At 34.1% G+C, this 144,179-nt stretch overlaps 7 protein-coding genes and 1 long non-coding RNA gene across 10 annotated transcripts in view; 3 read left to right on the forward strand and 5 right to left on the reverse strand.

Annotated features, from left to right (window-relative positions):
• Positions 1-5,744: 5,744 nt before the first annotated feature.
• Positions 5,745-15,610, forward strand: LOC132602956 (1-acyl-sn-glycerol-3-phosphate acyltransferase BAT2, chloroplastic). Its single transcript, XM_060315784.1, has 8 exons — positions 5,745-5,905; positions 6,948-6,991; positions 11,306-11,381; positions 12,728-12,925; positions 13,005-13,411; positions 13,573-13,674; positions 14,160-14,467; positions 15,217-15,610. Exons 1-7 carry the CDS (start codon positions 5,857-5,859, stop codon positions 14,373-14,375), a joined length of 1,092 nt encoding a protein of 363 aa, XP_060171767.1. The 5' UTR covers positions 5,745-5,856; the 3' UTR covers positions 14,376-14,467; positions 15,217-15,610.
• A 3,779-nt stretch (positions 15,611-19,389) lies between these two features.
• Positions 19,390-30,389, forward strand: LOC132602957 (probable cyclic nucleotide-gated ion channel 5). Its single transcript, XM_060315785.1, has 8 exons — positions 19,390-19,543; positions 21,761-21,847; positions 23,021-23,606; positions 24,254-24,466; positions 25,335-25,642; positions 27,259-27,370; positions 28,274-28,510; positions 29,493-30,389. Exons 2-8 carry the CDS (start codon positions 21,789-21,791, stop codon positions 30,186-30,188), a joined length of 2,211 nt encoding a protein of 736 aa, XP_060171768.1. The 5' UTR covers positions 19,390-19,543; positions 21,761-21,788; the 3' UTR covers positions 30,189-30,389.
• A 2,364-nt stretch (positions 30,390-32,753) lies between these two features.
• On the reverse strand, positions 32,754-39,192 carry LOC132602958 (transmembrane 9 superfamily member 9-like). The gene is made up of 7 exons (XM_060315787.1): positions 38,896-39,192; positions 35,678-35,842; positions 35,414-35,523; positions 35,210-35,315; positions 34,997-35,109; positions 34,761-34,911; positions 32,754-34,191 (listed from the first exon to the last, which is right to left on the reverse strand). Exons 1-7 carry the CDS (start codon positions 39,019-39,021, stop codon positions 33,034-33,036), a joined length of 1,929 nt encoding a protein of 642 aa, XP_060171770.1. The 5' UTR covers positions 39,022-39,192; the 3' UTR covers positions 32,754-33,033.
• Positions 39,193-52,984: 13,792 nt separating this feature from the next.
• On the reverse strand, positions 52,985-58,131 carry LOC132602959 (pyruvate dehydrogenase E1 component subunit beta-3, chloroplastic-like). Its single transcript, XM_060315788.1, has 5 exons — positions 57,857-58,131; positions 56,946-57,049; positions 56,781-56,824; positions 53,923-54,627; positions 52,985-53,502 (listed from the first exon to the last, which is right to left on the reverse strand). Exons 1-5 carry the CDS (start codon positions 57,951-57,953, stop codon positions 53,235-53,237), a joined length of 1,218 nt encoding a protein of 405 aa, XP_060171771.1. The 5' UTR covers positions 57,954-58,131; the 3' UTR covers positions 52,985-53,234.
• A 1,851-nt stretch (positions 58,132-59,982) lies between these two features.
• On the reverse strand, positions 59,983-72,588 carry LOC132602960 (uncharacterized). The gene is made up of 7 exons (XM_060315789.1): positions 72,218-72,588; positions 71,974-72,015; positions 62,909-62,991; positions 62,683-62,785; positions 62,021-62,234; positions 60,573-60,667; positions 59,983-60,490 (listed from the first exon to the last, which is right to left on the reverse strand). The coding sequence occupies exons 1-7, from the start codon at positions 72,357-72,359 to the stop codon at positions 60,237-60,239; spliced, it is 933 nt and encodes a 310-aa protein (XP_060171772.1). The 5' UTR covers positions 72,360-72,588; the 3' UTR covers positions 59,983-60,236.
• LOC132602961 (uncharacterized) lies at positions 63,288-64,114 on the forward strand. The gene is made up of 2 exons (XR_009567903.1): positions 63,288-63,667; positions 63,826-64,114. It is a non-coding gene; the product is annotated as an uncharacterized LOC132602961 (long non-coding RNA).
• A 3,158-nt stretch (positions 72,589-75,746) lies between the features above and the next one.
• On the reverse strand, positions 75,747-102,136 carry LOC132602784 (uncharacterized). Its single transcript, XM_060315552.1, has 5 exons — positions 101,722-102,136; positions 101,392-101,582; positions 100,114-101,223; positions 76,285-76,368; positions 75,747-76,172 (listed from the first exon to the last, which is right to left on the reverse strand). Exons 1-5 carry the CDS (start codon positions 102,134-102,136, stop codon positions 75,747-75,749), a joined length of 2,226 nt encoding a protein of 741 aa, XP_060171535.1.
• Positions 102,137-143,121: 40,985 nt separating this feature from the next.
• LOC132602962 (uncharacterized) overlaps positions 143,122-144,179 on the reverse strand; it is a 7,447-nt gene continuing 6,389 nt past the window's right edge. For all 3 annotated transcript variants that reach the window (XM_060315791.1, XM_060315790.1, XM_060315792.1), the window contains 2 exons: positions 143,578-143,908; positions 143,122-143,447 (listed from right to left, as the gene is read on the reverse strand). In XM_060315791.1, coding sequence (XP_060171774.1) covers positions 143,426-143,447; positions 143,578-143,908 — 353 coding nt within the window. In that variant the 3' untranslated portion in view covers positions 143,122-143,425. The remainder of the gene's footprint in view (positions 143,448-143,577; positions 143,909-144,179) is intronic.

Here is a 144,179-nt window from a genome sequence, read left to right on the forward strand (position 1 = left end):
TGACCTTAAAAGTAAGTGGTTTTGAACTCTTGACCTCGCTTGGCCATGAATAAAATTTTGGCATTTGACCATGAAGGTTTGCTCATAGGGTATGAAGGAGTCAAAAGTTCAAGACCAGCCATATTTAAGGTCATTGTGTGTAATTTCCTGCCAAAGAACAACAATGATTTTAACAAATATAAACTTTAGTTTCAGAAGTTCTACGTGTATAAATTACGAACTTCAGGACGCTATCATGAAGTTTCACTTATAGCGGTCCGAATTTAAGAATTTTTTTCTGAAGTTTATGTGGCTATTTTCGATTACTTTGCTGAATTTTAAGTTGTAGCTATTTTCAACTACTTCACAAATACCATCTATATTCTACTCCCTCCATCCATTTTTATGTATTCTTTATTGACTTGGTACACACCTTAAAGAACCATAAATAGAATGTCAATTTTACTATCACCCCGAATTATTATTAAGTATTCTAATGATTGAAATCAACCAAACATACTTTAAAAGTTGTGCAACCACTAACAATTCATTGAAGTTTCCAACACAATACTCCCTCCGTCCCATATTACTTGTCCACTTTCTCCTTTGCACGCCCTTTATGAACTTATGAATAAAAGTATATTTTTACTACATTACTCTTATCTCTCTCTAAATAATTGCACTCTAATCAATATTGGTTACTTAAAAATATAATTAATGTGAAGGGACGAAGGGAGTAGTTAATATTAAGGTTAAAACATGTACGAAATGGTAATTTATCTCTTGGTTTCCAAATTGGATAAATAAAAATGGACATCTATTTTTAGTCCAGAGAACAAGTAAAAATGAACGGAGCACGGAAGGAGGAATTAGCAGGTGTAGATGTGGAACCTTCTTTAAAAAATTGCTTCTACAACATGGGAAAGGGGAAGAAGATGAGGAGACCAAAGAGCCAGGTGAATAATGGGAATCGAACCTGTACCTTTTGCATGAAAAACTCCCACTAGTACTATAATACAAGCCTTTTTGGTAAGAATTTTTTAAATGAAACTGAATATATATAATGTTGAACCAATTTCTTAGTCTAATCAAGTTGACTTGTTTTTGTTTTTGGGGTTTCTGGTTAATAGAGAGCCTGACTACATAAAAGGTTATTTATGAAAAAGATAAATCAATGGATTGTCCAGCAACAAAGAGGCCATGATTTAATAGGCAGTGTGTTACGAGTTTAAATTTAGTCTCCCTTTAGTTACAACATCATTTTTGGAGGTGGATGAGCTAAGATCTACAACTGGAAGAGTGAAGTGCACAAATATCCGATTTTGGTGTCACTATTTAAAGTATGTCCTAAGTTTATAATTTTTTGCACATTTATCTGTTTCGAAACAACTTCATACATGTGTATGTGAAGTTACTCTTGATAAAAGTCTAAATTCAGACAAAATGTTTGAAGGTTTATATGATCGAAGTTCAAGCAATTTTGCCTGAAGTTCAGACATATTTGCCTGCATTCGAACACTCTTTTTTTTCTTTTTTGTAACCTGAATTTGAACTCATATGACTAAGATTTAATTATTTTTGTCTAAATTTCAGGCAAGACTTCATTCATTTTTGTCTGAAGTCCATGCACATATGGTCAACGTTCAATCATTTTGTTTGAATTTCAGCAATAAGAAATTTTAGACTTTGTTCGGAGTCCATGCACATATGGTCAACGTTCAATCATTTTGTTTGAATTTCGCAATAAGAAATTTTAGACTTTGTTCGGAGTTAGGCTTTGTCAAGTCTGAAGTTATTCTGAAATATAGGCCTGCAAATTTTTATAAAAAATTGGACACAAATTTAAAAACTGTGTCCAAATGGATTATCGTGTGAAAATTTTAATGCAAGACTAGAGTTTAACACTCGCTCTTACAATATATATGTGAACTTCAACTTTCACAACTACTATAGTCTATAACGATGTGACTAATAACTATACAATATTTTTTGGTTAATAACTGTAATAATTAGCATTTTTTATTTCGCCCTCTCATTTCCTTTCTATTTTTGGGGGTCTTAATTTCCAAGTTGAACAACCACTAGAGCACTATGAAAACGGTTAGGCCAAAAGTCTTCAACCAATTAAATCCTATTTTAATGCTCTCACAAAGGATAATCCTCACAAGTCCATTTGACATTTGTCAACCACTTCTTCATTCAATATCCGAAATCCACTTTCAAACTTTAGCCTCTCACCATTACACTATATATACTCCAAAACACATCCAAAAGTCATTACAAAAAAAAAAAAAATTACTTTTCAACAATAAAAAAAGAAAACGGGACTTAAATAAAAATGGTTGGACAAGGAAACATGAATTCCGCCAGAGTAAGGGCGGCACCACAACCAGGGCAGCCACACACCACCATCAAGGCGTCCGGTATGGTGGCACCGCCAATGGGACAACAGGTTTCCAGGGCCGCTACAGCCGCGGCCACTGGAAACCAGACGTCGCCCAAGTTGCCTTCACCGGGCAACATGAACACGGAAGTGCTCAACCAGACACGTAGGATGTCGTTTTGCCCGGCCAAAGCCGCCATTGGCGGCTTCGCTGTGGCAATGACGCTTGCGTACTTCACATTGTATAGCAAGAAAAAGCCTGAGGCGAGTGCTATGGATGTCGCTAGAGTCGCCACAGGAACTTCTAATCCAGAGCACACTCGTCCTCGTAACTAATTATATATACTGATAATGTAATGCATTTTTACATTATCAGTGTAAATTAAGTTTGTTGTGACGTATTCCGTTGGTCTTACGTTTATGTTAAGTTTCTTTTGGGTAGTTTCATCAGTTACGTGCATGGTAACTGTTTAAGATTTTCGGTTTGCTTTCTTTTTCTTTAGTTTTTGTTTCACAAGGAAATGATTCCTTGGTGTATCGTGCATGTCACGATTTATAATAGTGTATGTAGTATATACTGAGAAATAAATGTTGTTTGATATTAGATCATTGTACCCTCACCCAAAAAAAAGAGATTAGGCAGCACAATAATACTTGTTTTGTTAGTTAATTGTGAATCTCTTCCAATGTTATAGAAATGTTATTTTTAGCGTAAAATCAAAGATTCAGCATAAGAGAAAAGAAGGGAGAATTACTAGTAGGGTATCAAATCGAATATTCAGCTAGCAAATTTGATTTATTTACATTGCTTCATATCTGAATTTGTTAGTTTCTTCATTATTTGTAACAATTTTTTACTTAATAGGTTGGAATCTTTTTATTCGGTAGAAATTTGTTTCTGGACTATTTGACATAAATAAAAGGGGACAGGAGATCAAGAAAACAAGATCTTTCTTTTATCGCTTCCGCGCAAATGAAAATAAAAAAATGATAAATATATTAAAGAAAGAATATGTGACAATTGAAACTACATCTCCATGATGCAAGCTTGTATTTCCACAATTGTTTTTTTTTTTTTTAGGCTACGATTGATTTAAGTGTTCAGTTTGTTTCATTTCTCTAAAGTTTAACTCACATCTTAAACACAAGTATACTATGTTCTTTCATATTCTCACGTACGTTTTCAAGAGAGCGCTAATTAACATTTTGCATATATTTGGATTGCATCCAATTGCTATGAAAGAAACATACAAATAATAACTAAAACTAAAATGTCTATAGGGAAAGAAAAATTGAAGGATAAGCTTATTTATCCTGAGACAAAATAGTAAGATGCCAAAATGCCACTACGATTTGCACAATCAGTGATGCGACAACATGAGTCAGTGCGACTAAAACGTTCACCAAGATTATGTATTTGGCTTTGTTTAAATGCTAAAACAAATGGATGAGAAAGTACTTTAGTTAAATAATTTAGGGGAAAGTCCACATTATTATTTGAATGATCGGTAAATAATAATCGGAAAGTTACGTATATAGTGTAGGATACTGAGGTTTGGACATAAAAATTGTGATATCTTTTAAAAATTGAAAAAGTATATCTATTAGAAATTCAAGATATATTTAGACATGTTTTCAAGTTTAAAAAAAAAAAAAAAGTTAATTTGTAATTGGAAAAGTTTTTTCACTTGAAAACAAGTCAAAACAATTTTTTCAAACTTGAAACTTATATTTAATTTTTCTTTTTTTAAAAGCAGTCCAATATATAACCAACACTGTTTCGAAGTTTTTTGTGAAAACAAGGAACTAATTCCATGGACACACACGACTATAATGGTGTGAAACATATTAGAAAAATCATGTAGCTTGATCCAAAATAGATAGTATCATTGGAGTAGCTTAGCCCAATAAACTGGTACCAAACTCAATGATTTGACGATGAGCATGAAAATGACAGATTGATGACCCGTGGCATAATTTACTACATTTCATTTCAAAGGTTTGGAGAAGAATACACACAAGAAGAATCTAGCTCTAGTCTTCCGTGATTGTTCGTTAATTTTAACTACCGCTATTAATATGAGATAAAAAATACTTAATTCTGATAAATTTCAAGAATTAAATATGTACAAAAATATATTTAGAGGAAAAAGGCATATTAACTCTCAAACTTAAGGGACCGTCTTATATCATTTCTCGTGCTTTTGAGTTATTTTATGCGAAGATGAGTAAAATATGAGTGATTTTATTCATATAAAACAAATAAAAATTTTACTAAGTCATTTTTATGTCTTGATTTTTAAATGATCATCATATAAGAGATTAACTCTTGGTCTACTGAGGCTAAGGTGCTCGTTATAAAAAAAATTCTTAATTGAACTTTAAATTATATCATCTGGTTACCAAATACGGGAGAAATTGTTTTTTAGTCTTTACAAACTTTTTTTCATGGCTCTTTTACGAGAGATATTCATTCGTAGCACATAAGAGATATGAAGAAAGCACATAAGATATCTGAAAAGATCATTTTCTTCAATTTAAATTGTAAGAGGACTAAAGATCCCATTTTCATGTTAATACATGTATGACCCAAGTATAACTTAAGGTTGTGTTTGGATGGAGGAAAATATTTTCTTGAAAAGTAAGTGAGTTTCTCATTTATTTTTTAATATTTGGTAAGTAAGCAAAAAAACATTATCCCGAAAATATTTTTATGTAATCTAGCCAAATATTATGAGGGTGGAACTGGTGGAGAGTGGGAGTTTGGAGGTGGTGGGGAGTGTGATGGTCAAGGGGTGGAGCTTGGGGGCCGTTGGGTGAGTGGAAATGAAACAATGAAATTGAAATGTCACTTATAAAACTTGTTTCATTTTCCTCATTTTTAATAAACTTATTATTTTTCTAGAAAAAATATTTTTTCGAAAATATTTTGATTGATCAAACATGTGAAAATTGAATACCAAACACACCCTATATTTAATTTAGTAGGCGTTTGGCCATGAAAACTAAATATTTTTCACTTTATTTGAAATTTTGGAATTCGAGTTGAAGATAGAGTTGTTTTTGCAAAAAATATTTGGTTGTTTGAATATATTGAAAGTGAAAAAAAGTGAAAAACAAATTTTGATTATTTTTCAAATTCCAAGTTGTATTTGAAATTTTTATGAGCAAACGCCATAAAGTGAAAAAAGTTAAAAAAATATTCCGAAAAAAAAAGTGAATAATTCTCGTGGACAAACGGGCCCTTTAGATTTTCTTTTCTCTAAAAAAAAAAAAAGAAAAAAAAAAGAGAAATGAATATTCGTTCCTAATTACATTTATGCTTAATCCAAATTGCAAAATCATCAACTCCAAGGCTTTCACTTTTCCCGAGGTGCTATTTAATTTAATCTCTATTATATAAATAACAACCACCGCTCATTTTCCGATTTTCCAATTCTCAATCTCAGTAATAATAATAATAATAATAGCTCTCAAATGCTCTTCGTATAACTATGGAACTCTCTTTTTTCTACCAATCAAAATTCAACAATTTTCATTCCTGTAAATCCTCTCTCTTTCTCAATATATTTTTGTGTTATTGCGTTGTAAAAATGCTCGTTATAAAAAAAAATTCGAATTGAATTTTAATTTATAATCCTAAAAAAAAAATGCTTAAATGCATTTATTTGAAGCTATTACGTTGTATTATTAGGTGAAAGCTTCTTCGATCCACTCTGCAATTCAATATCTCTATATTTTTATTTTATTTTATGTTTTTGATTTATTTAGCTGTTTTTTTTCGTGTTCATTATAGTTCGTTTAATGCTTAAATTCATCTATTTGAAGCTATTGTGTTGTAAAAATTCAACAATTTTCATTTCCTTCATTCTCTCTCAATTTTTTTTTTCAATTTATTTATTTGCTTTTTCATAGTCATTACAGTTCGTTTAATGTGTAAATTAAGCTATTACGTTGTATTATTATGTGATTATCTGTTTTTTCGTGTTCATTATAGTTAATTTAATGCGTAAATGTGTTTTTTTATTTGAGCTATTGCGTTGTATTTTTATGTGAAGCTTCTTTTGATCTGCACTGTGATTTTGATTTTCTTTTTTTTTTTTTTAAATTTATTTGTACTTTTTTTCATTTTCATTACAGTTCATGTGATGCTTCAATGATTTTTCTATTTTTCATATTAATTATAGTTTGTTTAATGCATAAATGCATTATTTTTTTTTGAAGCTATTGCGTTGTATTATTATGTGAATATTGTTCTGATCCACACTGTAATTCACTCTCTCTATTTTTTTTTCGATTTGTTTATCTGCTTTTTCGTATTCATTATAGTTTGTTTAATGCATAAATGCATTTTTTTGAAGCTATTGTGTTGTAAAATTATGTGAAGTTTCTTCTTATCCACACTGAAATCACTCTCTCTCTAAATATATATATATATATATTTTCTAATTTTCAGTTTATTTATCTGTTTTTTCGTATTCATTACTGTTCGTTTAATGTGTAAATGCATTTTTTTGAAGCTATTACGTTGTATTATTATGTGAAAGCTTGTTCTGATCTACACTGTGATTCGACTATTTTTTAGGGAAGAAGCAAGGAAAGTTGCCGCTGTTGCCATCTCTGCATCCAGTAATTTCTAATTCTTCGAATTTGTTTATTATTTTTTGATAGACATAGTAGATTTTTTTTCATCAGTGTACTGTGTTTTAAACTTTTAATTGTGTGAATTTAGTTGATAGTTGTAATATAAGAGCAAAGAATTGCTTTAGGGTTGCAAACACTAGCATTGTTGCCAATAACAGTTTTATTTTGTTGTTTGAAATGTTGAACTGTGTAGCTGCTGGTGATTTGGATTCGTCATTGCTCTACATTGAATCGCTAAGGTAAACCAAATACAGGAATAAATAGATCTAAAGGATTTTGTGTGTGAAGAAAACCGATGAAACTAGTAGTTCACTTGAGGGAAATCTACTATTTCAAAATAAGTTCAATCAATTACTCCCTCCGTCCCATAATTAGTGTCGTCTTAGCCAAAAATACGCGTATTAAGAAATCAATAATGCAATGTGAAGTTTACCTAATTACCCGTATATAATAAAAATAAATTATTTTTTCCTCTTGATTAGAGCATGCACAAGTAGTAAACCTTTTGACATTGGGAATCCAACAATAACAAGTTACTATGTGGCTTTTCCAATCATCATTTAGATGTTACTTTAACTTGTTAGTTTTTGGTCTAAGGGTAGAATTGGAAAAAACTAGTCAATTTATGTCTTGGTTTCCTAAGGTGACACTTATTATGGGACGGAGGTAGTAATAAGTATGTTCTAACAATGTTATGCATGCAAGGGGAGAATTTATAGAAGAAGTGTGCCTTAGTCCCAAACAAGCTGGATTGGCTATATGATCCTCACTGACATGTTCCCTATTTAAATTCATCTCATGCTAAAAATATACAAAATAAAGATAAAAATGAAATGTACTAGAATTTCTCTATATTTTCTACTGGCATAAGCATCTCTGATAGGGCTGAAGGATCTTAGAAAGCATAGGACCTAAATTGAACGTATTAACATGAGTAGAATATATTCCCAACTAATTGGTATGCTTATATGAATATTGTCTTCCATTGTGCCCTATTTTTCGCTACATCTGCATTGATCCAAGAAACTTAAGTCTTTTGAGACAACTTCCTTCAGTGATTTTAGGTTTACCTTGTCCCTTTTAAAACTTTCACTCATGGACTGGTGCATCTGGAGATCAATGCAGAACATAACCAAATCATCTCAAGCGACCTTATTTCATCCTCAATTTGTGTTACTTGCACCTTCGTGGTCATTTTAAATCTTGTCTGATCTTGTATAATTGCGCATCCATCTTAGCATATGCATCTCCAGGACACTTATTTTGTGGATGTGTTGAACTTTAGTAGCTCATTATTCACTTCCATATAACATTGTTGGTCTTATAACGGTTTGAATGGGATAATTTACAAGTACAAATATTGAAAAGCTATCATGCTTGTAGGAAGAATCAAACCTAATGCCTCAAGGACCTTCAGGCTTAGTATTGCCACTTGGGCAAGGCTGCATTGGATGAATGTTGAGGGTTATGGACATACATGATATTGATGGGAATCGTTTTGATGGAAGGATGGTGTTTACAGTGAAAAAGAAGTAAAGAGCATAGTCTAGGAAGTGTCATGATGATAGCTAGTACTACATTGATGAAAAAAGTCAGAATGTCGAGCAGTCAATTGAACCTACGAATGAGTAGTTGAATAGTGGTTGACGAAGTATACGTGGAACTCAGTTGGTAGGACATCAAATAGATTCTCTTTACTTATTATTAGCCGAAGCCTTAAATTTTACTCTAGCTTGAAAATGGAAATAAAGCAGGTTGCTAATTCTTGTTCTTAGTGAGAAATTTGGTCCCCTCCTTTTGTACCTCCACTTAAGCATACTATGGGCCTTCAAGTCTTCTTGAACTGATATCTTACGGCTCCTTAAGTTCTTGAAGGAGATTGGAAAGTTCCCAAATCCTTGATAGCTATCTTGGATGCTATCAGAACTGTTGGAAGGTAGAATTTCATTCTCCTTATTGAACGATTTGTCTCTCCGATAGTCAACAGTCTTAGGAAGAATTTACCTGATGTTTTTGTAGAATCTAAGCTGAGTGATGCTACTATGATTTTGTTCTGCATGGCTGAATCCTTTGCTGATCAGCAATCAGTATGTTGAGCATAACGTAAGACCCTTCCTTGTGAGAAGCTATTTTCCCTCATTTATTAGTTGTGATACTATAAAATTCGTTATCCAAAAAAGAAAAAAATGGAAAGAATTGTGAGTTAACATGCTATAAGGTTGGAATATCGCTTTTGTAGACAACATGCACGTGTGACAAGATGTGATAAAGACATTAATTATGACCATTCCACTTTCCAATTGATTGGATGCATTGTGTAGTTATACAATTTTAATATGAGCTTTTAATAATTGATGAATTTTTAGAAGTTGCATTCAAATTTTGTGTTTCTAGAACTCGTTAATTAATGGCTGAATTGTCTATGTAGAAGCATGAGAGGTGTTTTCTGGGTGTAAAGATGGGGAGAAATAAGGAGAGGGGTGTAAAAGGGAGGGGGAGGGGAGATAAAGAGAGAGGGCATAGATGAAATGAAGAAACCTATCTACACCATTCAAGCACATAGCTCCAAATAAATGGTGCTCCCTTTGTCCTAATTTGCAAGATTGCTAGAGCAGAGATGTGCTTTTGTTATATTTATATTAAAGTGATTCGTATAGTTGTGATGCAAAGGAAATTGAGGACAGCACATCTATTTCTGGATGGTCTTAGACAATCACTATTTCTGAACATTTTTAGGGTGCAGTAGGGATACAAATGCTGTCAAGGAGTTTTTTGGGTGCTGGATGGGCTGAAACCACAGAAAATGACTGAGGAAGATTTGGAAACAATCCATCTTGTGGTTGTGGGATGACATGGGAGAAAAGGAACTAGAGGTGCTTCGAGGGCAAGGCTACAACTGCGCATGTTCTTTTAATATAAGGTTAAAATTGTTTGTTCTCTAATGTAATTTACTCATGTATATGAAAAAAAATGTATGACAGAGTTCACTAGATCAATACAATCGTGAAAAGGTTTGTAAATGGATGAACTCCTTTTTTGTAATGTACTAATGTCCAGCAATAACTTGGTATTTGGCTTCTACTGTTGATAAGAGTGTTGCTTATTCATTTACAGAAGGGGTGGGGGAGCGTCGCTGAAGACAAAATTAGCTTCTTGAAGAACTTATTTATTTGTAAAAGTGTCTCATTCTAGGTCGCTTACATTTTGGGTAATATCATGCTTGAAATGTAGCTAATTGTGAGCAAGCGGATGATGCTTGGCAACACAAAAGGAATGTAGAAAAGCTAATGTCTAATAGAGGAAAAATATGTTCAAATGCACGTAACCAATAGCCGTGAAGTTGTGGTTTCAGGAGAAGATCATTTCTCTGTGTTCATATCCAAGTTTAACACACACATTGTTGCTGTCCGTGGCTATAATATTACTTTGTTTATGGTGAATCCAATCATTTTTCGTAAATGGTATTCCATTTCTGTGAAACAAGAGGGAGTGCACTTGACATCAGCTACTCTGTTTAATTACTGCATGATTCATGCTGAATCCAGTTAATAAACTCAGAGAAAAAGAAAGGAATTCTATGTAGGCATTATGGAATGCCAGCTGTGATCTTATACTTGTAAAATCCAGAAGCTGCAGAATCGCCAACATTTCATCTTATGCTTTGTAAAATACTTAAATACGTAAACTGCAGCATTGCTACTACGGCTGCCAAGGGACTTGAGCAACGACATGCTAGCTTTCATGCCCAAGCTTGGCATTATTGATGGATAAGAGAAACATGTATTGTTTTGTTTCTCTTAAAGCCTTCACCAACACAAATGCTCCCTTTAACTAGCTTTATCTTCTATAAAACCGTTGTATTCTCTCATTGTTGTTTATGGAGACCTGTCTGAATCTTAACGTTGAAGAGAAGCCTTTTGTGATGGCACATTAATGTCGCTTCTACCCGCAACCATTGTCAGCCCTTTTTACCATGTTCGACAACATCTTGACAAAGTTGTTTGGTGTGATGATAAAGCTGTCTAAGACATAGCTGCCATTTCGTCAGAAAGCTGAGTAGATCCCTCTGTACATGACTCTGTAAAGGGGAAAAAAAAATCAATAGACCAAAATTACTATGATTGCACTAGTTGACAATTTGTTTTCATTCAAAAGCTAGGTAAATCTTTTTTTTGCCTAACTTCAGTCTCCTGTTCTATTTGTATGTGCCAGTACAAGAGAGGTGTAGAACTTTATTAATGAACAAGAGAATATCATTCTACTGCTCTAATTGACTTTGTTATCGACAATTCATTCCAGCAATTGACTGCTAGCTGTGGAAACTACTCCTGTTGCTCTTCTTTAAGGAAATCAATCTGGAGGAATACAAAATTATGTAAGTTTTTTGTCAAATATTGTTTTCCTGTAGAATGAATCGCATGAGTAACTTTTCATCATGAACAAATAAAACTGTGTAAAACTATCTTGGCCATTTGATCTAGTTGGTGTCCTAATTATTCTAAGCGACTCCGAGACAAAGCGTCTAGTCCCTTTTCTGAAGATTTAAAACTGATTTTATGGGTTCGTCCCATCCCCAAGGAATGCTAGAAATACTGTGTCCGAAATTGGGTCCTAATCAGATTGTTTACTCCTACTTTTGGTATTTACGTCATAGGAGGAGATAACTTCTGTAGCTCATGGAGAGTGGTTCCAGTTAAGCTTATGACTTGCTAATTAAAAAAGACATTCAGAAATAATTTGAAATCTCTTAGTCATCTTAAGGAAACGAGATCAGCCGAGTCATAAGGATGAACTACCAGATTCATTAATAATCTGCATTTTGATGTCAATTTGCTGATTTAAACTTGCATCCACATGCTTGAACTGCCCTGCCAGTGATATGCAGGAAATTCTAAATACTAATGAAGAAAAGAGTTCATAGTGAATAAGGTAGGTAATAGCTTGGTCTTTAAGTGGAGGAAAGTTAGGGGGGCGGGCCCATGACCCACCGAGCTTTGAACCTGGTGCCACTGGCCCTCGAGGATATCTTGGTTATCCACAAAAATTAAAAAAAGGAGAAGAGCTTTTTTTAAAAGCTAGGAAAGAGAGAGCTATTGTTTTTTTTTCCTTTCAGTTTTTGCAAAACTTACTTGTTTAGTTGTTTGATGGAGTTTTTGGAAAAATAGGTAACTTATTTTGAAAGTTTCCAAACTCAGAATAGCAAGTCCCGAGTTTTTGCAAGATTCAAAAAATTGAGTGTGTAGATTTCCAAACAAGGTTGCCTGTTTTAGCAAAAAATCCACCAGATAAACAGTTTTCGCAAAAATTGGAAAAAGAATCCCAACTTAGTTTTTGCAAAATAGAAACAAATACCACCTTAAAATTGTCTTGTTTGGTTTGAGAATAAAAGGAAGGTGTTATTAATCAGAAAAAAGAGTAAAGTTGGTTCTAGTCCTGGGCTAACACAATCAGTTGGATATCAACTTTCTTTCGCTTGACCGCTTCTATTTTCAGACCATTGGAAGAAACTGACTCTGATTTTCTTGACTTAATTGGTTTTCAAAATAAGTCTTTGATTTTCATAGATGAATTATTCAATTAGGCTTTCCCCACATACTCTTTGTTCTATTTTGTGTAATTGATGTTGAATAGTTATCCCGGTTCTTGTTTGCTGTTCTGTATCAGTCAAGCTGGAGGTTGAACAGCCAGTGATCTCCTAATTAATTTGTTTGTTTCGTGCAGACGCAGTCCCAGGCAGTACAACTTTGGGCACAAGTAGACAAGCATGTGTCTCCCTTCACTCTTTCTCCCAAGAAAAGAAGTATAATACCGGTTATGGAAATAATAGCTTTTATAGACAATATAGATCATTGAGACACATTATTGCTAGGTCCGAACTTGCTAATACTAGCTCAGCTGGTGCTGCTTATCCACTGTCAGGTGCATTTCAAAATTGTTTTACCCATCTCTTTTATTCACTTGGACTCGCTCTTACAGAGATACATCTTTTCTTTTACAGATCTAGAATTGAGGTCAAAAGTAAGAGCGATTGGCTTTTACACTGTCACTGCTTTGTCTTGCATCTTTTTGTTCGTGCTTATGCTTGTGCAACATCCTTTTGTACTGTTGTTTGATCGATACCGTAGAAGGGCTCACCATCTTGTTGCCAAGACATGGGCAACCTTGACCATTACTCCATTTTATAGCGTCGAGTTTGAGGGCTTGGAGAATCTTCCTTCTCCAGATACTCCTGCAGTGTATGTGTCCAACCATCAGAGCTTTCTGGACATATATACATTACTTATTCTTGGGAGAAGTTTCAAGTTCATCAGCAAAACTGCAATTTTCCTATTTCCTATAGTTGGATGGGCCATGTATCTGATGGGTCTGATTCCATTAAGGCGCATGGACAGCAGAAGTCAATTGGTACTTTATCTTTGATGTGATTAATGACATATATCCTCATAACAATACTGAGTCTTTTAAGTTAATCAGTTGTATGTGAACAATGTTAACCTTTTTTTGAAGGGTTTGAATCCTATTGCAAGGTTGAAATTCTACTTTCTTATTAGCTTTTGTGAATTCAGGAATGTCTCAAGCGTTGCATAGATCTAGTCAAGAAGGGGGCATCTGTCTTTTTCTTCCCCGAGGGTACTCGGAGTAAAGATGGAAAGTTAGGCCCTTTCAAGGTAAGTTCTATGTCCAAACAACTTATGTTCCCCATCTCTTCCATCTCCTCCCCCATCCCACTCTCACCCCCACCCACCTAAAAATGAGGAAAACAGCATAAGCTTTTGGAAAGTTTCCAATTCACTAGGTAGCTTGTTGTTAGAATAGAAATATGATCTTCAGATATGTCTTTAGCCCCCTCCTCCTTTTCCATCTGGTGTGTTTGTATCGGAGATATCAGCTTGTAGACTGCAAGAAGTAATAGTGGGCAAAGAAATCTTTTGAATACAACCAAGTGTAGACCTGTAATTAATGTCAAAAGTAATTTGGAAGGCCTTGATGCCTTAGCTGTTAAGCATAAGGCCATTATCAACTCGTGGTACCATATTCTGCTAATCCTTTTTTCGGGTCATTGATTACGAGAATTTATTGCAAATAAACCCATTAAAAGGTGTACTAGCCTTCTGTTTAGCTCTTATTTAATTTTTTCTTGCTGGTGGTGCAGAAAGGTGCCTTTAGCGTTGCTGCCAAAACCGGAGTGCCTGTGGTTCCAATTACTATTACCGGCACAGGCAGAATAATGCCAGCAGGGCTGGAGGGTAGAGTATATCCAGGATTAGTTAAAGTTGTTGTCCACCGGCCTTTAAAAGGTAATGATTCAGATGTGCTGTGTAGCGAAGCCAGGAATGTGATAAAGGATGTGCTCGTTCATCAAGGCTGAGGGATCTACTCGACTTGCATTTTCGTCTTATCTTTTTCACCTAAGCATCGAAAGTTTTAAGGATTCACTATTCAGGGAATATGTGCAGACAGGTATGCTTTCTTAGCAAATTGTCCTCGTATATTTGAGCTTGATTTCCTTTAATATTTTGCAATATGAAAATGGTTCATTTGATCTAATACCTTTCCTGACAGCATCAGTTTTTACATATACTTTACTAACTCGTTTTCTGGAAGAAAAAAAATGAGGTTATAAGTTAAAACCCAATTGTTGCAAATGATCGCTATCCCTCTGCTTCAAGCTACATTTACAGAAACATGTTTCCTATGGTGTAATCATTATACTTATCATCCACATTAAGAACACATTCGGACAAAATTTGAACTGAAAATGTAGTTGCTTCACCCCTTGAATGTCTAACGTAACTCCTGTACTGGGTATTTGGGAAGTAAAGAGGGGGGAAAGATGAGAAATGGATGAAGGTATTCTTTTATTTTTTGGGTTGTGGGGGTTTGGGTAGGTTCGTTCATTACATGACAGTGCATCTCATTCGATCACTTAGCCATGTTGGCCATGCGACCGTGCCTTCTGCAGTTGTTCATGTGATGCCAATATATTATATATTTTCTACTACATTGTTTTGGTTCTTTGTGTTGGTGGTTCTGATTTTGCCTGAGAGAAAACGAATTGCCAACTATGCCCTTCTCAAATATGGATTGTACATCCTTTAACTGTGCCCTTATTTCTGATTGTTCAAACTATCTAATGTCGCTTAATATGAATCGACTCTTTTATTACCTTGGTCATTTCACCTGAAATGCTGCTATACCCTCTTTTGCAGGGTTTTTACAGTGTGAGCAGTTTCATCCAGGCTAAAAAGGACATGAACCTGGTTCTGCATTTTCAAATGCTTGAATGATATATTGTATCAATCAACAGGGAGATCTAGTCGGGGTTGAAAAGTGAATATTGGCCGTGTCCTCTTTTGTTGGGATTGGCAGTAGCCTCGTTTGCTTGCCCTGCTCTTCTCAATTGCCATTACATCAATAGGGTGCCTTTTGTGCCAATACTCGTTCGTACAAGGCTACGAAGATTTCCCAGATATAAGTTTACATTCTGGCACTGACTGTGAATAATTTTTACACCATCTGATTAAGTCAGCCTATGATAATCGTTAACACTATATGAAGCTGGTAACCTGGAAATAGAGTAATAACGTGTTATAACTGGTTAAATTGCTCTAGTAGTGTAAAAATTGTTTACACTGCCGGTGAGCTAGTTTCTATTTTTTGTCCCGGGTAGAGTGGATCGGAGAGGGTTAAAACTCTGTTGAGACATTGAAAAATCGTCAAGTATGCGTCTATGAAATAAATGTGCTATTCACCTGAGCTAACTTTTTTAAAGGTCAAACTTTTGGAAGATGACCAAAATATGCTAAGAGATAAATATTTTGAGGATTGAAAAGTCTGTCTAGACATTGAAAAATCGTCAAGTATGCGTCTATGAAATAAATGTGCTATTCACCCGGGCTAACTTTTTAAAGGTCCAACTTTTGGAACATGCTACAATATGCTAAGAGATAAATATTTTGAGGATTGAGTACTTCTTGGTACGACTCTATTTCAACTTAGAGCACAAGGTTCGAATCTTTACATCTAATTATTTTATTATACTAATCAGATCCTCAAGCTGCAACATGACTATTTTAATAACTATGCCTCGTAATATGGAGACTGTCCTATCTATTTATTCTACATGTTTCCCTCTAACATAGCTGACCCAAATCTGGCCAACAAAAATGAAGCTTCATCTCACTCCACCTTCGTAAGAGATTAATTAATTGCCTCCACTTCTATTTGTTTATTACATTAATTAAGTGTTGCTTGAAAAATATGCCATCGAAAATATTTTCTTCACATGTCTCCTATAACTCGTTCTGATAATAGTAATGGATTAGTTGAAACTTGAGCTTAATCGTAATTCTTGCAAAGATAAAAGGGCAGTTATTCCACAAATGCCTTAATTTTACAATAAACGTGATACAAAATTTAATGTATTGTATTTCTAAAACAAAAGCATAGAAGGTTGAAGTTTACTAATACAAGAGAGTAGAAGTTAAAATTGAAAAGATCAATAAAAGATGGATGTTACTAGGGGCATTTAATTAAAAGAGACTTTTGAGTTACTTATTTAAGAATTTAGGACTCCAGTTCTAAAAATTAGGTAAAAGGGACTCTATTCCCCTAAGTTTTTTTAATTTACACAAAAACCCCTAAGTTTTTTTAATTTACACAAAAAATCCTAAATTTTTTTAATTTACACAAAAACCCAAAAATAAAAGCACTTTTTACCACCAAAAAAAAAAAAACCTGTACGTTTTTCTCTTAAAAAATACGCAAGCAACTATTGGTTGCTTAAACAACTCCTTGTTGCTTATACAATAACCTTGTATCTCATTAAAACTAGGTAAACAACTAGTAGTTGTTTAAATAAATAAAGGTTGCTTATAATAAACAACACGAAGTTGTTTAAGCAACTCATTATTGCTTATACATGAACTTAATTGGAAATTGATTGATTGATCACAAATGAAAATTAACTAATATAAAAACCTTGTTTCTTGTAAAAATTAGTCATTTGATGAAATCCAACTTATTAATTTTATCATCAATTAATTGACTATACTAATAGTTTAAACAAAAATTTACTGATCCAGTGATAATGGAATCAATGTTGTTTGATTATATGAATATTAGAACATCAACTTATTGACTTGATAACAATTAAATATCAAACGAGTCGTTCAATGAGTTATTAAACCCAACTTATTAATAATATCATAATTGATCGCAAAATTGATTGACTCTACTAATAGTTTAACAAAAATTTACTGATCTAGTGATAATGGAATGCATGTTGTTTGATTATATGAATATTTGAACATCAATGTATTCACTTGATAACAACTAAATGTCAAACGAGTCGTCCAATGAGTGGTTAAACCCAACTTATTAATAATATCACAATTGATCGCAAAATTGATTGACTCTACTAATAGTTTAACAATAACTTACTAATCTAGTGATAATGAAATCAATGTTGTTTGATTATATGAATATTTGAACATCAACGTATTTACTTGATAACAATTGAACATCCAATGACTCGTTCGATAAGTTCTAATGTAAACAACCAACAGTTTCATAAACAACTTCGTGTTGTTTAACATAAATAACTACTATTTGCTTAAGCAACAATCGATTGTTTGCTAAGTTTTCACAAGAATTGGGGTTTTGTTGTAAGCAACTAGGAGTTGTCGAAACAACTTTTTGTTGTTTATTGTAAGCAACGTTTTGGGTTTTGTTAAAAGTTTTTGATCTTTTAATTGAGTCAATCAATTTTGCGATCAATTATGATATTATTAATAAGTTGGGTTTAATAACTCATTGAACGACTCGTTTGATATTTAATTGTTATCAAGTCAATAAGTTGATGTTCTAATATTCATATAATCAAACAACATTGATTCCATTATCACTGGATCAGTAAATTTTTGTTTAAACTATTAGTATAGTCAATTAATTGATGATAAAATTAATAAGTTGGATTTCATCAAATGACTAGTTTTTACAAGAAACAAGGTTTTTATATTAGTTAATTTTCATTTGTGATCAATCAATTAATTTCCAATTGAGTTCATGTATAAGCAATAATGAGTTGCTTAAACAACTTCGTGTTGTTTATTATAAACAACCTTTATTTATTTAAACAACTACTAGTTGTTTACCTAGTTTTAATGAGATACAAGGTTATTGTATAAGCAACAAGGAGTTGTTTAAGCAACCAATAGTTGCTTGCGAATTTTTTAAGAGAAAAACGTACAGGTTTTTTTTTTTTTTTTTTTTTTTTGTGGTAAAAAGTGCTTTTATTTTTGGGTTTTTGTGTAAATTAAAAAAATTTAGAGGTTTTTGTGTAAATTAAAAAAACTTAGGGGCTTTTGTGTAAATTAAAAAAACTTAGGGGGATAGAGTCCCTTTTAATTTTTTACCCTAAGTTTACAAATATTTTAATTCAACCCCATCTCTTCATGGAATCTTCATAATTAACCCCTAATTAAATGTTTATAACAAAAGAAAAAAAAAAAGAAATAGAAATCTCCTATTCTTCATTCAAAGAGCCCTTTTAGCTCATTTTCCCATGTTACTAGAGGATAAAATTAACATTATATATTAATGATAAGTCTTAACTGAATAAGACTTTAATATTATCCATCTACTAAAGTCATTATCGTCCTTTTCAATTAGGATTGTCTATTTTAAAGCATTTCTCATCTCAAACGTCTCTTTAGGGTCAATTCCTAATCAAAGACAGCTGAAGCGTTATAACATCAGGTTCATCCAAATACAGTACTTTAAATGCATAATATAATTTGCGTAAAAGTTTACTAGAATTGTAATGAACAACAGTTATAAATTTATAAGTTTAAAAATAAAACGAGTTCAACACTAGAACTTTAAAAGTTATATCCATAAAACTTAAAATCCTAAATCCGTTACGATTGAAATCGAGTATGAAATTACAAAATTTATCTAATCTTTGATATATTGCTTGTACAAATGAACTTCAAACATACATAATTGAAATTTGACTTTAACAAGCCAAATTTCATTCATTTATATTTGAAATTCAATATATTTTTATCTGGAGTCTGACTAACATTTAAAAGGTTATAAAATATAGGCACATCATTATACAACTCATTCATTCACGTGTTATGACACCTCAATATTCCATCATGGTAAAACTTTGAAGTTTGAACCCCTTGTCAAAATAAGAGGTCATTTTTTTTTTTTTTTAATCTATCAAAAAAAGAGTTACAAATAAAATAAAGGAAAATTGGAAATATATTAGGGGTTGTGGGGGGGGGGGGGGGGTATGACAAGCTGTCATTTTACCAACTTTTCCTTCAGTCTGTAAATTACTGTGTTTTCTGTTACTTATGAGCTTTTGGTACTTTCTTTCTTTATTTAGTTTAGATATATAGTGTCTATTTTGACTTCATCTTTGTTCATTCTTTAACCCCACCACCCCACAAAAACACCCCACTATTTTCCTTTTCTTCTTCCATATCTATTTCCATGAATTAAAATTCCTCAAGAACTTCAATTGTAAGTCCCTTTTCTCTGATCTACTATACTCATATATATTTTAATTATCCACTGTGATTTATGTTTCTCTTTACTTTACTACTTTGTTCATTATTATGAATCTTTTTAGTTTCTTGGACTAATTTATCTGTTTACATACAAAATTTACATCTGAAAGTGGTCAATAAAGATTAAAAATTGAATCTTGATGGATTATATCAAAAGGGTTTGACTAAAAATTCAATCTTGATGTGTTACATCCAAAGGGAATTGTTATTATTTAGTGTAGAGATAAAAAGGGTTTTGCTTATTGGAGCTTAGTTGTAGAATTATGGACTATTTTATTTTATTTTATTTTTGAGACTATTATGGACTAAATTATCAATTCATTTTCAAAATTTGCATCTGAAAGTGGTCATAAAAGTAAAAAAAAAAAATTAAAAATTGAATCTTGATGGATTAAATCAAAAGGGTTTGACTAAAAATTCGATCTTGATGCGTTACATCCAAAGGGGATTTAGAATTTGCCCAAATTTGGGTCATTTGTAAAAAAAAATAAAAAACAATTGTGGGGCGGGGGGTTCGAGTTAATCGATTTTAGTTATCGCGTATTTGAGCTAGCATATGGAGATTTTTGCTATTCATATTTCCAAAAATGTAAACTCAGTCAACATGAGTATGCTCAAGTTATTCTGTAATTTTGTTCCTTATGCTATAATCTGTTCCTTTTTTGACTAATTTATCTGTTTACTTATAAAATTTGCATCTGAAAGTGGTTCGTAAAGATTAAAAATTGAATCTAGATGGATTATATCAAAAGGGTTTGACTAAAAATTCAATCTTGATGTGTTACATCCAAAGGGAATTGTTGTCATTTAGTGTAGAGATAAAAAGAGTTTTTGTTTATTGGAGCTTAGTTATAGAAATATGGACTTCATCTGGAATTAGTTTACATGATGAGTATACTGAAATTATTATGACATTTTATTAATTTGTTAAAATGAAATTGAGATTTAGAATTTGTTCAAATTTGGATCAATTTTATCGAAATTAATTAAAGAGAGGGGATGATTAGGCTTACTGATGTAGTACCAAATTGTAGGAAATTGAAGTTCGAGTTAAGGGATATTATTTATAGCGTATTTGAGCTAGTATCTGGATATTTGCATCTTGAAGTTGCTATTGATTATTCCAAAAATGCAAACTTCTTATTTTTTGGTTTGAAGTTTGTACACTTTGGTATGTTGGTTTAATTGCTTACTGCTACGTTGGTTTAATTGCCAAGAGTGAAGAGTCTAACTTTTAGCAGCTTTACTGTACTCTGAAGTAGTAACTTAGTGGATCAAGGTAATACATCATTTGAGCTTCAGTAGGTTAAGCTCTGACAATTGAAATCTTTACGTATTCTGAGATGAAATGGCTTGGTAAGAAAGCTAAACCAAAGAAACATGACCTCTTGGCTTGATTGCTGTTATGACTATTTAGAACTCGGGTTATCAGAATTGGAGCCAAGACCATTTCCTTGACTACAGAAACTTTAGACTATATGGCAGCTCACTACTCAAGTAGATTGTCATGTTGGAGAGGAATTTGTTCAAATTACCTTCTTCATTACTCTAGACTTGCCCTTATTTGGGTTTTCTTATTTTTTTGGCAAAAGAAAATAAAAATGGTGCTTGCATTAACTTGTTATGTTCTTTTTTCAAAATTTCCTCGTGAGAAACAAATTTCACGCATTTTCATCTCCTTGTTGGTTTTGTTGAAATTGAATAAAAATGTAAGATGCAAGGCATCCTGCCAGCAGTTGTTCTAATGTCTTGAACTTTTTGTGGCTAAAAGTAACGGACGCTCACAGGGTTTTGAGTACTTATCCAACGATTCTAATTATGTACTCCCAATTTATATGAAGGTGTTTGACTGGGCACGAAGTTTAAGAATGAAAAGAAGACTTTTGAAACTTGTGGTAAAAAATAAGCCTTAGATATTTGGGTGGCTATAAATCATCTCATTAAGGGTAAAATAAGGAGTTTAAAGTTAAATTATTACTAATAATAGAAATGTGTCATTCTTTTTGGGACATGACTAAAAAGGAAAGAGTGTCACATAAATTGGGACAGGGGGAATAGTAATTAAACAAACACCTAGAGACATTGCTCTCACATATTTTCAAACTTCTACTCCCGTCTCTAGCTTATTCTCTACTCTATGATTAACTTGAAATTTTATGTTCCGCTGCAGTGACTGTATATGTGTTTGACTTGACAAAATGTTCGACTGTGGTTCCAAGTCCCAATATCTTGGGGGGCAGCGGGAGAAGTTTGTAAGGTACTAAAATTTATTCCCCTTTAAGGTTACTAGTTTGTTTTCTTTTCACTTGATTTTCCTTCATCTTCTGAGGCCAAGTATCTTTTCTTTCACTTGTATCTTTTACCTACCTTCAGATGTTAAGTTAGGCATAATACTAATGAAATGAGTTTTTTTTTTTTTTTTTTAAAAATTATGTTTAATACTTTAAATTTAGCTGTCTGTTTCATCTTTTTTGTTTGATAAGGAGATTAATTCCTTGTTATATGCAATATCTCACATTAATGTGGTATGAGTGCTTAAAAGATCAAGGGTGATTGGATGAATCGTTTATGCCGATGCATGTGTGCTAGCTGTTGAAAAAGTGGCGGGACCTATATGGTTTGGTTTTTTTTATGGATAACATAATACCTTTATTGGCTACATAATTTTATCGAGGCTTTAACTATTAATTTGACATTTGTAGGATTCTCAGGCCTAGTAGTTAAAGATAAGGGATAGTTACATTTTTGGACCGCTCAAAAATATAATAGCCAGCAAATGTATAGGTTATATAATAGCCAACAAATGTATAGGTTATGTATATCAAGAATATATATACTTATTTTATACATATTGTTTACATAAGCATATGTAATATTTTGTGTATTTTGGCTAGCGCCCGTAAATAATTTCGGCCGACGGGCCAAAAATGAAAAAAGCCCTAAAGACAATGAAGCAGATATGATATTTTTGCAGTATAGCAATTTAAGTTATTATTTGCTACTTTCTGTACTTTGATTACTCTATTTTATCTGTGCCGCTTTCGTGATTTGCATTTCCATATCGCTTTGAATTCCTTGATTATCCTGTTTTACTGTGTCGCTTGCATTATTTCATTGCAATATCGTTTTAAATCTTTTAACCTTATCTGACCCCCCTTTTTATGCTTCTATTGAGCCGAGAGTCTCTCGGAAACAGCCATCCTACCTTGGTAGGAGTAAGGTCTGCGTACATTATACCCTCCCCAGACCCCAAGATGTGGGATTTCACTGGGTTGTTGTTGTTGTTGTTGTTGCAGTATAGCAATTTAAGTCTGCTGAATGAGGAGATTTAACATTAACAATGCAAGTTTTGTCGCTGTTGATTGTTCTTCCATGATTATCTTAGCTTCTTTTCGGCATCTAATATTTGCTTCTTCACATTTTGATTTAGGTTGGATGACTTGGATTCGAGACTATCCTCTCCTTCCGCATCACTAACAACAAATACATGTGGCTTCAACATTGAGGGTTTAAAACGTTCAAGCCATGCGACTAGCAGTCCATCAAGGTCTTTTAAGAGAGGAGTGAAAAAAGGTTCTGAAGGACTTAAATCAATTGGTCGATCACTCGGCTTTGGTGTCTCTCGGGCTGTATTTCCTGAAGATCTGAAAGTTTCAGAGAAGAAGATTTTCGACCCTCAAGATAAATTCCTTCTCTTATGGAACAAGCTGTTTGTTGTATCATGCATTCTAGCGGTGTCTGTGGATCCGCTGTTTTTCTACCTTCCGGTTTTTGATAATAAGTCGAATTGCCTTCAGATTGATAGGAAGCTATCTGCCATAGCCACTACCCTACGTTCAGTGATCGATGCTTTCTATCTTATTCACATGGTTCTTCAGTTTCGCACGGCTTATATTGCACCGTCATCTCGAGTTTTTGGACGGGGTGAACTTGTAATAGATCCTGCACAGATTGCTAAAAGATACTTGCGGTTCTATTTTATCATCGATTTTCTTGCCGTGCTACCCTTGCCTCAGGTTAACAGAAATGTTATATATTTTTCTTTGACATTTTCCGATTCGGAAATTTTATTTGCTTTAGTAATCTACCATGCCTCTGATGGTCACAGATCGGAAAAAGATACTCCGTCCATCCCAATTTATGTGAAGGTGTTTGACTAGGCACAGAGTTTGAGAACGAAGGAACGATTTTTGAAACTTGTGGTCTAAAATAAGTTATAGATTTGTGTGGCTATATAGTCTCATTAAAGGTAAAAGTAAAAGGGAAAGTTTAAACTTAAATTGTTACTCCCTCCGTCCCAATTTATGTGGCGCTATTTGACTAGGCACGGAATTTTAAGAAAGAATGTAAGACTTTTGAAATTTGTGGTCCAAAACAAGCCTTACTTTCTTTTTGAGATGATTTACAACCCAATTTATGTGGCACCATTTGACTAGGCACGGAGTTTAAGAAAGAAAGACTAGAAGTGTTAACTTTTGGCAAACTTAAAGGATTAAAACTGCTAAGTGCATACTTGAGGGACTATTTTGAACTTACCCTCAAACATAAGCGACCCATTTTATCATTTTCTCTTTTTTTTCCTTTTGAATCAGAGCATAGAACTGCTTATCATTCGGCAAATTTATGTATTCTAACTCACTTTTCTTTTTATGCATCTATGCAGATTGTGGTGTGGAGATTCTTGCAGAGCTCAACAGGTTCTGATGTCCTAACTACAAAGCAAGCTTTGCTTTACATAATCTTGCTTCAGTACATTCCCAGATTTGTCAGAGTTATACCTTTAACTTCGGAACTGAAAAGAACTACTGGTGTTTTTGCTGAAACCGCATGGGCTGGTGCTGCTGCCTATTTGCTATTGTACATGCTTGCTAGTCATGTAAGCTACTCATCAGATTGTTGAAATGTTGGATATCATGTTGCAAGCAATCTTTTTTTTGTCTCTATGATATTTTTGTGTGTTTTATTTGTTTGTCGTTTTTGTGTCATTTTTTTCTTTCTTTTTTTCTCTTGTCTATGCAGGGGAAGTGGGGTTAGCTAAGTATAGATTGGGGGAGGGAGGGTCAAAAGGCCTAGAGTGCTTTCATTTTCTTATCGTAAAATATTGGAAAAAAGACAGCATCCTCTGTGTTTCCAGTTCAATTGCTGGGCGTTTTCTAATTAGACCGATGGTTCACTTGTAACATATATTGTCTGCATTTTAAGTTGTTTCCGGAGTTGGAATTTGGGATGGTTCACTTATGAAAATACATTTGCACAGTGGGGAGAACCATGAGGTCCCAGGTTCAAATCCCAGTGGAGACAAAAAACACTAGGTGAATCTTCCCATCTGTCTAAGCCTTGGTGGACAGAGCTACCTAAAACCTGTTGCTGATGGGAGGTAGCAGGTATACCATGGAATTAATCGAGGTGCGCGCAAGCTGGCCGGACCCCAGGGTTATAGAAAACATAAACTGCACAGTGTGCGTTGGTCTGATTACTGTAAGTTAAAGTTTAGAATGTGTTAAGAGTCATGTCCTAATGGCTTCTTTAGATCTATGAGCCTAATGAATGCACATTTGTCAATTGCATGGATCATGTGAAATATCGTTCATAGATCTGTTAATCTTTGTTGACTCTCACATCTTATTTTATTATTCCGGAAAGATGACAAAGGCTAGAATTTTAGGTCCAAATGTATGATCATGATCTTCTTTCTGCTTCAATAAGCATGTCTTTTATTTCCTTTTTGTATGTATTTTTTGCAGATAGTTGGGTCTTTTTGGTACTTGCTATCTGTGGAACGATACGATACATGCTGGCAGCGAGCTTGTAAAAACAATTCAACATGCAAAACTAATTTCTTGTACTGTGGCAATCAGTACATGACGGGTTATAATACTTGGAGCAACATAAGCGACAAAGTTTTAAACGATGCTTGCCCTGCAAATAGTGGTGACGACTCACCATTTGATTTCGGGATTTTCGATCAGGCTTTGTCGTCTGGCATCATTTACTCCATGAAATTTGTGTCTAAATATTGTTATTGTTTGTGGTGGGGGCTGCAGAACTTGAGGTGAGTTTATTTTTAACGCTCAGCTATACTGTGTTTGTCTTGATTGCTATGTTGTTTCTGTATTTCATCTTCTTGGTTAATATTTCTATCTATGGTTGGAAGTATAAATTCACTAGTGAGAATGACTGGTATATGAAGTTATTTTCCCTGACCAATTTTCCTTTTTTTTTTTTTTTGGACCTACTGGCTTTAGAGGTTGTGGAGGTGTTTGACTGGACACAGAGTTTAAGAAATAAATGAAGTCTTTTGAAACTTGTGGTCTAAAATAAGCCACAGATATTTATGTGGCTATTTATCATCTCATTAAGGGTAAAATGGGAAGTTTAAAAGTTAAATTGTTAGTACTAAATATAGAAAGGTGTCATTCTTTTTGGGACTGACTAAGAAGGAAAGTGTGTCACATAACTTGGGACTATGGAAGAAAGACTTTGGTTTGGGCAGACAACTGGCTCGGGCATGGAAGTTTGAAAGATCTTTTTCCTGATTTGCTCAGTATCTCTACCTCTCCAAATGATCATTTATCTACAGCTAAGGGATTGCAAGGATGGAACATTACATCGAGGAGGGATCTGAATGATTGGGAAATTGAAAGAGTAGTGGAGTTTTTTAAGACCTTGGAAGTCTTCCAGGGGTTATCAGAAGCAGAGGATAAGCTGCTGTGGAATCCAAGCAAAGATGGGGCCTTCACAGTCAAAGCTGCCTACTTAACAATCAGCAACTATGCTCATCAGATAGTCGACTGGCCGTGGAAGTTTATCTGGAAGACTAATGCTCCTACAAAGGTTCTATATTTCACCTGGCTGGTGGCTAGGCAGGCAGTTTTGACTCGAGAAAGGTTGAGAAGAAGGGGGTTCGAGGTATGCTCCAGATGTTTGTTTTGTGAATCTTACACAGAAACAAATAGCCATCTGTTTCTTCATTGTTCTTTCACTATTCAACTGTGGCAGCTCTTTCTCAATATTGTGGGGATCAAATGGTGTGTGCATGCAAACACTGTTGATCTGCTTAAGAGCTGGAACAGTTTGGGAGTTTCAGTTAGACAGAAGAAATGGTGGAGATTGGTTCCTGCTTGTATTTGGTGGACAATTTGGAAAGAGAGAAACTCTAGGGTTTTTGATGATAGGGATCATGTGCAGGATATTAAGATGAAGTGTCTACTTTTGTTTCACTTTTGGTGTAAAGAATGCTACTTAGAGGAGGAGGTTTCCTTAATAGATTTTATAGGGCAATTGTAACTGTTGTTTAGGATTTTTGTTGGCTGCGGGGACTTCTCCTCTGTAAATATGGCTTCAGCACTGCCCTAGTGCTATTAATACCAATGTTACCACTGTCAAAAAAAAAAAAAAAAAAAAAAAAGGGAGCCGTAGATTCAAAAATTGGATTTTATAACAGAAAATTTATCAAGTGAGAAACTGATGATCCTTTTTAAGCACTCTGAAATGCATTATTTATGCTTGATAGCCCTACTACTGACACTGCATAATCTACTGCACAAATACTTGTAGAATGTAGTACGCCATACCTGTTAAATGCTGTATAAATTGCTTGAAAATTGACTTCCGCTAAACTTGCATTTAATGGTAATCTCATTTTTTTGTTCTTTTCTGCCCATGCAGTACCCTTGGACAAGGACTTGAAACTAGCACATATCCCGGGGAGTCTATATTCTCTATAGGATTGGCTATACTTGGGCTCATTCTCTTTGCGTTATTGATTGGTAACATGCAGGTAATGATGGACTGTGAGAAATGTAGGTTCCTGACTGCCAGTTTCATTTGCTTGTATAAGCTATGCATAAGTTCTTCATCAAAAAATGTTTATGCAATGGTCATTGTCAATGTGAGGGTGCTACCATAAGAAATGTGTAACTAATACTCATCCATCCCAATTTATGTGAAATTGTTTTACTGGGCATTGAGTTTATGAGAAAAGACTTTTGAAACTTGTGGTCTAAAATAATCCATAGGAATTTCTGTGGCTATAAATCATTTCAAATAGTGTAAAATGGGAATTTTGAAGTTAAATTGTTAGTAAATATGGAAAGATGTTATTCTTTTTAGGATTGACTTAAAAGGAAAGAGTGTCACATAAATTGGGACGGATGGATTAGTTATTAAAAGGATGAAGCGCATTGGAGCTTGGCGTTAAGAGTTAGCTCGAAAGTGCTGTTTATGCATTTGCAGGTTTGTATTTAGTTACTCATTGCATTTCTTTCTGAAGATATGGATTTAGTTACTCATTGCATTTCTTTCTGAAGATATGGAATAGCACAACTTTTAACTTCTTGGAAAATTGTTCATGCAAAGTGGTCAATATTAAGTGTTATTATGAAGCTTGAATAATGCTCATTCATAATATTGACTTTGATAATTGACGAAAAATGGATTTATTGGACCAACAGTAAAATTTAATGGAAGTTTCGATTTTAAAGATGCCTCTCTTACCATGAAGTCCATAATTAAGTGCCTTATTGACATGAAGCTTTTGAGTTCTAAGGTAGATGTCATTGTTATTATTTGCAAGGTATCTATATTATGGCATTCACATTCTTTTCGGAGTTTTTTTGTAATGGCATAATCATTTATATCTCTGACAAATTTGCGCTCAGAATTTGGTGCTTTGCTGTCACAGACGTATCTACAATCTCTTACTATTCGACTCGAAGAGATGAGAGTTAAAAGGCGTGACTCAGAACAGTGGATGCATCATCGGTTGCTCCCACAAGATCTCCGAGAACGGGTTAGGCGCTATGATCAGTATAAGTGGCAGGAAACTCGTGGAGTGGATGAAGAGAATATAGTCCAGAGCTTGCCCAAGGATCTTAGGAGGGATATCAAGCGTCATCTTTGTTTGGCTTTAGTGAAGAGGGTAACCAACACACCTATATATCTCGTGTTTCTGTTACATTTACGCACATTTTAGCCACTTGTCTTTGACCGGAGATTGGAGTATGTTTTTTGATGATGGTGATGGCATGTTATGCTAAAGAGATCATCAAAAACAACTACGCCTCAGTCCCGAACAAGTTGGGGTCGGCTACATGAATCCTTGCTTCTTCATTTAAGCTAATTTCATATCAATATGTATTATGAGGATTCATCATGACAAGTTTTACGTTGGCTGACAACCCTCCTCCTTTATCTGAGCTTGGGACCGGCAATGTAAGCAAGCTCACACAGGCAGAGTTTTATGCTCAAGGAGATCCCTATAGAAAAAACTGATAAGCGGCACAAGCCCTTTTGGGTGGAAAAATGCCTTAGCTCTTCTTCTTTAATGAGGCTGATTATGAAGCTACTGTTCTCTCATATCTGCTGTTTCAATTGTTTCATGTTTTGTTTCTACTCCTACACACTAATGAGATAATGAAACTAGTGAAAATGTTCACTCCACAAGTGCACAAGTAGTTTTTTTGTTTTTTCATCCCAGCTTTTTACTCCTGTATTTTTCAAACCTGTTCTGAAAACGCTTTTCTTGAGCCGAGGGTCTATCGGAAACCACCTCTCTACCCTGGAAATGTAGGGGTAAGGTCTGCGTACACCCCACCCTCCCCAGACCCCACTTGTGGGATCACATTGGTATGTTTTTGTTGTTTGGTTTCCGACGCGGTGTTCAGTAACCGCATTGGAGCACTGACTAATCCGAATGGGCGCCGCGTAAGGCCTATTTAAGGGGAAGCAAGGACTTTTCCTACCCAGGGCTTGAACCCGAGACTTGGGTCAAAGGTGGAGGGATCCTATCCAACCAACCACAACCCTTGGTGGTCACAACAGGCTTCTTGTTACCAACTCTTGTTGGAGATGGATTCTATTTGGTTGCATTTTACTAATAATTTATTTGTCATTGATTTCAGGTTCCTTTATTTGAGAACATGGATGAAAGGTTACTTGATGCTATTTGTGAGCGTCTGAAACCCTGTTTATATATCGAGAATACTTACATTGTTCGAGAAGGAGATCCAGTGGATGAGATGCTCTTCATCATACGAGGTCGCCTTGAGAGCGTGACAACCGATGGTGGGAGAAGTGGTTTCTTCAATCGCGGTTTGTTGAAAGAAGGCGATTTTTGTGGAGAGGAACTTTTAACGTGGGCACTAGACCCGAAATCCGGCTCTAACCTCCCCTCTTCTACTCGTACGGTGAAAGCTCTGACGGAAGTCGAGGCTTTTGCTCTAACAGCAGACGAGTTGAAATTCGTCGCCAGTCAGTTCAGACGACTTCACAGTAGGCAGGTTCAGCACACCTTCCGGTTCTACTCGCAGCAATGGAGGACTTGGGCTGCTTGCTTTATCCAAGCAGCATGGAGGCGGTACACCAAGAGGAAACTAATGGAACTCCAACGGAAGGAAGAAGAAGAAGCCGAGGCATTGGCTGCAGCTAGTGGCAATTCTAGTGGCGCTACTTATAGTATCCGTGCAACGTTCTTGGCATCGAAGTTTGCAGCAAATGCTCTCCGAGGCGTTCATAGGAATCGAAATCTCAAGAGTGCTAGGGAGTTGGTGAAGCTGCAAAAGCCTCCAGAGCCTGATTTCAGTGCCGATGCAGATTGATTTTTGTTTGCATATCTGCTCATTTTGGTTTTGGTTCTAACTTATTTACTTCTGAGTTTGCAAAGAGGCTTCCATGTATAATTTTATGATTAGAGTGTTACTTGCAAGAATATTCTGTAATTAAATATGTTTAGTATGGCCTTATTCAAATCTTTATGGAATTATAGCTATTTATGAAAATTTATATGATGTTGATATGAACTATTGACCCTCCAAATCCTAGCAGAGAAAAAGAAAAGTTAGGTGATTTTTTTACATATGCTAAAAAAGTCTTTGGTAGAGAGCTCAGGTGCCTGATAAAAGATTACCGGAATCCTTAAATTATAAATGCTAATAGTGTTAAGATATCTCGTTACACTATAGTGAATTTTAATTTGTGACAGCAGGTTAGTTATTATTTTTAATTACTGTAACTAATACTCTCTCCGTCTCAATTTAGTCTTACTTCTCTTTTTTGGTCTGTCCAAAAAAAAAGTCTCTTTCTATATTAGTAAGTTGAAACGATAATTTAGTACATTACACACATCTTTAATTCAAGCATCATACTTTGTGATTTCAAATGATATTTTAGTACATTACACGCATCTTTAATTTACGACTACAAGACTCAAAAGTCTCCTTTATATCTTAAACTTTGTGTCTAGTCAAACTAACACACTTGAATTTAGACGGAGGGAGTACTTATTAATAAATTTACCTGTAAATACTTAACAAATGACTTAAAATTGTGTAATATTTTTTTATACCATTATCTGAACTCTCTTTACTCAATTGCCTTATTTGACCACACCATACTCATTACCCTTTGTCTAAATCAAGACAATCTCTCTCTACACGACAGTCTATGATTCTCTTTTGATTAGATGGCGCCAACTTTTCAAATCTACTTATGTTTTGGTAAGACTATTTTGATATCTTGTGCTGATAAAAAGTGATAGGCACATAATAAGTTTAAAAAAAAAAAAAAAATGTGCACGAACGGACCTGAATACTGCTGTCCTTTCTCAGTTACCTTATTTTTGACCAATTCATACTCATTGTCCTTTGTTTAAATAGAGGCATTATCTCTCATGTGGTGGTCACCATGTGGGCGTTTCACGTTTGGACAAAAAAAAATGTAAAACAATTAAAAAAAGAAAGAAAAAAAAAAAGAGAGATTTGGAAAAACGTTAAAAATAGTATTTGAAAATTGGGGTTGCGTTTGCATATGAATACAACTTGAAAAAATATTGCATTTGTGTTAGTGAAAAATGTGAAAACGGTTATTTAGAGCTTTTTTGAATTCCAAAAAATTATAACAAGTTTATGTCCAAACATAATTTCAAGAGGCAAACGGGCAATATATTTCTTCTTGGTTAGATGATGCTTATTTTTCTCATTTATTTAAGTTTTGATATTTGTGCTGATAAAAAGTGTCAGGCACACAATAGAAAAAAAAAAAAAGAGAGAGATGCAACGCAAACAACCTAACCATTGTGCTACTCAATTCCCCTATTTGACCACTCCCATATTCATTGTCATTTGTTTATATCAAGGTGACATCTCCCACTCATCACAATAATCTTTCCTTGATTAGAAGGTGCTTATTTTTTCTTATCTGCTTAAGTTTTGATAAACAAAGTATTGGTCAACGTGCCGATAAAGGTAATAGATACCCAATAGAATAATCGAGGGCACAAAAATGAACCTAAACACTTAGCCAGAAATCTCCCAAGTGAAATAGGAATATCTTCAATGAGAGCGAAGGGTAGGTCTTTTCCAGGAGGGTTTGCCTCCATAAGATTCTGAGGCCATAGGAAACATGATTCAAGAGATCTGGGACCACCCAAATTTAGATTCTCAAATCGAATTTGGAGCATTCCAAAAACTTGCGTCCCGCATCCTCCCATTCCTCGATAAAAGGAAATGCTACTCAGGGATCAAAAAAGAAAGTTGGTGTTTTGTTAAAAGAAATTAGGTGATTCTTCGTCTAATTGAAACATCTTCTCTACGATTTCACCCTTGAGTCAAAAGATCGATCGCGCTTTTTCGACTAGCCTAGAGTCGAGAGCTTCCTCTCTTCCTCCTAGGAGATCCAACTACAAGAAAACAAACAGCACATACAACATTGCTTTGGTATCTTTCTTTTGCAGCATATTCGTAGGTCACAATACCTTTCTCCTAGATTAGATGGTTCTCCAACTCAGTTCCAGAAAACTGATTATATTACACCCTTAATCAAATGTCTAGCAGAAATTGTTACACGACATGGTAACAGAAATCCATAAATCAACAAGATGATTTAGTTCCAACTTCTTTGCACAATTAACAATGCATTGAGATAGATAGAAATATGATAAGATCAAAGTTTCACATAGCGTGTACCTCAATAGTAAAGTTTAAAACTCATTTTGTACAGCGCTGATTATAGCTTTTAAGATATTTTAATCGTAGGTTTATCCTCCAACCAAACGAAAAAAAAAACAGTTCCGACTGAAACTTCGGTGGTCGGAGCTCAGATGATGACGAGTGAAGACTCGTGAATATCACAAACATCTTGAACAAAACTTACATTTATAAAGTAAATAAGAGGATTAACCGACTAAATAACAAATAAACCATCCTTTACGATCTTTTGGTACAAGAATCATATTGTCAACTAAAACATGCCGTAATTGAGGATCGAATTGCCTAAAATCCTCTTAAATGTCTCCATACAGAAAAGACAAAAAAGAACAAATAGATTCGAGGAAAACATGTGTTGGGTAGGTTACAGGAAGCAACTTTATACTATCAAAACCTGGAAGCAACAAACAATTTGGTGTCCACATATATGTTCTCTCTGAGGAAACTGCAATACGACACTTTAGTCGATCTTCACTGATGAGTAGATGAGCCTCGTGAACCAGAAGCACGCGTAGAACCCAATTGTTCCGGTCAAGACAAAGAAAGCATATGATGCAATCAACATGTAGCCGAAGTACAGCATACCAGATACGGGCTTTGTGATCTCAAGCTTTGTGAAGAAATAGAATGCTGCATAAAGGAATAGGTAGAGAGCCGATGACCCTGAAGTGAGGTATGATCTCCACCACCAAAGGTAGTCCTCACTGCATAGCTGGAAATAGCAGAGCACAATGGTAATCTCGGCACAGGTGACGATAAGGATGACGAACACAATAAAGAGGAAACCAAATATGTAATAGAACTGCTGCAACCAGATTGAGGTGAGGATGAAGAATAGCTCGATGAATACAGCTCCAAATGGGAGTATGCCACCGATAAGGATAGAGAAAACTGGATTCATGTACCAGGCTTGCTCCGGCACCTGACGAGGGATCTTATTTGTTTTCACAGGATCCTCAATAGCTGGCTTCTTAAAACCAACATAACTGCCAACAAAAACAAGTGGTACTGCGATGCCAAACCACAAGAAAACTAATGCAAACATGGTTCCAAATGGCACTGCCCCAGATGATTTCTCTCCCCAAATTAGAGCATTCAACACAAAGAAAAGAATGAAAACAACTCCAGGGAACATGAGTGCTGTCTTGAGAGTAATTTTCTTCCACTCAGATCCTTTGAACATCTTGTAAAGGCGGGCTGAAGCATAACCAGCAAATACACCCATGAATGCCCAGAGAAGCAACATTGCTGTCATTAATCCTCCGCGATTTGAAGGGGATAAGAATCCAAGGACAGCGAACGTCATTGTGACTACTGTCATTCCAAAGAACTGAACACCAGTTCCAACATAAACACACAACAGATCGGAGTTAATTGGAGGCCTAAAGACATCCCCATGGACCAATTTCCATCCTGTTTCTTCTTGAGCCTCTTCCTGGGTCTCTAACTGATTGTACTTGGAGATGTCACGGTATAGGGTCCTCAACATAATCATTGCTACCATGCCCGAGAGGAAAAGAACAATCATCAAAGAGTTAACAATTGAAAACCAGTGGATCTGATCATCAGCCATTAAAAGATATGTATCCCATCTTGATGCCCACTTGATATCACTTTCCTGAGAGTTGGAGAACAGATACGAGAATTACAAATTCATCACAACAGCTCACTTACGCATGCATTTTTATATTGTAAAGAACAATTTTGTAATTGCTCATGATTAATTATTCTCCCTCCGTCCCATAATAAGTGTCACCTGAGCTAAAAAAAATTGTCCCATAATAAGTGTCACCTTAGGAAACCAAAACATAAATTGGCTAGTTTTTTCCAACTCTACCCTTAGACAAAAAATGACAAGTTAAAGTAACATCTAAATGATGATTGGAAAAGCCACATAGTAACTTGGTATTGTTGGATTCCCAATGTCAAAAGGATTACTACTTGTGCATGCTCTAATCAAGAGGAAAAAATAATTGTTTTCTTATATAGGGGTAATTTAGTAAACTTGACATTTCATTATTGGTTTCTTAATATGCGTGTTTTTAGCTAAGGTGACACTTATTATGGGACGGAGGGAGTAACTTGTTAAAAAGCGAGATATTGTCTTGAGAAAGCTTCATCTGTAGTAGAATTCAAACATCGCCACTAAAAAAGACAACATTATTTCCACGATTAGATGTGTTTTACCTCAAATTCAACATCATATGTGAAGATGATTTCCTTCTTATCTTCAACCTCTTGGGGAGAATCAGAACTTGTAACAGTACGCTTGGCATGGGGATCACAAGTGGTCAATCGGTTTTTGCCATTCCATTCCCCATCGTATTCGTGTTTCACACTGGACGAAAACACAATTTCCAATTCAACATTCATGACAAAGAAACAATAATTGAAGTCGAAAAATATGAACTACACATTATTACCTGAATGGCCTCACTTCAAATCCTACCACTCTCGCAGCATCAGTTTGTGGATCCTTGTGAAACTTGACGGTGAAAATCAGATGATTATGGATAAAATGCTTCTCCTCCTTGCTCTAAAGAGTAGAAAAATGCAGAGGAAATAAGTCTACAATGCATCCAGAGTATTATAAACCAAAACCACCAAAGAGAACATTGAAATAGTCTGGTACATACTCCAGCATATTGTCCCTTTAGACCAACATGAAAACCATGCTGATAGACTGTAGTGTCCAGATCAGGCCTTTTTATGGGCATAACAAGAGGAAGATTATCCAAAATCCTGTTAAACGTCACATCTCAATGTTAGACACAATACTACAGAACCGGAAAAGAAGAAACAAAATTTAATAAGCAGACAGTCCACGGTAGGTTTCTCACATGTTGACCCGATACTCATCTTCAATCTTCTCCTTCAACTCTTTTGCAGTTTTTGCATTAAGAACAGTACGGCACACAACATTGCACATCTGTGGTTCTCTCATACGGAACTGCATAACACATTGTCCAGTCAAAACAAACTCCCCCTCATTCAAAGCATAAGACAACTGCACACTACCACCCAGCACACACCTCCACCCCCTCCCCAAAAAAGGGAATATAGAAATTGCAGGCAAAGAAACATATCTGAGTAAAGTAACTAACCTCATAAGGGGAATTCTCAATACGGTCACCACGAAGAACTTCACCAAGATTCTCTGCACTGTCAACAATTTGTTTTGGAGTGCAGTAAGGAAGGGAATAATAGGAATAAGGAAGCTGTGTTTTTGTAGAGGTCAACTTGTTGACTTTCACCATCAGAGGGTCACCCTGCCCAAAGGTAGAAAAAAAAAAGGGGGGTGAAAATCATCTTAAAAGAAGTCAATTTAAACAAAAAGAACATTTTTGGCCAGACTGACAGTATAAATTTTAGCATGCTGAGGAGCTTTTCAAATATGGATACTGGATATAATCATAGTCTAACTTTATGAAACTTGTGCATATATTCTTTGGACAATCACAAGAAATATTTCATAAAATTATAGCTTTTACTGCATTCTGTCTTTCTCTGACATTGCTCCTAACAATTCTAGTTACAATAGAAATTTTCTTTTTCATAACATCAATCTACCAAAGGTATATTTGCACTTATGCTAGTGAAGATCTCTCTTTGATAATTTGTACACCACTTGACATATTCCGACAACAAAGCATACTCATTAAACATCTGAACTGACAACTAAAGAGACTCAACAAGGATAACATAACAACTTATACATCTCAAGTCCAAGCTAGATGAGGTCAGCTATATGAATCCTTAGTTCCCATTTAGCTCAATTTGGTCCCATTTCATTCAAATATTCAAATAACACTGATGATTATGAAAGTTGTGTTATCTTTTATACAGTTAAAATATTCAAGAATTTCCTAATCCTCTGTGGACACAGCAAGCATTTGAGATCTTGTATCAATCGAAGGGTATAAATAAAACAAATAAACACAATGATGAAGCAAGTACGCTAATCATCCGAATGCAAGGCAAAGACAAAATACGTGAAACACCAAAGACATCGTAATTAAAAAAATTGGTCCAACTTGCAGGCATAGAAAATCACACAGTCCATAAACTCTTGAGCTCAACAAATGTAGGATGCTGGGATCAACCATTTTTGTATATTACATTCTAAAATAGGATGTCGATAAAATTCAGTTACAACCACGTGTTCCTCTTGTACAAGGGGAAGTTATATTCAAACTACTACAAACCTGTCGAATCTAACAAAGAAACAGTAGAAATTTGATGTTTTGCTTAGATCTAACAGAAAGAAAACGTTAAATACAATCCGTCAATCTTACTAAATTTAATAGATTTTTCGTCGAAGTTGCAAATGTACACCAGATCTAACACATAAGCGGCAAATTAACCAAATCAAACATTAGAGATCAAATAGCATACGTATTAGCAGTAGCGATTTATCCAAAAAAAAAAATCTTTATTTATAACCTACTTCAATTAGAAGCATCCGATTACGAAGAACCGCTATAGCATTGGCTCATATCGAATAGCACAAAAAGCTCATTATCTCTCTGTCGTTCTATCGCTAACCTCCAACATCAGCAGGTAATTACAACAAATCGCACAGAAAACACACATAATTACAACAAATCGCACACAAACACACATAAATACGAGATCAACAAGGAAGCTCATTTTTCTCCATAGTTTCTATCTCTAACCTCCAATATCACCACATAATCACGTAATTACAACAAATCGCACACAAAACAAACGCACACACACATAAATAGCACCAAGTCGAGATCAACAAGGAAGCTCATTTTTTCTTCATCGTTCTATCTTTAACCTCCAATATCTCTACAAAATCACGTAATTACAACAAATTTTACACAAAACACACACACACACAGAGACAGAGTTCATAGAGCTGGAAAAAAAAAATTCACCTTATTATCAATATTACTAAATTTAATAGATTCGTCTGCAAAATTGCTAGTGTACACCAGATCTAACACATGAATCAACAATATCGATTTATTCATAACCTACTGCAATTGGAAGCATCCGATTACTTACTATATAATAGCACACAAAAATAGCATCGAGAGCAACAAGGAAGCTCATTTTTCCATCGTTTCTATTCTAACCACCAATACAACAACAACAACAACAACAACCCAGTGAGATCCCACAGCGTGGAGTCTGGGGAAGGTAGAGTGTACGCAGACCTTACTCCTACCAAGGTAGGACGGCTGTTTCCGAAAGACCCTCGGCTCAATAGAAAGCATAAAAAGAGTTCAGATAAGGCCAAGAAATTCAAAGCGATATCGCCACATAATCATGTAAACAAATTGCACTAAAACACACACACAAAAGAAATTCACAGAGCTGAAAAATTTATCTTAATCTAACAAAAACAAAGCGCTCAACAAGATCGGTCAATATTACTAAATTTAATAGATTTGTCGTAAAAGTTGCTAATGTACACCAGATCTAACACATGTATCAACAATATCGACTTATTCATAACCTACTGCAATTAGAAGCATCCGAATTAGCATCGAGATCAACAACAAAGTTTATTAGCATCGAGATCAATAAGGAAGCTCATTTTTTCTTCATCATTTCTATCTCTAACCTCCAATACCGCCACTTCATCACGTAATTACAGCAAATCTCACTCAAAACCCACATAAATCACAAAAAATAGCATCGAGATCAACAACGAAGCTCATTTTTTCTCCATCTTTGCTATTTCTAACCTCTAATATAGCCAAATAATCACATAATTACAACAAATCTCACTCAAAACACACACAAACACACATAAGCCACAAAAATTAGCATCGAGATCAACAACGAAGCTCATTTTCCAGATCAACAAGGAAGCTCATTTCTTCTCCACTAATCTATCTCTAACCTCCAATATCACTACATAATCACGTAATTACAACAAATCGCACACAAACACACATAAATAGCACTAATAAAACAAAAATTAGCATCTAGATCAACAACGAAGCTCCTTTTTTCTCCACTAATCTATCTCTAACCTCCAATATCGCCACATAATCACGTAATTACAACAAATCTCACTCAAAACACACACAAATCACAAAAATTAGCATCGCAACGAATCTCATTTTCTCTCTCTCTCTCTCTAACCTTCATTATCGCCACATAATCATGTAATTACAACAAACACACATAAATCACAAAAAAATAGCATCGAGATCAATAACGAAGCTCATTTTTTCTCTCTCTAACCTCCAATATCACTACATAATCACGTAATAACAACAAATCTCACACACACAAAAAAAAACACACACACACACACACACAGTGAGCTGAAGAAATTCACCTTGAGGAAATCCTGAGGAGCAACACCTGGTAAATAGAAACATTGAGCTTCAAATGAAAACAAACAAAGCAACACGAAAACCGAGATCCATCCATGAATCAACAACTGAGGCCTTACGACCTCCATCTCCCTCTCTCTCTCTCAACGAGATCTAGATCCACAATACACACAGAGAGTACAAATCTCTAAACGTAGAGTACAAACTCCGCTTCGTTTTCTCTCTTTCTAGAATCTTCTCTCTATTATATATGTATGTCTCTAAGTTCGAAGCTGTGTGGAAATATATTGTAGACAAACGAAGCTATGGTGAAAGGACTGGGGGAAATGTGATTAGATAATTTAATATATGAGATTAATGTTGACCGTTGGATTGGACGCGTTTGTTGTGTGATGGACGGTTTTGATTGGATCTGAATGGCTGTTGTCAAACTTACTGATGATTACAAGTAAGCTGCATTTATTATCCTTAACTTGGTTACTTAAGCATCCTAGCTATTTTCCTAAAATATGCACTTATATGTATTTTTATTTAAATTGTATTTATGAAACATAATTATTCCCTCCGCTTATTTTTACTTGTTCAATATGAACTTAAGAAATATAATAAATGAAGTGCATATTTTATCATGGTACTCATATTAATTGGTGTTTAATTGTATTGGATTTAAAAAATAATATAAAATGAGTAATTAATACTAAAGGCAAAATAGAAAAATAAATTAAATTTTTCTTTATATGTGAAAATGAACAAGTAAAAGAGATAATTTTTTTTAGAATGGTAAATAAGTAAAAGTGAACGAAGCGAGTATATAATATGTGCATGTATATGTAAAGCTTTGGGGAAATGTATTAGACATGAAGCTAAGGGTGAAGACTGGGGGAAATGTGATTAGAAAAATGGATTAAGAGATTAGTGTTGGTGGAATGTTGACCGTTGGATTGGACGTGTTTGTCGTATCATGGACGGTTTTGATTGGATCTGAATGGCTGCTGACGTCATCTATGGGTGAAAAAAGTGTGGGAATTTAATGAAGTTAAGTTAGATTTATGAGTGTAAGTTGCATTTATTATTCTTAACTTGGTTACTTAGGCATTCTACGTATTTTCCTAAAATATGCACTTATTATATCTTTTCCTTTTTTGGAAATACTATGCGACGTGACAAATGTTTAGACTGTATTTACAGTATGCCTTGATACAGCTCTTTCTCTCGTTTTTCCACGTAAACTGTAATTACGTTTTGTAATTACGCTCTAAACTATAACGCAAACACTGTGAATCCAAGAGTATAGAGCATAAGCTCTGCTTTGCTTTCTCTCTCTAGAATCCTCTCTCTATATGTAAATACTAGTTCCATAAGATCCGTGCTACGTTCGGGTCCAAACTCAACATGTAAAAGTAGATATTTTAATTATAGAAATATTATGTATGTTATAATAATTAAATTTCAAATAAGTATTTCAATATCTTTCATTCCTTTAATAGTTTAAACTTTCTTACTTCAAATCAGATGCAGAGTCAGAATTTGAAGTTTATAAGTTCTGAAACATAATTTTGAAGTTATTTAGTTCTAAATGAATAACTTATACATATTTAATGAACTTTTAAGACAAATACAGAATTCGAACCAAAGTGCTACCGAATCCGACCAAATCCGTAGCCGACTCTCTAACTCTCCCCTGCTTCAAACTTATTTTGTGTTTAAAACGTTAATTTAAGTTAACCAAACATGAGATTTGAATGATAAACCGATCTTGATTGATAATAAAACTATCTGAAATCACTTTAGTAAAAATCCTTTTAAACACATATGAGCTGATTAAAGTATAAATATAAAATGAAATAAATGCTTACATACAAGTAAAAGAATTCAGAAATTCTCAAATTTGATAATACAAATATAAAGTAAAAAAAATGCCTACATATAAAAATCTATAATAAGCAAAAAATGAAAAAGGAGAAAATGAGAAAGCAATAAGAAGCAAGGATCTAGTGAAAAATGACTATTTTTTAGGTTAATAGATAAATCAACATAAGAAAGTAACATGGAAAATAAAATGATGGGGTTGTTTCTTCCTTAACCAGGGGGTCTCGGGTTCGAGCCTAGGGTATGAAAAAATCATCGGTAGGGAGCGCTTCCCCCGACTAGGCCCGAAGCGACGCGAATCTGGATTAATCGGACCCCAATGCGAATATCATGCACCAGATAGGAAATAAAAAGTAACAAAGAAAATAAGGTATGAGGTTCGACAACTTTTGAAAAGTAAATCATAAGAATAAAAAGTCAATTTGATCTTAAAAAACAAAGTTAGGACTTAAAAGTAATTAATTAAAAAGTTTAAAATTTTATTGGAAACTTTTGTGTGGACTACAAAAGTCCCTTGGTTGTCTCTTGTTTCTATTGTTATATTATCTATTAAATATAAGTGTCCAAGAGGGACTAACACATCAATGAATGCTTGTACCAAAAGCTATATAAATTGTACACTTTAACCAACTACTTTTTTATCCCACGTGGACATATTTCATAGTACTAAATATTTACTCTCTTCTCATATATACACGTATGCACTTCAATTTTAATTCTCTAACACATTAATTTTCCTCGTGCACTTTTACTTGTTCACTTTTGACTTTTCAAGTTCTTTAACAATCCCTCCGTCCCATATTACTTGGCCACATTACTAAACTACATTTTTATCCCATGTGGACATATGTCATAGTACTGAATATTTATTCTCTTCTCATGTATACATATATGCACTTCAATTTTAATTCTCCGACACATGTTTATTTCCTCCGTGCACTTTTACTCATTCACTTTTGACTTTTCAAGTTCTTTAACAATCCCTCCGTCCTATATTACTTGGCCACATTACTAAACTACATTTTTATCCCATGTGGACATATGTCATAGTACTGAATATTTATTCTTTTCTCATGTATACACATATGCACTTTAATTTTAATTTCTCGACACATATTTATTTCCTCCGTGCACTTTTACTTGTTCATTTTTTACTTTTCACGTTCTTTAACAATCCCTTCGTCCCATATTACTTGACCACATTACTAAACTACATTTTTATCTCATGTGGACATATGTCATAGTACTGAATATTTATTCTCTTCTCATGTATACACATATACACTTTAATTTTAATTTTTCGACACATATTTATTTCCTCCGTGCACTTTTACTTGTTCATTTTTTACTTTTCACGTTCCTTAAGAATTAATAAATGAAGTACTCCCTCCGTCCCATATTACTTGGCCACATTACTAAAAATATATGTCCAAATTACTTGTTCATTTACAAAACCAAGATAAAATTAAATAAATTTTTCTCATCTTACCCTCTTCGTCCCATATTACTTGGCCACATTACTAAAAATATATGTCCAAATTACTTGTTCATTTATAAAACCAAGATAAAATTAATTAAATACTTCCATCTTATCCTTAGTAATAAGTTCATTTATAAAACCAAGATAAAATTAATTAAATCTTTCCATCTTATCCTCAATATTAAATGTTCTTGAAAATAGTCAATTTTGATTAGAATGTACTTATTGGAGAGAGATAGGGGTAAGATAGTAAAATACATCTTTTATTTATGTATCGGAGAATTAAAATTGAAGTGCATACGTGTAAACATCAGAAGAGAATAAATATTCAGTACTATGACATATATTGACATGGGATAAAAAAGTAGTTGGTTAAAGTGTACAATTTATATAGCTTTTGGTACAAGCATTCATTATTATGTTAGTCCCTCTTGGACACTTATATATAATAGAAATATATGTCCAAATTATTTGCTCATTTACAAAACCAAGATAAAATTAATTAAATCTTTCCCAACTTATCCTCTCCGTCCCATATTACTTGGTCACATTACTAAAAATATATAGCCAAATTACTTGTTCATTTGCAAAACCAAGATAAAATTAATTAAATCTTTCCCACCTTATCCTCTCTGTCCCATATTACTTGGTCACATTACTAAAAATATATAGCCAAATTACTTGTTCATTTACAAAACCAAGATAAAATTAATTAAATCTTTTTCATCTTACCCTTAGTAATAAATGTTCTGGAAAATAATCAATTTTGATTAGAATGTATTTACTGGAGAGAGATAGGGGTAAGATAGTAAAATATATTTTTTATTTATGATTTCTTAAGGGGCGTGCAAAGGGGAAAGTGACAAGTAATATGGGACAGAGGGAGTATATATTTTACCATAATATTCATATTTATTGGTGTAAGTCTCAATAGCCTTGAAAAATGATTTGAAAATGAGTAATTAATGTGGAAGGAAATTAATAATAAGAACAAAAATTTCTTTCTCTAGATATGTTAAGATGGACAAGTAAAAGTGAACGGAGGGAGTGACTTCTATCCCCGTTTTCCTTCTTTGTCAATACTTTAAACGTGAAGAGAGGACGAACAATGACAATGCAAATTTGTACCAAAAGTTATATCATTGTACACTTTAACCAACTACTTTTTTATCCCACTTGGACATATGTCATAGTACTGAGTATTTATTCTCTTCTCATGTATACACATATGCACTTCAATTTTAATTCTCCTACACATGTTTATTCCCTCATTGCACTTTTACTTGTCCGCTTTTGACTTTTCACGTTATTTAAGAATTAATAAATGAAGTATATCTTTTATCATAATATCCATATTTATTGGCGTATAGTCTCAACAGCCTTAGAAAATGATTTGAAAATGAGTAATTAATGTGAAGGGTAAAATAAGAAGAAGAAAAATTTCTTTCTCTTGATATGTCAATGTGGACAAGTAAAAATGAAGGGAGGGAGTGACATTTATTCCCGTTTTTCTTCTTTGCCAATACTTTACTTATTTTACTTTCCTTTGCATTATCTGATTATTGTTTCTTTGTATTTATAAAATGTATTAATTTATATTTTCATTTCGAAATTAAAATTTGGTGATTTATGATATAACATATATCTTTCTAATTTTGATTTCTTTGTAACAACTCTTTTTATCTATAATTGTTAATATAAAAAATTATAATGTATTTTTTAATTAATTTAATAAAAATATTATATTAGTTTTGCATTTAAAAAATACAATATATACAACAATGATTCTTATGTTTGGATTTGAACAATTAGTTAATTGAAATGGATATCTACCTGTCGGAATACAAATAAGATATTAAAGAATTTAAAAGAAAAAATCTAGAATCAAAATATTAATTTTCCCTCATATTCTTACTAATTTTTTTTTTCACATCGATGAACAACTTTCATTGTCACGATAATGACAAAAAAGTCCGACTCTTTCCATCTCAAAGACTTAATTCCATCATATGTTTTTAATTTTTAAACTTCATTTTCTAATTATAACTAAAGTGATGGTACATAAAATACATTTTGTATATGTTGCTATATATAATAACAATTAACACGAATCTATTAGAGCAAGTTCGAGTATGTAATTATTACTTCCTATGTCCCAATTTATGTGATACACTTTTCTTTTTTGTCCATTTCAAAAAGAATGATACATTTTCTCATTTGACAACAATTTAACTTTAAACTTTACCTGTTATGCTTAACGAGATGATTTATAACCACACAAATATTTTTGGCTTGTTTTAGACCATAAGATTCAAAAGTCTTCTTTTATTTTTTAAACTTAGTGCCCAGTCAAACTATATCACATAAATTGAAACAGAGGGAGTATTAAGTAGAGGCATCTCTGTACTATTTTTCGGGTGTAACTTGGTGATTACAAATTATATAGAGGTCATGATAGACTTCATGAATTAATTGCACATTTAACAGTCTTGTTGACTTGTAAATATCTTGAAAGCACCTCATGGTTGCTTGACTTTTTGATACAAATATGTTTAAACGATAAAAAAAATATAGGGAAAAGGTGCAACTATACCGCTTAACTTTGTGATTTAGAGCAGATATATCCCTTGTTAAGAAAGTGGTGTATATATATCCCTACCGTTACAAAATGGTGCAAATATACTGTTACGCCTTGGAAATTTCGTGTCGTCTGCATTATGAGTGAACTAACACTAGCTAAAGTGGACATGAAGCCATTATAAGGTTAAGAAGGGTATTTGATAATTTTAAGTGTGTACCTTAAGGTTTCAGAGTTAAATGAATCGGTGAAAGCAAGTTCATTGAAGGAATTGGAGTTTGAGTTATGTTTTGGGAAGATTTCGTGTCATTTGAGTTATACATTCCTTAGCATTGCCTTGAGGGGGAGATATAGGGCCCCTTGGATAGTTTATGAAGTTTTATACAAGTGCCAAGAAGGTTCCAAAAGGATTGGAGGTCAAATGAATCGAAAAGAACGCATTTTCGCGAAACAGGAGAAAATAGGGCAAAATGCGGCCACATACTCAGTATGTTGGGCCGCATATTGACCGCAAACTCCCTATTTTGGGTGAGCTTTCTGCCCAATCTCCACCCCATTGAGAGGAGGGGAGATGCGGCCGCATATCCCACATGCAGAGCCGTATCTCCACCGCAAGTTGATGCGGGGGCGACTTTGCCACATATTTAAATCCCAAAAGACACCATTTTTCATCTCAACCTCCCACACTTATTTCCCCACACTTCTATGGGGTTCTTAAGAGTTCTTGAAGGTTCCATAGAATTCCAAACCTTTCTATAACATCAAGAGAGAAGATCAACATCAAAACTTCAAGATAATCCATGGAAGATGATTGTTCTTGTCTCTTTGTGAGGTGGTGATGAACTTGATCTTGGAGAGAGTTGAGTAAGGTGAAGTTCTTTCATTATAAGGTATGTTCTTCCTATTATTTACATGATTAGTTTGATTTAAAGGTTTAGCACGTTTTGAAGAGGAAAGAATCATAGAAAAGAAGTCATAAAGGGTTGAAGTGAAGAAGATGACTATGAGATGAACTTGAAAAGGGGATTTTGGATAAATTTGATATTCAATTGAATATAACTTCTTGATTATGATATTGTGGATATTGTTATTGTTTTTTGGGAGTTGTTTTGTAATATGGTGGAAGTTGATGAAATAGGGGAAGTGTTGTCCAAATTTCGTTAGCTCGTTAATTATACTAATTTGAGCTTAACAGTGTTTCTAAGACCTAACTTTAATATGAATCCTCTTGAACGTAGATTTTATGGACTTTGGAGGAGAACGTTAAGTAAATAAGGAGACGTAAAGGTATGTAAGACTAGCCCTTTATTTCTAAAGGCATGATTCCCTAGTTGCGAACCTATACATGATATCCACAATACTCCTATTCCTAAAAATACTAGAAGCTCATAATTTTCATGATTCTCATGATATTGCTGACAATGTTCTTTGTGATGACAATGATAACGATTATGATGATGATTTCAATTCTAGAGACGCCAAATCTTAAAGTTCTTAATGTTCCTATGATACTATTGAGCTTATCACATGATTATCGATTGTATCCATTGTTGTTGATCTCATCTTATAATAGTTCTTCTTCCAAGGTGAGATATAGCGATAATAATGATTCCATAATAGAAATGAGGGGTTTACCGACCTTACATCACTCCGATAGAGCAGTAATGTCACTCCGATAGAGCAGTAATGTATCATTTGGGCTCTCGTTCATGCTTATTATATATATATGTATTTTCACACACCGCGCCGTGCTATAGCCGGTCGGGCAGACACGCAGATGTACATACCACTTCGGTGGACAGCTTACGATATCATCCCGAACGTGGGATAATGATGATAACACCACGCCTATATGAGTGGGCAGTATACTATATACATTATAACATCGCGCCTACATAGCCGGGCAATATACATGATAACACTGCGCCTATATGGCCGGGCAGTATACATGATAACACCGCGCCTACATGGCCGGGCAGTATACTATATGTATGAGATGGTTTATTTTTCTAAAGCTAAGCATACATGACATTTGCCTTAAAAGGCATTCAGATAGACAAGTTATTTCCCTTATCTCATGATACTTTCCTTATCTCTTAGTATAATGTTATTCATGCCTTACATACTCAGTACATTATTCGTACTGACGTCCTTTTGTTTGTGGACGCTGCGTTCTTGCCCCGTAGGTAGGCAGGGAGACGAATCAGATTCTTAGGTGCTTCATCAGCTATCTCTCAGGAGCGCTCCATTGTCTCGGTGCTGCAGTCTAGTGATACTATTCTTTTGTGTACATATGGGCATGGCGGGGTTCTGTCCCGTCCTTGTGATGTTATGCACTCCTTGTAGAGGCTCGTAGACAGATGTGTATAGTTAGATGTCCTATAACCTTATCGGTTTATTTTCTGTACATCATTTTTGGCAGCTTTGTCGGCTTGTACATATATATGGGCCCAGTTGATGATGTTCATATAGAAAATTATTACTATTGCGGATTCATGCCCTTATAGATCATGATATTTATAAGTTATCTTTCATGGTCTACCTAGATATGATTATAAGAAGCATTAAGAGGTGCTCGGTAGAGTAGTTCCGGGTACCCCTCATGACCCTCTGGTTGGGTCGTGACATATACCTTTTTTGTTGACGGAATTTTTTGTAAGAATCATTTAGCTTATTTTTTAATTAAAAAAAAGATCGCGTGGCTTTAAGAAAAGTCAACCCATTTTTTTAATACACATATTTTTCTAAAGTCACGTGGTAATTTTTTTTCCTGGTGTCGGTTCTGGTTCTTTTAAAGAAAATGGGCAAACTTATTTTTTTAAAGCCACGGCGATATTTTTTTAAGTGAACCAGACCCGATACACCAGTAAAAAAAATTACCATGTGGCTTTAGAAAAATGTGTCTACTAAAAAATTGGGTAAATTTTTTAATAAAGCCACATGGTATTTTTTTTAATTAAAAAATAAGCTAAATAATTTTTTTTTTAAATTTCGTCAGTAAAAAGGGTATATTTGACACCATTTGTGTAACAACAGAGGTATATTTTCACCATTTTGCAATAGTAGGGATATACATATACCACTTTGTTAATGAGGGATATATCTGCTCTAAATCGCAAACTTGAAGGGTATATTGCACCTTTGCCCATAAATATATATAGCTCGAGTGAACAAAATTCTAAAATAAGATTATTTAATATATTCCAAAAACAATAATTCGAGTACAACGTAGAAGCTTAAACCCAAATAATATGAGAGCGGGTACATAATTGTCATGAGCCTCTATGAATAGAAAAGTTCATCAACCGACTGAAAAGAGAAGATACATTAATAATTTGAAGACCTTGAGCCACCGTGAAATTAAAAGGCAGGCGACTAAGAAAAATCGATAAATTATGTATTTAAAATATTGATTTTTTCGATCGGTTTTGCGTCTTCTTTTAGTCGTGTCTCATGAACCCTACTGGTATTCGGATCCAAATATGCTTATAAAAAGATCATTGGTTTCAAAAGTTTTACTTTCTTAAATTTCATGTAAAATCAAACTGCGTTACATAAATTAAACGGTGTGAGTATTACTTTTATTAATATGTTATAAAATAAGTTGTTAAAAAAAGATATCCCAAACCTAAATGTTCTATATTCTGCCAAGGCTTACAATTCTAGTGAAATCTTAAACATACGAGAGTTAATTCAATTATATTCTCACTGACGCCTTCCCCCTTCCTCGGTCTGCCAATGCAATACACAAAGAAATTTTCTTTAACAAAAGAAAATATCATATTTCTCCTCATTGTTCAGATTCCATTTTCCTTCTAAGTATGTAGAGTCCTTTGCGAGGTTTGGATCAATATTTGGGCTGAAAGTCCATTTGCCATTGAAGTTGGGGGGCAAAGTGCAAGGAATTTCGATTTTGACGACAACATTTAATTTGTACTCGCTTTCTAAATTTCTTTTTGCACATGTATCCATTTCAAAGAACTTATACGGTGCCTGAAGTTAATCTTGACAAAATCTAACTTCAAACTATGTGGATGAAGTTCAGTTATTTTTTCCTCACTTCAACCATTTTTGCTTGAATTTCAATCATATATGGCTGAAGTGAAGTTAGATCATTTTTGTCTTACTTCAGCCACATATGGCTGAAGCTTAGCCATTTTTGCATGTGGTTAAAGTTTAGTCATTTTTATCTGACTTCAGCCATTCTGTCCGAAGTTCATGGACATATGACTTAAGTTCAAGTAAAAAGTCTAAAGTTGGGAAAGTTATTAAACTTCAATAATATATATAGCTGAAGTTCAAGTAAAAACGATTGAAGTTCAACCATGTTTGTCTAAACTTGACGCAGATGTATGAATTTCACTCATATGTAACTTCAGTGTCGAAGTTTGATTTTGTCAAACCAAACTTTAAAACCACATGTCTCAAATGGATATACAAGCAAAAATTTTAAAAACTTGAGTACAAGTAAATGACAATGTCAAAACTCAAAACGGACTGCCTCGTGAAAATTTTACTGATATTGGTGCCCACCTCATTATATCTCCTGCCCATTGGCTGGCAACCCAAAGAAAGGTCTCTGGAGTTTTAAACTTTAATTTCACTAAGGTGTACATTGACATCTGATGCTTTTATCAAGACACAAATTACTCATGAAAAGGTGACACGGCTACCATAATTTTGGAATACCACTCTTGCAAATGAAATTAAGTTGATATGCGACGAAGCAATTGACACATCCCCTCCCTTGAGTTTTAGGAAACCATCTATTGTTTTAGTCGATCTGAAATTGTTTTTAAAAGCTACTTTCTCCATGATATTGAGAAGTGATTGCTTCGGAGACAATTTGAAAGAAATGGGATGTGAAATACAAGAACAACATATATAGTGTAATTCCACAAATGGGGTCTAGAGAGGATAGGATGTATGGAGACCTTATCCCTACCTGTGTGGGGTAGGGAGGTTGTTTCCGATAAACTCTCGGCTTAAAAGAAAAGTTTTCAAAACAAGATTGAAAGAAAATATGACAACAAAATAGCAAGATACACAACAAATGAAGCAAGAAATAGTAATATACATTAGAGAATAGAAACTACTCGATTAGTAAATACTATTACTGCTAAGGAGGAAACAGGACGTCAAATATTTTCTGAAAAATATGTCATACCAAACAGAACATGGGCAGACTGTGTGCTATTAGCTATCTTTAAGGAGTAAAACATCTTCAACCTTTTTAATTTATGGTAAACATCTTCAACCTTTTAAATTTATGGCCCCTTTGTGTTAATTATCCAAACAAAGAAGGTAGTCATTTGTTGTTGATTATACTACATGAGCATCATTTTGCATGCATGGCAATTTCGTGTCTTCCCTACCCTCTTTTATTTGCCGATTTTTTTGTTGCCTCGTTTTATGTGTAAAGCTGCCACATTATTAAAGATAACCATCATCTTTAGGTTCTATAATGAGATAGAATTGGCATTCATCCGACCAGCAAACCACATGAGATAGGAGAACCTCGTGAAATCCAAAGGTTAAATTATCATTAAGAAAACAAATAAGATTTAACTAATTTAATTTAACAAGTTAAGAATCAAAAGTTGGACAAACATAAGCTCACATAAGGAATATTTAGCGGACTCGTCCAAATCACATGGGTACAGATGAATATTGTCGAATGCATTCAATATCAAGATCAAAATATGTCCTAGACAATAGGACAGGCATACATTTCCTTGAAACAAAATGCTGGGTAACTACAAAGTTCATCTTTGGTTCCCATCTGTGTTGTAGAGAAATACTAAGGAGATCGATCATGTCCTAGATCGCCCCCCCCCCCCCCCACCCCAAACAACCCACGCCACCCTACCCCCACCTAGTATGTAACTGATACACAGAAACTTGCTGGCAATTAATTTTTGATATCGAAGAAATGCCTTGTGGGCTTCTGGCCCAACTCCAGTTGGCGTCACAAATTCGAATGTCCGATTATAGAGTCTCCCCTTTACCAACACCAACATACCCAGTGTAATCCCACAGGTGGGGTGTAAGGAGGGTAGGGTATATGCAGACCTTACCCCTACCTCGTGGAGTAGAGATGTGGTTTCTAAAAGACCCTCGGCCCAAGAGCCTCTCCTTTACCCTCGTCCCAAATTGGTTGCAATCTTTCTTTGCATGCAGCTGAATTCGAACATGTGACGTGCATCTATCTCATAATAGATCACATGTTGAGTTCTTATCACTAAACCAAAGGCTTGGGGGTTAGAAACTTGCTAGAAATTGACATATAAATGTAGAAATCGACATTTAAATCGAGATATATGCTATATCTGATGCTAAACCAAGTCCATCTAACATAACAAAGGAAGATACAATCAAACTAGTTACCCGCATTGGCACATTCCCATGACATTCCTCGTCAAAAAGAACGGAAAAAAATCTGATTTGACGAGTCAACATGAGTAGATTCGAAAACAATAACTTGGACACACCTCATATGACTAGGTGGTGAAGGGGCCAAAGTCACGTACGAGGGAGAAAAATTGCAGGAAAACAAGAAAGCATGGGATAATGTTAAATGTTCATATTATTTACTTCCGGATACCATTCCTGACTCTATCAAGACAAAAAGGACATTTAATCACTAGTCAAAGGCACGTTTCTTTTGTCTCTGGATGAAAATGGAAAAGTAATAGACAGCCCAACACTGAAAGAATTTACAAAAAATAAACCTAAGATTCTTATGGGACATAAGGTTCCTGGGTTTGTTTGGGGTGGGGGTTGGGGGTTAGTGACACGTTTATGTCCCAGTTAATGTGTTGAAACAAATAGGATATGTGATCAAATTCAATAAAAATTGTTAGGATATATACACAAAAATGATGAGCTATCAGACATGAGCATCTTGCTCACCAACCCTAAGATCAATTCCTATTAAACACTTCCACATGAGAATAGTACCAATGCACATGGAAATGGCTCGGAGTCAAGTTAACAATGAATATTTGAGAACATAGTTTTCTCATTTCTTTTTACATTTCATTAGGGTGGACCTATGTTGGTTTGACTTATTCACAGGTATGTATCTGGTATGGTTCCGGGGCATATATTTGGTATACCTGCGTGGAAGTATCTGGCATAGATCTGTCACCTTTTTCAGTAAATTTTGAAGAATCTGCATGAAGTACCTATACATTTCTCACACATGTTTGTATGTCAAGATAAATGGAGATCCACGAAATATAAGGGTGGACCAAGACGGATTTTCAGATAAGACCCTGGCATGTTCATCCATAAATATCTCACACATGAACAAGATCTATGTTTGCTACACATATTTCAGCACAGTTCAGATAGCATAAGACTCAATGATATAACCAGAAAGAAGTGGTGTACTGTAATGCAAGTTGAGTAAATCTAGCTCAAGAAATCCTACAGCAAGAGTAAAGTCATATCTTGAATTCGAAGTCCCACCCTTCATTGAAACAATACTATAATCTTAACATGGTGTTGTACACCCTAAGTTTATATTCTATCCTCAATTATAAACTGAGATGTTATAATCACTAAACGCATCAACCCCTTCTAATATATACTTGTAGACCATTAGAAAAAGACTGAATAATAATGTGTCATCGATCTAGTGACAATTTACAGAAGCACATAAAGCCCAAGCCTATTAAATCATGGTCTGAACTCTTATAAGACTAAATTGAATGTTATCTCGTCATGCCCATAAGAAAAACACATTACAAAGGAGCAGCAGCCCTTAGTTGCAGAGTAACTTCTTTTTCTGCTAAACAAGAAGCAGATAGTAAGCCTCGGCCTGGATACAACTACACTGTAGTTCATAAAACATACAACGTGAAGGGAAAATACTTCAAAAGATAGGATGGGACGGGATGGTACGGGTCCAGAGTAATATTATGTAAGAATTTTACATACGGTTCCCAGATCTGACAAAGCATACTATACACTGGAGGTTAGAATATTCAAAGGATTTCTGTATGCTCTCTTTTTTTTTTTTTTTGTTTGGTAGGCTTCACATCATGGATAGTATTGCTTCATTATGTGCTCAGAAGGGCAAGAGTTCCAAACATCAGCATTCACAGTTCTCTCGTTTGAAGACTTAAATTTAACAGTTTCAGCAATGTCCATTCTGATATTTGAATGTATAAGACAACTCCAGCTTTAATTATCAAATAGAGCTATACTTTAGTCTTTAATGAAACAAAACAATGATAATGTTTCCATGAAGTCTTGTTACCTGAACTAGAACTTGCAAGTTCCAAAAACTAAAACCTTTAGCAAAATCAGACATTAAAAACAATCAGAAGTTGAATTTTAAAGACTTAACTATGACATAAGTGACAGAACATAATGGCATAATTACCAACGGGCTTCTACCACTTTGATCACTGGCAAAGCTGTTCAACTGCAGTAACAATCTGGGGAGGTTGAACAACAGTCCAGTTCTCCAACGTCCCAGCATACGGAGTTGGCACATCCTGTGATGACAGACACACGATCGGGGCATCTAGATAGTCATTAAAGTTCTCGGTTATAGCAGCTGTCAAGCTGGCACCAATACCTCCTGTCCGCATACATTCCTCGACAATGAGCACACGATGAGTCTTCTTCACTGAATTCCCGATGGTGTAAAGGTCAAACGGTTTCAGAGACCTGATATTAGAGGTGGCAAAATTAGCTCATGAAAACATGATTCGCCCAACCCACCCAAGTTTGGGCTGGTCATTGACCCGCCCAATTATTAGCTCAGGCCATCAAAAATTGGGCTGATATGTAGCCCAAATTGAACCATGCGAAATCTTGTCAAAAATTTTCAAAAAGACATTTTTTTATTTGATATGTTATATATAGCCATAATAACGAAAAAAATAGTTTTATTAGGTACTAAAAATCATAAAGAACAAACAAAGAAAATAAAACTTAGTAAGAATTGGGCGGGTTGGGTTATGACCCCCTTTTTAGCCCATTTCAGCCTAAGTAACTTTTGAGCGGGTCAATAACCTGCCCATTTATTAACTCAGCCCATTCCGACCCGCCTAAATTCAGCCCAACCCACTCATTTGACACCCGTACCTGATGTCAATGACCTCGGGATCATAACCCTTGTCCACAAGTGTCTTCACCGCCTGCATCACATGATACCTCATCCTGGAATAAGTTAGAATGGTAACATGCTCCCCAGGTCTTACCATCTCTGCTTCTTCAAGATTCAACACATATTCTTCATCTGGAATTCTCTCCTTGAGGTTGTAGAGCAAAACATGCTCAAACAGAATCACAGGGTTATCGCTTCTGATAGCTGCCTTCATCAAGCCCTTGGCATTGTAAGGGGTTGAACAGGCAACCATCTGGATTCCAGGAATTGACTGGAAATATGACTCAAGGCGTTGAGAGTGTTCTGCTCCGAGCTGTCGACCAACTCCACCAGGACCTCGGATGACGATTGGAATCTTAAACTGGCCACCAGATGTGTAATGGAGCATACCACAGTTGTTAGATATCTGGTTGAAGGCCAGAAGAAGAAATCCCATGTTCATTCCTTCAACAATTGGACGTAAGCCAGTCATTGCAGCTCCAATGCCCATACCAGTGAAAGAGTTCTCAGCAATGGGAGTGTCAAGAACCCTGAGATCACCAAATTTTGGGGCAAGACCTTTAGTCACCTTGTATGAACCTCCATAATGACCGACATCTTCACCCATTACACAAACAGCTGGATCTCTGTCCATCTCTTCTTCAAGGCCTTCACGGAGAGCCTCAAAGAGCAATAGCTCATGCCTAAAGAACAATCAGGTGAGATAGAGTTCACACAATGATCGACATTAAGAAAATATGCAAAATACTGCATATCCAACCAGCCAACAAAGATCTATTCGATGATGTAAGTTAAATTATTAAGCGAGCACCATTACAGAAAATTTCCTTTAAAACCTCAGACATAGTCTATCCACAATAATTAGGAAGACCCCATTAAGAAAGCACAGATGACCCAAATACATCCAACGAAAATGTTGGTCATGAGCACCATAAAAACTAAACGAGCTCTTTTGTCCTTAAACAAGCAGATAAGTAAACAGAAACACCTGGAATCCCACAGCAGGGATCTTATGCACTAGAAAGAGAAGGAATGAATAAGGGACCCCTTTACTAGCTTCTGGTGGTCCAATAATTCATGTAATTGGAAACTTAGAACCAGAAAAATCAGAAAGCAAAAATCAAAGACTCAAAGAGTTTGACCTAGGAAAGGAAGTCAAATTTCCTATAAAAGATGTAACCTTCCTTTTGAACAACTCCTATGGAGACAGATTTACAAGAATACAAGGAAGTTTATGGCAAAGCAAGAGTAGTAAAGACAAGATGACAATCTCCAGAGGGACCTCTGATGTTAAAATATAAGATTGCTTAACCAGTTATCGTGAAAACTTAGATCACGAATTTCTTAGAGGAGCTAGTGCAAGCAAAAGAATTGACAAAATAAGTGCATCCACTGGGTAACGTCTCTTCTGTTATACACCTGGAATTCAAACTTCAGTTATAACATAAGCCTTTGGTTCAGCCTGTTGTTTTCTGCTGAATTTTAATTCTCTCCATAACTATCACATAATTTTGTTTCTATATTAAGCGCCATGATTCAAAAGTGAAGTTCTTTGTTTTGATAACCAATTCAAAGGTAAAATTCTGATTTCTTAAGTGCCATTATTGTTCCTCCTAGCAGCATCCTTATTCTAGAGTGTTTCCAAGACCCATTCAGCCATTCCTATTTTTCCACTTAGTACATTTTCCCCACACACATATTCAAAGAAAACACTCTACTCTTAAAAGTACCAAAGCAACACCCAGGCCCCATGCCTATCCAGTGCTGCTCTAGTTCCCAACTCAGACGGTACTCTTCATCGCATACACATACAGTGGCACCAAATTTTTCAAGGCTAGCAGACAACTTGCAGCACTAACCCTAACCATCTCTAGCAGTTTCTAGAACTGTCTTGATCCCCTTCTTCAGGTCAAATAATTCGCACTTCTTCACAGAACTGGAAAAAGATTTCAATTTCAGCTCAGCATCATCGATAGAAGAAACAGAGGACTCCATCATAGCATATATATCAATTCTACCTTATACCAAGAATGCAAACCTCAATGCACCTTTCCTCATGATTAGGAGTGGAAAACGGGCGGGCGGGCGGGTCGGATATGGGTTGGTTGAAAACGGGTTAAACAAAAACAAAAAAATATCCGACCCACCCATATTTAGCACAGATAATGAAAAATGGGCTAATATGGATATGGATTCATACTTTCCGGGGTTTCTGGAATAGTCAGGTGAGAGCACAAGCTAAAAGCCAAAATAAGCTTAGACTCCCGGAAAGCAAGAACTCAAGAAAAATAATAAACAGACAAATGGGAATTGATAATATGGATATCCATGTGGATATCCATTTTTTAGCAGATAAAATCCATATTTGATCCATTTTTAAATTGTCAGTTATCCAACCCATACTTAATGGGTCGGCTTGTATGGTTACTTGTTTTCTTTTTAACCATTTTGCCAGCCCTACTGTAATGATACTTCAAAGTATTTTGATGGTGTCCTCCCCACCCTCCAACACACCTCATCTTCACACCCCCTCCCCCCCCCCCACCCCCAACCTCCGTAGCCCCCATCTCCACCACTCCAATAGTATTTGTCTAGATTATATATAAATGTTTTTATAATATTCTTTGCTTACGTACCAAACACAAGAAAATAAGTCACAAACCCCCTTATTTTCCTGGAAAACATTTTCGTTCATACCAAAAACACCCTAGATTCCTAGAAGACAAACATTAGGAGAGACGAGTGAAGTGGAAACTACAAGGAATCGATTTGAACTGTAAAGATACGCATGCATTGTATGCATGTACAGTATAAATCAGAGGAGAAGTAAATATACCCTGGTTTGGATGAAGTTGAAGCTGCAGCAATATCTTGTTTTGCCTGTAAGAGAATTACATGCAACACCAAATCTCAAACTCCAAAAACAATAAAATTTACTAATTTCTTCTTGTAAATGACTACATAAACACAAAATCATAATGAGAGAGTAAAGAACACTAACAGCAACAGCATTAGTAATTAATTTTTCAGCTCTTCCCCCACGTCCATTCGAACCATAGCTTAAACGTCCATCAGATCTAACCACAAAAATTCTTCCTTTCCTCTCTGCATCAAAACCAAACCATAAGTCCCACAAAAATGATTGAGTGAACAAGGACTAAATGGATTAGATAATACTTCAACCAATACTAACAAACAAAGATTAGATAAACCTACATTAGGACATTAATTTAAGCAATACTAACAATACCCAATTTCAAATACTAGCTAAAGATTCATAACATGCAGCAAACAAACAAAACCAATTAGATCAACAATACTAACAAAACCCAAATTACAAATACTAGCTAAAGATTCATAAAATCAACCAAACAATTAGACCCAAAAAGAACAGACATTTAAATTTAAGCAATACTAACAAAAACCCAATTTCAAATACTAGCTAAAGATTCATAAAATGTAGCAAACAAACAAAACCAATTAGATCAAAAAAAAAAAAAAAACCCAAATTACAAATACTAGCTAAAGATTCATAAAATCAACCAAACAATTAGACCCAAAAAAGACATTAAATTCTTCTGGATCGAGCTCGTCGCACGGGGCTTGCCTAGTGCGGGTTACCTCTCCTGTGTGTTTTGCGAGCTATTGCACAGGAGCTGGGTTTACCCCGTGCGCACCCAAAGGATAGGATAGCGGCTGCGGGTTCCCATGTCATAAAAAAAAAAAAGACATTTAAATTTAAGCAATACTAACAAAAACCCAATTTCAAATACCAGCTAAAGATTCATAAAATGCAGACATAAATTTAAGCAAACAAACACAATTAATTAGACCCAAAAAAAAGAAGAGACATAAAATTTAAGCAGTACTAACAAAACCCAAATTGTAATTCCAGGTAAAGATTGAACAAACCTGATAAAGATGTGGAAGAATTAGCAAAAAGTGATTTCTTGGTATCAAAAGAATTAGCTGAGGTAAGTGCACCAATTCCTTGTATAATACCAGCCATTTACAAAACAAAATAGGATTCTTGATTCAAGAGAGAAAAATGCAGTATTAGAATAAACATTCAAATGACACTTATATATAACTATATATATATATTAACACAAAAAAGAGAAAGTTTGATTATTTGGGCGGAGAGAACAAAGTGGATTAGGCGATTTAATTGAAAAGAGTAGAGTTTAATTTCTCGTTCATATCGACTGATTCTCTACTTGCTTCCTCATTGTAATATTATGTTTCTATCCAACAGGGAGTGGACACGTGTTGATATGAAGAAGAAGAAGATAAATTACTGACATATTTGAGCTGTCTTTGGTGGCTTAGGAACTAGTTGGAGACTTGGTGGCCCAACCCTAACGACCAGCTAATTGTCATAAAGAATTCTGTTTTTCTAACTATACTATATGGCCTATGCCCGTGTTAATTATGATTTATGTGTGACCCAATTAATGTAAAGCCGACAAGTGAGGGATGACTCAGTGGTTAAGCACCTCCACCCACGACCGGTAGGTCTTGGGTTCGAGTCACATTGAAGGGGAAGTGTGGAAACACTATAAATCCTCCTAAAATGGGAGGGAAAAAAAAAAATAATGTAAAGCCCATAACTAATATTCAATGAAGAATAAAACTCATCCGTTAGATCTGTTACTTGATGGATGTATCAGATTAAGTCTCAATCTCTATAAATTGGTCCTCCATCCACCTATCAATAACGGTTGTGGTAACATGAAGTTAGGGCAAAGAGGTAGAAATTGATTTTCAATTAATGCTTCCACTTCGTGATAATGTCTTCCGCTTCAGGCACGCTTTCTATTAAAACTTCTATGTCAGATTATTATATTCAAGATCCTGATATGTATATTGAATTTATGTGATAACATACACGTCTGTCCTTAAAGTTATGTTTACAAATTCATGTACCCTTATCATCTTACATCAAAATATTTTACCACTACAAAAAAATTGGTAATTTGTGGAGGTTATGCTAAATGAATAAAATAAAAAAAATAAAAAAATACGAGCAATCAAATGTAACCATAAGAAGTAAAAGTTGAGAATGAGAAGAAAGGAAATGAAAAATAAATAATATAAAAAGAAAAATACATTTTAAAAAAATAAAAATAATTTAAAAGTAAAAATAAAAAAGAAATCAAAATAATAGAAATAAAAATAAATTAAAAATCAAAAGAAATTAAAATAATAGAAATAAAATATAAATTAAAAATAAAAAGAAATTAAAATAAACAAAAAAGTAGCCCTGCAATTACTGAGTGTAATTACACCAAATTCTCAATCCCCCTTGAGAATTGGAGAGTGTAATTACACCCTCTCAATCAGTGGCGGAGCCAGAATTTTCATCCAGGGGGTTCAAAAATTCTAAAAGGTAAATACATGAAGAAGTAAGGGGGTTCAACATCTACTATATATACATAACAAAATAATTTTCACTTTAAAAATACACTGTAATTTTTCGCCAAGGGGGTTCGGATGAACCCCCTGGAGCCAATGTGGCTCCGCCCCTGCTCTCAATTACACCCAATTCCCACCTAACTGTGTAATTACTTGATCAAACAAACAGGCCTAACTGTGTAATTACACCCAATTCCAATTACCTGGGTGGCTTTCCAAACAGGCCCTAAAGGAATTTATTTTGGAATTAATTATGTAACAATTGCTAAACTTATCATATAGTTTGATATAGTTTGGAGTGTATGTATATTTTGTTCACTGATATAGTTTGGAGTGAAGAGGTCCCAAAAGCTTTTATCCCGTGCTAATTATGAGCTCGTCATAGTTTTTCATTTCACCATGCCCGTGGAGATTTAAGCCTTAGGCATCCAAAGTTTTCACCCACTTCATTAACCAAGGTCACACCCTCGAGTGACCAATGTATACTTTTTAAATAATACTGGTGTCTGTGCCAACTTGCGCACCTCGTTTCTTTGCCTGAATAACTACCACCTCACACCAGCATTAGATACCAGGTGAATTTGACTAAGTTACCTCTATAAAGAATTCAAACAAGAACATGGTTCACTATTCCAACCAACAAAATCACCCATTTTACATCTATTAAACTTTAAAGAAAGATTACAAATAAATCTTTCAATTTATCTCAGTGAATTGAACAACAGCAGGAGCTTTAAACAACTTTGATACAGTAAAGGAATGAAAAGACACTGGTGAACACCCTCGTAGGCATATACCATCAACTAAAGAAAAAAATTAATCAATAAATAACAATTGCACAAAAGTGAAATGGAGAAAACTTAAAAGAAGGAATAGTTTAGCTTCCGTTCTCGGGGGATGCTTCGATGAGCCTCACCGACCGAGGAAGCATGAACTCAGCGAACACGGGATAATGAGAAGAAGGATAAAAGCCGTCAATGTTGTCGCTCACCACCTCACACGAGACGGGTATCAAAGGTCTGCCTCTGAAAAGGATCCAGTCCACATGAAGATCCTGAGTTTGGCGATCCCAGCACAGGCAAAGTGCTCGGAATATTAACTTGAGGAACTCGAGTGGACCCTGCTTTGTACCTGATAGAATAAAACCGAGAGTTTCATAGGTTTGTCGTGAATCGGACGTTAATACAGCGATGGAATTGGAGGATAACAAAACCTTTGAATCCATGATACGTGCGTATAAGGGATACATTTTTCCTAACACGAGCGTTTGGCCAAGCATCTCTCATATCACCGACAACTCCATGCTCTCTGAGAAGTAGAACGTGTCAGTTACTTATCTTCGAGAAGAATCAACATATTTTTATCAATGCTAAACTTTGATATCCTAGGGTAACAAAACATATTCCAAGGAAGCACTGGCTATTCGGGTCTCAATGAGTTTCTGCCACTCAAGCCTTTATCAAAATACATGACTTTCCCAGAGTGAGACTGTGTAGGGAACAGTGCAAATATAGAACTTTATAGGAGGGTAGGTCCAGCACTTTGTCGATTAGAAGGGCGAATGGACCCGGTGGACCACTTATTCAACATTCTAATTTTGCACCTAATTTTCTGGAAGTACTGATTTAAGAAGTAAAATTAAAACATGCGAGCTATTGCATAGGAGCTGGATTTACCCTGTGCGCACCCAAAGAGTAGCGGCTGCGGGTTCCCATGTCATAAAAAAAAAAAAAAAAAGGGAAATTAAAACTTTTTGTCTTAGTTAGGCCATTACAAACACAGTTGGTTTAATCCTAGCATTTTAACTCATTTATTGAACCAAACAAATAGAACTGTAGAAGTATAGAACCACGATATCATTTAACACTTCTGCAGTAACCACGACCAGCTATGCAATCTCAACATCTGAAGACTGCTAACCAAATACTAGGCAACGGTAAAAATCTAAAGCATACGTTTCTATAGCTCGTGCCTAGCTTATTTATTTCATTATTCTGATAAAGTAATAATCCATGGTCATAAAAACGTGTGCTCCGGATCTATTACTAAAAGAAAAAGAAATCCCACAAAAAAACAAAAAACAAAAAAAAAAAATCCATTGCTCAAATGAGAGGGAAAAGCAACATTTATCTATAACGTCTCCCAGGATACACCAACTGCATAGTATGATAAGCTTAAAACTACATAGATTCCAGAACAATAACTGAATATTAACAAGTCGGGGACTAGTGTGTCCACTGGGGTTAATGTTCTATACTACATATACAGTAGTTAGTAATTTCCTAAAATCTTTCCTAAATTTAATTATGTTCTGGAGCAACCAATTTCACACTGCGTTTGGTAATCAATATTTGAATTAATTTATTCCAAACGTGAAATTGGAAGAGACAACGCTCAGTATCTGCTTATTAGATTTGATAGATTAAACTGGCCTTGCACCAAAAAAAAAAAAAAAGGCCTACGAGTTCGCCAGTTAATTCTTGTCAAATTACAACTTTTGGCAATATTTCCCTTGTTTGAATAATTAGAAATTAGACCAAATTACGTGGTCTAATAGGAAAACCAGTCTGTTTAATAGTCATAGCAAGCTCAAGTTCATGAATAACCGCATATAGTAATCAAGGTACTATAGTGGAAATTAAATGGCAACAGCATTATTACCTAGATCTCCCAAGAAGAAAACGGCCTGTAGTGGATTCCTTTGGGGTGTTAAATCCTCCACAATACACGACAGGTAAGCTAGGGGGCAAGGACGCAATATGCTGCCAAGTAAGCAAAGCACCTCGCCTTCGAGCACGGGGACTAAACTCATCCATAGTTGTATTAACAATCTGAAATGAAAAACCTGGTGGCTCAACTTCTTTCAGCTGGAATGTGTACACTATCTGTCAAGGGAACAAAGCATTCAATAACCTGTGCGGTTAAAGTATTTGGGATAATAGCATTTTTGGTCTCTAAATTAGGTATATTCTGATTTTGGTCCTTGTGATATCTGACGGAGCACATTTAAACTTCAACTAATCAGAATGTGTATTTTTAGTCCTTTTATGTAAGAAGTATGTTGTATTTGAACTACTTTTAGAACAATACTACCGTTAAATATGGAGTAATAGTACAAGCTTAACATAATAAGTTTGTGAATATTCACAAGCAAAGGGATCAAAAGTGCACATTTCTATTTATTGAAGGTTAAATGTGCTTCGTCAAATATTATAAGGATCAATATTAGAATTTATCAATAACTGAGGGACCAAAAGCGCTATTAACCCAAGAAACAAAGATGAAGGTGAAAAGACAACTAAATTGAATAGATCAAAAGGATATTGCCCATGTTGCGGTACACGGTACTGTAGAACCCCAAGACATGCTTCCAGGTACCGAAGGTGATTCAGATAACCAAAACGTTCCACCTTCTAAAAGCTCGACCTTCAATCAAAACCGGATGAACTAAGGTAACTTGTATAAAATAATTTTGTTTGATTCTCTCTAAGACAAATGCTGAAGTTACATCACAAAAGGAAGACTAATTGTTTAGGGGGGAACAGAAACCTTTTCCTTGTCATAAAAAATGGTACAGTGCTGATCAGAAGTGTCATCAGCTCCTTGCCTTGAAATTCCAAACTGTTCATAACCTATATGGTAAGAAAATAAAATCATACTATAAGAACCATTGGCTCCTTCTACAGCATGAATACTAGCACTCCAAGGAAAAAGGAAAATCACAAATGAAGCTCTATAATACTTATTACTAGTAAAATAAAGATAAGAAATAAATACACCATTGTAATTCCTAAGGTACATGAACAATTCCCGTAGATTGAATATGCACAATGTATTGTATAATGCATCAGCTTATTTTCCATGACTAAGGTAAGCTAGGTAAGATTACACATGATATTCAGTAATCATAAAAGAATGAAGAAAGTACTTGGAAGTCTTTTTCGATGACCACGAAATCTGTTACAACTTCAAAACTCGGGGATAAATGGGCCCACCTCTCTACTTATCTCCACTTAAATACTTACAATAGCCAAGTTTCAAACTCACGATGCTCATCTATCACAAATCCCCTGCTATACTACATTTCCCGTTAAACAAAACCCTTGGGGGCAGAAGGTACTTGAAAGTCTTAAATTTACTCTAGCCGCCATGGCTCATATCTATCATACACGAAGAACATTTTAGGAGGCCATGACGATGGTGATTGAAGAACATCCTTCATCTATCCCACATAAACAATATGAACACAAACATCAATCCTTCATCTACAACAACAACTAACATACCCAGTATAATCCCACAAGTGGGGTCTGGGGAGGGTAAGATGTACACAGGCCTTACCTCTACCTTTGTGGGGCAGAGAGGCTGTTTCCAAAATACCATCGGCTCGAAAGGAAAGCAAGTTAAAGAAAAGGAAAATAAAGGAAAAGAAATTCGACGTATAAAGGAAAATGACAACAAATGAGGAAGATACAAAGCAACCGTGCAAGAGATAGTGATACACATCGAAGAATAGACAACTACGCGATTCCTAAATAATACTACTACTAAGAAATACGTATAGAGAGGCTAGCCCTACCTCTCCCACCTACAGTGTTACACCACTCGACTACCTACTACCCTTCTACCCTAACCTTCGACCTCCACACTTTCCTATCTAGGGTCATGTCCTCAGTAAGCTGAAATTGTGCTATGTCCTATCCAATCACTTCCCCCCAGTTCTTCTTCGGCCTATCTCTACCTCTCCTAACTCCTGCAACAGCCAACCTCTCACACCTCCTTACTAGCTCATCCTCACTCCTCTTCTTCACATGCCCAAACCATTTTAATCTCGCTTCCCTCACTTTGTCTGCAACAGAGGTCACTCCTACCTTGTACCAAATAACTTCGTTCCTAATCATATCTCACCTCTCACACCTCCTTACTGGCTCATCCTCACTCCTCCTCTTCACATGCCCAAACCATTTTAATCTCGCTTCCCTCACTTTGTCCGCAACAGAGGTCACTCCTACCTTGTACCAAATAACTTCGTTCCTAATCATATCTCACCCGGTATGCTCACACATTCATTTGAGCATCCTCATCTCAGCTACATTCATCTTCTGGATGTGGGCGTTCTTGACTGGCCAACACTCTACTCCATACAACAAAATGGGTCTAACCACCATTCTGTAGAACTTACCTTTAAGCCTTGGCGACACATTCTTATCGCACAAAACCCCGAAAGCGAGCCTCAGTTTCACCCACCCCGCTCCAATACGATGTACGACATCCTTCATCCATGCCACATAAACAGCATGAACACAAACATCACTTGGGAACAAATTTTGTAGCTTTAACTCTTCTTTTGGACTATTTACATTCGAAGACAACAAAAAGTGAGGGGGTCTAGTGAAACAGAACCGATGATGTCGAGCCAAGAGCACCTTCATACCTACATAAAATGGTGGATGTACAAATCCACAATGGATCATGTCCTTCAAGTCGAAGCGTAATGATCATACGTTTGTAATACACTGTATGTCCCATAATAGGTTTGATTCTTCTACTCTTTCCCGGAAGTCGATGACTATTCATAGCTATTACCTTGACACCAGAGAAGAGTTCGACCCAATGCTTTATTTCTGTCCTAGTTGATCCTGATTTGACTTCTACCTTTTATTGTTTTTTTCTTCTCAATTTGCACAATAACATGTATGGACCACCTTGTTTCAAACCCTTTGCTCTCCCTATATTCCTCCTCCTTCTTTTAAGTCAACAGACATGGCAGTGCTAACAACTCGAGAGATAGGATATGTACGATCCTAATGCCTATAATTCATTATACATACTACACCATCCTTTATTTGCCTCCTATTCTTTCCTGTCCAGAATTTGCAAATGTGGTGCTACCTAAAACCAACATCATAACTGTTAGCAGAAACGTAAAAGAAAGAACACAAGATTTAACGTGGTTTGGATCAAAATGATCCTACATCTACCAGAGAACAGTTGCCTTTATATTATTAACAAAGGAAGGGGAGATTTCCCAATTACACCTAAGAGAATTGCTCTCTCAACTCTCAGCTCTCTACTCACTACAAAGGATTGTATTATTTTGGGATGATGAACAAAGATGAATTGTCTCTTCTTTTATAGGCAAACAATGACTTGGGCTCCAAGCGTGCTACATGGGCATTTCAATTCTCCTCCACATCTTAACATCCTTTGGGTCCAAGTATCCTTTGGCTCCAAGTAATAAAAAATCATTCAAATAAAATTGGCACACGAGTTTTTCGATCACATGACAAAAACCAACTCTTTCAATCTCTACCTTGGTTTGCGTTCCGAGCATACGTATGAACAACTACGGCCAAAACTTCTAAGCTTACTGGGCAACCCCATTGTAGAAAACAAGAACAAGCCCATGTTGAGCATACCACCTCCATTAACAATTGTTCTCCGGAGTTGCATTAGTTGATGCGTACTCCCGCTAAGTCCTTGCAGTGTGCAAACTTAGCGAGCAAGACTATCTTGGTCAACATGTCTGCAGCGTTATCGTCTGTGATAACCTTCACGACTTTGATAATTCCCTTTTCAACAACATTTCGAATAAAATGGAATCTGACATCAATGTGTTTAGTGCGCTCATGAAATCTCAGATTTTTAATCAGTTGAATAGCACTCTGACTATCACATCTAAGAGTTGATTCCTACTGAACCAAACTCAATTTTGCCACCAAACCTTTCAACCAGATAGCTTCTTTCACTGCCTCCGCTGCTGCCATGTATTCTGCTTCTGTCGTAGACAAAGCGACAATCGACTACAGAGTCGATTTCCAACTAACTGCACTGCCAACAAGAGTAAAGATGTATCCAGTTTTGGACCTCCTTCTGTCAAGATCCCCTGCATAGTCAGAATCCACATAACCGAGAATTGAAATACCTCCACCACATTTTCAAAAGGTCAGACCAACATCAGAATCTCTCTTGAGATATCTCAATATCCACTTAACAGTTTCCCAATGCCTCTTTCCTGGGTTGGACATGTATCTGCTTAGCACACTTACAGATTGAGCAATCTATGGACGTGTACACACCATAGCATACATAATGCTACCAACGGCGCTGGCATAAGGAACCTTTGACATATGCTCCGCCTCATCTTTGGACTGAGGCATTTGTAACTCTGAAAGTTTAAAACAAGGAGCTAACAGTGTACTTACAGGCTTGCACGTATGCATATTGAATCTCTCGAGAACCCTTTCAATGTACCTCTTCTAAGAAAGATATACAACACCGTCTTCTCTTGAAATCTCCATACCAAGGATTTTCTTTGCAGCTTCCAAATCCTTCATGTCAAATTCCTTACTCAACAATTTCTTCAAAGCATTTATCTCTGTAATGTTGTTAGCAGCAATAAGTCATATCATCAACATACAACAGTAAATAAATCATTGAGTTAGTAGACATCTTCTTGTGATACACATAGCTATCAAACACACTTCTTGAGAATTCATGTGTAGTCATGAATGTATCAAACCTCTTGTACCACTGTCTAGGCGATTGCTTCAAACCATACAAAGATTTCTTCAGTTGGCATACATGATCTTCTTTTCCCTCAACTAGGAAACCTTCAGGCTGATCCATATAGATTGTCTCTTCTAGATCACCATGTAAGAAAGCAGTTTTGACATCAAGTTGTTAAAGCTCCAAGCCAAATTGCGCAACCAATGCTAGTAGCACGCGAATTGAGTTATGCTTCACGACTGGAGAGAAAATCTCATTGTAGTCAATTCTCTCCTTCTGACTGAAACCCTTTGCAACCAATCTCGCCTTGAACCTAGCATCTTCCACTTCAAGAAGTAGACCCGTTTGCATCCAACTGTCCTCTTCCCCTTTTGCCTTTTCACTAAGACATTGTCCAATTCTTGTGAAGAGACTCCATCTCTTCAATCATGCTAACCGCCATTGTGCAGCATCCTTGCAAGAAGTTGCTTCAACATACGAGGAGGGCTCCAGATCCTTAATCTCTTCTTCTGCAACTATGAACGTATATGCAATCAGGCTTGCTTGATCTACCGGGCATTTCAATCTTTGTATTTGCCTCTTCTCCCTTCCTTTCGCAATTGTGTATGGTTCATTGACAACAAGTTCTTCAAGATCTACAGCTTTTGACTTATCTTTAACCTAAGTCTCTTGATCCTTTTCCTTGGTAAGCTCCATCTGTTTGTTGTTCTCGTTTCCTGAAAACTCCATGGAAACTTTACAGGGATCAAGTATAGAGGATTCATCAAAAGTGACATCTCTACTGACTATAAATTTGAGTAAAGACAAACACTAAAGTTTATACCCTTTTACTCCATCCACATACCCTACAAATATGGCCTTCTTAGCCCTTGGTTCAAGCTTTCCTTAGATAATAAGTTGGACACCCAAATACTCGTAAGTATGAATACTTAGAGGATTCACCTGACCATACCTCATTCGGAGTCTTAAAGTCAATTGCTGATGCTGGAGATCGATTGACAATATGAGCAGCAGTGTAAACTGCTTTAGCCCAAAATACTTTGGAAGTTTTGGCTTGTAGGATCATACAACGAGCCTTTTAAAAAAGGGTTTTGTTCATCCTCTCAGCAATTGCATTCTGCTGTGGGATGTGCTTGACAGTCCTATGTCTTGAGATTCCATGAACCTTGCAGAAATCATTAAACTCTTCACTGCAAAACTCCAAGCCATTGTCTGTGCGAAGATATTTGATTTTTCCTCCATTTGATTCTCAACCAAAACCTTCCACTCTTTAAATGCTTCAAAAGCATCACTTTTGCCTTCAAAAAACGCATCCAAACCTTTCGTGAGAAATCATCAACAAAAGTGAGAAGATACCTCTTTCCGCCCTTCGATAGAAGTTTAGAGGGGCCCCATAAATCTGAATGGATGTAGTCTAGCACCCCTCCTATCTTGTGTTTCTTCTGCTTTCCTAGAACGCAGTGCTCACAAAATTCAAGCGTGTTCATCTTCTCACCTTTCAAAAGGTTACGGTTGCTCAACATCTTCAGTCCACGTGTGCTCATGTGACCCAATCTCATGTGTCATAATCTTGCCTTGTCATCATTAGATAACTGCACTGTAGATGCATTTGCAAAGCCAACAATGGTGCTTCCTGCCAATGTGTAAAGGCCATCCTCCAGCTTGCCTTTCAGCATGACTAAAAAACATTTAGCCACCTTCATAGTTCCTCCTTCGCTCATAGACTTGTAGCCTTGTTCATCCAGAGTACCCAGGAAGATCAAATTCTTCTTCAGATCAGGAACATGACAGACTTGTGTAATAGTCCTCATGGCTGCATCATGGCAGCGAACCCAACTGGGCCAATACCAACTATTGCAGAAGTTGCATTATTGTCCATTACTACGGTTCCTCCACTTTTCTCATAGCTACTAAACTAGTCTCTTCGAAACGTCATATGCAGAGTACAAGCAGAATCATGTACCTGTTCAACTGTGGATGCACTCACCTTTTCTTTGGACTTCGACATTGGGCAATCTCGTTCAAAGTGCCCCTTCCTGCCGCAGCCCCAACAATCTCTGCCGCAACCCCCACAATCTGCATTCTTCTTGTTCACACGAGACTTTGATCTATACTTTGATTTGCTCCTTCCCTGTTGGCTAGTCCGGCCTCTCACAAAGAGCTCACTTGCCTGATCATCTCTGTCTCCTTCGAAATGCCTCCGCTCATCACTAGAGTTAAGTGTTTGCCGCACTTGCTCAAGGTTGATAGGCTCCTTGCTGTACATCATTGAATTCTTGATATCATGATATCCTGAAGTCAATGAAAATAGCAAAGCACATCCAAGCGTCTCCTCGTCCTTTTTAATTCCTGCAATCTGTAAGTCCATGACAAGTTTATTCAACGCGTCTAAATGATCTTGTAACGAAGCACCTGACCCTATCGTAAATGTGTGAAGACTCCATTGTAATAACATCCTTGTTGTCACCGATCGGTCCTGGTAAAGCCCTTGTAGCTTGTCCCATAACTGTTTAGCAGTCTCTTCGGTACTTGTACTCACTTCACAAAGCACGTAAGGTGCAAGGGACAATTGAATTACACTCAATGCATCCCTTTCAATCTTCTCCTTGTCGGAAGCCGATGTACTATCGGGATACTTTCCATCAATAGCATGGACTGAACCTTCCCTCAGCAGTAACGCCATCATCTGGATCTTCCGGGTATTGAAATTGTTGCACCCACTGAATCTATCGATTTCAAACTTCATGGAACTCATCTTTGCTTGTTCTTCCTCCTAGGATCTTCAAAAATTCATAACGCTCTGATACCAATTGTTAGCTGAAACGTAAAAGAAAGAACATAAGATTTAAAGTGATTCGAATCAAAATGATTTTATGTCCACCAGAGAACAGTTGGCTTTGTATTATTAACAAAGGAAGGGGAGATTGCCCAATTACACCTAAGAGAATTGCTCTCCCGACTCTCTACTCACTACAAAGGATTGTGTTATTTTGGGATGATGAACAAAGAAGAATTGGCTCTTCTTTTATAGGCAAACAATGACTTGGGCTCCAAGTGTGCTACATGGGCATTTCAATTCTCCTCCACATCTTAGCATCCTTTGGCTCCAAGTAATTGAGCATTCTTTGGCTCCAAGTAATAGAAAATCATTCAACTAAATTTGGCACATGAGTTTTCCTATCACATGACAAAAACCAACTCTTTCAATAACTAAGGTGACAGCCTTTAATTTTTCAAGTGTCAAAACTGGAAAAATTTTGGATAAAATATCAACTGTCTCAGTTTGTTTTCAGACAATTAACTCCCCTTTCACACACCTCGACTTCAACTAAGAGGCTGAACTCATTTCTTTGGAATTGGAAAAAATGCCATACTGCCGCCTCAACATCTTCCAAGTGATACATACATTCAAAGGCTTCATCCAGATTCCAGAAATAAATATTCCTATCCTTCATTAACCCCATAACTATCTCAGCTTTTTTAGGTTTCAATTTTTTTTTTTTTTTTTTTTTGGAGAAGACTTCCGTTTCCTGTCCACCTATATACAACCAGAAGCAGTCTTTCGCTGGAAGGAATTATACATAGAATTCCCCTCCTAGCAAATTACTTTTCTGCTTTCTGGTCACGTGATAAATTGGTTCAAATCATCTCACAGTAGCATAGACTTGTAGTGAATGTTCTTGTTTGTGTACATCCAGAAATATAACTTGTTATTTTTCTTGTTATAAAGTAACTCCTTAGATTTTACATTTTATTTTGTTAGTTTAGATTTGTTGTCATACTTTAAATTGTGAAAGGAGTTTGGGAAAACAAAAAGGCAAAGCTCAAAGTGTTGGTATAGCAACGAGAAAATACAACAAGTAGGATCTAAAGGAGGTATAAGGCGTCATACTCAGAGAAGAAAGGGACACTTCGCTATAAATATTTATTCATCTTAAATGGATATATGATAATATTAGTTCCATTTAATGTCACACCAGATGTGCGAAACAAAGCTAGGATATAACGATAAAGGAAAAGGACAGTGATTATGCTATCTTCATAAGAAGTCAGCAATATAATCTCAGCTCATTCACAAAGGTGCAAAGATCAAAGGAGCGAAAAGATACTTATCCTTGCTCCATGACCGTATTGCTAGAACAAACAGAGGCATGAGTCTATTCAACGGCACGTCTTCCCCCAGAAACATCCATCTAGCCCTCTCCAACCGAACATTCCATAATAAACATTAAGAGTAGTCCTAAGTTGAGGTGATATACTGCTGAGACCTACGTTTAGTGGGAGTGCAATGATTGTATGAGAAACTAGTTTACCAAGTTGTAGATGAGAATTTACCACTCTGCAGTTCATCCTATATACTTTTTTCTAAACAACATCTTCGAAAAATGAGACAACAATAAGAAGAAGATGAGAGTCAAATAATATCCTTCCTGAAACAGTATGAATAGCTTCAAAAACCGGCTTTGTTCTTTTTATCCAATCCCACAGTCCCTCTCCATGTCTTCTGCTCAGCAGATCTTACATGGTAGCTCCATCATCCACATCCCCTACACGGGTATGTAGACTACGCCACCTAATTGAATACTACATCCTCATTCAATGTCTGTTCTGTGTAGTGAAAAAACAAGAATAGTATGATATTTATGAGTTGCCAACCGTGCTAGCTTACCGACCTACTTACTTTTGAAGGCTAAACTTCTAATTATCCGATACAAGCTCCTTCCTGATTAAGAAATGCTCAATCTCTTAACATAACAACTAAAATCTGGTCCATGCGCAGATGTACTTTCTTTACATGCATCAACTGGAAGAAAAGACGTCTCATCAAACTGGCATTTCTCCCCCTTATTTTCCGAATATTGCAAACTAGGAACAGCCAGAAAAGTTGATAACAAACATCTTCAATTTGACCTATCTATACTAAATGCAACATTACCCCCAGTCCCATAGCCAATTGACTCTAAGGAGCACAAACCATGTAGACACTTGGAAACAATTCTTCAGAAAAGCAAAATAACCTATTCTTCCCCTAATAAATGCAAAGATAATAAAGCTAGCTATACTTCACAACTCTAAAATTTTAAAAGATCAATCTGAAAAGTTACCTTGCAAGCACTGCTGAATATAGTCCAACTGTGACTTCACACCTAAAAAATGCAAACACAAGCAACATATTACTAATAAAGACAATCCATTTTCAAAACACAAGCAAAAGGGGAAAGAATTGAAGAAAGATACAAAACAATAAAGTAAATCACAAATCAAATCAACCCCAAATCTTCCATTTCAACAAAAATCACAAAAACCAATCAAGATCCACCTAAAAACAGAAAAAAAAAATATTCAAACCTTGCTGTGTACATAGAATCATAGGAGAATAACTAGTGATAACACTTATGCACAAATCTTTCCTTTTTTCCCATGAGTTTGGACTGTCCTCTAACTGATCTTCAAGAAGATTAAATGTCATTACACTCAAAGAAACACTCATTTTCCTTTAAAAATTGAATCTTTTTTTGTATAAACAAACACCCTTTATCTACATGGTCATGAATCAATCATCAAAATACAAATTCAAGAACATAACAATAAAGTTAAAGATTGCTCCTTTTTCTCTCTCTCTCTCTCTCTCTCTCTCTATTTCTCAAAGTTGTAAACTTTGAAGTGTGCAAGAAATGAAGTGTTAGCAAAATGCTATCAGCGCAAAAAAAAAAAAAAAAAAAAAGGAAGCAGCATCATTCAAAGAGGTGTCTGAACTGAGAAGAAAACAGTGGCCATTTTCAACTTTCACACGTGTGACATCACAGGTGTGAAATGAGTCAACTAAAGTTGGATTAATGGTTTTGTTTTTTCTTTCTATTTTTCATTTTTCTATTTATGGTAACAATTGTTAATTTTTCAAATTAGAAGTACTCGTCCGTCTCAAATTATTTGTCGATATTTTTGCTTTACACACCCTTTAAGAAATACTAATTAGGAGGGTTTGTGATTACCTTTATCCTTATTTATATTTAAATTATAATCTCTCTCCATTAAATATTTACTTTATTTGTGTGTTATCTCTATTAATGATAAAATTCTATTAAGGGTAAAATGAAGAAAAAATAATTAATCGTGCCTTAAACTTCTAAAATAACAAATAATTTGAGACAACTATTTTTTGTAACCACAATAAATAACTTGAGACGGATGGAGTACTTTTTTTATTTTATCTCATTCTGTGTCCGGTATCCGATTGGAGCCCGGTTAATTCGAATTCGCGCCGCTTCATTCAGGGGAAGCGCTCGCTACCAAGAATTTTTTCATACACAGGGTTCGAATCCGAGACCTCTACTTAAGTGAGGAAGTTTCATCGGCTGCACCACATCCTTTGGTGGTCTATTACTCCGTATTTTTTTGTTTGTATGCCGCATTGCCACTATAAGTAAAAAACTGAAGGAACTTTTTCTTTGTTTATAATTTTTTAGTTACTATGTATTTCTTTTCTAATTATAGGAAGTTTTAATCCATTAATTTGGTGTAACAAAATTGAGAAAAATAATTTTTTGATTTGTGATTTACAAGCGAACCACACATAACGTCTTTTTTTTTTACTGATTATTATTTAAGGGTCCAATAGATCCCATTTAAGCATAAATCAGGTGTTCAATAAGTTAAAAACTTAATTTAGATAGTCAGATGAAAAACTCAAACAAATTTAATAGGTTGTCATTGTATCCTGCCATTATCATTTATTTGACCCAATTTTGATGTCAAATAAAAAAATTGATTTGATTATCAAATTTGGGAAGTTAAGACGTGTAAAACAGGTGAATCTCAATAGGGAAGAGAAAAAATATGTCGAAACATATAGAAAGAAGTATTATTTACGACAAGTTGAATGGTCAAGTTATTAATAAAAAACTACAACAAGGAAAAAACAATAAAAACTTCGAATAGGAAAGGAGAAAAATGTTGAAACATATCACATCAATGTGAAAAATAGAGGGATAAAGGATAGGAGCAACAATTTTATTTTTATAAGTGTTAATTTGACTACTCATCAAATTTAAATTGAATTAGATTAATTTGATATTTTAAATTACATTTTAGATATTAGAAAATTATACAAAAAATACTTCTTGCTCCAGTTATTGTCAATATATTCTTAAGAAGAATAATGTGTATTTATAAGTACAAAAGGTTGAGATTCTTTTCCAATCGTCTTTGCTAAAATGAAATTTCTAAAGCAGTCAACATAGCTAGTTATCGACTAAATGACATTTAAGTGAATCAACGAAGATCAATAATTCAAAATTTAAGCCTCGGTGGATTAGATGCTTGTCAATATAATCAGACAAAAACAAAAAAAAAAAACAAATAATTGGATGCATTTAAAAATTAGTTCATCATTGTTTTGGGAGATCCCAAGAAAAATTGATTTGGTTACAGAATAGTTATTGTTTTCATCATTCATCTCTTTCCTATAAATATGATCATATTGTCCTATTTTTTGTTTTTATCGCACATATGAAAATGGACAAATCTCGCATTTTCTATTTTACGTTTCTCCTAGTATTTTTCAGCTTCTTTCTTCTTTCCTCAAGCACTAAGTAAATTTGTATTTTTCTATTTTTCCAATTATTGCTAGTATATTGTTATGTTATTTTTTTTGTTCGACTTATCGTACTTGATAATTATCGCCTCTTTAATTAACTATTGGAATTATATTAAACATAGGATCTATTTATAAATATGGTATTAGAACAAAATTCATTACTCATGTTGAGCCACTCACGTTATATATATTATTTGATACTCTAAATGTCCAATTCTAAGTATAGGACAGAAAGAAGGAGAGAGTGTTAAAGTTTTATATTGGTTAAGATCTATTTATCTGGTCTTGGACGTTCTTCATATCTTGAAGTTTTTCAGAATCTTTTTTTATAATCACATGATAGAGAAGGAAAAAGGAAAAGTAGATGTTACTGATAGGAATTTTTCAGTACATGGAAGGTTAAACTTATACCCAAATGAGATAAGTCTGTTTGGATGGGCTTAAAAAAAGCAGCTTATAAGCTGGAAACAGCTTATAATAAAAAATAAAAAAAAATGGGGTAGCCCAACTTTTTTTTTTTGGCTTATAAGTTGTTTTTAGCTTACAAGCTGTTTTAGATAAGTAGAACTTACACAAATAACTACCTTTTAACAGCTTCTAACAAGTTATAGCTATAAGTTGAAGATTTACAATTCGTAGCTGCTTTTGGTTGTATTTCAGTTGTATCTCGCGTTTTTGAAATACATCGAAATACAGCGTGGCTGTTGAATTAAAAAAGGCTATATTTATGGCAATAAAAATCTTTTTCAAATTATATGGTAATTTGGATTAATGGTTCCATGATTCACGCAAACCTCATGAGGTTCAATTACAGCTAACATCTATCTATCAAAATCAGTCCATTCAAAAGTTTTTTGCTGGTTTTGTTGTATTCGGTTGTATTTCGCGTTTTTGAAATACACGAAAATATAAAATTTGGCAAAGTAAAAATAGGTTGTATTTATGGAACATATTTTCTTCTTTCATTTTAAATGGTAAGTCAAATTAAATCAACCATTTATCACGCATAACGGCTGAAGTTCCATAACAACCCGCGTTTTTCTTTCCAAATAATTCAATTCCAAACTTTTAGAAATACTTCCAAATACAGAAAAATATACACTGGAATACAATGAAATATGGTTGATTGTTTAAAAAATATAAAATTGTAGTATGCGTATATATAATGGAATACAATGAAATGTATCAGAAATTGTTTCGTAAATTAGAAATACATTGAAATATAGCGAAATATATTGAAACAGTACACTGAAATATACTGAAACACCACAACCACAAACCCTACCGAACCACCACAACAACTAGAAAAACCCTCCTCCTTCTTCCGCCGCCTTTCTTCCGATCCACCATCCTGCTCCACTCCAAAACCCTACCGAACCACCAGAACAAACTGGAAAAAAACCTCCTCATTGAGGAATCAAGTCTTTGAGGCAAAGTTTGCAAGACTTTCATACCAGTCATACCAAGAAGAAAAGATTGATTTGAAGCAGTAAGATACTTTCCATAACAACTTTTTAAACGTATAACATTGTCTATTTTTTCCACAAATTCAACAAACCATTTTGCATTTTTTGAAGCACCGTTACGATCTTGTGTCACTGATTCTTCATCTTCATCAGCTGCTAAATACTTGTCATGATGACTTTGTAAACGTGCTGCTTTTGCTTTGTGGAATAACTCCATTGCTGGTCTTTTTGTTAATGGACTCTGTTCAAACAAAGAAAAAAAAATAAAAAGATGATGAAATGATAACTGCTCCCTCTTTTTCAGTCTGAGTGTATTCTCAGATTTGGCGTCGTTCCACCACCATCGATGCCACCTCATCATCATCATCAACAGGAGCAACGGCAGCGGCATCGACGGCTTTAACAACCGCCGGAGTAAAGTCATGGTTGTTATTCGACTAGGAAGCAGCAACAACGATGTTGCTATAGTTTCTACGAGCTTTAACGCTCAGTTGCCTCACGAAATTTAGTTGAAGGAGAAGAGAGGCCGGAGATAGAGAAAGGGAGGGAGAGAGGCGGCAGTAAGGGGAAGGGGAGAGAGGAGAGAGAATTTTTTTTAGGGTTTGGAGAAGATGATAAATCTTAAATGTGTAGTGAAAGAGAATAAAGAGGTACATGTATTTCAAAAATTACTGGACCAGTTATGAAATGTAATTTTGAAAAAATAAAGCTACAAAAATTAAATAAAAAATAAGGTAGTTATTATTTATAAATAAGTCTTAGAGGTAGCTATGACAAGTAAATTTTTCTTTAGATAAACTAAGCCAAACAGACCCAATTATTTTTTTGGACTTATTTTAAGCACAAAATGGCTTTAAGCTGACCAACCAAACACTCAAAAAAGCTGAAAACAACTTATAAGCTGTTTTTAGCAACTTATAAGCCAATCCAAGCGGGCTCTAGGTATGAAACTCGTTACTTCTTGAGTTAACTTTTGAGGTAGAGTTAAACATAGTATATATTTTTCAACAATATCTTAGATTCCATTATGAAGCAAAGATACTCACAAAAAGGAGGAATTAAAGAGTAGTATTTGGAAAAAAAGAAAAAAGAGTAGTATTTGAAGTTCAGTTGCAAAGGTGTTTTTGAAAACTCAAGTTGTGTTTAAGCATGCATTTCACTTGAAAAAATGTTGAAGTTTTGTTAGGGAATTCTTTTTTACTTAGAAAAGTGGTCAGAATTAGTTTTTCAAACTTGAAAAACTCAACTTCAACTTGGAGCGAAATTGACTACAACGTATAATCACACAATTATTTTGATTTTTAAAAAAGGAATAAAGTTTGTATATTCGAACCGGCAAAAAAAGAAACTGTACTATCAACTAGTTAGAACAATGTATGATTCAGTGTTTACCTGACGCTTATAAACTAAAATAATTTATATTATTAGGAGAACCTAATTCGCGGCGGTTCAATAATATTAGTGACTTGAAGCCGAACATTAAGAAGAATCTAGTACTTGTTGAGTTGGTATCATTTGATATGAATCTCAATTGATTTTGGGAAACTTATGTAAATGTGCCCTTCGGCCAACTAATTTATCAACATGGCCAAAGTATACACAATATATCCACTATCAGTGTATATGTTGTGTATACGTGTATATATTAAATGTATAGTGTAAGCATTTAATTTAAAATATATACTACCTATACAGTGTATATATATTTTGTATATTAGATGGTCAAATGGTATTGGACTGTAATTTTTATTGAATTTTATGCAGAGATGAGAAAAGTGGAAGCTGGTCTTTGTAAAAGATGGAGTGGAATTTCTGAAGGGCAATGCATAATTCCTGTCTATTGTGATGGTACATGCAAGTCAAATGAAGGGGCCATCGATGGAGAGTGTGATTGGGCTGGAATTAAAGAAGGATGGGCTTGTATTTGTGTATTTGCTGGTTGCTAATTAAATGATATTCAGGACCCAATAATTGTATATGCTTTTAAACTTTTTAAAAGTGGGGATAGGTTCCCACTCCAATCAAATATGAAGAACAAATGAATAAAGGGAATTTTTTTCCCTTTTCCTTAAGAGTAATGTAGTCATTATAGTGAATGATTGATGCTGTTGTGTTGTGTGTCAATTGTTTCTCGTTGATTAAAAAGAGAAATATTATAAATTAAATGGACTCTCCCACCTAATAGACTAGTCTTTTGAGTAGAATTTCCTGGATGATCTATAAAAACATATTGCTTGTAGGGTCATGCCACTTTTATATCCTCTTTTACGGCTTCAACTAGTGAGAGTTATGAACAATTAATACAAACGTGGCAGGAAATCTAGGATTTATTTTGTTGATCGTCAAGATTACTATCTACTTTGACTTAGTTAGGAGAGGCCCATCGACTCGTCAGTTCATGAATTGGATTAATAGATCTTGTGAGCCATGGCTCGACGGCCCATAAGGACAGGGATACGAACTTACGACTATAAGGATGATCACTTAATTTTGCTAAGTATAAAAGAAGTTACTATTAAATAAAATAAAAGAGACATTTTGTGCAATACTAATTAATCAAAGTTGAATGATATTTTGGAAACAAAAACAATCTATTTAGTGACTTGCAATGACTTTTAGGTAATTTTGTTATCAAAAATAATTTAGTGACTTTCTGTGATACTTGAGTAATGTTAAGTGATATTTATGTCACCAAAAATAATTTAGTGATCTGGTGCAACAAAATAAAAATTGACTTATAATCGTCGATTTTTTTTTTAATATGTATGTATCTCACACAACTGACATGAGTTGTGTGATGCTTCATTTTGTGAGACTAATAAAATGAACCAAAAATTTGTAATTCCAGTAGTGTAAGATGTGGATCCATTTTCTTGTCTCACAAAAAGTAGCATCACACAACTAATGTCAGTTATGGGAGGCACATAGTAAAACTTTTCGTTGAATGGTCAAGTTATTAGAAACCTATAAAAGGAGGGAAAACAAATAAAACTTCAAGGGGCAGGAAGAAATAATGTTGAAACATATCACATCAATACTTTACCAAGGAGCAACAACTTTGTTTTTCAAAGTCAATTTCACTAATATTCGAACTTAAATTGAATTATATTAGTTTAATATTTTAAAATAAAAATTTAAATATTCAAAAAATACATGAAAAGTATTATAAGTTGTAATTTTTTTTATATTAATATGGCGTAAAATTTATATTTTAAAATGTTAGTCAAAGTTCATGTCGAGAAGCCACAAGTGACACGTATCATAGACTAGTAAAAATAGTAGATTTTCTTTTACATATCAGTGTAATCACATTACCTGCAATAATGACACACTTTTGGATTGAAGTCAAGTGTCCATTTAAATTTTCCTTAAAAAAGGGAGTAATTATCAATACAATTTTAAATGGATGCCATCCTCATAAGTAGGGGTGTTCATGGTTTGGTTTGAGTGGGTTATTGATTAAAATAATAATTAAACCAATTTAGTCGGTTTTTAAATGTCTAAAACCATAACCAAAGTTACCAAACCAAATAAAATAATAACCACCAGTTTGGTTATTGTCGGTTTGGTTTGATTTTTTGGTTTATGACTAGCAGCCATGAGACTTATCAGTAAAACATTAAAAGTTGAAAAAAACATGTTTTTTTTTTTTTCAAACGATAACTTTTATTTATAGTTTAAGGTGGAACATACATCATAGAAACATTTTTAGTATTAGTGATAGTGTAGTACTCAAGTTACCCAAAGTTGCTAAACTATTACATATAGAGCTAAAAATTAACTTAGTAATGACTGCACTATTTTTGTCATCTTAATATACATACCTGGAAATAAAGTAGAGCATAAGAGCTTTTAGTTGTTGTTATAAACATACATATTAATTAAACATAAAGACTACCTAAAATTAAAATGAAAATATATGAAATAAAAAAACTTTGTGTAATGATCCCAAACTTCAGATGTTTTTCTATCATTATCCCCAAGGCTAAGGTCTCGACTACAAGAAGTTGTTCTTTTTTGCTTTTTAGGAGGATTACCCACGGAAGAAGTATTAGGACATTACCATGTGCTTGAGTTGCAGCAAATGCTGATGTTTCTGAAGTATCTTTTATAGGAACCTCCAAATCTACAACCTCTGTCCTTTTCATATGAAATATTAGAAGTTTAGGACCCATTCAGACAAGAAAAAAGAAAGGTATAAATTCGAAAAAAAAAAAAGAAACAACCTAAAATCAAATGGCTGACAAAGGAAGGCTAAAAATTTAAGTTAAAGACATTAGACTCTAACGTGAGCTTCTGTTAGTAGGTTTACACTTAACACTTAAAAGAGTTAAAAGACTTAAAGACATGGGCTTGGACATACTCTTAAAAGCATGAGTCTTAAACAATCATGTGAAATAAGTAGACCAAAAATCAAATTAATGATTAAACAACAACAACAACAACAACATACCCAGTAGAATCCCATAATGTGGGGTCTGGGAAGGGTAGAGTGTACGCAGACCTTACCCCCACCTTGAAAGGTAGAGAGGCTGTTTCCGAAATTAATGATTAAAAGATATAAAAATATTTATAATTATTTATGAAAAACTAATATTATACATATAAATAATTATAAAATTTATGTATATAATTTATCGGTTTGGTTCGGTTATTTTTTAATAGAATCATAACCAAACCAAATATTATCGGTTTTTAAAATTTAAAACCAAACCAAATCAAATGTCGATTTTTTTATTCGATTTGATTAAATTTTCGATTTGATTTTGATTTTAACCAAAACCGTGAACAACCCTAATCATAAGTAGGGAAATCTGAGATTCTTTTCTAATAATCTTTGCAAGAATAATGTTTAGAGCCGTCGATGGATGCTAGTTATCGATCAAATCACATTTTAGTGAATCAAAGAGGACCAAAAATTCAAATTATACTCGTTGGTGTATTAGATGCTACTCCGTCTGTCTCAAAATAATTGTCATCTTATAAGCTCGTTTCACACCCATTAAGCAAAATAATAAATACAAGATATAGTTTACTAAGTTATACTTATTTATTAGAGATTCTTTTAGAATTAAGCAATATTAAAGAGGATTATTTCTTTAATGTTAAAGACATAGTTGGACACACTTGCTAACTTTGGTCTTGAATTCATAAAGTAACACTTATTTTGGAATAAATTTTTTAAACTAAAATGACACTTATTTTGGGACGGAGGAAGCAGTTAATAATAAGACAAGAAAAACCAAAAAAAAAAAAAAAGAAGAAGCAGAAATTTGGATGCATTTAAAAATTAGTTCATCATTGTTTTAGGAGATCATCCCAAGAAAAATCGATGTGCTTAAGAATAGTTACTGTTTTCATCATTCTTCTTTTCCCTATAAATATGATCATATTGTGCTACTAAGTTTTTATCACATATGAAAATTAAACTAACACAACATCAAAAGTTTTAATTAATGGATAAATCTCGCATTCTCTATTATACATTTTTCCTGGTACTTTTCAGCTTCCTTCTTCTTTCATCAAACAGTAAGTAAATTTGTATTTCTCTATTTCTCCAATTAGTTACCTTGCTACACTATATTGTCATTTTTTTTTGGGAAAATTTACTTGTCATAGCTACCTGTAAGACTTATTTATGAATAATAACTACCTTATTTTTTATTTAATTTTCGTAGCTTTATTTTTCCAAAATTACATTTCATAACTGGTTCAGTAACTTTTGAAATACACGTACCTCTCTATTCTCCCTCACTACACATTTAAGATTTATCATCTTCTCCAAACCTTAAAAAAAAAATTCCCTCTCCTCTCTGTCCTTCCCCTCACTACCGCCTCTCTCCCTCCCTTACTCTATCTCCAGCCTCTCTTCTCCTTCCCCTCACTTACCCCTCCCTCCCTTCTCTATCTCCACCACCCACGCCGCCGTCAACACCACCACCACTATTACTACCATCTCCATCTCCAAACTCGAAAAAAACCTTAAGGTTCTAGTTCTTCAGATCTGAACTCCATATGCTTCTGTTCCATCACCTACCCTAGATCTCATTTTCTCTTACAAATCAGACGAATCCTACAGTAGTAGCAACAACCATGGTCGACGACGGAGTGAAAAAAAAGAGCTCTAACAACGGTGAAAGACGACGGAGTGAAGATTTATTAACTAGTCCAATTGAAAGTCTTTATTTCCGGATAACGTCTTTTTTATAGCAACCTGAGACAACTCGCTTCTTTCCCATAAGAACACCATTGATGAGAGTTGTAGAGCTTCATGCCCACCAAGTGTTTGATAAAATGTTTCAGCATATTTCAGTGTATTAACAAACAGTACATTTAATTTTCAGTATATTTCAGTACATTATTTCGCTGTATTTCAATGTATTTATCTTTTTTTGGTGTAGATATAGTGAATGTTCCAAATATAGAGTCTATTTTTACTACACTTTGTTTTCACGACTTTTGTATTTCGCTGTATTTCAATGTATTTCTGCATTTTGTATTTCTAATTTATGAAACAGTTTCTGATATATTTCATTGTATTCCATTGTATATATGCATACTACAACTTTATATTTCTTAAACAATAAACCATATTTCATTATATTTCAGTGTATATTTTTCTGTAATTGGAAGTTTTTAGATCTTTAGTTGTTTTTGAATTCAAAAAGTTTTGATTGTGATAAAAGTTGAGAGAGATTCGTAAGCTTTTATGGAAGAACAACCGTTATGCGTGATTTATGGGAAGTTTTAAATTGAATCCCATAATTTTAAAAAAAAAAACGGTTCCATAAATAGGGCCTGATTTTACTCTTCAGTGATTTGTGTGAAATATGATTGATTTAATTTGACTTACTATTTAAAAAGGAAAAGAATATTATGTTAAAAAAAATATAGCCTATTTTTTCTCTCAGATTTTTTTTTAAAAATATGTTCCAAAAATAGAGCCTAAATTTACTATAACGTGTTTTGTATTTTACTGTATTTCGCTATATTTCACTGTATTTTAAAAATGCGAGATACAACTGAAATATAGCCAAAAGCAGTACGAATTGTAAATTTTCAACTTGTAGCTATAACTAGTTAGAAGCTATTAAAAGGTAGCTATTTGTGTAAGTTTCACCTTTTTTTTTTTTCCGGTCAAGCTTTAAGGATCGACATTATTGATATTGGGCCCATGTTATATACTATGTTATTTTACTCCAAAATATCCAACTCTAAGCTGGGGAAAAAGAGGAAGGGAGTGTTAAAATCTCACATTGGTTAAGATCTCCTTATATAGTCTTAAACGTTGTTCGTATCTTGAAAATCTTATAATTTTTTATAATCACATGTAAGAGGGAAGGGAAAAAAGAAAAAAGGGTTTTTGGTGGTACGCTATCTTTAGGGATCTTTATCCAAATAGCTACTGGATTTACTGTTTGCTTTTTCTAGCCATTACATAGATTATACACATATTATATTTAAATTATACATATATTATATATCTGCCTGCTATTTTTAATTAAGTTATTGGGTGGGCGACTCTTTAGGTTGATTCTTCTTCTTTTTTTTTATACATGGAAGTTTAAAGTTATCACCAAATGAGCTAGCTATCAAACTAATCACTTCCATCTTTAGTATGTATATTTCAGCATATCTTAAATTCTCAGATTAGCAAAGATTTGCACAAAAAGAGAGAATCTGAAAGAAAAAAAAAAAGAGAAGAAAGGAAACTATACTATCAACTAATTACAACAACATGCGGCTCACTATTTATCTGAGGCTTATACAACTAAAAATATATTAGGAGAGACCAATTAATTCAGGGGAGGCTCAATATATAGTAATATTGGTGATTTAAAGTCGAACATTAATAAGAATTTAGTACACTACAAACAAAGAGTAATTTGTTATTAAATAGTTTGTCGCTAACATGATTTTTTTTTTACAATCCGTCGTTAAATAAAATTAGCAACTGCTTTTTTACTTTTTAGCTGCAGAAGTTATCCGTTGCTATATTTTTTATTTTCGACATGAATCTCAATTGGTGTATGCAGATATGGGAAGAGTGGAAGGTGGTCTTTGTAAAAGGTGGAGTGGAACATTTAAAGGGCAATGCTTAATTCCTTACAATTGTGATGAGACATGCAGGGTAAAAGAGGGGGCTATTGAAGGAGAATGTGATTGGACTGGAGCGAAAAAAGGATATGTTTGCATGTGTATATTTGGTGGTTGCTAATTAATTGTCGTATTAAGCCCCCAATAAATATTGTTCATGTATCACAAAAGTTGATAATTAATAGTAAGTGATTATAAAAAGCTGTAAAACTTGAACAAAGAGAGTTTCTTTTTTTCCAGAGAGTAACGTTGTCATCGTAGTGACTAGTGAATGATTGATGTTGCATGTAGAAGTTTGCTTGCATGAGCAATATGCCAAATTTTAAATAAAAGTGTTATAATTTCATATGCAGTTTTTTTTTTTTAATTTTTTAACTCGTATGTCTGAAAGTGGTTATATTTACAAAATAAAAAAAATTGTAAATCACGGCTATGCCTTAAACAGGGGTCTAAAATTGTCTATTTATGCATCTGACCCATTTATATGACACTTAATCAAAGTTGGATGGCATTTTAATTATAATTTTTTTTTTAGTGACTTGCTATAATTTTTAGGTATAGTTGAAGCAGTAAGTTATACATCAACAAACAGTTACACATTCTATGATTTCTTCAAGGAAATCAATAAGAGTACATTTGAGAAAATAGGGATAACATTAATTAAGAAAAATGACGATTAATTAAAGATACTTAACATGTCCGCTGCTAATAATAAGAAATGGTAATAAGAAAGGTGCTAAATTAATTATAATTTATAAGCATGTTCTGCAGTAACAAACTTCACTTTGATCACAAAATCCATCAAATTCACCCTCAAAATTTTTGCATCGGAAAGCACAGGAGTAACAAGTCCCTCTTGAATTACTGACATACGTGCATGAAGATTGAGCTTCAACTTCCATATCTACAATAAATAAATAAATTTAATTAAAAATAAAAAAAACTATGATTTCTTTCTAAATTTATTTAGATTCCAAAATGGCATGCATTAACGGAAATTATATAAGTACCAGAGTCATTAACAACAACGGCGTACTTATGATTTTTCGCAAGCGATTTCGACATTTAAAGAAGTGAACAAATGAACAAACACATATATTTTTGGATTTACAGTATATGAAGTGATAATATAAAAATATTTTCGATAATCATTATAGGTTAACTTAGGGAAACAAGTTAGTTACTATTTGTACGTATCAGGTTATCGAATAATGTTTATCATAAAATTTTACCTATAATTAGTTCATTACCTTAGACCTTTTTATTTTCTTTTTTAAATTTCCAACTGTTCCCATTTACCTTAGACCCGATCGTGTAATTAATACTGCATTCAGTTCAATTTATGTGACATATATAGTTTGAATAGGCACAGGATTTTAAAAAACGAAAAAACTATGAAATTTGTAATCTAAAATATGCTACCTATAACATTTCTGTGACTATAAAACTTTTGAAATTTGTTGCCTCAATCAAACAAGCCATAACATTCGTGTGATTATTAAACCTCTGCATTAAGGGTAAAATGAGATCAAGTGTAAAGCTAATTGTTTACAACTTTAGAAGTACGTAATTTTTTTAAAACGGGCTAAAAAGAAAAGTATGTCACGTAAACTGAAAAGGAGGAACTACTTTTTACCGTACTAACGGTGTGCACACAAAACTAAAACTCTATAATTTCTTACTTTCTATATTTTTAATTAAGCAAAAAAATTGACAAATTTAAACACACACAAGCATAGAGAATTGAGAATCTAATTAGTGAAGTGGAGTAATGAATATACCAGTGGTTGCAATGAGAAGGAAGCAGAGAAGCAAGACAAGGAAGTAAACTTGAAACTTAGCCATTGATTCTCTCTATTATACTTTCAACTATAATTAACTTATGTACTTTGAGAATCTATTTAGCTATTTATAATAGAGACAACTATACTATCAAATATTATCTTGCTTACAAATTTAATCTGATAATATAGACGGCAACCAAAGAATCTAAAAGTCAGAGTTATGAACCTTTTCAAAAGATACCATGCATGTTAATTGTGTTCTTGTATATTCCAGAGATACCATGTTAATTGTCTTTTGTGGGCGAAATATATGTGAGCCCAATTCAATTTTAATATTTTCTAAAAACATTTTTACATTTTGGACTTTACGAGAAAACCGGATTCGTCCTTTTAGAATTGAATGAGTCATAAATCCTTATAATATAATTGAGTTGTTAAGCTTATTCATATAATTACTATTGTTATATGTTTTAGCTGTTATATTTTATAGCGTTATATTATAGCCAGGGGCGAATTTAGGTGTAAAAAAAGTTCACGTGAATCCATGATCACCGGTTAAATTTGGTATATCATGTGTATAATTCTTAAAATATATCTAGTATTACTTTTTAGAACCCATGCTACAAGAGGCTTAGTAGTGCACTTGGTTAAAAGTTAAATTATTTACATAGAGGTTCAAGGATTAATCCCACTTAATGCATTTTCTCTCTTTTTATTTTTAATGGTGCACTATCTTCTAGAAATCGTAAATTCGCCTCTAATTATAGCCATTACAAGTTTACCTATGTATACAAGACTTTGCCTTCTCTCGAGGACACGCCAAAAAATCTATACTTCTATATATAAAATTGTTGGATTTTCTACTCTCGTTGAATATTTCTTGTTCTATTCCTATTTTATATTAGAACAGCTCTACACTAACGAAATATTCTTAGGAGGACTGTATCCAAGACAAGCCTCTCAAGCTTTGATAATTTCCAACAAGTTTAACTTTGTTCGGCACTTAGAAGACATGTTCCATGTTGAAAATATATATTAGAAAACATGTTCCATTCTTGTAAATAACTAGCTCGTTATTGGGGGCATAATGATGAAACGAAACTAATCATCTTGCGACTAAAATATCAATCTTAGCTTGTTGGTCCTTACAATTAAATTAAGCTTGTGAAGTTAGGTTCCACTCTAAAACCAATTCATGAACAACTTATACTCTGAATAAACTTTAGGGCCATTGAGCTAATATTGTTACATAACAGGAAAGTGTACCCAATTTGATCTTGAAAATTGGCGGTTTTGAATTTTTTAACCTTGCTTATTTTACGGGTAAATCTTCAAGGTCAAACGTCAAAATTAAACTTGTTGACCTTGAAGTATTGCCTATGCGGCAAGCAGGGCAAAAGTTTAAGATCACACATTTTTAAGGTCATTGTTGTAAATCGCTCGTTACATAATGTGTACACCAATATTGTTACATAACAGGAAAGTGTACCCAGTTTAATATACTTTTTAGACTTTCATCGGGAATTAATCTTTCTTCTCTTGTTTCTTCTTCTTCTTCTTCTTCTCCTTCTTCTTCTCCTCCTCCTCCTCCTCCTCCTCCTCCTCCTTCTCCTTCTCCTCCTTCTTCTTCTTCTTCTTCTTCTTCTTCTTCAAATAAATTATGAGTACATAATTAAAATTGAAAATTTTATTATTTCTTTGTGGTTATTACATGGGTAACGTCCATTAAGCTTATATTGTATATCCTTAATGCATGGTTTGAATTGGTTTGGCTGGAGAAAATAGAAGAACAAAGTTGTCCAGTTTGTTGAGCTTGAAAAAAATTGGTGAACAAGACAAAATGGGTATATTATTAAACCGTTGGAATTGGTATTAGAAAGCTGTGTATAAATTTGGAGTCATTTAGCTAGAGTTGATCCGGATCAATTTTGGACAAAACGTGCTGGTGAATTTTCATACAACATGTTATAATAATCACCATGATTTGACCACAAATCCTAATGGATTCCAGAATTTTTAGCCACAAATACTAAAAAAAAAAAAAAACTTCAGATCCATCAGAATTTCCGGTCAAATCCCGACGAATCACTATAACTTTACGATAATGGGTGTCGTCGACCATTATAAATCTTTCACTTATCATAAGTATCAATTCCTTTTATTTAATTTTTTGGGTTAACATGGTGGAGACTGCTATTATTGATATTTCATAATTGTCATTATAAGTAGTGATGGTACTAATTAGCATTAAGGTTACAGAACGAGCTAAATTATTACAAGTATTAGCCGAAATTGTTCTAGCTAACGTAATTTGTAATTTATCTACTGCAAAAAGACAAAGTATTATAGTTGCCCTCTTATATTTATTGGGAAAAAAACTTATTGAATTGGCTCCTAGTAGATTAGAGGAATCAATAATACATTGACATAGAAAACTACAAATATAACAAGGATGAAAACAGCACAAACGATTTGTTTGCGATGTGTTTCTTGGTGATTTTGAAAATACCAAGAATATTGCCTCTTGAATATCAATTAAATATTCTAATTTCTAATTGATTAAGAACCCAACTTCCAGAGCCCCCTCACCCCCCCTCTAAACACTTGTTATTCATTCCAATTCTCATATATAGCTCTTGCTATTTGATATAAGGTGAAGTTTGGATATGGCTGAATCTCACGTTTGCTTCTCTAGGTTTTTGGTACTACTTTTTACCACATTCCTCATTGCATCAAATGGTGAGTTAAAAAATACGTATTTGTTTCAAATCATGTAATAAAGTGTCTTGCCTTTCCACGAGATTCAAGAATATACTTGGTATATTACACACATTTTTAAGTAAAACCTACGAGATTCAAAAGTCTCTTTTACTTATTTTAAACTCTGTGCTAGTCAAACCAAGATGAAATGGAGGGAGTATGGAATAACCAACTGCTTTGTTACCATAATTTGATTCCTGTAAAGGCATAACTGTTGCATCGTATAAAACTTAAGCTGTTACAGATCGTGTACATTTATTTAGGTCTATATTTACCTATTACATGTCTCCCCAAGTACAAGCCAGTTTTTTTTTTTTTTTTCTAAAAAAAAAAAAAAACTTATGGATCAAATACATGAAAATTATTTTTGATAATTGGTGTCGGCAAGACTTGGGAATCCAAGGATCTTTTTTGGTATTATGTTGTACTATATGATCATCTCATTTAAAATTCAAATTATTAAAAAAGATGTAATAGTATTTTTTTTATTTTTTAATAATAATTATGTATTTAGTTATGTCTACAAACGTTAGAGTACTAATAGTAATTTTCATACTGCTTTTTCCTCTTTCCTTTTTTCTTTTTGCAGATATTGAAGGTGTGGAAAATGAAATTTGTGAGGTATTTAGTTCTACATTTCATGGGCAATGCTACGTGTCATCTCATTGTGAGAAAAATTGCAATAATGAAGGATATCCCTCTGGACAGTGTGAATGGAGAACAACTCGTTGGGGATTTGCTTGCATGTGCCAATATCTCTGCTGACTGAATAGTTACCAAAAACAAATTGTGAATAGTTATTTCTAATGCAATTAATTACCTGTGTTTTAATCATGATTAGAAAAATGTTATAATTGAAAGTATAATACAATTAAAGGCATTTCATTACTCTCAGCATCTCTCTCCATGATGATCTTCCCAAGTCAAATTCTCTTAAAATTGCAATGCTATTCATAAATGGCGGAGCCGGTATTTCAATCAAGGAGATCAAATTAAAATGTAAAGAAAACATTACATTAAGAAGTTAAGAAAATTCAACATATAGTGTGTATATATACACACACATAAATAAAAGATTTTACTTATTTAAGTAGTACAGTTTCTCGACGGAGGGGTGTTAATTGGTTCTTTAACATATATGGCTCAGCCCTAGGTACCCAAATATATTTATATAAAATATCTCTTTTGACAAAAAAAAAAAAAAAAAAAAGAGAGAGAGAGAGAGAATAGAAATGAATTGGGCCGACCAAAACAAAATGTATGCATCTAATATTATTGAAGTACATGAGAGCTAGAGACAGTTCAATGCGTAAAGCCTGCATGAACCTCACATGTCGAGACGTTAGCTTCATAAGATTAGAATCTCATATGATTAATCGAGCACATTTTGAGGTATTTAACAATTAAGCGAATCAATGTTCCACATATCAAGCGTCTATTTATATCATCATAATATGCATTAGTTGTAAATTACACATCATGATATGAATATCTCACATCATTCACAAGATGTTCAATGGCGTACTGTATACCTAAGCATCTCATTGAGTTTGAGACAAAGTCAAAAGTCAAACCAACAGACCAATTCCAATTCTGGGTTGCCGATTTACCATCTAAGTTTAATTCCATCATTTTATTAGCCATTAGATTATGCTAAGTTACAATTTGGTTGATATAGGGCTAAATCCATGTGTAAATTAGGAGCCCGTCACTCAGCCTTAATTGGCTGAGATTGAATATACTAATTTGAAAGGATATATGGCATCATAAATATCTGATGCATCTATACTATCTGTATGTAGATAAACATGTATCATGTGTCACAACGTTGATCATAACACTATCAGCTAATACCATAGTGTGCTGGTTTTTGTATGTATATGCTCGTCATCTTATATATATATATATATATATAGTTACCCACAAAATCATACTATCATATAAGCTCATTATCGAGCACAGTGACGGAGCCAGAACTTTTACTAAGGGGGTTCAAATATATAAAGAAGTAAAACACACGAAGAAGCCAAGGGGTTTCAACATCTACTATATGTACATAAAAAATAATTTTAACCTTGTATATACAGTATAATATTTCGCCGAAGGATGAAACCCCTCGGCCAACCTAGCTCCGCATTCGAGCAGTATGCTTAACTTTAAGGAATAAATCTTCTAGAGATCAAAATCTCCACATACCTCTATCTATGCACAATAACAATGAATGGAGTTATACAAACCCCACTGCATTCATCTATTACAAATAAATTTGGGTTGAAGTTAAAATCAACTCAAAAAGTCAATCATTCATCAACAAGGTTAGATACCCGAACCTAATAAGTTTACTCGAAGAATTTACATCCTGAAGCAACAAAATTCGAAAATTCAGCAAAAGATTCAGACCGGTTAGAACTTCATCTGTCTTCGAATCTATTGAGAGGTCCACACTAGAGATCAGAAATTGTTGAAGAAACAACAAAATTTTTGTTTTGTCCCTTCCGGGTGATTGAAAAATAAAGAAATAATTAATATATTCAAGATAATTACGCAATGAAAAAAGAATAACTTGTAATCCATTGAATCCAAAAATAGATGATTAGTTTTTCAAATGGAGTAAAAAAGAACGTCCATCAAAACCTTTAATTTTCTAATTTGGGGGTTTAGAGCTCAAGTCCATACATTTTTACTTTTATCTCATGTTTTCAAGGGTGAAAATACAAAGGTGAACCATTGCCTCAATCCAATATTATAATTCCTTCCTCAAAAGATCCCAAACCTTAAATAAAAATGTGGATTCAAATTCTGAAATTTTACAACTCACTATTCCTTAAATACTGTGGATTCACCTCTATGTAAAACTTCTTTGCGATCCGGACCAGGCTCAACAGCAGAGGCTGACCAAGTCAACTTTTTGTGATCAACACTACTAAAAAATTTCTATTTTTCCAATGAAAAATGTTCAGTGGCTATTTCCCACCGATTGTCGATGGGAAAAATCTAAATAATAGTATTTTTTCACATTAAAAAAAATTAGAAAGTTTCCCCGAATTTCAATGGGAACCAGTTTCTCACCATGCGTTTTCCCAGTGAGCTGATTCGGTGGGACTGAGGTGGGAAAATCATATTTTGTAGTATAAATTTCCCACTAAATGTCGGTGGAAAAAACCTCTATTTCTAGTAGTGCAAGGCTCACTCTCTCATGATAACGAGAGTCAACTTCCCTGGTCAATCCCCTATCTCGTGATCGCAACTTCTACCTCATGATTGAGGTAGGCACCAGATATCACCAACACCATATTAAGTTCCAATAACTTTTTAAAATATGTTTGAACCCCTCGAGACTCAAATCGAATAATACCAACAATTCATAAATAAGCGTACCAACATAATTAATATAAAACACTTTTGGGACATAATTTGTTAAACAGAAACATAATTTGGTTCCAAATATTTAAAACGAAGGGTCGAGTTGTTACAGATACTTACATATGTTGATATAAGTCATTCACTTTTTTAAAAGACATACAAAAAGTCATCGTAAAGGCTAAACCAAAAAAACCATGCGTAATTTCACTCCATCTCTTATTTATCGAAAAATACCTTGTTGCTGGCTCCTTGGAATTACAAATATAACAAGGACAGAAACAGCTCAAACGATGAGTTTGAAGATACCAAGGACGTTGTTTCTTGAATAAACTATATTCTAAATTTGAATTAATTAAGAACCCAACTTTTGTTCTCCCTATAAATATCTGACATTCATTTCACTTCTCATATAACTCTTTGTTGGAGTATTTGATATAATTAAAGATAAATTTTAATATGGCTGAATATAATGTTTGTTTCACTAGGTTTTTGGTGTTACTTTTTTGCCTACTCCTCATTGCGTCAGCCGGTGAGTTTTTTTTTTTTTAAAGATGGAAGCAACTGCTTTGTTCCCATAATTTTGATCCCCTCACTCTTAAGGGATAACTTTATTGTTTATGTTAGGTCCACAACCTAACACGTCTCTCCACGTGTGGGCTTGGCTCTTATTTATTTTTATTTATGAAATATGCAGATGATTTTTTTTTCATAATGTATATGTCCATGAAATTACTTGAGAATCCAAGCTCTCTATCTGATTTAATTGTATATTTGAGTTGTGTGATTGACTCATTTAAAATTCAAAAGCTACTATTAGAAAAGGGTGTAAAATCATTTAATTTTCTGTGTCTACATTAAGCCTGGCAACCGGCTTGGACCGGTCAAAACCGGTAACCGGTTATTAAACCGGCCGATTTTCGGTCTAAAAATATAAACCGGTCACCGGTTTAGGTTAACCGGTTCCAAACATGGAAATCGGAACCGGCCGGCCCAAACATTAAAAAAAACCTTTTTTTGTTTTTTTAATAGTATATATATATATATATATATATATATATATTATAGTATTTATTAGTATATTGTAGGTATATTTATATATGTTATATAAGTTTATAAGTAAAGTTTATATATTTACTAACTAACAGCATATATGTATATATATATTAAGTTATATGCTTAAGTTATACTACATATATATCTAAAATATACTAAGAATATATTTATAATATCAATATACTTAAGTTATAAAATAGAAATTTACAAACTTAGAAAAAACTTAACTTATATGTATTATAACTTAAATAAATATATATGTTTAAGTTATATGTATGCTATATATACTTATATAACTTATATATATATATGTTTAAGTTATATGTATACTATATTTACTTATTTATGTTTAAGTTATATGTATACTATATATACTTATATATATATATGTTTAAGTTATATGTATACTATATATAGTTATAACTTATGTATATATGTTTAAGTTATATATATACTATATATAGTTATAACTTATATATATATATATATATATGTTTAAGTTATATGTATTATATGTTTAATTTTTTTTTGACCGGTTAACCGGTTTTAACCGGTCCGGTTCCGGTTTACCGGTCCCAAAAATGTAAAACCGGACCGGTAATAATTCACTGGTTAACCGTGACTGATAAACCGGTTTCACCGGTTCCGGTTTAACCGGTCTGGTTACCGGTTTGAACCGGTTAAACCAAACCGGTTGCCAGGCTTAGTCTACAAGTGTAAAAGTACTATTCCTTCCGATCCAACTTCAATATTTTAAAAGAATGTCATATTTATTTAAAAACAACAAAACTTTAAACTTAGTATTTTATTCTGAATGAGATGATTTATAGTCAGTGGTGTAGCTACATAGACTGAAGGTTGACCGTTTGAACACCTTTCATCCAAAAATCATACTGTTGATAATATATAAAAAATAATACTGTATACTATATAGGTCAAAATTACTTTTTAAATTTTGAACGTCCTTATTAAAATTTCTAGTTTCGCCACTTTTTATAACTGCACAAATATCTATATTAATTTTAGATCACAAATATCTAAAAAATAATTAAAACTTCCCGTTGAGTCAAATAAAACGAACAAAATAATGACTTTCATTGTATTTTTTTTTTCTTTTTCAGATGTTAATGCTGTGGAGGATGGAATTTGCAAGAAATTTAGTGAAACATTTAGTGGGCAATGCTATGAATCAGCACATTGTGAGGCAACGTGTGTGAAGGAGGGATGTCCCTCTGGAGAATGTGAATGGCAAGGAGTTCATTGGGGATATGTTTGCATGTGCCAATATTTCTGCTAAATAATTAAATCATCAAATAATGTTGATCAAATCTAATAAAATATATAAAAGCTTATTGTGATTATTATTATAATACAGGTGAATAATTGTTCTTGAGTGCAGAATAAGTTTTCTTTTTTCGGAAAAAAGGAATACTGTGATTACTTAGTGCTGTTACTTGTGTTTATTTCAAATGGTTAGAAAGAAAATAAATAAAAAAAATTAAAGGTGCTTCTTTGTGTATGTACTATGTAGTTCTGCAATAAAATATAGGCATATGCTTGTATTTATGCGTCTTACTTTTCTTTTCAGTTTGTTTTAAAAAGAATAGTATTACTTTCTATTTAGTAGTAGCTTTTTAATTCTAATAACTCACATGACTTGTTCAAGATCACAAGATTAAAAAAAAAATTCAGTATAATAGAAACATCTAGTTTAAGCTCTCAAGATTCAAAAGTCTCCTTTAGCTAAACACATCTCTAGTTTAAGACCACAAGATTTAAAAGTCTCCATTTAGACAATTTAGCTTTTAGAGTTATTCCTAAGATAATATTAATGTACAGTGTACTACGCATCTTTCGAAGTTTAGCTTTAATTTTATGCAACTTTAAATATGATTTTTTCTTTTAGTAAATTCTTCAAAATTTGTAACAACAATTGACATTACCCAAAATTAGAGGACCACAAGGCCCAACCGATACTTAATGGACTTAATTCAACCAATAAGCGAACCTAACATACATCTTAACTTAAGAGAAGACTCAACTTTGGATACTACTTAATTTATGTTATTCATTTACATATTTAGAAGCTACATAAAAATATGATAAGTCACAATAATTTTTTAAACAAATTGCCATAAAACTTAATAAAAACGGGGTCCCAAAAATTTGGGGGCCCAAAGCCATTGCCTTAGTGGCTTTGGCTTTGGGCCGGCCTTGCAGAAAAGAAGCCGGTGAGCTTTGGTAGCCATAACTCGGTTGATGTGGATGACACACAATCAAACTCTAAATTAGGCCATGACTGTGATGGGTCACGTGGAACGTAGTTTAAGATAGAAGATTGTTGGGTGCTTGAACAAATTCCCGCATGGAAAGTAGAATAAAAGAAGAAGTAACTTATATAATGTTGGATTGGTGTGAGGTCTTTCATTTTTTTGCGCGGATTGCCTTTCTTTTGGGGTGGTCTTTAAATTATGCCCCTCATATTGCTGGTCTTTAATTTTTGCCCTTCGCATTGCAACACTGAACGTTCACGCTAAAATCATGAGGTTCTGAGTTCGAACCCCCGCTCAAGCATAAATTAAAAAAGAAAACTGCAAGGCAAGGTTTGGGTCGCGTGTATGCCAGACCCGGCATAAACTTATGAAGGAATTACCAAAGTTATGCCGGACCCGGCATACTCATGCCTTATGGGCAGACTTGGCATAAGTATGCCGGGTCCGACATAACTTTGATAATTCCTTCATAAGTTTATGTCGGGTCCGGCATAACTTTGAGATCTCATGTCAACTTTTTACAGATTTTTAGTGACATCAAAATGCTCTATTAAAATTCAAGTGGTTTTTGTGTCAATGTGGCCTAAAGACTTTCTTTGCTACATTTCCTGTATTGGATATATTATAATTGCTCTTGTTAATATATTATGGGGTAGTGTTAGAAAAGAGTAGTTGTCGTGATTTTGTTCCATTATATCTAAGCCTAGTTTTTCATGAGTATTAACACTATGATAATCGTTGACAGCATTTGCATAACGATGAGTGGAAGAGGCCACGCACAAAGTTTTTACCATGAAGCCTTTTAGTTCTGTAATAATATTGGAAGGAGGACAATGAAATTCTTCCTAGGTACCCTCATCCGGTGGGGGCATACTTTTAATGGGCAAACTTTTATGCCGGACCAGGCATAAACTTGTGAAGGAATTACCAAAGTTATGCCGGACCCGGCATACTTATGCCAAGTTTGCCCATAAGGCATAAGTATGCCGGGACCGGCATAAGTTTGGTAATTCCTTAACAAGTTTATGCCGTTGGGGGCATACTTTTAATGGGCAAACTTTTATGCCGGATCCGGCATAAACTTGTGAAGGACTTACCAAAGTTATGCCGGACCCGACATACTTATGCCAAGTCTGCCCATAAGGCATAAGTATGCCGGGTCCAGCGTAACTTTGGTAATTCCTTCACAAGTGTATGCCGGTTGGGGCATAGCGAATTTAAACTCTGGCTTGCGATTTTTTTTTAAAATTTTGACTGTGTGGGGGTTCGAACCTGGAACCCATGGGGTTTAGCCGAAGGGCAAAACTTAAAGATTTCAAATATGAGGGGCAAAATTTAAAGACCACCCCAAAAGAAGGGCAATTCTGCGAATTGCCCGAGGTCTTTTGAGTAAAATCGTACGGGTTTGGCACAATATCACACCTATTAAGATTATTTTTGAGTTGTTTTAGCCCAACATTGGCCCCCTCCTCCCCCTCCCCCTCCCCCCGGCCACCCCACCCCCTCTCTTTATATATATGGACCAAACATATGTATGCTGAATTGTGTGACAATTTTATTTAAAAGTGAAATTATTTATTTGTTTGTTTATGTGTTCAAGAGTTAAAGTACCACCAATAAATTTACTTCTTCGTATTTTTTCCTCTTTGCAGGCCATTTTCTTTTCGTGAGTGCAGAAACTAAAGTTGTGGGGGGAAATATGTGCCAGAAGTTGAGTGCTACATATAGTGGGCAATGCAATGACGATCATCTTTGTGGTACAAAATGTTTTACAGAGGGATACCCCGTAGGAGTGTGTGATTGGGGAGGACTTCGTTGGGGATTTGTTTGCTATTGCCAATATTTCTGCGACTAAAAAATATGGATTTAAGTTATATATACCTATATTATCAGTGAATTTTAATCTTGGTAATAGGTTTCTAAATTACCATTTTATCGGAATATCGATTGTCATGATCACAACTAATAATGAAAGGTGATCCAAGCCCATCTTGTACCCAAATCTTGATTTATAAAATAAACTACAATTTCTATATTAAAGCGACCTCCGAAAACTATAATTTCACTTTTAAATAAAATTGTCACACAATTCAGCATACTCTTAAGTCTGACAAAGCGTCTAGACTCTCAAGCCTCATCACCGCACATTATTAAAAAGAATCTCATATGTTTGGTCCATATATATAAAGGGAGGGGGTGGGGGAGGGGGGCGATGTTGGGCTAAAACAACTCAAAAATAATCTTAATAGGTGTGATATTGTGCCAAACCTGTACGATTTTACTCAAAAGACCTCACACCAATCCAACATTATATAAGTTACTTCTTCTTCTATTCTACTTTCCATGCGGGAATTTGTTCAAGCACCCAACAATCTTCTATCTTAAACTACGTTCCACGTGACCCATCACAGTCATGGCCTAATTTAGAGTTTGATTGTGTGCCACCCACATCAACCGAGTTATGGCTACCAAAGCTCACTGGCTTCTTTTCTGCAAGGCCGGCCCAAGGCCAAAGCCACTAAGGCAATGGCTTTGGGCCCCAAATTTTTGGGGCCCCGTTTTTATTAAGTTTTATGGTAATTTGTTTAAAAAATTATTGTAACTTATGATACTTTTATGTAGCTTCTAAATATGTAAATTGTTCTTCAAAAAACTTAAAGATTGTATGTCTGAATTCACGATAAAATTAAGAAGTTGGACTCTTGAAATCCAAATTGTGCCAGATAAATTGAGACAGAGGGAGTGAAAAATATTTATAAAAGAAAAAAAGGAGAAGAATTTTTTTTTTTTTAGTCGCGTGATTGATTAGCTATATTGTCAGTTGAATTTTTTTCGAATTAATTGATTTGAAAAAATTGTTAGCAACTTAAGACCATTGTGCTTGACGATTATAAAATAGTAATTAATGACTTCGCATCTAAACAAAAAACTAAAAAAGTAGACTTTAAATAAAAATATATACGTCGATCTTTCCTTTTTTTGCGCGGATTGCCCTTCATTCGGGGTGGTCTTTAATTTTTGCCCTTCAAATTGGTGGTCTTTAAGTTTTCCCTTCGCCTAATACCCCGAGGTTGTGGGTTCGAACCCCAGCTCAGTAAAAAAAAAAATCGCAAGGCAGAAATTCTGCCTAAAGGACGAAAGTTAAAGATCACAAATTTGAGGGGTAAAAAGTAAAGACCACCCCCAGCGAAGGGCAATCCTGCAAATTTCCCTCGATCTTTCTCTTTAAAAATAAAATAAAATTAGGATCTCTCTCTAAAGTTTGGCTTTAGGTCCCCAATCTTGTTGAGACGGCCCTGCTTACGTCTTTAAAACTATGGGTAAATATAATGTGGTAAACCGGCCTGTAGATGGCAAAGGCACTAAATTGGGCCCACACTGTCACTCCACCATCTCCTCCTTATATATATTCGTCTCGTCGAACCATTGCTTCGATATCAATTGTCGGGCTAATACAGTCCAAAGATATTCTCTTAATGTATGATTTGCTATTGTCCGCGTTGTGAGAGAGAGTGTCAGGCTCGCACGTGGGTAGGTTACCCTCACGGTACTACTTCGTTATCGTAGGAGTATATATCTAGCTTTGTAAGGTGGTCCTTGCCCACGTGCCCCATGCTATTCGGGTCGAAGCATAAGCTAGATGCTTTCGGTTACTGAACTTTCGCCATCTAAGGTGCGACATTCGGGCTGCTCTAACAATATAAGTTTTTTTATATAGATTTAAGTTATGTACATCGTCAGTGTAAGACATTAATATTATCAGGTAAACATAAAAATATATATTTGCAGATAAGTTATCTTAAAATATTAAAATATGAAATTTGTAATCTTAAAAATAAATACACGTTAATTAGCCATTACAACAAAGAAGAAAGATCTAATGATATAAATATTTCTTACAACCACGATATCTACAACTAAAACTTTTTTAAAATGAGGTAGTTAGCTACATGATTGACTGTTAATTAGCTCTTAAGAAGGGATCAAATCGTGGAAACAAAGCAAACATACCATTTGACGCAATGAGGAGTATGCTGAAAAGTAATACCAAAAACCTAGAGAAGCAAACGTGAGATTCAGCCATATTCAAACTTCTTGTTATACCAAAATAGCTGCGACGAGATTACATGAATTGGAACGAATATATAACAAGTATTTATAGGGAGAACAAAAGTTGGTTTCTTAATCAACTTAAAAGTTAGATTCAGTTGACTCAAGAAACAATGTTCTTGATATCTTCAAAATAAGCATGAGAAACATCGAAAACAAATCGTTTTGAGTTGTTTTCATCCTTGTTATGTTTGTAGTTTTCTGTCTCATAATATTATTGCAGGCTCCTCTAAATTAATTAACTACAAGGAGATAAGGTATTTCTTTCTCCATATAATTAAACTCAATAAATGGTGGCTGAGAAGATCGCCGAAAATATATATATCTTGTGTATCCCTTGTATAAATAAAATCTAATTACAATTATTTGTGTTGTTCTATGCGCCAACACTACAACACAAGAGGGGGTGAATTGGATCTTTACCAATGGCGGATCCAGGATTTGAAGGTCGTGGGTGCTCACTTCCTTAAACATAAGGTTGCTAGTAATCACATAGTATAAATATACAGTCACTTGAACACGGCAATAAGAAAAGTTAATTAAAAAACAACGGTTAATATTGTCATCACAAAAAGCAACTTCTAATCTCAAGTCACATGAGCTACTAATAAAGTTATCATTACAAGAAGACACATCTAGTCATAAGTCATAAATGTGCTCGACGACTTTTCATATGTTGAAAATGATGAATAATAGTATCATTGCTTATGGTTGCGAATATCTTACGCTCTACATAGCAAACTAAACAACCATTCAAAAATTCATCACCGATACTGTTACGAAGCTCATTTTTGATGTGCTTCCTGGAGGAGAAAGCCTGTTCCACATACACAGTAGCAACGGGAAGAATGAGAGTCAACTTGATAAGCAAATAAACAAGTGGCCAGCTTTGATGAAAATCTGATTTAACCAACAATTTTGCATGGTCACTAATTCCCTTCAAGTTGAAGAACCTCTTGTCAGAACCACGAGCATAAACTATAAAACTATCAAGTTGACAGCTGAGATCCCGAAGCTTGCTACTAGAAAATTCATTCATATAACATTCAACCAACCTCATTATCCTGTTCTTATCAAAATTTCCGAATGAATTAATTGGATTCAGACTAGCCATACCGAGAAGTAAGTCAGTACTCAGAGCATCAAAACGATTCTTAAGCTCTTGAAGATGTAAATCAATAACAGCATAAAAAATATCAACGCGCAAATGATGAGAATATGTAAGATCAAGAGATCTACGCTTCGATCTTCCAGGAAAGTAGCTAGCGTCCATCTTCAGAATGATTATATCATATTTATCACAAAAGGAAGAGACATCATCCATTAATAATTCGAATTCACTATCCCTCATTTTTTGTAATCTTTGCTTTGTAAGAGCGAGAAGTCCCATAGCATTGACAATATCTTGATCCATCCTTTGTAATGAGGAGCTCAACTCATTTGTCATCATTAGAACTTTCCACATCAAGTGCAACATAAAAGTAAAATCAAATTCCTTAACCGTACTCACAAGACTTGTAGCAACAAGTCTGTCAGTATAATTAGGACACTCACGTCCAGTAAATTCAAGCACGTGAATGATTGATGGAAATAGGACAATGAGATTATCTAATGTTCTATAATGAGAACCCCAACGAGTATCACCTGGTCGTTGAAGCCCACGTTCTTGATTTAATCCTCGCCCAGTATGCACTTCACCTGATATGAGCTGTTCCTCTAACTTTTCAGCTTGATGTTCTCGAAGCAAATCTCTGCACTTAAAAGATGCTCCAACAATATTTAACACATTAGTAACTATACAAAAAAAATCATCTACATTCGAATTCTTCTTTGCAGGAGCTACAAGTGTTAACTGCAATTGGTGAGCAAAACAATGAATGCAATATGCAGATGGAGTCTCATTCAAAATCAAAGTCTTAAGACCATTTAGCTCTCCCTGCATGTTGCTAGCTCCATCGTAACCTTGCCTACGTATTTGTCATGGACTTAATGAGTGATCTGAAAGAAAAGAGTAGATTGCCTCCTTTAATGAAGGAGCAGATGTATCACTAACATGAATAATACCAACAAATCGCTCTACTACATCGCTTTCTTTGTTAACATATCTCAGAACAATTGTCATTTGCTCCTTGTGTGATATATCCTTTGATTCATCAACTAGTATCCCGAAATAATCCCCATCCAGGTCTTCAATGATGGCTTTGATTGTTTCTTTAGCACAAGAATCAACAATATCCTTTTGAATACTTGGAGAACACATCATTTTATTTTTTGGGGGCGTTTTCTAATATAATGCTTCCAACATCTTCATTAATATCTCCATACCATTGCAAAAGTTCAAGAAAGATACCTCTATTGGAAGAACATTGACTCTCATCATGCCCACAGAATGATAATCCTAGTCTTAAGAGAAACCTTGTCACATCGACTGAAGCACTCAAGCGACGTCGCGATTCACTTTTGTCTTTTTCGAGTTTCTTGTCATAGGCAGTTTGAATTGACTGTGATTGATTCATTAAATCAAGGATCCTGTTAAAACACTTGTTGTAGATGATATTTACCTTTCCAACATGAGCTCTAAATCTTTCAAGAGCCTTGTTCCAAGCTTTAAAGCCAACTTTTGTATAAGTTTCACTCGTATTTCCATTACTTTCATGTTCATTTTGGAACAAATAGCAACACAAACAATATGCAGCATATTTTGTTATACTGTACTCCAACCACTTACGACGACCCTTATACCAATTAGGATTAAACTGGCGCATTTCTTTCCCAAACTTAGTTTTAGGAAAATCATGAACCTCGGGTTGGCAAGGCTCTTTTTGAATATAATATCTCCTAACTTCATCACGTATATTAGGGTTATATTATGCAATAGGCTTTCTAATTCCCGGATCAGCTTCAAGAGATTCTAAATTAACACCCGAAGGAAATGTTTCCCTTCGAATTTCTGGAGCCATGATTTCCCTTAGAATTTCTGGAGCTATGGATGAAGCAACAGATGGATGAGTAGATATACTTATCCATCTCGATTCACAAAGATAATTCCTACAAAAACAAGATTCACATAATTCCTAAATCAGGTTATAGACAAGGCACAAAAATACAGAGTGTTTCTCTTAACCAGATGAGAATCAATACTAAGGAAATATTACATATGTGTTTCTAGTCAAAATACCTTTACCAACAGTACCAGTAGTCATTGAAGAATTCCGTTCTAAATTTCTCTTCCAAATGATTAGTTTATCTATTTATCCATTAATTCTTTCGACAATACTTCATCAAATTTTTGCTATTTAATTTTTGGAAGAAGTGCACATAGCCAACAACAGTAATGCACGAAGCATGCCTAGAAACCATGATTTCTAAAATGCCCTAGGACTTACTTTCAGATATCTGGGGAAAAAGTAGTAACATTTAAATTGGTAATTATGAGGAACCACAAGTCCAAAGAAAGAAAACAGGAAATATATATATATATATATATATATATATATATATATATATATATATATATATATATATATATATATATATATATATATATATCAAATAACAGAAAAAGTTCCCCTAATCTGAATTTAAAGCATTAGCAAATAGCAATAGCATTGAAAATCCCCAACCCAAAGTTCTTTTTTTCAATATCTAACTTTAATCAAAATGCCAAATTTGATTACCTTGCTTTTTGTACTTTAATTTTGAAATTGTTGAGATTTGGGAAGAAGAAGAAGAAGAAGAAAGCTTGCTAGTTGTTGAGAAGCTTACTAGTTGTTGAGATTTGGGGAAGAGGAAAAAGGATTTTGTGTAGAGAGAAAGTTGTAACCTTTTAGGAAAGGAGATCTAAAAAGTAGAAATAGTAAATAAAAAACTAAAGTCAACAATGGAAAAAAATAAATTAAAATATTCGAGTTTAAGTAGGAAAGGTCAGCTTTTTCAACGGTTTTTTTTTTAAATAATACAGTCAGCGCAGCTTTGGGAGGAAAAGTTCTTTTAATGTGAAAAAATAAACACTCACAGCGGGAATCAAACACGCGATCTAAGGCTCGCGCGCGCTGTACAGTTCAGCCAAATACCAAAGCAGCCACCAGCAGTTTTGTTCTCTGGGTGCTTATTAATATATTATACCTGTTTTTTCATATTTTCTATGTAAATAATACGAAGTTCATGTCGGGTCAATGGGTGCTCAAGCCCCTGGCATGATCCACGTGGATCCGCCACTGATCTTTACCACTTTTAAATTTTTGAAGAGTGGACTTTGACGTAAGAGACAGAGATGAGGCTCAGCAAGCTGAAAAGCGACTTGGAGCTGAGAGGAAAGTAGGCTCAACATGCTAAAAAGAGCGAGTTTTGATGACCCCGGATCTATACATACACCACATGCCAAGCAAAGGAGTTACAGGCGCTTGGATTACTCTATACACACTGTTGGAACGGAAGGAATTAGATGGGAAAACGGAGCTTGGAGCTTATTTTGGAAGCCTCTGACAACATGTTTCAATTGCAAAAAAAGGACACCATACAGTATACCGCCATGGATATCATTTAAGAAATTGCAGAGCAACGCGATTGAGGAAGAGGGTTGTCTAGAAACATAGGGGCATCGCGCTACCTCTATGGCCGATAATGATGAGAATGGGAAAGTCACAAATTTTCCTAAAATTTTGGTAATAATTAGCTTTAGTAATACTCTAAGCCCTGATTTATTTTGATTAGCTTGTTCTGAATTTGAAGATTGAACTTGTAAGATTCGGAGATGATCTTGGAATTTCCTTAGATTTCGAAGATGTTAGCTTCCTCTTGAGAATTTTAGTAGTTTTAGGTGTGCTTGTTTGATTGTATAAGGGTGATTAGGATTTTCTAGTTATTACTACTATTTTGTTAAATATTGTGTCTAGCTTTCTATATTTTACTTGCTTTATTAGTTCTTAGTTACTAATCTTATTTATTATCATCTCTGCAGCAAATTAAAGTTTGCAGCTCAATGGGTTTAATTGAGAGATAGGAAGCCAGAGCAACTCGATGGGCAGAGTTTAGTTAGTAGCCCAAATCATTATATTACGATAGGTAGAGAGAAGACAGTTTTGCAAATTGACTCACCAAAGTTTAGCTCTGATACCATGTGAAAAAATCTTAGCTCCAACCAAACCTTAATCCCCTGTTTGGATGGTTGTTTCCTCTGGTTCATTATTGTATTGTTTTCATTGATACCAATTGTCATGTTTGTTTCTGTTCTTAAAATTATGTTATATGGTGTTGTAAATCCGTTGTTATAAAACCTTGAAAAAGCCCAATTTTTGTAACTATGGATTTGGTGGTTTATGCGTGGTTACGTATGTCATTTATCCATTATACCCCTGCTTATTTTTTAAAGATCTTATTTTATCCTTTACCCTAGTTTTATTAGTATATATAAACTAGTGTGTTCAATTTTGCCTCCAACTCCTTCTAATGTGAGTAGTGGTCAGTTCCTCCATCGGTGAACTCCTTATTCGCCCATGAAAAAGAATCAAGCTCGCACGTGAAGCATGTTTAGAACATAATTTAGTAAATAAGAGTGTGCGCTCTAGTAATCACATACTGCAACTTGATCTCACTGTCACACATTATCAAAAAGAATTTATACGTTCCTGATTCATGCAAAAGAATCAGATCCGAACATGAGGAAGCGCATTGAAAATATAATTTAGTAAATAAAAGTGTGCTCTCTCTAACGGCTTAAACTAATTTTAGATAAAATAATCACACACCTCGCACGTAACAAAACAACAAAGTACGTGGAAGATATATCTTATCCTTCCAATTATTTCTTTTCGATATCATTGCTCTTATCTCATGAGTAAACATACAAGTAACAGTAGGAACACACATTCGCCTGTACTATTTACTCTCTTATCTTATTCTGCACTCAAGAACATTTATTCATAGCTATTACACACTCTTCTATCTTATTATAATATCATAACAAGAACAAGTTTTTATAGTTTCTTAGCATCTGATGATTTCAATCAGCAGAAATATTCACACATGCAAACATATCCCCAATGAATTCCTTTCCATTCACACTCTCCTGAGGAACTTCCTTCCTTAATGCAAGTTTCCTCACAATGAGCAGACACAGAGCATTGTCCACTAAATGTAGAACTAAATTGCTTGCAGATTCCATCCTCCACAGCTTCAATATCTGTACCCACGCACAAAAAAAAAGGGAAGAGTAAAAAGGCAGAATGGAAATTATATTCCCCCGTCTCAATTTATATGATATTATTTGATTGAACACGGAATTTAAGAAAGAAACAAAAATATACTTTCAAAACTTGTGGTTCACACCCAGATTACTTTAACATTTTTAGAGATAAATATATAAATATTTAGACCATTTCTAATAGTTTAAATTTTACTACCAGAATGGCTAATTTCTTACGGACGTCTCATCGGAAGTTAGCTTGTCGGTAAGGCATTTCCAATGGAGATGAGCTACATTTCCACAGAGTTCGTTGGAAATAGCGATTTTCTGGTAGTATAATTTTAGATGAAATGGTTACACAATTCAACATACTATAAAAGCAGACAAAGACTGTTTTCAAGTCCCACTGTTACAGATTATCAAAAAGAATTTTTCATGTATTTCGTCGACATATCTTAGAAAAGAGTCAGTCGCAAACCTACATGGGAACACATGAGATATATACGACGATTACAAGACTTTAACACTTCCTTTAAAGTGAAGGGATCAAGTAATGGAAACAAAGCATTTGCTTCCAACTTCTTTTCCTAAACTCACCATTTGACACGAGGAGTACGCAAAAAAGTATAATGAGAAACCTAGAGAAGCAAACATGAGATTCAGCCATATTCAAATTTCTCCTGATATCAAATTGCAAAGAGTTGTATGAAAATTGGAATGAATAGCAGATACTTATAGGAATTGGATTCTTAATCAATTCGAAGTTAGAATTAGTTGATTCAAGAAGCAACAATATTCTTGGTATCTAAATTCCAAATCACCATGAAAAACATCGAAAAGCAAATTGTTTTAGCTGTTTTCAGCCTTGTGCTATTTGTAGTTTTCTGTCTCATAATAATGAATTAATCTTGATTCCTTCAAGCTACAGGGAGCCAAAAAGTTATTTTTCGATATTTATATATTCGATTTTAATTATATAGTCTGGCCGTGTAAGATTTTTTTTTTATGACTATCAATAAATTTTAACATGCGATAGCAGGTTAGTTAATTAATCCATCCGTCCCAATTTATATGAGGGTTGACCTATTTGGAGAGTCAAACAACTCTTTCTTTGACTATGATTCTCTCCAATTCTTTTCATATATTGTGAATTATTAATTATGCAGACTCATATATAGCACTTTTTATATAGTTTTCAAATATGTAAATTTTATTATAAAATACTCGAAGAATCTATGTTTGAAATTTTAGTCAAAGAAAGAGATGTTTCACTCTCTAAATAAGTCAATCCTCATATAAAATTGGGACGGAGAGAGTACTATTTTTATCAGATTACCCATTAATGCTTACAACAAATTTATATGTAGTTACCTTATGGCATGATTGTCTAAATATTTTTTATACCATAGGTGTATGTAACTTAAGCTATTATATTTGACTTATATTTTACTAGAAATTACGCATGCTTGTTTCGTTTATGTTTTGCTTTTTGACTTTTATGTATGCTGGAATTGATACTTACAAAATCTTATCGAGGTAAGATTGTTGAAACTGACAAAAAAATATGGTATATACTGAACATAACAACCAATACAAACACAAAGAAAAGTCCAATAATTAAGAGAAAGTTAAACGGAAAAAAAACAGAATTGTGTCATGAGTTGATCTCATATTTATCAAGGTAATCATTTTGAAGATACCAAGAATTGTGCTTCTACAATCAATTAATACTATAATATATTAATTGTTGATACCCAAATATATTGTCCCTATAAATATATGCTGTTAGTAGGTTGATACCCAATTCCCTATAACAAACTTCTAGTTATTTAATAGAAAGAAGAAATTAATTAAGGTTGAAAATGGCTAAATATTATGGTTGGTACTCTAGGATTATTCTCGTGACACTTCTTAGCTTGCTTCTCATTGCTTCAAATGGTGCGTCAAGAAAAAGGATTTAGATTTAGGGTGTGTTTGGTATGAAGGAAAATGTTTTTCACGCAAAGTGTTTTTCTAAAAAATAAGTAGCTTCTTACTTATTTTCTAATGTTTGGTGAGTATACAATAAACATATATAAGAGTGAAGGTGGGACATATGGGTTGGGGTAGGTTAGGGTAGGGGGAGTTGGGGGCCGGTTGGGGTAGGGGTAGTTTGGGGTGGGAGTAGGGGTGCTAGGAGTAGGATTGGGGTTGGGTTGGAGGGTTGGGGCAGGGGAGAGGGTGGGTACAGGTCCAGGAGCGGATATAACCAGAATGCTAATTATGAAACTTGTTTTTTCTATAGAAGTTATTTTTCTGATTTTTATGAAACTTGTTTTCATAATGAAAATACCTTTTAAAATATTTTGACCAATCAAACTTGAGAAATTAAAATTGAAATATTTTCTAAAATGTATTTTGTTTTTCCATATAAGATACACCCATCATATAGTAATACTAGTATGAAGAACTTTGATACTATTAGTGAAATTTAGTCAGTTAGAATAGGTTACTCGTATTTTTCTTATCACCATGTCAGATATGTTGTTTTGAATAACTATTTATTATAGGACGTAAGTAAACTTAATCTGTCGATAACCTATATGTCGTCAGTGTAAAAAGTTAAAGAGTAAAAAAGTAAAAGCAACAAATTTGCTCCCAATTTTTTATAATGGGCATCACAATAACTTTATTTCTGTTTTTTTTTTCTTTTTCTTTTTCTTCTTTTATCTTATTAATTTAATCTTTTTTTTTTCTTTGCAGATATTGAAGTTGTGAAGGGTGCTAGTGCTGGTTTTTTGTGACACATGGTGTAAAAGATTTGATGGGCAATGTTGGAGTGGAGACGATTGTACCCTTGTTTGTACACAGGATGAGGGGTATATTTTTGGAGGGGAATGTTTGTGGAAAGGGATATTTAGGGGAATGGCTTGCATGTGTATCTATTCTTGCTGACTGAAATAATCAAAACAAAAATAAGAGAGGGTAAAAATTTATCAATATTTGCATCAAATTAAGTACTTTATATGTAAATATCAGATGCCAATAAGTATTTACCATGAGGAAATTGCTTTCGGCCATTTGTAATTATTATTTGTGCAATAAAATTGAAATCAATAAATTATAAATATATGTATACGAGATACATTTTTTGTTTACTTAGTAGTTGTGCTGTTAATGATACGTTTGGTCTTGTTATGAAGTGTAAAAGAGTTCTCTTCCTCCCTTGCATTATTTCTTTTCTTTTTCCTTCTAATTTCTAGAAGTATATATGCAACTAGCTCCTCAAGACGTAATTAATTAGTTGTCAAAACAAGATCATGTAGTTTCTTGGAGGTTGCTTTGATGTAGAGATTGTAATTAGTTATTACTCCCTCCTTCTCAAATTATTTGTCGTGGTTATTATTATTATTATTATTTTAGTTAAAAAGAAAAAAATTATTCAACCAAAACTGAGCGTTATGTACAGACCAGTCCATTGGACTATAGGACCAGTTTCTCATCAAAAACTTAAACACATAGTAAATCTATAGTCAGAGTCTGCTAAGAGAGATTAAAAATAGTTGTCTCAAATTATTTTTCGTTTTAGAAGTTCAAGACATAATTATTTTCTTATCTTACCTTCAGTATAATTTTGTCTTTAATGGAAATGACGTATAAATAGAGTAAATGTAGAGAGATTACATTTTAGACATAAAAAAAGGTAAAGTTTAATCAAATATCCCTTCTAATTAATATTTTTTAAGAGGCGTGTCAGATGAAAAAGCCAAACAATTCAAGACCGAGAGAGTATATGTCAACAAACAAGTGAATTGATTTTTATTACAGTAAACACAGGGCTAAACAATCAAAGGTAGTTTCATCTTTCCAAAATGCTTACAGTTTTCTTTTCAAACTCTTGCAATCAATTTTCCAGAACAAAAACAAGTTTACAGTCTTGACTTAGCACTTTTCAATTATTTATTTATTTTAAAAAATAATAAAAAATCTCAGATTCTAAGTGTCACAACAAAAAAACAACAACAACAAAAAAAGTCAACAAGGGAGAAGTGAGGCAAGTAAATACACAAATGGTCTAAATAGTTCACACACAGAGTTTCTTCTTCTTTTTCAAGTCAGTTTTAAGTTTTCAAAAGCAAATGTAATGCATTCTTTAAAGCAAACAGAGATACCTCATGGATTTATGTAAGGAAAAATCTAAGTAAATGAAAATGAAAAGTTGAACCTTCACAGAGTTCCCTAAACACTACATGTTATGCCAAGTACTTTTTTTTTTTGTCAAGAACCAGTTTTACTAATCAAGGCTTAATCACTATTAAAGGAACTTCATCTAAATATAGGGTCCAAAACAAGCAATCAAGAGAACCAAAGAACACGCAATTTCACAAAAAAGTTTAAAGTTCTACTTGTACAGTTTTAGTAGTCTATTAATTAAGTAAGCTTAGTGATCAATGGTAGGCAAAACAAGATTCATAATTTCAACTTCAGTAGATAATTCAAGTTGCATTACAACACTTAACAAGAATCATAAGGAACAGTCTTGACACATGAATGAATTTTACTCAACTTCAAATTTTCAGACTTGAGAAAATAAGCAAAATTGCAAGTTATAGCACAATCTCCAATCACAATTTACTACTCTTAAGTCAAATAGGTTTGTTTCTTACAATTTTAGTCTTAAGAGCCTCGTTTAGCAAATAGCAAACTCAGTTTTTCTCTAGAACAACCAAATGGATTCAAGACAGTGCCAAGTTACAAGATACCACATAGCCACAATTTATCACTTCAAGGTCAAAAAAAGGTTCATTTTAATCCCTATATGACTTAAGTGATTCAAAACAGGAGTAAGTGTCAAAACAAAAGGGAATTTCTAATATTTTTGTTATCTCAACTCTTAAGACTTCAACTAAGCACACATAAGCGTTTAAGAATTGATTAGGCTTCATTTTAACAAAACAGGTTCCCATTTTTATTAACTAACTCCCATATTAACAATTTATGATATCAAGGACCTACAAGTTATATACTAAGTCATTTTCAACCCTATTAGAATACTCAGTCAAGCTTGATAGGTCATAAGACTCATTCAGTTCCTACTTTTTCAAAACTTCAAATTACAAATCAGCTTCCAAATATGACTTAAGGCCATCTTCACAAAGAACTGTAAATACATTATTCATAAACCAAGTTGTAAAGGACTTAGCACTAGTTTTGTATCATATTTTAGCAATCTAGATAGTAGAGGGATGACAAAACATGATCAACAAACCCAAAGTAACTCAAAGTATCCAGTTTTCAAATAAAGACATTCAAGACCATCAAATAATTCCACAACTTCATTTAAAAAGAGAAATTTACTCACCTAAAATAGTTTTCATATATCAAGCAAGTATAATACCCTTAAATGAATTTGAAAAACTACTAGTAATCACATTTAGCTAGTTTAACAACTAGAAGTGGTCCAATGACTAAATAAGCCAAGGTAGATCACTTTATATCTTTAAAAATGATTTCAAAGTCAAAAAAACAGTCTCAAAGCCATATTTTTTTCACACAAAACACAGAACTTAAGAAGGGTAAAAGATTAGAGCCTAAATGTAGATCATTTTCAACAAAAAAATCTTATCACACCTATTTAAAGCAACTACCTCAAACAGAAAACTTAAGAACCTTAAACCCTTCCCATTTTAGTTATTTATTCTCATTTTTTTTAACCTAACAAGTTATAATATTTACTTAGTATGACATAAACTAACATTTAATCAATTTTTGCAACTTTAAATGATCAAAACAAAGGCAAAATCATCATCATAAAGTAAAAACTGACTATTTATCACATTCTAAACAATAAGCAAGCTAAAATAGTAAATGCTTAAAACTGAAAGTAGAGATAAGATTGAAGAAAAGGGTTTACCTCTTATAGGGGCAACCTAAAGATCAAATGGAAGGAACGGGATCAACACCTCAAATACCAAAACTTAAACCTTCGGAAATTACCCTTTTTTTTATTTAATTTCTCCTATAATATCAGTATATCTAAATTAGTATATATGGAGTTTGTATTTGTAATGTTCTTCTTTGTATAGTAGTGATATATTAGCAGGGTTTTTAGTATATAGGTGGTATATCTAGCAGTATATAAGGAATGAGAGATATATATATGATTCTTCAATGCTTAGGACTTTTCTGTCTGGCCAAAAAAAAAAAAAAGCCCCTTTCGAATGGCCATCTCTTTCTATTTATAGGAGTATCAAAATAGGTTTTAGGGACAAACCATGGAAAAAAACAAATCCACAACATATTTTCCCACTCATTTGAAACCTAATTCGAAAAAATTCCAATTTCAGTAACAACTCAGCAAATTCCTCAACGAATTTGTACTAATTGTACTATTACCAATCAAAAAATAGCACATATCACACAATATAACAAATCTATATCCTAAAATCCAAATAAAAATCAAGAGAATCAGCAAAATACTAGGATAGAACACTTAGTCATCAATAGGACAAAAAACCAGCACATCCAACGTATTGATTGTACAAATAGGATAGAAACCCTTAAAATGGTACTCAAATTGTACATATTTTTTTTTTGAGAAATTGCCTTGGGTCCTCTGTTTTAGCACGTGGTGCACAAGTTAGCCAAGGGCTTAAAGCCCCCCCCCCCCCCCCCCCCCCATGGCAACCACGTATCAGAAGACCCGAGCAATCTCAATTAAACCCTTAAATTCGAGCCCATTCTGTGCGATTTACATGAAGAATAACCTGGGAACGATGAGAAAACAAGACAAAGGGTAAAGCCCTCAAAATTCAGGCAAGAAATAGCCCAAAATTCCCATGGATTGGCCCAAACGAATGAAACCCTAGTATCGCCTGAGAAGAGGAGAGGTCAGGTAAAGGAAAAATAAAGAGTGGGGGTGATGTGTATTTTAATAAACTTCCACCCCTTTATTTTTTATAAATCTCCCCCTCTTAGTTTTTAAAATCATTTAAATTAACCCCCTCCTTCCCTAATTTAAATTAAATAAAGGCTAGGTATTATAAACACACATATAACTAAATAAAAAATAATTATTCAGGCTAATTAAAATTTAAAACTTGTAAATTTAAAATATTAGCTTTAAAACTGTAACACCCCGTATCTTGGAACTAAGTTTAGACTCATATCATTAGAGTTTTAGTGGAAAAACTGATTGATAGGCCTACTTCGGGCAGCCGTAACTCCTTGATTAGTGGGGAATTTGGGAAAGTACCCTTAATGAAACTTGTAGTATGTAGAAATACCTTTCTAACGATATAAGGACCAAGACAATCAGAGATTGGAACAAGGAGATATGATCGTCTCAATATGGCTAATAGTAAGGCACTTAAAATTCGATAGAATCGGCTAAATTTTCGATACGTCTGTCTTCCAGTAAAATTTGGTGAAAATCCGTTGGGAATTTAAGGAAACTTAAAACATTAAAGTTGTATCCCTTTGAAATAGCTTTCCAACGGTATATTGTGGAGCCCAAACAGAGCTCTGTACAAGAAATTATGTCCATTTTACCGAACTCTGTGCAGAACCGACACCCGTCGCTTCTCGGGGCGCGTGAGGGCGCGTGGTAGAGCGCGCGACGGCCCCGCTTCGCGGACCGATCGCGCAACTCTGAGTTTTTAGCTGCAGAATGTTGCGCGATGCACCCGCATCGTGGAACCATAGCGAAACAGGTCGATTTCCGGTTAAAAGTTGGGATTTCGCGTTTTAAGTTATATTTAACCTTGGGGTTTATTTTTCTAACAACCCTAGTCACGAAAAATCACCCTAAAGTCAGAGGGAACAAGTTTCAAGTCTCAAGAACCATACAAGGTAAGTTTTATCATGATTCTAGGTTCAATTCAAGTCCCTAATCTCTTTCTAACTTGAGTAAACCCTTCTAATCAATAGAGTTGTGAGTTGAACATTATTGTTAGGCGTGGAAACCCTAGACCTCGTATTCAAGAGGATTGAACGTCAAAAAGGTAATGCTTCTACACTCCAATCATTCATAATAGTGAATTGATGAGTTCTTGGGAGAATAGTAAATGGGTTTAGTAAAGAGAATTACACGAACTATAGTAGGGTTTTGAATTATTGACTTGAGATTGTTATAATGATATGGGTGATGGAGAATGATGTTCATTACATCTAATTGAGATTGTAGAATCACCTAGAAGTAATAGAATGGGAATTGGGTGAAGAAACACCATTAATGGAGATTGTGGAGCTTTATGCCCACTAGGTGTTTGATAAAATGCTTAGATGACCAAAGCATGAATATTATTGCTAATATAGAATCCCTTTGGCTTGTATTGAAATAAATCAAAGTTGAAAGGGGTGACGAACATTGTATTACGCTCAAAGGCTGGAATTAAGGTATGTGAGGCTAACTATCTACGTTAGGGAATATTCATGATTCTCCCTACGCCTCATTCTTCATACTTGTCAGAAATTTGACTCAGAATATAGTTAGCCCTAGTTTCATGATATGATATAGAACTGTTATCTTCTAGGGTTGCAGTTACAGAATTCGTTCATGGTTGTCACTTTGAACATCATGAACTCAACACGTAATCTTTATAGACTTATGCATTATTATCACATGAGTCTCAGTCAGTGTATAACCAGTTATTTGCATGAGTCCCATAATAAAAAACAGTTATCATGCTATCAGCTATAGCCAGTCTCAGTTTTATAAATTGTTAATGTTGAACACCTGTACCTGTATTTTTGGGCCCTAGGCCACAGTTTATGCATACGTATTGCTTGGCCCAGAGGCCACAGTTTCTGTGCACATTATTTGGGCCCTAGGCCACAGTTATATTTACAGTTTTACTGGTGATTCTTCATCCAGAACAGGGAGTACTTCAGCTTCTTGCTTTCCTGTTTAGTTCAGTTTCAGTTTCAGTTCTAGTATTTTATTGCTTCAGTTTCTTTACATACCAGTACAATTCAAATGTATTGATGTCCCCTTTTATTGCTTGGGGGCCTGCATCTCGCGATGCAGGTAACGACATACAGGTTGACGATCCAGCTACTTAGGAGTGTTCGTATCAGCTACTGTGGTGAGCCCCAGTTTCTTTCGGGGTGATATCAGTCATGTAGTTCTCACAGCTTTCTAGACAATTACCTTTTTGTATTCATTAGAGGCTTCATAGACACAGTTCAGACAGTCAGATATTTGTTATGTTGGCCTTGTAGACAGTTATACTCAGTCGTTCAGTTGTTTTGGTTTAGCCATGTTGGCTACTTTCAGATATGTTCAGATTGTCTAAGTATTTCCTCATTATGATATTTCAGTCTGACGTTTAGTTAATCAGCATGTGTTAGTTTTATTTTATAAATTAGTTATGTTTTGGTATCACATGTTGATTCAGCCAGCCAGTTGGTTCGCTCGGTCACATGAAGTCAGGCGCCGGGTGCCGTGTTACGTCCAGGCCCAGGTTCGGGGCGTGACAAAGCTTGGTATCAGAGCCTTAGGTTCAAGTGTCTTAGGGAGTCTATGAAGCCGTGTCCAGTGGGGTCTCTTTTATATGTGTGAGGGCCCCACACATATAAACAGTTGACCACCAAGACATTCAGGATTTGTCTCATTTCTTTCTACTCTAGATCGTGCCATGAAGCTTAGATCAATAAGTAACTTCTTTTCCTATCGAATTACGTACGTTTCGAATGTGCAGGCGACGAACAGGTAATCAAGGCCCAATTGAGGTTGATTATCCATAGAGGTACAATTGTGAAGTACTTGCTGGTAACAAATGAGACTTGAGGTGTTATTGAAAGGTTAATAAAGTGTAAGTTTCCCAAGAAAGGGTATTGTATAATGAATGGGAAGTTGAATGCTAATGATGTTCTTGAAAAAGGAGAATGGGATACAACAGGGAGAGGATATCAGAGAAATTAGAAAATGAGCTAAGTCTACAGGAAACGTAAATCATGGAGGATCTCAAGGAGGTGGTGGCAGACAGTTTTCTACCGGAGGTCATCAGGACCCACTCCATCTGCAGCTAGTGCACTAGTCTTGAGGTCTTGATATGATCAAAAAGGCCAGTTCAGCTAGAAACAGATTTTTAGAGCACCAGCTTCACAGTGACATACCAGTGTGAGCCACAGAAGTTTTCAAATCTTATGTGCAACAAGTGTTATAGGAGACACCAAGGAGTGTATCGTTTGGGGCCTTAATATATGTTTCGGTGGCTCCTATTAGTTCTCAAGTTCAGCCAGGTTGAAATACAGCTAAGCCTGATATTTCAGTTCTCAGTGAAGACTGCTTGGAAGCTTCAGCAGGTCGTCTGGATAAAGAGGCATCCCCAGTTATCATCACAAATGAAATTTTCGTACGAACTATGCTTGTTAAGAAAAGAGGTATGTATGAAATAATAACCATGAGCAGACGATATTAAATTTTCGGGAATGATTTTAGTTTGTTTAAGTTAGTCAGATCAGAGTTAGAGAGTACGATGGTTGTAAATTACTATAAGAAGTAATTATTATTATGAGACAAGAAGATGTGACAGTTCTCGCTTAAGCTATGTGAGTAAGTGTTCATCCCAGATGTGTATAGTCTGATATGATTTTGAAGTGTATAGAAAGTTTGGGTTTAGTTGTTCCAATCTTTCGTATAAGATAGATGAAATTTTGTTAAGTGTGATCTATAGTTCAGAAAGATAGTATACGACCACAGAATAGCGTCAGATGATGAGGGAGAGTTAGAAATAACTTAGGTTATTCAGAGAAAAATAAGAAACTATGAAGCTAGCAGGTGATTAACAGAAAAATAGTAAGTAAGTTTTGAGTAGATACAATGCATTAGCAATTTCAGCAGAACTAGTAGAAGTATGATTTGATTTCCTTAGTTAGATGAACATCTTAAGTGGGTGACAGTTCGGATACATCCGAATGTGTGTTAGAAACCAAGGGCTTAATTTAAGTTTGGAGTAGCGTGATTAGTGGAAGAAGAAATCAGCTAAGCCATAAGAGAGCAAACTACAGAAGAATAACCTTTAAGAGTTGTCAAAAAGGGGTTGTCCTAAGATTTACAATGTGAGCAGAGTTAAGTCGTTAAGATGGAGTATGCCAGTTATGAATACAGTAGCAACCTGTTCATGTAAGTAATTTAGTTTTTCCCAATGAGAAATTGCTTAGAAGTGAGTCGGAAAAAAAAAGTCGTCAGTGTTGTAGAGTACAAAGGAATTACAGAAGATAAGGATCGTTAATTGGATCCCATCAAAAGAGAAGAATTTGTAAGTATAAGATATTAGCCTTGGTCTAAGGGGGAGATGCATAAATCGCCAGTAAGTCCAGTGAGATAATTGAAGACCCGAAGGGAGAGTATGAGATATGAAGAACCTCAGTTCATTTAAGTTGGCATAATGAGATAGTCTCCATAAGGAATATGCCTCATCTTAGAGGAAACTCGAAGTGAGTAGAATGATCGTCGAACAAATCGTGTCAAGTTCAATTACTATCGATTAGGCGATCACAGAAAAGTTATAAGATCATGCCCAGTTATGTGTCACAAGGGTAGTGCCATTGCATGAGACTCTAATCTTTAGGGTGCTAGTCATAGACTTAGCGCACAGTAGTACTATGAGTATTTTAGGAAGTATCTCAGAAAAAAAAGAAATCAAGTATGAGAAGTACAACTCATGATTTAGGCAGACAAGAGAACTAAGGTGAAAGAAGTTCACCGCTTATAGGAATTCGACTTTTAGACTCTGAAGTGGGTGGAGTTATTGCCCAGAACATGGCTTATTCCTCCTTAGTCATCGAAGTTAGAGAGAAGCAGTTTGGTGATTCCTACTTGCTGTCACGCCCCGAACCATGGCCTGGACGTAACACGGCACTCGGTGCCTGACTGCATGTGACCGAGCGAACCACATGGCTTGCTGAATCATCATGATACATAACATAAGCGGAATATAACGTGAATGCATGATGAGCCTTTATAAAACATGGTAAGTCATAATACTTAATAAAATACTTGTTTAAACATGAGTGAGCCAAAATGGCTATACGACTCCAAATGTCTGACATGACATAACTGACTTGTCTAGTCTATGAAACCTCTATCATGAGTCTGACGGGAAAACATACTTACTGGGACAAGGCCCCCAGCATACCTTTAGATGCAAAACTAAATAGAGAAATACAATGTCTAAACCCCGAATGAGATGGGGCTCACCAATAAGCTGGTACGAGCAAATCCTAATGATCAGAAGCGTCGTCCTGTAAATCCGTACCTGCATCGTGAAATACAGGCCCCCGGGCAATAAAAAGGGGACGTCAGCACATTGAATGTACTGGTATGTAAAGCAACCGGAAGAAACAACATGGGACATGGAATAACATGATAAGAGCTGCAACTGAAAACTTGGACATGAACATGAGCATGAGCATGAGTACATAAACATGAAATTGAAACTGAAACTGAGTACTGGAACTGAACATAAACATGAGTACTGTAAGCATGAGATAATCTGTAATACCGACATGATCCACCACGGGGAGAAACGTGGAGTCTGATCTCTGCCCGATCAGCTAAGCTATCTCGTACCTTGCCGGGGCACGAGACATGAATCTGACATAAATGGATCCAAATCTCTCAATAGGGAAAATATGAAGGAATCGTCCTATCTGGGCGGAGCGATCCTTATCCTACGTTGGCATACGTAGTTTCAGGCTATCTGAGCCTTCTTGGTATTAATACAACTCCCGAACATGAAAATAATATAGTTGGCTAAGAAGCCCATGACTTTCGTGAATTAACTGGTACTTGTCTTGTAATCATGATTTCACGAAATAACTTGTAAACATGTTCTTGATTTATGGGTAATACAATAGTTCAGAATCATATATTTGTAATTGACTTGAAAACATGCTTGTAACTTGCAAAATATAATCATACAGTTTCATATGAACATAATGAGAACACATGAGGAAGAATTCATGATTCATGGATTGAGCTAGGATTCCTAATATCTGTAATGGAAGATTAGGAGTACAATAACGAACATAGATACAAAATTCATGTACATACATACATAATTATGGGCTACCAATATGTTGGGTTTAATGCCCTAGGATTTGAACTTCATAGATTTTAGGAAACGGATCATGGGGAAGAACGTAGAGATTCCCACATGTGGATGGAAGTTCTACATACCTTAACTTTCCGCTTTTGAGCATATCATAATGTCCTTCAATCCCTTCAACTTCAATCTATAGCAATACAAGCCATATGGATTCTATATTAGCAACAATATCCATGTTTTGTTCATCTAAGCATTTTATCAAACACTTAGTGGGCATGAAGCTCTATAACCCTCATTAATGGTGTTTTCTTCACCAAATCCCCATTCTATTACTTCTAGCTAATTCTACAATCTCAATTAGATGTAATTAACATCATTCTTCATCAACCATATGAATACAACAATCCCAAGTCAACAATCCAACAACTCTAGCATAGTTCATATAATTCTCTTCATCAAACCCAATTATTATTCTCCCAAGAATTCATCAATTCACAACCATAAATGATTAGGGAGTAGAAACATTACCTTTCAAGAGTAGTAATCACGAAATCAACACCCCCAAGTTCGATCCTTAGCTTAGAATGACGGCAACAACTTGTACTACACTTTATCCTTCACGAGCTTCGGGATTCGGGGCCTTAAACTTGGTTGATTTTCTACTTTCTCTCTCTAATTTCCCCTCTCTCTCACTTCCTCTCTCTAAAATCTGAAGTTATGGGAAAAAATGGGGCTGCCAGGGTTACATTTCCCTTATATACCAAGGGGAAATGGGTTTGACCCAACTTGAAAACGGGTTGGGACCTTTCTGTCTTAAAACGTCCATATCTCCCTATCATGATGTCGCCTGTGAACCCACAACCTACGGTTGGAAAGGTATTTCAATTATCTACAACTTTGATTCTTTGAGTTTTCCCAAATTCCCAAGTTATGATAGGTTTATGGCCTCCCGAAGTCAGGTGACCCGAAACGTACATACGAACCAAGATACGGTCACTGTTACGGTCCCGTAACACGAGGTACGGACCGTAACTTGGTACCGTACCTTGGTGAAAATTTCCAGTGAGGTTCTGGAAATTTTTGGTATGTTACGGTCCACTGTTACGGCCCGTAACACGTGTTACGGTCCGTAACGTCACCGTTACGCTGACAGAATTTCTAGCGAACAGTCTTCAGTAAAATGGGCATAACTCTTTGTACAGATGTCCGTTTCACCCCCGTAAGATACCGTTGGAAATCTATTTGAAAGGGATACAACTTTAGTCAAGGAAGTTTTCTCCAATTCCCAACGGATTGTCACGAAATTTTACTGGAAGGCAGACGTATCACAAACTTAGCCGATTTTATAGGATTTCAAGTGCCTTACTATTAGCCATATTGAGACGATCATATCTCCTTGCTCCGATCTCTGATTGGATTGGTCCTTATATCGTTAGAAAGGTATTTCTACATACTACAACTTCATTGATAGTACCTTCCCAAATTCCAAGCCGATCAAGGAGTTACCGCTGCCCGAAATAGGCCTATCAACCGTTTTCGCAAAACGTTCAAACCTTCAATGTTTCCATTAGAACTCTAATGATATGAGCTTAAACTCAGTTCCAAGATGCGGGGTGTTACACTTGCTGCAGATGAAAGAGGGGATTCACGAACATAAAGCCTTAGCTTTTGAACAATGGGAAGATAATGGTACCTTGAGATACTGAGGCAGATTATGCGTTCCAGATGTAGATGGACTTATAGAGCTAATTATGTCAGAAGCTTACTATTCTAGGTCTACCTCGTTCAACTAGGAGGCATGATTTAATTTGGGTAACTGTGGATAGACTTACGAAGTCAGCGCACTTCTTGCCAGTTAAGACCACAGATTGAACAGAAGAGTATGCCAAGTCATATGTTAATGAAATTGCCAGATTATATGGGACCGTAGTGTCCATTATTTCAGATTAAGGTGTTCAGTTCACAGCGAACTTCTGAAAATCCTTTCAGAAAGGATTGGGTACCAAGGTGAACCTTAGCACAGCTTTTCATCCTCAGACAAATAGCCAGACATATACGCTATTCAGATTTCATGTTATAATAGTCATGTTAGTTCGATACTCAGATATTTATGTCAGCTTAGTACTCAGATATCAGTCCAGTACTCACGTATTTATGCCAGTCCAGTATTCAGTTAATCTAGTATTCAGTCAGCTCAGTATTCAGTTAATCCAGTATTCAGTCAGCCCAATCTTAAGTCAGTTCAATAGACATTTAGTTTAGTATCTCAGCAGTTTAGTAATCTTGTATTCATTCAGTTCAGTAAGCTTGTGTCCTTGATTTCAAGGTAATTAGGGTGGCACTGTTTGAAACTCTTTTTGAGCGAAAGTGTAGATCACCGATTGGTTAGTTTAAAGTTGGGGAAGAAGAGTTGTTAGGACCAGATTTGGTCTATCAGGCTATGGAGAAAATCAAGTTAATTCAAGAGCGTTTGAAGACGGCTCAGAGTCGCCAAAAGTCCTATTCGTACATATGGCGTAGAGATTTAGAGTTTCAAGTTGATGATTGGGTGTTTCTTAAAGTTTTGCCTATGAAGGGAGCTATGGGGTTTGGTAAGAAGGGGAAGCATAGTCCCGCTATATTAGACCATACAGAAATTCAGCGAAAGGTTGGTTAATTGGCTTATGAGTTTGAGTTTCCACATGACTTGATTATTGTGCAGCTAGTGTTTCATGTGTCCATGTTGAGAAAGTGTGTGGGAGACCCGTCATTGGTTGTCCCGACTGATAGCATAACAGTCAATGATAATTTGTCCTATGAAGAGATCCCAGTGGCTATTCTTGATCGTTAAATCCGCAAGTTGAGAACTAAAGAGATTGCTTCAGTGAAAGTACTATGGAGAAATCAAAAAGTTGAAGAGGCTACATGGGAGGCCGAAGAGGACATGAATTCTAGGTATCCCCATCTCTTTGAAGAGCAAGCAGAAAATGCTGAAGGTAACTAACCTTTTTATTTAGATCCTTATAGTATAATCTCCATGTTTTCAGTATTCAGACAGTTCAGTAGATATTCAGTTTAGTAATCATGTATTCATTCAGTCATTTCAGTGATGATGTGGCTCAGTCAGTTAGTTTTAGGTATCTTAGTTACAGAATAAACGCTGCAAAACTTCCATAGAGTCTCAGATTTAATCGCGATTATAACCAAGACCATCATTCGAGGACGAATGATCCCAAGGGGGAGATAATGTAACACCCCGTATCTTGGAACTAAGTTTAGACTCATATCATTAGAGTTTTAGTAGAAAAACTGAAGGTTTGAACGTTTTGCGAAAATGGTTAATAGGCCTACTTCGGGCAGCCGTAACTCCTTGATTAGTTGGGAATTTGGGAAAGTACCCTTAATGAAAGTTGTAGTATGTAGAAATACCTTTCTAACGATATAAGGACCAAGCCAATCAGAGATTGGAGCAACGAGATATGATCGTCTCAATATGGCTAATAGTAAGGCACTTAAAATTCAATAGAATCGGCTAAATTTTCGATACGTCTGTCTTCCAGTAAAATTTGGTGAAAATCAGTTGGGAATTTGAGGAAACTTAAAACATGAAAGTTGTATCCCTTTGAAATAGATTTCCAACGGTATATTGTGGAGCCCAAACAGAGCTCTGTACAAGAAGTTATGTCCATTTTACCGGACACTGTGCAGAACCGACACCCGTCGCTTCTCGGGGCGCGTGAGGGCGCGTGGTAGATCGCGCGACGGCCCCGCTTCGCGGACCGATCGCGCAACTCTGAGTTTTTAGCTACAGAATGTTGAGCGATGCACCCGCATCGCGGAACCATCGCAAAACAGGTCGATTTCGGTTTAAAAGTTGGGATTTCGCGTTTTAAGTTATATTTAACCTTGGGGTTTATTTTTCTAACAACCCTAGTCACGAAAAATCACCCTAAAGTCAGAGGGAACAAGTTTCAAGTCTCAAGAACCATACAAGGTAAGTTTTATCATGATTCTAGGTTCAATTCAAGTCCCTAATCTCTTTCTAACTTGAGTAAACCCTTCTAATCAATAGAGTTGTGAGTTGAACATTATTGTTAGGCGTGGAAACCCTAGACCTCGTATTCAAGAGGATTGAACGTCAAAAAGGTAATGCTTCTACACTCCAATCATTCATAATAGTGAATTGATGAGTTCTTGGGAGAATAGTGAATGGGTTTAGTAAAGAGAATTACACGAACTATAGTAGGGTTTTGAATTATTGACTTGAGATTGTTATAATGATATGGGTGATGGAGAATGATGTTCATTACATCTAATTGAGATTGTAGAATCACCTAGAAGTAATAGAATGGGAATTGGGTGAAGAAACACCATTAATGGAGATTGTGGAGCTTTATGCCCACTAGGTGTTTGATAAAATGCTTAGATGACCAAAGCATGAATATTATTGCTAATATAGAATCCCTTTGGCTTGTATTGAAATAGATCAAAGTTGAAAGGGGTGACGAACATTGTATTACGCTCAAAGGCTGGAATTAAGGTATATGAGGCTAACTATCTACGTTAGGGAATATTCATGATTCTCCCTACGCCTCATTCTTCATACTTGTCAGAAATTTGACTCAGAATATAGTTAGCCCTAGTTTCATGATATGATATAGAACTGTTATCTTCTAGGGTTGCAGTTACAGAATTCGTTCATGGTTGTCACTTTGAACATTATGAACTCAACACGTAATCTTTATAGACTTATGCATTATTATCACATGAGTCTCAGTCAGTGTATAACCAGTTATTTGCATGAGTCCCATAATCAAAAACAGTTATCATGCTATCAGATATAGCCAGTCTCAGTTTTGTAAATTTTTAATGTTGAACACCTGTATCTGTATTTTTGGGCCCTAGGCCACAGTTTATGCATACGTATTGCTTGGGCCAGAGGCCACAGTTTTTGTGCACATTATTTGGGCCCTAGGCCACAGTTATATTTACAGTTTTACAGGTGATTCTTCATCCAGAACAGGGAGTACTTCAGCTTCTTGCTTTCCTGTTTAGTTCAGTTTCAGTTCTAGTATTTTATTGCTTCAGTTGCTTTACATACCAGTACAATTCAAATGTACTGATGTCCCCTTTTATTGCTTGGGGGCCTGCATCTCGCGATGCAGGTAACGACATACAGGTTGACGATCCAGCTACTGTGGTGAGCCCCAGTTTCCTTCGGGGTGATATCAGTCATGCAGTTCTCACTGCTTTCTAGACAATTACCTTTTTGTATTCATTAGAGGCTTCATAGACACAGTTCAGACAGTCAGATATTTGTTATGTTGGCCTTGTAGACAGTTATACTCAGTCGTTCAGTTGTTTTGGTTTAGCCATATTGGCTACTTTCAGATATGCCCGCTTCAATTTATGGGCTTCTTCTTCCCTCTGTTCTAGGTTGAATTTGTTTCAGCTATTATTGTCCATTTATTTGCTAGTTATTTGGGTTTTTGGGCTTCCCTTCTGCGTCGTTGCTATCTGTTCTGCTATCACTTCGTCTGCTGTCTTTGCAAGTTGTGGTTTGGCATGGATTATTTTCTGAATTCACCATCTACTGATCTGTTTTTTTTTTTTTTTTGAGTTTACATTTTTATGTTTAACTTATTCATTGATAATATACTCATCCTTTTCTTTTGTTTTTTTTTTTTTTGCATGACTATCGCATACGAGTCTGAGGGACTCGTCTTCTTCCGCATTCGGAGTTGGGCTAAAAGCCCAACATGACCTCTCTCTGTCCAGCCCTCTGTCCGCAGCAAAATAGAAACTTGAAATTCTGGGCCAAAGCCCAATAAGCATGAACAGTTCGCAGCAATCTTAAAAAATGGGTTGAGCCCATTCCCAACAACAGCACGATCAGCAGTCTTAAAATGGGCTGAGCCCATTTAAACTATATTTGCTCCCCTATTTTATTTTTTGTGCATTTAATTTGTATTGTATGACTAACACTTTGTTTTGTTAATTTAGACGAACCTTAATGAAAATTAGTGGGGTTTAGTTTTAGTAATAGGTAGTTAATTTAAGGAAAACCAACATTAGTCCCATAGATTTCATTCCCTTTTTTTATATTAAAAATTATTTACAATATCTATAATATCTATTTTTACTAGAATAATTGATTTTTAATAATGAGAATACATGTTTTGAATTAGAGAATTACTTTTTGTTTCTTTATCATCTTAAATATTTGAAATACCGTGGATATGTAAAACATGAATTTAAGTATCGCAAGTTTGACTTAATCACGCGTTTTTTTAAGTATAATTAAATAAAGTTAATTAAAAGAGAGAAAAAAAAATCACTTCCTTTTGCATCCCATTTATAAAAAATAAGTCTAGATTTTTTCTACATAGCCATACTCATATAACATAATTTATCCAAAGTTCAAATTTTCTAAGTCCTTTCTTAAAAGCTATCACTTATATGCAAATTATCGTATTTTCTGCAAGTCTTATTTTAAATAGCATTATTATTTAAAGCCTTAGTAACATTTATAAGTTTATTTTAAAATAGCATTTGAAGTCTCCTTTTATGCCAATTATTATATTTTTTACAAGTCTTGTTTTAAAATGCATTTTTATTTAAAGCCTTAGCAATATTTATAAGTCTTATTTTAAATAGTATCATTATATTTTCCTTTAAAACCTTAGCAACATTTACAAGCCATTTTTCTTATAATTTAAATACTATATCTGCATCTTTAACTTTACTTAATTAACCTAAGTTTGACCGGTAAACCGTAGTTAACGGATTCTAAAGGATGCCTAACCCCTTCCCTTTAGGATAATCTAGAACTCTTACCTAGAATCAGTCTAATTAAGCAGACCATTAACAGAGGTTTAGTTAGGCTTTACCTTAGTTAATAAATTAGGTGTCCTAATTCACCATTAAATTAATTAGGTGGCGACTCCTTAAAATAAAACAAATAGGAATCATCAATATGTTGTACTCCTAATTTAACCCGTTTAAATGGGGTATAACAAGCGTTTTGAAACTAGTTCATGAGTAGCTTCTCTTGGTTTGAAATTGCTTCTTTCTTTCTTTCTTGTGCTGGTTGGATTGCCTCGTGATACTCCTACCTAAATTTGTTATCTTGAAACTGTGACCTTGACTGTGTACTTGCCTTAATTGTTAGTTAAATCTTAAGTAGTATAAACTTTGGAAATCCTTTGACATTTGTTGGGAAGATTGAGGATTTTGTGAGTAGCTTAAATGTGGTATTTGGGGAAGGAGTATAAAGTGTATATCAGGTATTTATATAGGGTATGCCCTTTATGGGGTTTTGCTTTCTATTTTTGTAGTATATCGATGGTATATTGTGTATATCCCAGTCTTGACACTTAGAAAAATTCTGAGTTAATCAGCAGTTGGGCCATAACTTGGACCTGCCTATTACTTTAACTAATTTATTGAGTTGTTAGTCTCTTTTTGCACGAAATTGTCCCTACCTCATTTATTTAGTAATTATGGGCTTGGCCCAAATCTGTTGCAATTTAATTTTTGCCTTGTAATTTAATTAATGTCCTTAGTCAATTACTAATGTTATGTATACCCACTTGTTGTGATTACCCCTATTAGTTGGTGGGTTCAACGAGGCCCACTAACCTTCTTAGATCGAGTTGACCCCAATCATGGACGGACCAAAGCATTGGAGCACAATTTGGAGCGAAATTTTACCTATGCATTTTTCTGTGGGCTTGGTCGGCCCAAATCCTTATCTCTTTTATTATTCATTTGCTTAGATTTAATTGAATGTGATTTATTGAAACCCCTTTTAAAAATTATCGCAATTAAAGTTGCCAAAACCATTTCTATACGTATAAAACTGATTTTAAAAATGGTCTTGTGTGAAAACAATTTTTTGGGACTAATCATCATTTATGTAAAAAAAAAATGGATTTCATTAAATGAAAACTGTGATTTGGGACAAAAATTGATGGACTTAATCCAATTTTATGAAATTAAAGACAAAACAATTTTAGACCCATGGACATTTGAGACAAATTGGGACCGTACCTATAGACAATTAGGACAAGATGGACTTAAATTATTTTTGAATTAATTTTGACTAAAAGACTAAAAAATCTAAAAGATATAAAAATGCGATTAAAATATGGTTAATAATAGTATACCAAAAAATGATTTTCTTAAAACTTAACTTAAACTAAAAACTCTTTTTAAAAACTCGAGTGGGCTTACGAAGTGTTCTACTTAGGTTAACGCCTTCGGGTTTTAACCTAGGTGTTCTAGTCCGAAACCCAAAACGCTCAATTTTGGGCAAAATTTACCTCTTTTGTTTCTTGAAAGTGTTGTATTTTTGCATGAATGATTAACCTTTTATTACTGGAATCTAAAACAAAAGCAGTTTTTTATCAAAAAAAAATTATACTCACAAGGCATACTATTAGAACCTGTAGGTCAACCGTATTTTACGGATTCCTAATACCGGGGTGCCTAACACCTTTCCCAGGGGATCATCAGAACCCTTATTACCCAAACTTTGGTAGAGATTGGCTTCTTTTATAAACTTAACCGTTTTAAATGAATCCTTTCGAACTGATTTTCCTAACTTACCTATAAGTTAGGCGGCGACTCTAAAAAATAATGTCCATTTAGAGTACCATTCACGTAGAAGTATATTTTTTTCATTTTCCCGGTATGATTGATAACCGTACTCTCCCGGGACACTTTCTTTTTTAAATGAGGTAAGTACAAATACGAATCGAAAAAATAGAACTGCTACAGCCATCTCGCATAAATACTACACTTGGCCCTCATGAAATGACTGTGAGCTCGCTTTTCTTTCTAATAGTGAGTCCCCATCCCTGAACAGGAGGACTGTCCATCCCCTGTCTATTCATCGGGCTTTGGCGCGTTCTCTCTCTGGGGCCGGAATACCTGGACCTCGGGTTAGAAGGCAGATTGTCCTTTCTCCATTATAGTATCGGCTTGTAAAAGATTGATTCTTTCTAGGTTAGAGTATATTGATATTTCCACTAGGAAAAATGTAGTGAAGATGCTGCATTATCAAGATTATTTGATACTTATTATGACAATCATTTTGCTTTTCTATCAACGGATCTCTCTTTATCTATATATTTCCACCGTCCCAATTTATATGGCATCATTTGACTAGACATAAAATTTAAAAAATAAAAGAACATTTTTTAAACTTGTGATTTGAAAAAATACAGATATTTGTGTGGCTGTAAATTATTTCATTAAAGTTAAAAAGGAAAATCTCAAGTTAAATTATTTCTAAATATTAAAACGTATCATTCTTTTTGGGACAGATTAAAAAGAAAAATGTGACACATAAATTAGGAGAGGGAGTATGATATTCAGTATGTTTTGGGATAAAGCCCCTAGTAGTCCGACAAAAGATTAGTTGACCATAAATTGTTTTGAATTGACTGTTTTTTTTTTCTCAACATTTTGTTTCCCTGTGTTTACTGTAATAAAAATCAATTCACTTGTTTGTTGACATATACTCTCTCCGTCTTGAATTGTTTGGCTTTTTCATCTGACACGCCTCTTAAAAAATATTAATTAGAAGGGATATTTGATTAAACTTTATCTTTTTTTATGTCTAAAATCTAATCTCTCTTCATTTACTCTATTTATACGTCATTTCTATTAAAGACAAAATTATACTGAAGGTAAAATAAGGAATTAATTATGTCTTGAACTTCTAAAACGAAAAATAATTTGAGACAACTATTTTTAATCTCTCTTAGCAGACTCTGACTATAGATTTACTATGTGTTTAAGTTTTTGATGAGAAACTGGTCCTATAGTCCAATGGACTGGTCTGTACATAACGCTCAGTTTTGGTTGAATAAATTTTTCCTTTTTAACCAAAAAATAAATAAATAATAACCACGACAAATAATTTGAGAAGGAGGGAGTAATAACTAATTACAATCTCTACATCAAAGCAACCTCCAAGAAACTACATGATCTTGTTTTGACAACTAATTAATTACGTCTTCAGGAGCTAGTTGCATATATACTTCTAGAAATTAGAAGGAAAAAGAAAAGAAATAATGCAAGGGAGAAAGAGAACTCTTTTACACTTCATAACAGGACCAAACGTATCATTAACAGCACAACTACTAAGTAAACAAAAAATGTATCTCGTATACATATATTTATAATTTATTGATTTCAATTTTATTGCACAAATAATAATTACAAATGGCCGAAAGCAATTTCCTTATGGTAAATACTTATTGGCATCGGATATTTACATATAAAATACTTAATTTGATGCAAATATTGATAAATTTTTACCCTCTCTTATTTTTGTTTGATTATTTCAGTCAGCAAGAATAGATACACATGCAAGCCATTCCCCTAAATATCCCTTTCCACAAACATTCCCCTCCAAAAATATACCCCTCATCTTGTGTACAAACAAGGGTACAATCGTCTCCACTCCAACATTGCCCATCAAATCTTTTACTCCATGTATCACAAAAAACCAGCACTAGCACCCTTCACAACTTCAATATCTGCAAATAAAAAAAAAAAAAAAAAAAAGAAGATTAAATTAATAAGATAAAAGAAGAAAAAGAAAAAAAAAACAGAAATAAAGTTATTGTGATGCCCATTATAAAAAAATGGGAGCAAATTTGTTGCTTTTACTTTTTTACTCTTTAATTTTTTACACTGACGACATATAGGTTATCGGCAGATTAAGTTTACTTACGTCCTATAGTAAATAGTTATTCAAAACAACATATCTGACATGGTGATAAGAAAAATACGAGTACCCTATTCTAACTGACTAAATTTCACTAATAGTATAAAAGTTCTTCATACTAGTATTACTATATGATGGGTGTATCTTTTATGGAAAAAAAATACATTTTAGAAAATATTTCAATTTTAATTTCTCAAGTTTGGTTGGTCAAAATATTTTAAAAGGTATTTTCATTATGAAAACAAGTTTCATAAAAATCAGAAAAATAACTTCTATAGAAAAAACAAGTTTCATAATTGGCATTCTGATTATATCCGCTCCTGGACCTGTACCCACTCTCTCCCCTGCCCCAACCCTCCAACCCAACCCCAATCCTACTCCTAGCACCCCTACTCCCACCCCAAACTACCCCTACCCCAACCGGCCCCCAACTCCCCCTACCCTAACCTACCCCACCCCTCATCCCCTCCACCCCCACCCATATGTCCCACCTTCACTCTTATATATGCTTATTGTATACTCACCAAACGTCAGAAGATAAGTAAGGAGCTACTTATTTTTTTCAAAAACACTTTGCGTGAAAAACATTTTCCTTCGTACCAAACACACCCTAAATCTAAATCCTTTTTCTTGACGCACCATTTTAAGCAATGAGAAGCAAGCTAAGAAGTGTCACGAGAATAATGCTAGAGTACCGACCATAATATTTAGTAAACCTGGCAACTGGTTTAACCGGAACCGGACCGGTAACCGGTTAGGGAACCAGCCGGTTTCCGGTTAAAAAACCGGAACCGTTTAACCGGTTCCGGTTTACCGGTTTGAAAACTCAAACCGGAACCGGTCCGATTCAAAGTGTCCAAAACATGTTTTTTTTTTTGTTTTTTGTATTATATATAAATTATAGTATTTATTAGTATATTGTAGGTATATTTACATATGTTATACAAGTTTATAAGTAAAGTTTAAATATTTACTGACTAACAGGCTAACAGCAAGTCAGCAATACAGAATATACGTATACATATACATATATATATATATATATATATATATATATATATATATCAATATATGTATCAATATACTTAGGTTATATAACTTAATATATATAAATATGTTTAAGTTATATATAGCTTATATATATGTATATAAATTAATATATATAACTAAAATATACTAAGAATATACTTATAATATATATATATATATATATATATATATATATATATATATATATATATATTCTTATATATATTCTTATATATATTCTTATATATATATATATATATATATATATATATATATTCTTATATATATTCTTATATATATCAATATATGTATCAATATACTTAGGTTATATAACTTAAACATATTTTATATATATTAAGTTATATATAGCTTATATATATATATATATATATATATATATATATATATATATATATATATATATATATTAGGTTATATAACTTAATATATATAAATATGTTTAAGTTATATATAGCTTATATATATGTATAACTTAATATATATATATATATATATATATATATATATATATATATATATATATATATATATTAATGTATATATGTTTAAGTTATACTTATAGTATACTATACATTATAAGTATATTCTTAGTATATTTTAGTTATTTTTCAAATATATAACTTTTTAGTTTTTAAATTAAGTATATTCTTAGTAAATTTTAGGTATATTCCTAACTTAATAAAAGTAAAAATATGAACACAAGTAAATAGAAGAACGCTCAATGAGCCATATATTTCATTCATTCTTGGATAACATTTATTTGCAAGTTGTAGTTTTTTTTAACTTGCAAATAATACATGAGTTGTACAAAAATAGTAGAATAATAAAATCACCAATTTTGAACCATTTCGTTAATTTCCCCCACATCATATTCGGTCATGGAAATATCTTCAAAGTCTTCCATTTGGTCTGGTCCACTAGCTATCAAATCTTCAATTTCTTCCTCTTCGCCTTCCTCCGCTTCTAAGTTTTGGTTGCGTCGCTCCGATCTAATCCAATCGCGAATGCACACTAGTACTTGCAAGCTAAAGCCGAATAATGAATGTCTATGGTCTCCAATTTGTTGTCTTCCTTGGCTAAATGCGCTCTCCGAAGCCACGGTTGATACTTGAACCGTAAGGATATCTCGAGTCATTCTTGAAAGTACCGGATAGCTTGCCTTGTACTTCTTCCACCATGCTAAGACGTCCAAGTCATCCAGTTCCTTGATATCCACATTTGGCTGCATCAAATAAAAGTTATATTCATCAAAGTTTGCAGTAGAAGAAGAAGTTGGCTGTGAATGTAAAACTTTTAAACCCGACAAGCCCTTTTTGCTACTCTGAGAAGTAGTAGGGCGTGAAGCAACGGGTGTAGCACGTTCTTCCAAATTAGAATAATGAGTAAAAACTTTTCTAAACTCATCATCAATAGCGAGTTCAGCTTCAGCTACAGATGGTTGAACTCCCTCTTCAATTTCTAAAAATGTATAAATTTGACTAACCAAATTTTTAGTATAAGACACTTTTAAACAAGGATTTAAAAGAGAACCCAATATAAATGAAGTTGGGATGGGAAAAAATACTTCTTAAATTTGATTATCATTTCAAAAATAGTCACTTGATAACCGGGTTTATATTTATACTCTTGTAAAACTCTAGCTATTTCCGCTAAGTAGGCTAAAATTCCGGTTATCGTGGGATAGAATTGTCTAGAAAAAGCAAGAGTTGCATTATAAAAAATTTCTAAGAGGTCAACACATTCTTTAACATCTTCCCAATGCATAAAAGTTAACCAATCCTCACTATTAATATTATATTTGTTGTGAACTTGTTGTATGGGAATCCTATACTCATATGCTTGTTGTAGCATAATGTAAGTGTAGTTTCACCTAGTCTCAATTTCTACTTGAATTTTCTTAGGTCTAAGGTTATTTTCCACACAAGCATTCTTAAAATCTCTAATTCTTCCCCTATTAGCATTACAAAAAAGAAACGCAACCGTATCTCTAACTTTTTGAACAGAATCTTCAAAATGCACAAGACCATCTTTAACAATTAAGTTTAAAATGTGACAACTACATCTTACATGAAAAATATTTCTTAGCTGAGGGTTTAGTTCTCTTTTTATAAGACCTATCGCCTTTGTATTATTAGAAGCATTATCTAAAGCAATACAAAGTGTTTCTATAAATGTTAAAAAATCTCATAATAGTAGACATTGAATCGGCTAAAAATTTTCCATCGTGACGACCTTTTCCTTCATCATATAAAAAAGCTATAATTCTTTTTTGCATAACCCAGTTATCATCAACCCAATGACATGTAATAGCAAAAAAATCTAACTTGTTAAGACTAAGACCCAAATAAGCGGTAAGACAAACAATACAATTTAAAGAATTAAATACATGGCGCAAATAAAATCTATATTTTTTAAACAAATCTATAACATCGGCTCTACAAGTACTTCTAGGAATACCCTCAAATAACGGATTATAACAACGTTGAATGTAAGTAACAAACCCCAAACCTGAGGAAAAGGAAAATGGTAAACAATCATAAGCTATCATTTTAGCTATTTCTACACGCTCTTTTTTCTTGTCATACTTAAAATTTCTGCCGGTTCGTGGGTCTATCGTCATTTGAATCCCCCCCCCCCCCCCCCACATTTGAACCTGTTTGCTCTCCCCAAACATCCATATGTTTGGTTCTCATATGAGCATTTAGTGTACCCGTTCCACCATCCTTACCAGTTCCTTGCTTAAAACTAAATACTTGTCCACATATGGTACATGTAGCTGATTGATTTTCCCTATTCTTAGTCATAAATTTCCAAACTTTAGCTGTTGGCTTACGAGTTCTAGGCGGTTTGTCTTGTGTATGTGATTGGGCAGGACATGTATCTCCTATGAGATTTTCGGGGGGTTGTGTTTCATCATCATCATCTAAGTCTTCATTAAAAGTGTCGGTAAAATGATGTTGCATTGGCTCATGACCTAAAAGTGGATTATTTCCACCAACATCAATACCTAAATTAGGTGTTTTTTCCACAAATGTTTCCTCATTAAGCCTACCCCTACCACTACTACTACCGGCACCACGTCTTAATCTCTTTGACATTATTAAATAGAATTAATTTAAATCACAATCAAATAAATCACAAGAAAATAAATTACAACAAATTAAATTGCGTAAATTAAATTGCGTAAATTAAATTGCGAAAAATAAATTGCTAGAATTAAATTGCAAAAAAATAAAGATAGAGTTGGAACGAAGGTACCAAATTGCCGGATTAATTTCCAACAAAGTGAAGGCGGCTAGAATTGCAAATCCACCAAAGCTACTTCGGATTGTTGCAAAATCACCAACTCCACCAACAATATTATAATTGCAAAATTAATAATTGAAAGTTGAAACTATAATAAGACTTTGTGGCTAATTATTGCAAAGTGACTATAATTGAGAGATTGAGAATTTGAGATTTGAGAGAAAGATGAAGAAAGAGTGAATTGAAATGAAAATGAAGAAGGGTTTATATAGGGGTGGGGGATGGGTTAAAGTGTTAAAAAAAAAGTTTGGGGGGGTTGGGGGCCAAAAAATAATTTAAAGACCGTTTGGCAACGGTCCATTAACGGACAGCTCACACAGGCCCAGCGACTATTTTTTTTATTTTTTTTTATTTTTACCGGTTTAACCGGTCCGGTTCTGGTTTAACCGGTTTAACCGGTTCCGGTTTCAAAAATATCGGAACCGGACCGGTAATATTTTAAACGGTTAACCGGTTCTACCGGTTCCGGTTCCGGTTCCGGTTCCGATTTTACCGGTCTGGTTACTGGTTTTAACCGGTTTAACCCAACCGGTTGACGGGTTTAATATTTAGCCATTTTCAACCTTAATTAATTTCTTCTTTCTATTAAATAACTAGAAGTTTGTTATAGGGAATTGGGTATCAACCTACTAACAGCATATATTTATAGGGACAATATATTTGGGTATCAACAATAAATATTTTATAGTATTAATTGATTGTAGAAGCACAATTCTTGGTATCTTCAAAATGATCACCTTGATAAATATGAGATCAACTTATGACACAATTGTGTTTTTTTTTTTTTTTTCCGTTTAACTTTCTCTTAATTATTGGACTTTTCTTTGTGTTTGTATTGGTTGTTATGTTCAGTATATACCATATTTTTTTGTCAGTTTCAATAATCTTACCTCGATAAGATTTTGTAAGTATCAATTCCAGCATACATAAAAGTCAAAAAGCAAAACATAAACGAAACAAGCATGCGTAATTTCTAGTAAAATATAAGTCAAATATATTAGCTTAAGTTACATACACCTATGGTATAAAAAATATTTAGACAATCATGCCATAAGCTAACTACGTATAAATTTGTTGTAAGTATTAATGGGTAATCTGATAAAAATAGTACTCTCTCCGTCCCAATTTTATATGAGGATTGACTTATTTGGAGAGTCAAACATCTCTTTCTTTGACTAAAATTTCAAACATAGATTCTTCGAGTATTTTATAATAAAATTTACATATTTGAAAACTATATAAAAAGTGTTATATATGAGTCTGCATAATTAATAATTCACAATATATGAAAAGAATTGGAGAGAATCATAGTCAAAGAAAGAGTTGTTTGACTCTCCAAATAGGTCAACCCTCATATAAATTGGGACGGATGGATTAATTAACTAACCTGCTATCGCATGTTAAAATTTATTGATAGTCATAAAAAAAAATCTTACACGGCCAGACTATATAATTAAAATCGAATATATAAATATCGAAAAATAACTTTTTGGCTCCCTGTAGCTTGAAGGAATCAAGATTAATTCATTATTATGAGACAGAAAACTACAAATAGCACAAGGCTGAAAACAGCTAAAACAATTTGTTTTTCGATGTTTTTCATGGTGATTTGGAATTTAGATACCAAGAATATTGTTGCTTCTTGAATCAACTAATTCTAACTTCGAATTGATTAAGAATCCAATTCCTATAAATATCTGCTATTCATTCCAATTTTCACACAACTCTTTGCAATTTGATATCAGGAGAAATTTGAATATGGCTGAATCTCATGTTTGCTTCTCTAGGGTTCTCATTATACTTTTTTGCGTACTCCTCGTGTCAAATGGTGAGTTTAGGAAAAAAAGTTGGAAGCAAATGCTTTGTTTCCATTACTTGATCCCTTCACTTTAAAGGAAGTGTTAAAATCATGTAATCGTCGTATCTGTCTCATGTGTTCCCATGTAGGTTTGCGACTGACTCTTTTCTAAGTTATGTCGACGAAATACATGAAAAATTCTTTTTGATAATCTGTAACAGTGGGACTCGAAAATAGTCTTTGTCTGCTTTTATAGTATGTTGAATTGTGTAACCATTTCATCTAAAATTATACTACCAGAAAATCGCTATTTCCAACGAACTCTGTGGAAATGTGGCTCATCTCCATTGGAAATGCCTTACCGACAAGCTAACTTCCGATGAGACGTCCATAAGAAATTAGCCATTTTCTGGTAGTAAAATTTAAACTATTAGAAATGGTCTAAATATTTATTTATTCATCTCCAAAAATGTTAAAGTAATCTGGCTGTGAACCACAAGTTTTGAAAGTATATTTTTGTTTCTTTCTTAAATTCCGTGTTCAATCAAATAATATCATATAAATTGAGAAGGGCGGAATAATAAATTCCATTCTGGCTTTTTACTCTTCCCTTTTTATTGTGTCTGGGTGCAGATATTGAAGCTGTGGAGGATGGAATCTGCAAGCAATTTAGTTCTACATTTAGTGGACAATGCTATGTGTCTGCTCATTGTGAGGAAACTTGCATTAAGGAAGGAAGTTCCTCAGGAGAGTGTGAATAGAAAGGAATTCATTGGGGATATGTTTGCATGTGTGAATATTTCTGCTGATTGAAATCATCAGACGCTAAGAAACTATAAAAACTTGTTCTTGTTATTATATGATAATACGATAGAAGAGTTAGTAATAGACATGAATAAATGTTCTTGAGTGCAGAATAAGATAAGAGAGTAAATAGTACAGGTGAATGTGTGTTCCTGCTGTTACTTGTATGTTTACTTATGATAAGAGCAATGATATTGAAAAGAAATAATTGAAAGGATAAGATATATCTTCCATGTACTTTGTTGTTTTGTTATGTGCTGAGGTGTGTGATTATTTTATCTAAAATTAGTTTAAGCCGTTAGAGAGAGCACATTTTTATTTATTAAACTAGTGTTAGCGTACATGCATTGCACGTGTCAATAAATTAAAAAATTTATACAAAAAGAATAAATATGTAAAATAGAAATGGACATAAAATTGATGCAACGTTCATTTAAATGACAAAACCATTGTATTACAATTATGTTGTTAATTAGGAATACAATTGGAATACCATCAGGATGTTATTTGCCAATTTGCTATACATAAACTACATCAAAAGAAACTTTACTATAGTAATCATGGACGTAAAATAATGAAATAAGCATAACTGCACTCTTGAATAAGATCAAAATAAGAAGCTAAATTGGTAATGTAAAAGTCGACAATGACAAAACCAGAGTGAGTTTTCAATTTTTTAACCAAATTGAAAAAATTTAATTACAATCATTCGTTTTAGTTTAATTATCTTCTCCTATTTGCTATTTGATTACATCGAAATGTATCTAGACCCTTAATTTTTTCTTGGACACGTCTATAGTGAATTGAAAAGCTTGGATGGAAAATTAGTTTAAAGAAAGGATTTATATATTGAAATAAGGAAAGATTTAAAAAGCAAAATTTTAGTTAATTCTAAAATACTAAATATTAGGAGTTCTTACATCTTCCAAATAAGAAAAGATTTAATAGTTATAACTGTATTAGTTGTTAGTTAATTATTTTCTTAATATTTAGGACTTTAATATAACTAAAAAATTTATAAATTTTTTCTTATGTGAATTAATGATAATTACAAGGTATTAAGATATCAATCCTGAAAACCTACGTATAAAATAATTTTACGTCCTATAATAATTACTTTATCCATGTTTCTCTTACTTCGTCTTTCCTTTTTTAGAAGTTGTTCTAGCTTTCAAAGAATCCGTATTTTGGTTCCCTTTGTGTGTATAGTATTTAAGTTCACTATCTTAAAACAAACAAATAAGGAAAAGTAAGTCCTAAATAGTAGGCTTGAGCAAAAGTAACATCGGAGGAATTACAATTATATTAGGATTCATCCTGTTCATGGTTTGGTTTGGATCGGTTATTGATTAAAACCATAACCAACCCAATTTAGTTGGTTTTTAAATGTCTAAAACCATAACCAAACCAAATAAAATAATAACCACCGGTTTGGTTATTATCGGTTTGGTTGGATTTTTTGGGTTATGACTAGCAGCCATGAGACTTATCAGTAAAACATTAAAAAGTTGAAAAAGACATGTCTTTTTTTTTGTTCAAACGATAACTTTTATTTATCGTTTAAGGTGGAACATACATCATAGAAATATTTTCACTATTAGTGATAGTGTCATACTCAAGTTACCCAAAATTGCTAAACTATTACATATAGAGCTAAAAACTAACTAAGTAGTGGCTGCACCATAATACACATACCTGGAAATAAAGTAGAGCATAGGAGCTTTTAGTTGTTGTTACAAACATACATATTAATTAAACATAAAGACTACCTAAAATTAAAATGAAAATATATGAAATAAAAAAAAAATCTGTAATGATCCCAAACTTTGGGGCAATACTTGCATTTTGTCCTCAATTCTCCCATTTTATTAAAAACACTTTGTGTAATGATCCCAAATCAGATGTTTTTCTATCATTATCCCCAGGGCTAGGGTCTCGACTACAAAGAGTTGTTCTTTTCTGCCTTTTAGGAGGATTACCCACGGAAGAAGTATTAGGGCATTACCATGTGCTTGAGTTGCAGCAAATGCTGATGTTACTGAAGTATCTTCTATAGGAACCTCCAAATCTACAATCTCTGTCCTTTTCAATATTAGAAGTTTAGGACCCATTCAGACAAGAAAAAAGAAAAGTATAAATTCGGGAAAAAAAGAAGAAACAACCTAAAATCAAATGGCTGACAAAAGAAAGGCTAAAAATTTAAGTTAAAGACATTAGAATCTAACGTGAGCTTCTGTTAGTAGGTTTACACTTAACACTTAAAGAGTTAAAAGACTTAAAGATATGGGCTTGGACATATTCTTAAAAACATGGGCCTTAAACAATCATGTGAAATAAGTAGACCAAAAATCAAATTAATGATTAAAAGGTATAAAATATTTATAATTATTTATGAAAAACTAATATTATACATATAAATAATTATAAAATTCATGTATATAATTTACCAGTTTGGTTCGGTTATTTTTTAATATAACCATAACCAAAATTTAAAACCAAATCAAACCAAACCAAACCAAATATCGGTTTTTTATTCGGTTTGGTTTTGGTTTTAACCAAAACCGTGAACAACCCTACTTTTAACAATTTATTTAACATAAAAATTTAATTAATTTTGAGGTCCTAAATTTTAGGTACATAATGCAAACAAGGAAAGATTTAATAACAAAATTTCAAATTTTCAAATATTAGAAAAAATATTAAATGACTATTTTGTCTATTGTAGAGTATTTAAATGAACGGCCAAAAGTTCAATCAACATTCTAAGGCCCTTCGTGCTAGTTTCTGCATACGCAAGTTGCGCGTGTCCCCTATCTCAGTGAGTAAAAACTTTTTAAAAAATCACATAAATATTACTCCCTCAGTCCCAATTTATACTATGTAGTTTGACTCGGCATGGAGTTTAAGAAATAAAGGAAGACTTTTGAATCTTGTGGTCTAAAAAGAGCCAAAGATATTTGTGTGATTATCTCGTTAAGCATAAAAGATAAAGTTTAAAGTTAAATTGTTTTCAAATAATGAAATGTATCATTCTTTTTGGAACTGACTAAAAAGGAAAGTGTGTCATAAATTGGGATAGAGGGAATATATTAAAATGTATTTAAGTTATTAAATAAAACTTCAAGTTTGTGTTTATTATAAAAAATGCAAGTTCTTGAAAATGATGATTATTCATTATATATAATTAATAGCCTGTTTGGCCAAGCTTCTAAAATTAGCCTATTTCGAAAAGTACTTTTTCCAAAAGTGTTTTTCAAAAAAGTATTTTTAGTGAAAAGTAGTTTGTGTTTAGCCAATTAATTTAAAAAACACTTTTGAGCAGCAATTAGTGTTTGGCCAAGATTTTTAAAAGTACTTCGGAGTTTATTTTTCTCAAAAGTGTTTTTGGGCAAAAGCTATATCTTTTAGCTTCTGAAAACTACTTCTGCTACTCCCTAGAATCACTTATTTTCTCTCAAAAGCTTAGCCAAACACCTTTTTTAAAAAAAAAAAAAAATAAGCACTTATTGAAAAAAATAAGTATTTTTGAGAAAAAATAAGCTTGCCAAACAGGCTATAACTCAATGAGAAAAAGGTTGTCTCATATATGGAAGCTCTTAATCGATCATTAGTCAATATATTCAACTTTGGGGTCACTTTGGGGTTACTTTGGGCCCTTTAATGAATTTTTTTGTCATTAAATCTTTCCTTATTTCAATTAGGTAAGAAGTCCTAATATTTTACACTTCTAAATCAATTACAATATTGCCTTGTATAATTATTTAGTCTCATTCTTAAAGAACAATTCTATTTAAGTAGTAATATCTTGGATTATATTTATGGACAATTTGCTTTAGGTCCGTAAACATATGTTTAGTTACCCTTCTTCATATTTAACATTCTTATGTTTGACAGCACATAGCAATTTTCTACTTTTCGTTTGTTTTTTTATGCGGTTTCGTGTATTCAACGTGATTTTTCTTTCTGCCTTTCTTTATTTATTTTAATTAATAATTTATGTTGCAGTTTATTGTAGAAGTCACGGGACTTCTGAAACTCTATGAAGTGTAGGATGATTGTTATCAATTGCTCTAATTGTGTAAGTGCATAGCTAAAAATCAACAAATTGGCAATGGTTCTCATATTTCTTGAAAATGAGCCATTTTTTATAGTACGATGACATATTTGAGCCTTTTCCGTAAATTAAATTTAATAATCATAATTTTATTTAATTTGAAATTCCTAAATATTAATTGTGGAAGGAGTTATATTAGGTAATATTTTAATTGAATTCAAAATTTCTACGTAATTTAAATAAGGAAAGATTTAGTAACCAAAATTTTAATTGATTTTGATGTCCTAAATATTAGGGAAATAACTAATAAAAATAATTAAATAATTATTTCTAAATATTAGAATTATAATCTTACTTCTAATTAAGCCGTTTGCCTTATATTACAGGATGGGCTGAAAAAAAATTCTATTGAGAATCTTGTGACTCAAATTAAATGTATTTTCTATAGTTCTTGCTCTAATAATATCTATTGCCAGGAAAAAAAAATTGGCTTAGAATTTTCTCACAATAAATAATATTATCCAAAACTAAACTAGTATGATGCACCCAAGATAATCTAATGAAAGAAAAACCGTATCTAATTAAGATTTAAGAGGTTAAGACTTAAGACAAGACTTTCAACTTTTAATTATACTATAAAAAGAAGCTAGCGTGTAGTAGTACCTCAAAGATCCGTAGAAAAGCATGAGAGACCATAATCCAGTATTTCTTTTAGCCAAATTGCTGGCATGCGTCTCTGTATGCAGTATGAGAGAAAAAATAGTGGAGAAAAACTATTCTTCATGTTAAGGAACTACCACATGGATGTGTATATATATATATATCAATAAGTATGTACATACAAGTGAAGATACGCATGTAAATAGACTTTTGGCGATTAAAAAAAAAATCTAACCTTTTTCGCCTTCGAGCTAGGTAGCAAGGTAGAGGAAATCGCCGGAGCAATAGAATTTGTGACATGAATCAAGTAATCTATGAAAGAATTAAAAAATAATCAGATCATTAACCTAACATGTATCGATCATATGCAATTTAAATCCATGTAAATTATAAAAGATTGTATAACCGAAAAATAGCACAATTTTAAAAGAAAAGGCTGTCGAACTATTTTTTCACCCATTGATAAAATTCTTTTTATAGATGGCACTTCTAACCCTAGTAGGATTTTATTTGCCACCAAAATATGAAAGTAGTAATTAATAACAATTATATTCCTTAAAAATTGAATATAAGGAACAAAAATTGACCCTTCACGTTGCAAATTTGCCTTTACATTTTTTCTTTTTGATGATTTAAATTTTCCAAATTATATATAAGGAATGTCAAAGTGGCATATAGTTGAATTCAAAATACCAAAAATATTAGTTCATGCTGATTTTGTAGTTTGAATGTATTAATTGTACTAATCGAATAATTAAAGTTTCAATTTAATTATTCCATTTCTTAGGTCCTAAATATATGGATAGTAGTTTATATTCAATTAAATTATTTGATTTCTTAGGTCCTAAATATATGGATAGTAGTTTATATTCAATTAAATTATTTGATTTCTTAGGTCCTAAATATAAGGATAGTAGTTTATATAAGGAAATAATTAATAACTAAAAGTTTAGTTGATTTCGAAGTCTTAAATATTATAAAAATAATTAAATTACAATTATATAGTAAATGACAATTTTGTCTATTGTAGAGTCTTTTAATGAAGGGAAAAAAGATCAAACAACATTTCTAAAGCCCTTCGTGCTTTTAATATAGTATAGATTATGTTTTCAACATGCTTCCTCATGTTCGGATCTGATTCTTTTGCGTGAGTCAGAAACGTGTAAATTCTTTTTGATAATGTGTGGCGGTGAGATCAAGTTGCAGTATGTGATTGCTAGAGCGCACACCTTAATTTTCTTTCATTTATTTAGTTTTCCTTCATAGAGCTTTCTTGTAGAAATTTAGAAGTGTACCCTTGTTGTACTCCTACAGTTATTACAAGTTTGTGTAAAATGATTGTAGTCGTCCAATAAAGATAGATATAGACTCAGTTATGTACATTATTGTGGATCAAAATAATTAACATAGAACTTAAGAGGAACATATTGTGATGTTTGTCAATTTGCTTCTGTTTCTTGTATTTACTAGCAATATTAGGAGAACTTAGGTTGGCAAGCATCTTCTGTGCAATACTTTGGACATGAATTAGTTTAGCATATAAACCGTTGACATAAATATACACAATCAAATCGAATTAGAAGATCAAGTATGAACCTCTATAAGATTGTGACTTATCAGATACCTATAGTTGGTTCAAGTTGTGCACTGCCTAGCTGTGATGTGTTTGATATAGACTGATGTTGTATTATTAAGATAGAATCAGTATCGGACATACGACAGGGGTTCATATCCTGTCGCAGACAGAGTCTAGAATTTAAGTGGGAAAGGATAGAGGTGCAAGCTAATTATTCACGGAGCCGACAAGTGCCTAGGATTTATGTGGAGAAAGATATAGCTAATTTATACAATGGCCTATAATTTATGTGGAGAAGAAGGATAGAAGAGCGAGCCAGTTATCTAAAGAGTTTTTAATCACATACCACTCTCTTTGGAGAATTCTCGATTATGAAATATATCAATAATTAAATAAAGTCAGTATTGAGTTTTCTTTAGACCTTACGCCATTTACTTCTGGAACCAAATATACTGAAGATGTTCAGTTTTTGGTACGAATTTGCAGCAACTAAACAAAGTTGGATTGGCTACGCAGATAAGGAATAAGCTACAAAATAGAACCTCAGCAGGAGAACACAACAGATGATAAGGAAACTTTTCCATGAACGATGATACTCCGTCCGTTTCAATTTAAGTGTCTTCCTTTCCTTTTTGTTTCTTTCTATATTTGGTAAATTCTTCATTCCAACATTCTACATGGCATGTCTAAAACCACAAGATAAAAGGAACCCAAAATCCAAATGATGCAATTGAGTCTGAATAGCTGTTACATAGCAATCATGACATCCACGAAACATTTTGCTTTCGTTCATAAAAGACCAACGGGAAATACACGAGGTTTAAGAAGCTGGAGATGAATCCTTCTTCATATCCAGTTGACAAACTCATCATAAGATCCGGAAATTGCATCTGCAGATCATAACGGATTACAAGTTAATGATATTATACGAAAGTTAAAATGATGCGAATGAAGGAAACAAACTAAAACAAGAAACAAAGATTATTCAGCCCATGGACTAAACAAGGAAAATCAACATACCCTAGCAGGCCGCGGCCCTGCCAAGCTCTTGGTGTCACTTTGACGTTAGTCATAGCACCTTGCCTCATGACTGTCATGGATACTGCACACCCCTGGTTCGACTGTGATTCGGCAGCAAGTCGCTGTAAAATATTCTCACCAGACTGGACATTCCCGAATCTCACAACCTGATCTCCAAGTTGTAAACCGTCCTCCACTGCTGGAGATGCCTCGGATATTTCATCAATCACCGCAAAGGGTCTGCTGAAAACTACATCCACATCCATGGCACTTGTAGCAGCTGTCGCAATATTGACAGCAGATCCTTGAACACCCAAACCAGGAGCGTCATCTTTGGAAGAAAGGAAAAAAAATATTGTCAGGAGACCTTTCACAAGAAAATGCTCCATCAACTATATACTCCCTTCGTTTCATTTTATACAAAGGTGTTTGATTCTCGGGAGGATAGGAATGAAAGAAAAACTTTGGGCTCATACCTAAAGTACCCTTAGAACTTGTGGTCTTAATCATATGCCATGATATTTCTATGGTCATACGTGCATGTCATTAACAGTAAATTTTAAAGTTAAAGAGCTCTGAAATATAAAAACATGTCGTTCTTT

The sequence above is a fragment of the Lycium barbarum genome, chromosome 7, assembly GCF_019175385.1.
Source record: "Lycium barbarum isolate Lr01 chromosome 7, ASM1917538v2, whole genome shotgun sequence".
NCBI lineage: Eukaryota > Viridiplantae > Streptophyta > Magnoliopsida > Solanales > Solanaceae > Lycium > Lycium barbarum.

Bases quoted from the DNA above. Each gene is read 5' to 3' on its own strand.
- LOC132602956 (XM_060315784.1), top strand. From the start codon at position 5,857: ATGGAACTCTCTTTTTTCTACCAATCAAAATTCAACAATTTTCATTCC. The intron at 12,926-13,004 runs GTGCATTTCAAA...TTTCTTTTACAG, and splicing joins TGCTGCTTATCCACTGTCAG to ATCTAGAATTGAGGTCAAAA. The intron at 13,675-14,159 runs GTAAGTTCTATG...CTGGTGGTGCAG, and splicing joins GAAAGTTAGGCCCTTTCAAG to AAAGGTGCCTTTAGCGTTGC.
- LOC132602957 (XM_060315785.1), top strand. From the start codon at position 21,789: ATGTTCGACTGTGGTTCCAAGTCCCAATATCTTGGGGGGCAGCGGGAG. The intron at 25,643-27,258 runs GTGAGTTTATTT...CTGCCCATGCAG, and splicing joins TGGGGGCTGCAGAACTTGAG to TACCCTTGGACAAGGACTTG. The intron at 28,511-29,492 runs GTAACCAACACA...CATTGATTTCAG, and splicing joins GTTTGGCTTTAGTGAAGAGG to GTTCCTTTATTTGAGAACAT.
- LOC132602958 (XM_060315787.1), bottom strand. From the start codon at position 39,021: ATGGAGGTCGTAAGGCCTCAGTTGTTGATTCATGGATGGATCTCGGTT. The intron at 35,110-35,209 runs GTATGTACCAGA...TCTACTCTTTAG, and splicing joins TAAAGGGACAATATGCTGGA to AGCAAGGAGGAGAAGCATTT. The intron at 34,192-34,760 runs GTAAAACACATC...TCCAACTCTCAG, and splicing joins CATATGATGTTGAATTTGAG to GAAAGTGATATCAAGTGGGC.
- LOC132602959 (XM_060315788.1), bottom strand. From the start codon at position 57,953: ATGGCTGGTATTATACAAGGAATTGGTGCACTTACCTCAGCTAATTCT. The intron at 56,825-56,945 runs GTTAGTGTTCTT...ATTCTCTTACAG, and splicing joins TAATTACTAATGCTGTTGCT to GCAAAACAAGATATTGCTGC. The intron at 54,628-56,780 runs GTATATTTACTT...ATTGTTCTTTAG, and splicing joins TCAACTTCATCCAAACCAGG to GCATGAGCTATTGCTCTTTG.
- LOC132602960 (XM_060315789.1), bottom strand. From the start codon at position 72,359: ATGAGTGTTTCTTTGAGTGTAATGACATTTAATCTTCTTGAAGATCAG. The intron at 72,016-72,217 runs GTTTGAATATTT...TGCATTTTTTAG, and splicing joins GATTCTATGTACACAGCAAG to GTGTGAAGTCACAGTTGGAC. The intron at 60,668-62,020 runs GTAATAATGCTG...TCTACTTCTCAG, and splicing joins TTTCTTCTTGGGAGATCTAG to AGAGCATGGAGTTGTCGGTG.
- LOC132602784 (XM_060315552.1), bottom strand. From the start codon at position 102,136: ATGCGCCAGTTTAATCCTAATTGGTATAAGGGTCGTCGTAAGTGGTTG. The intron at 101,224-101,391 runs GCAATCTACTCT...CACCAATTGCAG, and splicing joins CTGCTCCTTCATTAAAGGAG to TTAACACTTGTAGCTCCTGC. The intron at 76,173-76,284 runs GTGGCATCGATG...TTGTTTGAACAG, and splicing joins CTGTTGATGATGATGATGAG to AGTCCATTAACAAAAAGACC.